The sequence below is a fragment of the Augochlora pura genome, chromosome 2 (assembly GCF_028453695.1).
Source record: "Augochlora pura isolate Apur16 chromosome 2, APUR_v2.2.1, whole genome shotgun sequence".
NCBI lineage: Eukaryota > Metazoa > Arthropoda > Insecta > Hymenoptera > Halictidae > Augochlora > Augochlora pura.
The window spans coordinates 4,740,250-4,884,428 of record NC_135773.1 but is presented as its reverse complement, the minus strand read 5'-3'; the positions used below and the strand labels follow the sequence as shown (position 1 = coordinate 4,884,428).

The 144,179-nt window shown below is 46.6% G+C and overlaps 1 protein-coding gene across 2 annotated transcripts; it reads right to left on the bottom strand.

The window, feature by feature from the left end:
• Window positions 1-59,391: 59,391 nt before the first annotated feature.
• Window positions 59,392-139,170, bottom strand: LOC144477300 (RNA-binding protein MEX3B-like). 2 transcript variants are annotated; one of them, XR_013495160.1, is made up of 3 exons: window positions 137,692-139,170; window positions 66,370-70,418; window positions 59,392-63,781 (listed from the first exon to the last, which is right to left on the bottom strand). XR_013495160.1 is itself a non-coding variant. In XM_078194921.1 (2 exons), exons 1-2 carry the CDS (start codon window positions 137,990-137,992, stop codon window positions 69,442-69,444), a joined length of 1,278 nt encoding a protein of 425 aa, XP_078051047.1. In that variant the 5' UTR covers window positions 137,993-139,170; the 3' UTR covers window positions 63,794-69,441. The 2 variants fall into 2 exon arrangements, 1 of the variants encoding a protein (XP_078051047.1); XM_078194921.1 differs by lacking the exon at window positions 59,392-63,781 and having other exon boundaries at window positions 63,794-70,418.
• Between the last annotated feature and the right edge of the window lie 5,009 nt (window positions 139,171-144,179).

Sequence of the window (144,179 nt, the reverse complement as noted above, 5' to 3'; positions counted from 1 at the left end):
GATTTACTAAAAATTATTATTAACTGTTACATGATAATTTATAATATTAGATTTTGTTATTTAAAGTATTCAGATGGGACAAGAAAAACATTTACGAATGACAATAAAATATAAGAAGGCTTAAAATATAAGACCAGAATATACAGAAGACTTTTCCTTAAATTATTGATTGTTATAAATATATTTCTAGTTCCGCGTATCGATTATGTCTTTGGTTATATTCTGAGAACGTTATCGTCGTTCTATGTGCCCGCGGAACAGAGAAAGATTTGATATATTTGTAGCGCGCGCGTTAAAAGAGTTTCTAGGAAAGATTGCCGGCTTCCGCGGTATTATCGAAAATCGATGCTTCGGGTGTACGGGGGAGCTATTTAATAACTTTTTCGCCGGTAGCATAAAATCTAAGTGGCGCTCGCCGATTGTAAACAAGAGCAATGTTTCTGGTTGCCCGGTTTTCTCTGTCGTTGATAACATGAGAAACGGATCGGTTGTAGGGATCTATAGCGTGACCGTGTTTGGATTAATGGTAAAAATTAATTGCCCTTCGTTTCGTCCTGGTTTCCGTCCGTTCCCCCCCCCCCCCCCGCCACCACCGCCCCCGCCCCCTTTTTTTTATTTTACATGCAAATCGAATCAAACGAATGGGCCGGCCATCGTGGATTTTATCGCTTTCTCGATAACCAGACGGATTTGCTACTTGTTCCGTGATCAGTTTATTCCAAGGGTTTTTCCGCGCACCGGTAATATTCCATGAAACTGGACTTTTACCGAACCGTCGCGTGTTTTTCAATATAAAAACAATGCCGCGAGATTCTTTGTTTTCGATCGCTGAGCTCCATTGTTCATTTTGCCGTGAGGAACGTTAGTTAACATTGTTGGGCTTCGAATTGATCAGAGAGATCGCAAAGGAAAAGAGCAAATTGTTAATCAAGAGAATTTGATGTATCATTTTTCGATAACGGATTTTCATTCGTGATTTTGTTTATCAGTTCGTATATTTACGGTACGATCGATGAAATTACGCTACGTAATAAATTTCGGTGCATGGAACCGCTGGAATTGTAAATCCTTTGAAGGTTCGGTCATGTGTTACGCAACGTTGCAACGCGTTTATTATATAAGGGCTAATTGATGTTTAAATTGTAACCAATGCTGTAAAGTAATATTTCACGAATGATTGATAAGTATAAAGTGTTACTCTACTGAAGTTCCAGCCTTAATTTTCGTATTTATTACTGGAGATTATGCAATGTGGCGAAAATGGGCAAATGAAAAATACTGTGGAAGAATTAAAAAAAACGAAGAATGTCCATGTATCAATTTGAACCAGTTAGAACTACTTAAATTATTTAAAATTGATTTCGCATAAAAATCCAAGGTCCATTTATCACATTTCTCATAAATTAAAACGCGCGAGTTCAAAATGTAAATTCCTCTTTCGTATTTATTCGTGTTTATTCATTAATAACAAATTAATCAATGTACATCAAAATAAGAATTTTAATATATTTTGACACAAACATTGCATTTTACCTAAATATAATAATAATTTTACCTAAAAATTACTTAATTGTTTCACCTAAAAATTACTTGATAATTTCACCTAAATACTTGATAATTTCACCTAAATTTTACTTAATAATTTCACCTAAAAATTACAAAATAATTTTCCACAAGGCACGCGTTATAATATGACAAATTCTGATAAAAAGCTGAATAATCGGCTAAATTTGATGATTAATTTCGGGAAATTCCGTAACCTGTTATCCGCGACCTGAAGCTAAGAAAGCAATAGATTACACATATGCGCACGTATCCGATATTGTCAAACTATAGTGCAAGTGCATTAGCGTATATCATCGTAAAGTATCGGCGAACTAGTTCGGAAACGCGAAACCGGACGGCTGTACGAAACAAACGCGAATCCTGAAGGCTGATCCAGGTTGAAGATAGTTGCAACGAAGAGGTAGCAAGGTGGGGATAGCAATGTTTATAACACCTGTCGAGCCTTATACGCAACGCCACGAGCGTACTTCATGTTGACGCATGCCCTCATCGATAAATATACAGAAAAGGCGCATTTCTTTGGTAAAAACGCATTCCTAATTCTGCAAATCGAGTGTAAAAATTAAAAGACGATAACTTTTTCATAAAATAAATTAAGAGAAACATATTTATCTGCAGAGATCAAGATCTGATGCTGTTTTTTTTTTGTTTTGGTAATGATTAAAAAAATGGTATAAATGATTATAAAAGTGAGAAATGAATTTTGTTAGTTAATTATATGTAGTGTATTATGTATATACTATACATGTATATACGATAAATATATATAGTATACTATACTATACGACTGTAGAATACTACACTTCTATACTATAAAATATTAAAACTACTATTCTATGCTATATTAAAATAAAAATCTTAGTTATAAAGAAGAAAAACAGTTTGATATTCGACCATTCGCATTCAAAGCGTTTCCCACCCTTTACTCGCCGAACACTTTTAATCATCGTAGTTACAGCAATCATTCTTTTCAGATGGGACGTATGATGGCGATGAAAAAAAAAATGACGTCTGGCTCGGGAACAGAGTTCGAACGTCACGGGCCAGAGGATCAAAGTTTCCTGAAGAGCACGCTCGAAGTTTTCGAAATGCTGAAACGTTTCATTTTCCACTTGGAGTTCGAAAGTCAATTCAAAGTTTCGAATAGCGTATCTATGCTTTTAGTATTTGCGGAGCACTACAAATAGTTTCGAGTAACAAGAATGTTGTTAATTATACCATTACAATATCGCCGATATTGTCTGCGGTTTTTCGTTGTCGTATTCAATCTGCTAGTACTTATGATCGAGCATTCGGTTAAGTAACTTGTGATTTTTATCTCAACATTCTATAGTTATGAAATAAAGTGATAGATGTGCGACATAAAATAATTAATTGTTTAACGGTATATAAATACGTAAATCGAAATAGGTAAATAAATTTTTCCAAGGCTGGGGGATAATCGAAATTTTTTCTGAATCGATGTCAGACTTAGTTATACTTATTAACCCTTTGCATTTGAATGACAAGCCTAAGACGACGATAAAAAAAATTGCTACACTGTTTTCGAAAGAATTTTCGCATTATTAAATTTATCTGAATGCAATAAAGTGTGAAATAATAATCTTCTATAAATATAAAAAGTTAATGTGCATGTATCAAATAAACACAATTATCCCAAATGGAGATACTGTAAGGTTAAAACAAATGTCTTCATTCCGGAATTAAACTAGTCTCGAATTCAAAGGAATAACTAACAAACACATTAACATTCAAACGAATATATTATCACCGCACCTGCCTCTACGATAACAAAAGTACCTTCCACATCAAAATTATGATTATCTGCTCGCAAGACTAGACACCGCCACGATCAGATAATATTAACGAGTCAAATAAATGAAAAAAAGTCAACTTTCTTCCTTCAATGAGCCATTAAAATTCCAGCAATCAATTCTACCGAGCAACAAAGACCGCATCAGCCGCGCTATCATCAAGCCCGGCACGAACGAGCTAAAAATCGTTGATTTCTAAGAAAGGAGCAATCAAGCCTATCCGAAAATCGACCAAAAAGCCGGATGGCAAACTTTATGAATTCCGAAAAATTCGCGACGTAGTAAAAATAAAAAAAAAAAGACAAAGAGGGGGGAAGAAAGAAGAAAGGAATTCACGGTCGATTCTAATAATCGACCGGTTCCATCGCCATTACCGAACCACCGGAACAAGCCATTACTTAGCGATTACTGGCGGTGCGTCAGCAGAACGATTTCTGCCCTCGGCTCGATCATTTTGTCAGACCGTCGTCCATTTTAACTCCGCTCTCCGGCAGCAACGATGGCAAAGAGCACACGGCGCGGCGCGGCGCGGCGTGGCGCGGGAGCGAGAGCGGGAGCGGGAGCGGCGCGGCGTAGAGCGACGGCGTGGCGAGGTGAGGCGAGGCCGGCCGCCGCCGGTGGCAGTGTCAGCGTCGAATGCACGGTGTCGCGATCGAAGGTGCACCGGCGATCGATATTGCACCTGGAGCAGCGTGGCGTAGCCGGACGGTTCGTCGTACTCGCACCGCGACGATGCAGCCCATAGGCGGCCGTGCCGTAAACGGCCAGGGACGGATCCCCGCCGTCCGAGCACCCTTTCGTGCTCGAACTCCGCCGATAATCAACGATTTTTCCTAATGAGGTCCGACAATCTTTTTTTTCTATCTACCAAGTTCCCTGCAAACGAGGCTCTAATGCGAGATACTCCGACCCGGATTTTTATTTGCTCTCGGCCGGCGGAGTCAAACGCTCACGGTGGCGTTAAAAAGTCTACGATTACTGGTTCTCGGCAAATTGTTGTTGTTAGAGAAAATTTAGTTTGATGAAAATTAAGTTTGTCGATGTTTGGATTGATAGGATTTAAGAAATTTAAGATGAAAAAAAAATATTTGATGATTTGTATTGCCATCTTTTTGTTTTCATATATATATGATAGCATACGACGTTTCATTAATACTTTTTTAATGTATCTCTTTTAGAATATATCGGTTGGTTTATATACACGAGAAAATAATTCTGCCAACAACCCATGTTCTATAATTTAACGCGATTAATAATTATTTTACATTTTCCAGAGAATTATTGGCAAAAAAGTGTTACAATGTTTTATGAGAAAAGTATGATCTTTATTTCTGTACCCAATAGTTCTGGCTACAATTTTTATAATTTCTCTTGTGCAAAGATTGAAGTTAAGATATAGTTAAACTCTAACTTAGTAATTTATTTTAGACATATTAAAATCTTTTCACTCTTCATATTTATATCCCTTTATTATATATTTTTAAAGAGCTGTTTACTTCGATATTTAAAAGATACTTTTTACTAAGGGTCAAACTTGATTCTTAATCCAAAAGACTCCCGACTTCAGTCCAACCAATTCTGTTTAATTTCAAATTCAATATTACGTTCTTGAAACGTTGTCTTCCAATTATCACCCAGCTTGTAAGGAAAAATGTCCAACTGAGAAAGAAGAGATTCGATTATCTTTTTATAATTTTTGACAATTTTCAACTATAAAAACGAGCCTTTTTTCTGAAAATTTACTGTATATACATAAATATACAGAACAAATTTAAAGATCTAAAACGTTAAATATGTAGCGAAAAGTGCCAGGTACCACGAGGCTATCTTTTTCAAATTTTCTGACACAGGAAATGGATGAATTTGCGCTGGTGGATGATACAAGGGTTAACACGCGAGTTAATTTTTCACCGTCCCGGCTCGCGTCTTCTGAAATATGTCTAGCATAGCGGCGCGGTGGCGACTACATTTGTTTCTTAAACGGGCGTGCGACCGCGGCCTTATAGTTTGATGGCTGGAAGAGGTGGTTGCCGAGCGACTCGCAACACCGCAGGCTGATGCTGGCGTCGCCGATGCTGCCTACGCTGATGCCTGCCTAAGAGAAAGAGGAACTGAAGACGCCGGAAGAGGGGTGGCCGGACGGCGCGCTACCGGCGCGGCGGAGGAGGATGCAAAGAGATACGGGGGTTGGTAGCGAATGCCTGGATACTGACACGGTGGCCACTCCGCTCCATCCACTGGCTCTCTTCTCTCCCCGGCCGTCTTTCTCGCTCTCTTTTTCGCTGAATACGTCTCTATCTTTCTCCCGGTCCATTCTCCGTCCCTCTCCCTCCCTCCTCTCTCTCTCTCTCTCTCTCTCTCTCTCGTCCTTCCTCCGGAGAGTCCTCTCTGTTCCGCCTTTGTTCCTCTCCGTCCGGCCGGCGGGGCTCGATGCAGCCGTCTCTGTCGTTCCCACTAGCAGACATAATATCGACAACTGCTCCCGCGAGCGTTCATCTCGCATTCGCCTGCACCGGGTATTGTATCACGTGATATTTGCGAACAGCGTCGGCTCCCGAACACCGGGATCGCGAGCAACGCGCACGGAAAATCAGGCCCCGATGAGGCAAATCATTCGTTAACAGACCGGGATCCGCCAGCTATTAAGACCCCGTGTCCCGGGGTCGACACCCCGAAGCTCGGATTTAGGGTTGTGTCGTTGAATATTCGCCGCTTGTCCGTCCGCCCTCCACCCCCGCACCGAATCTTGCTCTTCGACTTTTCATTACTGCTCGCGCTGCCCTTCGAGATCTACTCAAATATTTGCTTGGCACACCGACGATTGAACATGCCCGGTTCTTTGTTCGATCAGAGACATTCTTCATTAATAGCTGCTTGTTCCCCTTTCCTTGATACGCGCGTCAAGCGACATCAATGTTTTAGCGTTTCGCAAGCTCTCGATCATTTAATCGGGCGATGGATAGAAATTGTCTTGCGAACTTGCTGCGTAAGCTTTGGTCGACGCTATTGTTCCCTGTGCCTTGAAAGTGGGGGTAGAAAGAAATATATAGGTACAGGGGTGGTACAAATATTTTCAATTATTGTATTAATATAGTCTTCTTAATTAATGTATGCTTAATCCTAGAATGCTTAAGGGAAAGGCACGTCCACTGTTGAATGCATTTTTATCAGGTATTTTGATATTCTATTATTATTCTTTTACACATATATTACATTTTATTTTTATAGACACCTAAACGTATTATTTAGCAATTAATAAATATACTTGCAACAGAAAAGATAACATTAGTACACTTTTTCTCACATGGATACAAACCATCCCTTAAGCAGAGCTTGAACCTCCTAATACCTAAAACGACCTAGAGTTGACCGCAAATATTTCTGCAAAATAAATAGTATTAATGCAAGTTGCAACGACGTTGATCAAGTACGTACAATGTATTAAACTTTTATCGAACGCTAAATGCATTTCCATGAATAAACAGAGGATCCGGGGGGGCTCGTTATATCTTCGACTAATTCCGCAGCGATTCGTTTTCCTTTCTCCAGCGGCCGTCAACGCGGTATCCCGTACTCGCGGGCGACGCGCCCGAGTGAATCAATCGATTACGCGGTCACAGCGACAACTATTAATTATAAATGTCCCGGTGGCAGCGGGTGAATATGATGTTGCGAGCCCGGCACTTGATAACGGTGACAGCGTGATTAGACCGCCGCGCCGCGCCGAGCCGAGCCTGGAATTAATTCGCATTTCAAAGCGATTCCTTCGTCAACAATGGACGAGCATATTAAAGCGGACGGCTAGAGGAGGCGATCCGCGCGCGTGCCGGCATCGGTAAACCTGTTCCGCGCGTTTCCGCGGCTAATTAACCGCGCGCGCGCAAATGGCGGACCGCGCCGTAATCGGCCTGGAAATATTATTAAAAAAGAGGGGCGTGGGCGGAGAGGCAGGGGGGCGGAGGTAGGCCGCGTTAAATCACAGTTGCGATTAGAGTCCCTTTTAGCGGCGGATCTCGATTTCGTCGAGTACGAGCGCTAATTAATCCCGAGAACACCTGAACTGCCGCCTGCCGTCGGAGGGGATGAAATAATTTACGAGGCCTACTGCCGAGAGCTCGAAACGACACTGCTACCTTCTCCGTTTCCCGCGACTATGTCTCTCTCTTACTGTCTCTCTCTCTCTCTCTCTCTCTCTCTCTCTCTCTCTCTTGCGAGCCCTGTGCTCTCTCTCCAATCCACCCTTTCCATTTCTCTGTCCTTCTCTCTCTCTCTCTCTATCTCCTCTCCCTCTCTCCGTCTCTCTATCCCCCTTTTCAAGCTCCTAGCTCTTTCTGTTCCCCGGCGCGGAGCGGTCGGGCCCGGATCCCGGTCCGTCTCCGTTTCTCCCCCAATCCCTTACTTCTCTCCGTTCCGTGGACACGGATGATATTTACGAGCGAATCGTCCGGCCGTTCTCGCATAGAAATTACTGGTAATTCGCTAATCGATACGGCGAACGTATGCAAACGAGCGTGGATACTTGGCGCTCCGCCGAAAGAAAACGTAATTGGCCGGGCACGCATAACGCCGGGATCCGGATGACTACCTGGCGCTGGAAGGACAGATGACGGTGTGGTAGAGACAGAGATATATATATAGATAGATAGATAGATAGATAGAGAGAAAAAGAGAGCATAGAAAAAAAGGGTGTAGCGCAGAGAGAGAGAGAGAGAGAGAGAGAGAGAGAGCGAATCGCTGGAGGAGGAAGAAGCAGCCCCGGAGCCTTACATTCTGCTGTTCGCTCGCGCTCCTACCCCCGAACGACTGCGGTTTTCGGTGCGGATCCGCAAAATAGGACGGAGCCACCCTCTTTTCGAGAGGGCACTCGCCGACAGAGACGGACCGAGAGCGGCCACCGACCAGTCCGACAGGGACAGACGGAGAGGGTGGCCGGAGGAGAGACGGGAGAGGGAAATAGGGGGTAGAGAGAGAGAAGGTGGATGAACCGCGCGCGCGGGCTCGGTGAATGGCAATCCGGGGGAGGGGGGAGTGGGTGTACGAGCATCGACGCCGAGAAAGGGATACACCGGGAGCGGAAGGGTAACGGGACGCGAAAAGAGACGCGGCGTCCTCCGAGGACAGAGTCGCGGACGGACAATGCGAAACTTTTCCCGCGATTATTTCAATGTGCAGCGCGACGAAAAACGATGGAACGTAAATAAAAAGCCGGAATCGGGAACAATGCCGATCAACCCCTGGTTTACCGCCGCCAAGGCTGACGACTGCGTGTAAACAGGTCCGGGGGTGGGGAGACGGGCAGGGTCGGGCCGGGCGAGGGATGCGCTGGCAGACGGCACATATATCCAGCAACGCTGCAAAACGCGGATCTCTATGATCTCTCGGCGAGCGGACGATTTAGGTGTCTATGGATCGGCTGATCGAAGAGTTATGTAATCGGCGGGGACGCGGATCTCTATGATTTTTTGGCGAACTTCCGATTTAGGCGTCTATGGATCGGCTGATCGAAGAATTATCTAATCGGCGGAGACGCGGATCTCGCGCGATCGTTTCACTAATTCTGCTCGATCTCTGCTCGATCCGCGGTGCAACTAACGCTTTCATAGAGAACCATAGTCAAAGACGTCGATTATATATGTATATACGAACGGAGATTCATCCGCGGACGATCCAGGTGGAAGAAGGACTCTGTTTGAATAATGAATCGCGAACCGGAAATATGCAGAACGCCCGTTCGTTCTGATGTTTATTGGTGCGCTGTGGTTCTTTATGGAAATTTGCATTTTTCCGGAGTACTTTGAGGGAACCGTAGCCGGGGCGTACCTTTCTCTTGCCGGGATGTTGGTTTTAGCGAATTGGAGATGAAACGGGACTATATTAAATTTTGTTAAACTCCCCGTTTTACGAATTAAGAGTTTTATGCGCTGAAAGTGCGTAGCAGGATATCGTTTTTAGACTTGAACGTTTTTTGGCTGTTTCGAAGGGAAGCTGTACTGTTAATAGAGTATCTGATAATATTATTTTTAAAAATGTTGGGCTTTTTATGGTGCTTAAATTATATATATTAATATTCCGTTTAATAAATAGATTATAGGTTGAAATTCTGGAAAGTATTTTATTATTAAAAGTGGATCATATTTTTAATTTAGTTTTCCACATTCTAATCAGCAATAGAATCATCCTAATTCAGTCTTCAAGCTTTCATATTACATTCAACTGATTCTATTTTACGTTGGAATATTTATTGCAAATTGGAGCTACTTATTATACCATTATTATTTGGGGATTACTGAGCCACTTGTATTATGGGTAGAATATAAATACGACTAATATAACTTGAATGCTGTTAATATTAATACAATATAATTATTATATAAAGTCATATAAATATGAGAGCTAAATGCGTTTCTAAAATTACTTTCTCATTATAGTCAATAACAGTAATGAATAAACAGAAAAATGCTGAGCTAGTGGCAAACAACATTGAATGTGTAGAATGCAACTTTTCACTCGAAGCATCGTTTTCGAGAATATTGAATTTGAATGTTCGGTGAATACGCGTACTATTGAAATCGACTCGGCTGCCGCGTCTGTTCATGGCCAGCGAGTTCTACTCGTCGCAGATACGCGATGTTGCCTATGATATTTGTCTAAAATGAAACCTCATGCGATCAAATACTGTCGTACATTTTTGTATCAGTCTTTTATGTAAAATCAACCCTTACACAGTTATAGCAATTCGACTATCTGACTTCTATATTTTTTTGTTATAAATATAAACTGATACTACAATATTATAAGCTTTGTTTTGAGTACAAGTAATAGAATTTGATATTATTTCTAAACTTTTGAATTTTTATAATGACAAGTATTTTTTAACACTTTATATACAGGAAAACCATGAATACATATTTTTACATAATTGTGCTGTACAAATTCTTATTTCTTTTAACTTTCTGCTTCTCTTTTTATATTCTTTTTAATCGAATTCTTAGAACGCATCTGTATAACAAATAAAAATCGCCCAGAGAAAATCAAATAACAATTTCAGAAGAATTTGTAGCATAATATTAATCCGAAAAAGAACTGTATATAGAAAACTGTTGGTAAGTAAATTGTTAACATAATAAACACACTTTTCGCGATGAACTAGCTCATACATAAAATATATAAATAACGAAAAATATATGCAATACACCCTGATCTTTCGCTAAACGTATGCACAAATTATGTCTGTGGAAAATTAGTGGAACGAGATATACCGTCTAAACGTCGCAAAGCCGACCTTGATCAACGAACTTACAAATCCATAAAATCCGCAACATCTAACAATATCAACTATCGCGCAACTACCATAATCTATCTGTCCCTCGCATAATCTGCAGCGAACTTTGTGATCGTTGCCACAGTGCGTGCAGATACCCGGCGCGGATTAAGATCAGAAACGCTCGCTCGCGGCACGGCCGTCATGGTGCCGGCTACGCCGTGGGGTGCAAGGGGTAGCGCCGGCCGGTCCACGACCTTCGGCAAGCCGCGTCGCGTCGCGGCGGCATGGTAGCCTGGGTCCCGGTGCAACCCTCGAAACAAAGCCGCGGCGCGGCCGTTCTACCCTTTCGATCTCCGGTGAAAAACTATCGGACCGATCGGCGAGGCACAATCCGCTCGATATTTCCATTTCGCCGGTCTCGTTCCTGGAGCACGCACATTCGAGCGACCCGGCGTGGCGTGGCGTGGCGTGGCGTGGCACGGCGCGGGGTTGCGTGCCGCGGTCCGCCAGCCTCCGCCAGACTCGTAGGGCGGGGGTGCAGCAGCCTGGGAGCAGGATGTGGAGGAGGTGGATGAACCGGGCGGCAGTCTGCAGAGTTGCGCGCACACACATACACACAGGCACGCTTGCACACCACCCCCTCGTCGCATCAACACACCAGCGCGCCGGGACGCCGCTGCTCCGCTCTCCGCTCCACGCCGCGCCGGTGTCGCTCCTGCATTCACGTAGTCACGTTTGGAGATGAGCGTGCGCGCGGGCGCGTACGGCTCGCGTACGTAAGGGACAGACACGCGGGAACACGGATACGCTGCGAGACCACACGACGACAGAGGGACAGAGAGAGAGAGAGAGAGAGAGAGAGAGAGAGAGCGAGAGAGCGAGAGAGGGAGAAAGAGAAGGAGATAGAAAGAGAGAGAGAGAGAGCAAGGAGAGACGGTGTGGGTGCGCTGGCCTGGTGGTGGTGATGCCGGGGGTGGCGAACCAGCGAGGCAGCGGTGGGAGCATAGAATCGGCGTAGCCGCGCGCGAGAGAGATCGCGGGGGGTGGGGTGGGGGGGGGGGGGGGGGGGAGGGGGGGGGGGGGGGGGGCAGGGGGTGAAAGGGGAGGGAGACAGAGAGGAAGGGCCGGGGGGGGGGGAGTAACGGAAGATGCGAACGGGGGTGTGAGAGAGTGGCTGGGTTTCCCGGGTTCGTCGTCATAGCGACGAAACCTCCGCTCTCTACCAAACCAGACAGAGATTCGCGTTCACCGACAGCAATGAGCACACCGATGCAGAACCGGAGAGGAGAGTATCGCGGGAGCGACCGGGACCAACCGCCGGCCAAGAGAGAGAGAGAGAGGGGGAGAGAGAGAGAGACCGAAACGCGCAGAATGAAAAAGAAAGAATTGCAGATGGAAATGTGAAGAGAAGAATGAGAGGAACTTGTAGTGGAGAGGGGGTGGAAAGGAGACAGTGATGCACGGGAGGACCGGCGGGGAACAGAGACGGAGGGTCGGAACTGGAAAAAGACCGGATGAACGTGCAACGGAGAGAGACCGACAAAGTCACTCTTCATCCCTCCAAAACTACCCGCTGTACTTCCAACCGACCCTCCCTAGGTCGTCCTGCAACCCCCGCTGTCTGGCAGGTCGTTTGTTGCACCGAATCCGGCGGGCCAGCGGTTCTCCGCCGCTCGGCGCGCCGGGGGCCAGCGCCGGTGGTGCTTCAACCCCGCCGGGCCGATGAGTTTGTTGCACCCCCGACGGCGGTTCTCAATCGTTATCTTTATTGGAAAATTAATAGCGACGAGCAGGGCCAATTTGAAATTCGATACTAATCGGCCTCGACAACGATTCTCTTCTGTTCCCTGGTTAAACGGTAACTGTTACGCGATCGTCACCCTGGCCTGACGCCAATTTTTATGCGTTTCCGGTTTTTCTGTTCTCGTTGTTTAATTAGTGCGCTGACGCCTGACATTTCTCATCGGCTGAGAGTTTATTTCACTCGGGGGTATTTTGTTCAACGAAACAGACGTTTTAAGGCTTAGATGTACGATTCACTCGAAAATTCATTTGTTATTGATAAACTGTTCCGTCTACAGAGATGGAATAACGTCATTGTTATGCATCTACTCTCGAATCGAAGTTGCAAGCTCGGAGAAATATTTCTTTAAAAATATATAGAAAATTTTGTGTACATGAATCATTTATATTTTCTTTTTAATATAGAGACATTAGTAGATATTAGAATTTATATAAAAATTGAGAACTTAATGAGATTAATGTCCTAACGTCAGGGGACAAATACATTAACGAAGATCGAATAAATCAATATCAATAGTTATTTCACTGCAGGTTTTAATAGAAAATAAATTCTTTTGACTACAATCTATTTCTATTTTTAATAATATTGATAACCACATTTAGTCATTTCTATGCACGAGTACATAAAATCAGCAGTATACTATACCACGACTAGCATCGCATGATCATTCTTTCTGTAACAAATAATTATAAAAAATCAAATAGTATGAGAAAGGGTGAGAAACACAAGACCACTAGATATGATATTATTTATTAATATAATATATTTCGTAATATATATACATATATAAGTGGGTGCGTGAGTATGTATGTATATATATATATATATATATTTGTTTATTTATACATTTTATAATTTATCCATATATTCATTCATATATTTTATCCTCTTTCATCTAGTTAGATGTACTTGAAACCCTGATAGATTGGGATTAACTGTGCTACCGCATCGCTTCCGCACACTATTATATTGCGCATGCACCCATCAATTTCGCAATTTGATCTTTCCACGTCCCACTCGCACGTATCCTCTCCATTCTCAGTTTCAGTGCCATTTTTGATATTTAATTCTAAGGAACACAAAAACACGCGCGAGGACCGCGTTCTCGCAGCGGTGTTCCGCGCGTTTCCGTGCGTTTGTCCGGCGACCGCGAGCTTTCGCAGTGCACCCAGGCCCGCTTAAATAACAACTTTTTTTTTAACGACGACGTCAACGGTCGATCGACCCGTGGAACACGTTTGGCTCTCGACAAATCCTCTTTCGGACGATTGTGTTCGCGCGCGCATCGCAAGATCCTCTTTGCCTGATTTCCTTCGAGCAGGGGGGGGGAAGAGCACGCTGCAATAATTTACGCTCTGTTTAGCCTGTTCTCGCGATTCATTTCATCTTCGCGCGTTCGCATAATTTCTTTTGCACACCGTTTCCAATTCCGCGGAACTACTCCGTTGTAAAGCGAGCACGATGGAGCTTCCGGCGCGAAGCAGCCCGGCTCTTTGGAAAGTGGAAACTACGTCTCGCCCCTCCGCGCTCGAAACTTTCCGAACGAAGTTGACTAACAATTTATTCGCCTTGTAAACTGTCGCTTTCGAAATAAACAGCGAGACGGGACGGACTTCCCGTTTCACGTTGTCGTTACGGAATCGAAGCTAGGGTTACATGGATCCCCGTTTCTCGTAATTTTTGCGGCGAATGCTCGAATAAGGTAAGGTAATTATTGACGAATTTATTCGCGAGATTACTCTCGACGAATTCAACATCTCCGCGTATTCAACATCTTGGCGAATTCGAGAAGTTCTCGCCGCCGCCGCGTCTCCGAGACATTTTATAAAACCGTACGGACGCGAATTCCCGCGACGGTGGGCGAGTTCGGCGAATGTTCGAATCGATCGCGGTTTATTCTCGGTCGAGGAGACACGTATAATGATTTCTTTCCCCGACAGATTCCCGTCAAAGGTGACTAAAGCTGATTAAAGAATCAGCCTTCGTCGTGCAACGAGCTTCGAGTGCTCTTCCTCCTTTTTTTCCGGAAATGATCGATAGGGCTGCGCTCGCTCCCCCCACCGGCACTGACCTGCCTCCATCTCCGCGAGATTCGCGCGTCTGAACAGGCCTGACGGTTGTTATAAAAACAGCATTTAGAACATTAATTACAATATCACCTTAATTTGTGATAACGTCACATTCATACGGGACGAAATGCGCTTTCAGAGAAATTAAAAATAAAATATGTAAACGTAGGACAAACTCGTTGTCACTATTTGTTCTTATAATAAAAGAACTGATCTTCCGAATGCCATAAACTAGATTTGGATTGATCATTTAGATCTCTGTTATAATAAAATAAAAATGTCGCATCATGGCAGTGCTTCTTATTTACCTCTTGCGTCTATTTCTTATGCGTTATTGCTCGTCCAAAAGCAGCAATTTTTAATTCGCCCGAGCGAAAAATTATAATAGTATTAAAATTATAATAGTTTTAAAATTATAACAGTTTTAAAATCATAACACATTATAAATTAAAAATACTACAGACAGTCCCTTGCCAGAATAGCTGCACATTATGCAGTTCGATCGCGGGCAAGAGAATGTCGTGCCGAAATGCGATGCAGCACCGGAAGCACAGAACTCTTTCTTCAAACAACGCGAGTGCCGGCATTGTCCTGCCGCGGTGGACAAAGAAGCGCGGAAAATAAAGTAGGAGTATGGTTTTCTGTGCGCCGCGTATCCGATCGAAGTCACGGAAATTGCAATGTAGCGGGATTCAGGCCTGTCCTCGTAGACCCCGGCTGCCGAGGGCATCCGCCGGGATGAACACACAATCTCGGTCCTCGAAAGAGACTTCCCAAAGGGATCGCGGTCCCTCTTTCCATCGAGATGCCTGGTACAATGGTGATAATATTGCAAAAATAGATTTCTCGCGTGTAGGCTCGTGATGCGAATGTCGGCCATGAAAGGGTGTGTATCGACTCCCCCGTGTTCACCAGCTTCGCCGAGCAGCCGAGTCTAAAATTCTCTTTCGCCGTGGGGTGCGCTTCCGCCTATATCGAAGCACAGGACCTTAACTTATGCTAAAAGGAAACGTCTTTATGCTCGCGAGTCGCCGTGCACGCTCGCGGACGTGCGAGCGAAACGGAGAACAGCGCAGAGGCCCGACGGATGAAACGCGTGTCTCGGTTTCGACCCTTTCTGCGAACAACGGAACGATTGAATCGCAATCGTTCGGGCGTATCATCTCGTCGATTGTGATCAACTACGGCGTCGTCCCGTAAAATCGCTAACGCCGCCGCGACCTGGCGCGTCGAAGGGGTGGCGCGCGCTCAGTCGACGCCATTATCGTAACGCGCCGCCATTAAAAAGAAAACGTCTATATTTAGTTTACGGTGCCCGAGGATTGTAAAGAAGTTTGATGCGTTACGAAGTATTTTTACGCCGGGAGTAAGGAAACTTTGCCAGCAGCATCATCGCGAGAGCTCTTTATTCATCGGCGCGTTCTTCGCCGATAACTGAAAAATTAGCTTTCTCGCGCCGCGAAGCGTTCAGCCTTATTTGCAAGTTTCGAATCAGTTTCTCTATGCCGAATCGTTTTAACGGAGTTAATTGCAGCGGATGTTACTCAACCTTGTAAGGCATTCGCGACTGTTTATAAAGACTGGTTTTTTAAAACTGTTTTTTAACCTCTTAAGCACTGATTGCAGCGGTTATTTTCCAGTACGATGTGCCATTGTTCCGCGGATGTTTTATGTTTTAAAATACATCGTATTATTATTAATACTATTTATTAATTATCAAAGTATATATGGCATATTCCTAAAACAAATTATAGATTATATAATTTAATTATGACAAATTTCATTCCAATGCGCAATGTAATGTCGTATCATCTAAGTATAATTTGCGTCGATAGAGAAACATCCCTTCACGAAGTTCTACCATGCGTAAGAGGTTAAAGAGTAAGAATTAGCATTAATTCCTCTAATATATATTCCATAACGAATCGAATATAATTATTGCAAACATTATCATTTTGAATTAAATTTCGATTTAACTTACATCTTATTCACTCTTACAGAATCCCTCAGAATCGAAATAAATAAAAGAAAGCGAATTACCTAGAGAAACTTCCTATACTTCATTTATTAACTGGTATTAAACAAATACATCTAGCAACAAACACAGAAAGAAATCAAGTGCTCTATAGTGTTTCAACCCTCGAAAACGTTCGCTATGAGGTATGTGACTACGTCGGTAAATTTCTACCCGATTCGAAAACTGCAAATATCTGCGCAGGCTTTATATTAGGTTGGTGCATATGAAACGTCGGCTGTTTACGTAAATATATAAAACTGTATATCTTTTTCCAAAAGCTGTTGATTTAATCAAAATATGCCCCGTCTGCTTTACTACACCCTTTTCAACAAGATATCAATACAGAAATGCCTGTCTTAAACAAATTCTGATCTTTAGAATTAATAAACTCTGATATGGAATATTTCAGAGTGTCTTCATTTATATATTATTTAGTCCGTAAAAGCTCGGGCAGATTGTGAGCAGTTTTAGGACACTGTTGCCATTACACGTTGTTCGGCTGAGGAATGTGACAGCGACCTGTCATAAATAATGTCGGGATTAAGAGAAATAGAACGAACCCCAGCATGAAAAACGTAAACACTTGAGTTTTTCTTTTCTGACGTCAGCAATAAGACGTTGCCAGTAGGCTCGCCCTCGGCGCGTGGCTGTTCCATTGCCCACCGCGCGAAGCATGTTGACCAGCTCTGAATTGTACGATTCCAAATTGAGACTAGTCACAACAATAATCACGCGCTCGAATTTTACCGCATTTTCGTAACTTCCCCACTACCTCTCGGACGTTAGAGACTATTAACCCTTTGCGCTCGAAGCCACTGCCACTGGAAATCTGAAATAAATCTTCTATATTTAAAAAAAAAAATCAGAATTTCTTGAAGACAGACATTTATGAATTAAACTCGCGTTGGAAAAAGTGTATTGAAACAAATGGGGCACATTTTGATTAAATCAATAGCTTTTGAAAAAAGATATGCAGTTTTATATACTCGCTTAGAAATCCGACGTTTCATACGCACCAACCTAATATTTAAAAATATGGTTCTTGGGGAAAATAAAATACTGATACATCTTCGAAAGCAATAAAATATAATAAAGCATTTATTGCATATGTTATTTATTTATCCGAGCGATAAAATCGGAGTTACGACTAAAAATATTACGCTTGGGGTAGAATTCCGTTCCGCGAAAATACTTGCTGTACAAAAGTGAAACATAGTGAACTGAATAATACGCGAGGGTTAAAAGAAAATGAGCGATCTCCTTCGCCAAGCAGACGGCGAAGAGTCGACTTAAAAAATTGATTTTTCCCAACCCCTTGAGGTTAGGAAACCCCGCAGAACGGTCGACGGTGGCGTTTCGACTGCGGCCGCTCCTGACCCGCTCAACGTGGTCGGCCGCGCCGGGTGCGACGGCGGACAGGTGCGGCGACTTGATGTCGCGAACAAGTGCCAGCACACCTGGAGGTCGGTGCCACGTGGCACCGGTTCAAAGGTCACGGCACGCGCCGCAAGCTCCGCTGTCGATATTGTTATTGCATCACAGGTGCCGGGCCACATATGCACTTACGCTGACGTCCGATTCAGTTGTAGCTTCGCGACTGCGTGCGCGTCGTCATCCTCGGCGACGTGGCCATCCCCCGTGCATCGCCGCGAGGGGCCTCGTACGTGCGCCGGGTCGAACGTGTTCGCGGCGAGAATCGAAGAGCTTTATCCGCCAGACCGCGCGGATCCATTACGCGGTTATAAAAATCGTCCGACGACCTCGAACGGACGCGATCGAGATCGCGATGTTTGTTCGTTTTCGCGATCGGGTTCGGTTAGGTTGTAAATAACATAACAATATCGTGAAATTCCTCTGGTTTTTTATTGTTTTCCGTTTCCCCACACTTTCGCCATGAACGCAGAAAAATTTTCGCGGTCTACTTTATTACCTCGGTTACGCTCGCATATTCGCGTGATCTATTATACTAATTGTTTGCTTCTTGTCTTCTTCTCGTCGCCGAAATTCTCTTCGGCCACTCCGGCCTGCCGCGTTTACGCGTTATACACCCACATGTATATATATAAGAATATATGTATGTTCTATGTGTATATAATAATAAGAATAATAATAATAATAATTACGTATTAGACAGTAATAATTAACGTGTTACACGATGGTACGCGATTACGCCGACCACACGGTTTCGCGAAATAACACTGCGAACGCGGTGTACAGGCTGCGCGTCGAAAATCGTCTACGGCGATTTTCGCGGCGGTTTGCTGGACGTGCGCGAAAATAAATGAAAAATGTAGAATGAAGTATTCGTACGTGGGAGAATTGATTTACGAGTTTCAACGGACTCGGAACATCTGTCCGCGGGCATGTGCGAAAGTCGTTATTCACGTTTTTTTTTTTGTGTTCGGGCCGCCAAGGGCTCGCGAATGTTCCCGTTGTAGTAGTCCCGTTCCGCGGTAATAGTCTATCAGCTGTCAGTTACAAAATAGTAAAATCGATACGGAAGAATAAATAATAGGGGGGTATCGGTGTCGCTGCACGGTGCGAGCGGAAACGATGGACAATGGACAGGACAGACAATAGACCCTAAACCCGTGTACAGCGATCGTTTCTCTACGGTGAAGTTCTTAATTTTAACTTTTGTTTCCTTTTTGTTTTCCAGGGCCATTCTACACTCGTCACCCAGTTCTCTCGCGCGAGATCTTCGCCGCTTTACGGCTGCAGCACTGTCCGCGACGCACCCTGTGCATCCGCGTGCACCCGCGGTCTATACGTGGGTAGATATACGTGACGTATGAAAAAATGTATACGACGAAACATGGACACACAGGTATCGAAAGTATGCATGTGTATAATATAATATATAGCTTTCTTTATGATTCATCGGTGATGCGTTTCCCTGCTCCTTTAGGAGTATACATATTGCAGAGCCCCGCGGTTACCTGTTAAACCGATTAACCGCTCTATGATTATTGAATATCGACGATTACAGCGTGAGAACCGCAGGGTGAATTGCATTTCACCCCGCTACGCGAAGATCGTGCCCATCGAGGAAGAATGGGCGAGAATGGAAAATAAACTGCCTTCGGATCAGAGCTGCGCGTTGCTTATTATTTCGATCGATACTTTCGAATTAATATTTAACCGTGATAATTATGCGAATGGACTAGCTTCGGTCGAATGTTCTATCTATTATTTTATCTATTTGTTGCGACGAGTTTGTCGCGCTATTTTTTATTCGATTTACTCGAATAAAGGTTATAAAATTATTAGGATAATAGTGGGAATAATTGTTGACTGATTTTTGGATAATTTTATAGGAATATGTTTGTACGAATTTATTTAGGATCGGTTGAATTTCAACTATGAACTATGGAATTTATAAAATCTAGCCAGACGTAAAACGAACTTTCCGATGAGAAGAAATAAATAAAAAACACTTCACAATTCTATCATTTTCTTTCAAATCGATCGTTTTTCGTATGAATTTCTGTTCGAATAAATTCTTATTCGAATCAATTTTGATTAGAATAAATAATTATTGAAATCAATTCTTATTCGAATAAATTTTTATTCGAATTAAATCTTATTCAAATCAATTTTTATTTAAATAAATTCTTATTTGAATCAATTTTTATTTAAATAAATTCTTATTTGAATCAATTTTTATTCAAATTAATTCTTATTCGAGTCAATTTTTATTCGAAGCAATTCTTATTCGAACAAATACTTATTCATATAAATTCTTATTGAAATAAATTCTGATTCGAATAAAATCTGATTCGAACGAATTTTTATTCCAATGAATTCTTACAGGATAAAATATCTAATAAAGTTCGATCGGATATTTATCCATTATACCGTCGAATAAAATTTTATTCGTCCTCTATCCGTCATTCGAACGAAATTCCGGCCAACTCGGCTTCGAATCCCGCGTTTTTCAATTCTTCGACGGGAACGTCGCCTAATTTCAATGGAAGCGCGTTCAATCGAAATTCTCGTTCAAACCGGTCACAATTTCGATTAAATAATACATCGAACTTTCGAACGGCCAATCTCGCGCGTAAACGACTGTTCCGCAAACGATTAATGCGCGGCAAATACGAACGCAATAAATTCGAAAAATTGCCGTCTCTTTCGCCACTCGTTCCATTACGCTGTTCCGCGAAAATACGAACCGCGCGCCCGCGCGGTTCAATCGCGAATAAGGTAACGTATTATCGATGCTGCTTTTCCGTACGTTTCCTGCGAACGAAAATTCTTCCCCGAACGATCCAATTCAATATTTATCCACGCTTTTCAGACTTCATATTCGTTTGATTCTCAGGGGGATTCGCCGGATGCGCGAGCGACTCTCCCACCCCCGCCGGACTCGCGCGTTCCGTTTGTTTTTCGCGAACGGTGCCCGCGCATCCGACGATATCGAACGCATAATTCCCGTAACATTTCGACGAGTAACCTGACAAACTATTTGGCACCGACTTTTGCGAATCGCGCTGCGTCTCTGCGAGTGTACATCTGTTCGCGCCCCACTTCTCGTCGCCCCGTAATTGCCTCTTTCCGTTCCAGACAGCTTCTGCTTCTCGACGACGTCGAATATCGACGATCAAACGTTATCAACGAACGGTGAAATTATCTATAAAAATAATCGTTCGACGATCTCCAATGATCGACGACTAACTAAACGAAAGATCCAACGATTAACAACCGATTTGTTCGAATTATTCTGTACGAATTATTCTACCGAATTTTGAACCGAGTCTTCGAGGAACTCGGTTGTTTCCGTTGTGTCTCGCGGACAGAATTTCTTCCGTAAAACAAAGCGAACTTAATTGCGAGCATCGTCCCGTTTCGCTCCGACCATTTTCGCAACGCGTAGAGTAACAGGAACGGGTGGCCGCGTTTATTAACGCGAGAGAAAACTCCCGTCTAGGCAGCCGCCCGCTAATTAACGAATGGCGATAAGTGACGCTTGGTTACGGGTGCGGAGAGGGGGAAGGGGGGGGGGGGGGGGAGGGACGGAGAAACGTTCTCCCCCATTGCTTTCATTTGGCCGCCTCACTTTTCCTTCGGCGTCGCTCCGCGATTGGTTGTCACATTGCTGAGCAAAAATCGATTACTTTAATACGGTTTAAAAGCCTTTGGGGGTTCGCTGCTTATAAGTGTACAAGCGCCGCGTACGCGCGAGATGTCGAAGACGTTTCAACGCCGGCGATGGATCCGGTGAAGAAAAAATAATAACAATAACAATGAGAGATCGTTTAGAGAAAGCGCGAACCTTAATTTTCGCTTAAAACACTCGGGTAAGTTACTAGTCGAACGTGATTCTATTATTGCTTTGGGTTCTTTCAGTCGTACCGCGGTAAATCCTTGCGATTGCTCGACAATGTTGGATCGGACATCTTTCCTTCCTTTTTTTTTTATAGTCAACCAGCTTTTATAGTAATTGCTTCGGAACTAATATTTCCGTTCTACCGTCGAATGAACGCGTGGATAAAGGTTCCCGGCTTTTATAAAAGCTACTTTAAACTTTCTAACAGCTTTTTTTTAACGCCGGAACTGCCCGGACGAAATAACTAATTTCAGCTTTCGCATTTTACGATTACCGATGAGAGTACGCCTTTTTTTCTATGAAAACTGTTCGATAAGTTTGTTTCTCGTCGATAAGATATTAAAATCTTTCGTCGACGGTTCTAGACTTGTTAACTAGTTTCTAGTGTTTACGCTAACGCCACCGTTTCAATGTTTGCAATATTTATGAATTAAACTGTTATTCAACTCTGAAATTAATTGTAATATGAAGTTATTATTTGTGATAGTATGTTCGAACGAAAATGTCTATCGATTCTGTTCAATGTTCCGTTGATTTCGATTCAACAGCAGAATTAACGAGCACCGAGTGCAAAACTGATTTGCATTATTTTGCGAAAATAATTGTATTTTCTATCAGTCCGGTGGGTTCACTGAACTGCGAGCCCTCATTGGCTGACGGTTCGTCCCGTCCCGCTCGTTCTCTCGTAACGAAACCGGAACAAGATTTGCCTGTTGTCTAACTCGGTGATACAGACGAGACAGCAACGCGATGTAACGAGGTCGATGCGGCTCGATTGTCCTAAGAGACGCCAGCGTATCAGTTAACGAATCGCTGGGATTGACTGAATCCAAAATCCTCGTTGTTGCTACGAAGTCGAGATAAGGTATCGTTAAACAAATACAAATCGAAGGATCTACGCAAATATTATGAATAATCTACGGGAAATATCGCGAGAAATCTGACCTAACTTATCTAAAAATATTTGTCACGTGATTCCATGGATAAATGTTAATAAAAATGCAGAGAAACGAAAATGAGTTTTTTAAAGAGAAAATTATAAATGGGGAAATATCACAAGGAAGCAGAAGGATTTTTTAATAGAAAATAATATATAGATGCGATTATTGTAATTATTAACAATTTAGGAGGGTGCTGTTGTTCTTCGAATTTAAAAAGGGCTGTTAAAAAACTGTTAGTGGGTGAAGAGTCGAGTATGCCGCGGAAATGCAAGAAATTGTCGATTCGTGTCAGGGAGGCATTAACGCTGGAAAAGTTCTAATCACTGCGGCCGTGAAGAACGGTCAAGGATTAAAGATCGTCCGACAAAGGATTAAAGAAACTATTAAATAGGCGTCGATGGATTTAATAGTGCTACCAAACGGTACCGAGAAAAAAAAACGTGGCATCTTCTTTGTTAAGAATGCCACTTGTCACACGCGACTATCAACTGCGGCGACCAAAACGTCGCAAAAAAACGCCACGTAGTGGCGTCTTAAAAATATAGAAACAAACCAGAACTTCCGCGCAGCCTTTCACAGTCTTAAACGTTCCCCCCGACGTCTCGATTCGGCGATTTCGCCACGAGCTCGCGCGCAAGAGAATCGATTAATTAACGACCTGCCCGGGCACCGCTGGATCGCCAATCGCCTCCATCGACGAATTCCTTTGAGTCCGCGGACTCGGGCTCGTCCACGAGCCACCAGAAAGTGCACGGCTACCTACGATTAATCGAATTGCTCGATCAAAGAGCAATCGATCGGCGCACGCCGGGACGCGTTTCCTTAATTTTGTATCGGCTCTCGCGAGAAAGCTGCCGGAGCGCGGGCGCCGGCGCCGGCCTGGAAATTACAGAACGGCGGCCCGGTCAAAGATGATTAAAGTTGGCGCGCGTTTCCGTCGCGCTCGGAACGAGATTCGAAAAGGACCCGGGGTCTCGCCGATGGGTTTTTCTCGTTGCCAGAAGCGTGCTCGCAATTCGGGCCGAAACCCAATCACCGAATGGATCGGCCGGCAACGCGTCACGCGTACAACCTACGCCAAAAGCGTCCGCCCGTAATTGACCGAGCCGAAATACACTGTTTTTACGTCGTGGCCCCCTTCGCGATTATCTGGAGACGTTCGTTCCGATGCTTTACTTACCGGGGGGCTTATTGACAATTAAGGCGCCGGGGTCTAAAGTGACCCTCGCGTGTTGCTTTATAAAAATTCTGAGATTAAATTGATTCGAATCTGTCATAAATTTAAAAATTCTATGAGCTCGACTGCAGAAATATATTTAATAATTTCGAACGGTGGTAGCCTCACGATTTGGATGATTATAAAATAAAAAGATTTGTAATTGTTAATAATAATTTTTTTTCGAGAACAGAAGAATATTGCTATACGGATTCGAATTATTCTGTTCAACGATGGACGAAATCGCTGTCGCTTTCAAATCATCATGTGAGAAATCTTTAATTGCTGAAATTTGATTTTAAAAGAATTGCTAGTAAATTTTCGGCACGTATAGTATTTCGATTTCTGTCGTTATTATCACGATCTTGTTACACGCCGCGAGAATCGAACGGAATACACGGTCTAACCATTTTATAAAACAAAATTCCGCGAGAATATAAATCCAGTTGCAGGTAAAATCACTTCCCGGCAACACCGGCGCATATTTATTCGCGGAGGAGCGAGCTTCAAAGCAAAACACAAAATAACGTAACGTTGAAAAACAATAACAGCGCGTAAAGAGCGGGCTCGGCACAAATTGTTTTAATCTCGAAAGAATTCTAATTACCGTTCTTGTTGTATCTAGTGAACGGGGCGAATCCGAGAGCACAAAGGCTTAATTCACGCTGGAATTAACGATGCCACGAACATCGACGAGCGGATCCTCGATAATCGAAACGGCCGGTTTGAATTATTTAATCGATTCAAACAATCGTCGCCTGCTTGATTTTATTAAACGAATCGGCTTAAGCGATTTGAAAAAGTCACGGATCGGCTGGTATCCACGGTGAAAGGACGTCGAACGAACGAGCGCGCTCGCTCGCTCGCGCAACAGTGAAAAGGTTAAAGAACGAGGTAATGCGGAGCCCGTGGCCCTTTTGATTTTTCCACGAGGTTCTCGAATGTGCGCCGACCAATACCGCGGCGCTCTTCCCCCGGTGAAAAGCGATAACTTCTCGTTAACGATAATGAACGGCGAGTTAACAAACGCGGAGTGAATGAACGGCGGGTAGACGAGGGGTTGAAAAGCGAAGGAACCGAGCAAAAAGCTTTCGAATGAGACCTTACTCCTTCCGTCGACCATTCGAACGTCCATACCTTTTTCTACTCTCTCTCCCTCTCTCTCTTTCTCTCTTTCTCTCTCTCCTTTTCTCTCTCTCTCTCTCGTCTCTTTCTGCGTCTCTCTGCCGGACTTATCGGGTTTTGATTCAAGAAAATGCACGCACGCATTCACGCCGCATCTACGAAATGTTAAAATATCCTATGCACGCAGGATACATGGTAGACTATGAAAAGCAGAAGTCTGCTCATTTATGGTGTCACTGAAAAGTGTTCTTTCAGCGAACACCGCGTATTCGCTCCGGAGCCTAGAGCTCTATAGAGCCTAGAACTCCAGAGCCTGGAGCACCGGAGCCTCCGGCCGACCATCGGAATTTCCAAAGTCGATTTCCGAGCGATACTTCCATCGCTCCGTTCGGGTTAACAGGAAGCCAAATTATCGAAACAATGCGGTGCTTATTTGCCGGAGGAGAAAATAGCTCGGCAGGTGACTTCCGCCGTAAAACGTAATTCGTTGTTTAGTTAGAAGCGACTTATCGTGTCAGATCAGTGGCTCGGAACGAATGCGAGTTACTCGCCCAGCGCTGACAATGATCGGTTCCAGGTAGAACTTGAAACTTCGACGAAAAGGATCAACTATATATTACGGTGCGACGATAATTGTCCGTATTCTTTGACACGTTAATTGGAAGCTCGATTTCCGCCCATCGAAAGGAACAACTGGATCGATTTAGCGTTTTAATTGATAAGGAACGCGAAAATAGCTCGTTCATTGTTGCTACGATAATTAGTATTTAACCCATTGCACTACGATGCCTTTCACGCTGCATCGATTAGCCCTTATTCATCCTTAAAATTTTCCCTAATAGGACAGAACAATTTCTCTTTCTTCTATTATCTTTATTTACTTCCGTTTGCAGATTTTAACAACAGAAGAGTCAAATTTGATTTCGATTTGTAAGAGATTATTAACCCCTTGACGTATCATTTCCTTCACAGTCGCCGCGATTAGGAATTTGTCAATTGGCACGATTCCTTAGAAGGGACAGAACATTAATGTTTATACCGTGCCTGAATTTACTCGAATGCTTAAATATTAATAACAAGGGATTAGAATTTTATTCCAATTTTAAAGAACCATATTTAATTATTTGTTACGATTATAATAATTTCCAGTCGGACTCGTCAAAGTACGGCAAGGGGTTAATATCCATATTTAATAAATCCTGGATGAAATCTTTGTCACGAGTCTGACTCGTTATTATAGCGCAAAGGGTTAACACCGTCTCGTTTCTAGCGAACTTTTCGCTCGGAGATGTTTCGCAGCCGGACAGTGGATCATCCTCGAGCCATCTATATTTTCAACGAACGTATCTTTCCTAATTAAAACCAGACGAGAGACACGACCTGTCCCAGTTACATGGATCATCACGTCGGCGGAAGGATTCACGCGTCTTGGTCGCCGCGGCGGATGCAACGAAAGGGGTTGGTTTGCGCAGCGAGGGGTTGGTTCCTCGTCGCCGGAAGGACAGTCCGGCAGGATTCTCGGGCGATTTATGCGCCCTGATATAGAACGGGCTAGGAGGATGGCGTCGCGATAGGCGGGAAATCAACGACGACGACTCGGACCCGATTCGATTCGATTCGATTCGGATCGAACAGGAAGCTCCGGTTTCGAGAGAATCTTCGGCGGGAAGAGACTTTCTACGAAGACGTCGAATACAAATTACGCTTCTCTCACGCGTATACTTGCAATTATCTGCAAATCGCTGTCGAATCAATGAATTATTATCGCTGAATCAATAATCGAATGGCGTCCATGAGAAAACAGTAAATGGTATAATAATGGTATAATAATGGTAAAATAGTAAATATGAGATAATATATGATTGAATGCGTTGTAATTATTAATAAAAAAATACTGAGATAGATTTGATAATGTTGTATTGATCATCGTGAAATGAATGGTACATTGTCATACAATTTTTTTTTTCGGGAAATTAAAGGAGAAGTCGGCGTTAGGTTAATGTTTATTTTCATGATAATATAACGGTGATACTCGATCGTCAGTGAACAAATGAGCCCTAAGTCGAAATCTATCGTTAACGAGGCCTTCTCGAAGTTTAAATAATCTCTCTCTCATTGTCGCGTCTATGAAACTCTACGAATCGCGTCCAGGTGGCTTCGTAATTGGGTTGGGCGTGTCCTGTGTGTGGTAGGAATTTGTCATCTATAGCTTACGATTCCTAATGGTTTATACGTATATAATAATCACAGAAATTTATACACAAATATCCGTATCCATACATGCATGTATTATTACCGTGACAGAAACGAATTACACAATCTTGCATCAAGGTAAATATTTGTTTCATAAATATATGTATTGTACGTATCTTTACTTTTTTTTTTGTCTGGCATATGTAATATATATTTATATATATATATATATATATTTTTATATATTTATATATATATATATATATATATGTATATATTTATATCATATATAGATTTATGTTCATATATTTGTAGACTCATATAGTTCCGTTTAATCGTAATTATTTTAATCTTGGCTTCTTCGTTAGACGGTAAATACGTATTCATTATAACATATAGGATGAGTTGTAATTAATGGTGCGCGCGAGAGGGTGGCGACTCGAGGAGAAATAAAAAAAAGGATTTCGAGCACCGTCGACTTCGGGGACTCGTTTTATTGCGCGCGGACCGCCGCGATCGAACAAGAAGGGAACAAGAGAAACGAGCAACGAAATCGTATCGCGCGCACGGTTTTCGGTTCTTTTTCGTTCCCGCGGAGTCACCACCCTTCGGCGAACGCTCTATCTCGCTACACGAGGGGGCAATACTTGATTCGAACATGGGTTTCAATTGTGCAACGATTCCTCGTCCTTGGTCTCTCATCCCTCTTTCAACCTTTTCCTCGGAAATTCACCTTTTTTTTCCGTAAACGCAACGCTCGCGAACGAAAAATAACCGTAATCGGTCGCAAAGGAAATACAAATTTCATTTCCACGCTTGTAATGTCATGGTGTCTCCCGATGCAATTAGTGCAACGCTATGTTTATTGCTTACTCGGCGTTCTCCGCTTACCGTATTCGTAAGATGCCTGAAATCGTGGCTGTGGCATCTGAAAAGTGTGCGACTGGGTAAAACGGATTTCTCCGCGAAGACACTGAGCGAATACGGAATTTTTAATTCGATTAATGAATCTCGAACAATTCTATCGAAGGAACATTGAAATCGCGAAATTATCTGACTGCGGACTTTCATGCGACATAGAAATAAACAAGTCAAGGAAAAATCATTCTTTTAACTGTCCTCTAATTGTACGTTTACATATTTCAAATGTTTTCAAAATGCATAAAACTCATGGTCCACGTAATAACTAGGATCTGAAATAAAAATAGTGAAACAGAAGGTAAATAAAAATGTTCGTTCTCTATTAACAATTTGAATAAATTAAGGAAAACGCGAGGGCATTCATCGACTCTTTTAACGTCTTTATTGTTCGAAATTTCATATAGTTAGTTTGATCATAGGCGCATAAAATCCGCAGTCCACCAAACACTAATTAAAACCTAATCTCGACGGAAAACGAAAGAATGTGAACACCATAACCGGGACTCTCGAGCAAGATTCGCAATCGTCGCAACAGCCAGCGGGGAGAACTGTCGTTCGCGTCTCGTTTTTTGAGCATCCTGTGTTTCCAAGAAGAATGAACGATGGCTTCTCGTCGATCACAGAGAGTTTTGATATGGTCGCCTACGAAATTCTTTTCGGGGAGGAGAAATTGTCCGAGCGTGTCGCGGTGTCCGTGTCAGGTATCGTCGCGTCGACGCGTTTATCACCGACTGCGTGTTTGGGGTCGGCTTATCGCGCGGGCCGAGCTTACGTTTCGACACGAACCCGTAACTTCGCGGTCGCAGTCTCGACGAAACGATCGTCGCCCGAGGAACGCGGCCGCGTCGCCCGTTCAGAACGTCGTCCATCGCAGCCCCGATTCGCCGCGAATCCGGAAATCGTTTTATCGCGAATTCGGTAACCGGGGGGGTGCCCGATCAGCCGTTCCAATTAAGCCCCGTTTGTTCCGCGCTCGAACATCAGCGAACGATAAATACCAATTGACGATAAGTTCGCGTGTTCTACAGGTCGCTTCGAAACCAGTCCGTGGCACAGCTACGGGGAATCCGACGCGGTCCTATTATTATATAGAAGTCCTTTGTTGCGTAGTAAAACGCCTGTCGCGGGCGTTATCATAATCCATTCAACGCAGCGACACCATAATGAAATTATAATTTTAGTGTAGATACATAGAACAGATATTTAAGCACAGCTGAGATTGTACAATCGATTGTGAACGCGATACAGTCGAGGTGATCGCGATTAAATAAATGAAATGTTTTGAAACATTTTATAATATGTATATATATAGACGTATACTATATATATACTATATTATTAGGTACTTATTATATTCTATTAGAAACAGCATCTCTTTATAATATCTGGCGACGTCAACCTGCATCGATAATTAACGTGTGTCATAGGCCGGACAATGATCTCTAGCTGCTAGATCGTAGCAGAATCGTCAATGTTTGATGTGCGCCGGGCGAGACTATCATTGAAACGATGTCTATGCCGACTGTTAAACGGGAGCTATGAAAGACGAGAGTACTGAGAGAAACAGATTGCGTCGGTAGTACGTGCACGCGAAATGAAAAAAATAACTTACACCGTATTGTAGAAGATAATATATATTTTCTTTCAATATATTATTTTATATATATATATATATATATCCTACATACATAAAGCAATATATAAATATATAATCGATATACGACACAATCATTCAAATTAACACATATACGTTATTACAGGCAGGATATGCAATTTTATGCAACTTTTATTTATTTATTTTTTTTTTTGTTTTACTTTTACGAAGTGTACCTATGACGACTCGTTTTATCTTCTTTTTCTCACGGCTGTATTTATTTCTCTTTCACGTAATTCTCTCTCTCTTTCTCTCTGTTTTTTTTTTATTCATTAAACTCTCTAACGAGAAAATTGATCACTAAGAAATTTTACAAAATATCCCGATGCCACGCTCTCGACCTACGGCATACCTCGTTAAATATACAATCATGTAATTATTACGTAAATTATGTTTTTTTTGTCCGCACGTCAAATATACATTTTCTTCGCTCTCTTCCTTTCTCTCGGTCTCTGTCTCTCGATCTTTCTCTCTTCTCTCTCTCTCTCTCTTTCTCTCTCTCTCGTGCATTCATTACCTCGAAGTTTTGTTTCCACATTTCTCTCGTCTCTCTCTCTCTCTCTTTTTCTTTCTCTGTCGATCTCATTTTCATTTTCTCATTTTTCTGATTTTTATTCTTTTTTTCGACTCATTTTTTCTTTTTATTTTTTTCTTCTATTATTCCCGATAAATTATAAAAATATTACGGCAATGTATTATAATAATATGTTCCAGTCTATAATCGCATTACGCGTGTGCAATTAGATCTCAGACGAAAACAGGAAGCTTTGGGAAACACAATCGATCATTGAGATTTATACTCAAAGAGAGGAGCAAGTGGTACAGTCCGTTGACAAAGCTGTCCACCAAGATTTTCGTTCTATCGTTCGCCCGCGGCGACGTATCTCATTTTTCCCTAGCCTGTTTGTCCGTCTCTCCCTTTTGTTTCTTTCTCACGCACTCTCGTTCGATCTCCATCCCTCTCTCTTTCACTTTCTTCCTCCCGATCCCTCTCTTTCGCTCTCTCCCTCTTTTTCTCTTTATCCATATCTATCGCCCTATCTCTCCCTATTCCTCTCTCTCTCTCTATCTATCTATCTATCTGTCCCTCTCTGTCGCCCTATCTCTCCTTATCTCTCTCTCTCTGTCACTTTCTCTCCGTCTCGCACACACCACTCCACGCCGCAATCCACTTCTCTCAAAAAATGTGTCTAGGGACATCTAGAGCGCTATTTCTTCGTTTCTAGCCGACGCGCTAGAGAGTGCGGCTAGTCGTCCCTCTTTCTCTATTTTGCCTCTAAACTGCGAAAGGGGAAAAGGAGGGTTTCGTCGAAGGGAAAACGCTGAAGTTCTGCGCAGGGACCGAGCGCGACAGGCGCCCGGGGTTACATCCGGAGATTGGCAGGGATTGCACGGCGAAACATCGTTCATGCGGTGAAAAGAATGGCGGCAAGGGTGATTCTGGTTACGCGGGACCAATTATCCTCTTCCCTCGATAATGTCGCGGCTCGATGTACACCCTCTCCTCGTCCCTCAACGCGATGACTGCTATGCCATCTGCACCGACTGTCCCCGAGCTTCCGATACCCAGGGTGGCTCAACCCTTTCGAATCTAATCATGGTTCCCTCTAAGATTGTGTTTATTATGATTAAATAGTAAATGAGATATTTAATATTTAATGCGTTCAATTTTTTCCACCCCTTGGAAATAGTTCGTGAAAGGTGCTGCGTAACGTTGTAGGGTTGCAACGCAAATGTAGAATATGGGTGGATTTTAAATTAAATTCTAGGTATTTAAATTGAATTGCTGAGTTTTTAATTTCTCAATTTTTCAACTGCGATAGCAATATTAGTCGATGAGTTATGACGATAACAGGGAAAATTCTGTTTTAAGAATTTCTGACAGTCGATACATTAATGGCGACTTCCACTCTTCGCCATCCAACCCTTCCTTTAATCACGTATTTCACACTAGAACGCCAATTAAATTTCTCGCTAAATTGCAATTTAGGAGCGCATACGTCGAACAAGCAATAAACTCTTTATTAATACAATTAAAAAACCGGTTAAAGCAGCAATGAAATCACTTTTCAACGAATCCCTAACCAATTTCAAACACGCGTATTCCTCGAAACAATATTTTCTCTCTGCTAAAATCAGCTGGTGTAATTGACACGTTGGCTAATTGTAACGCGAATCGTACGAATCGATAGCGTAGACGCGTGAGCCGAGCTTCATCACGAGTTACAGCAACCGAAAATGCTAAATAAATAACCGTTCCACCGTGTTAAATCGCTTAATCCATGCAACTTTGGATCCCTTGAACAAACCACCCCGCCGTTTTAACAAGTTTTTCCAGAGTAATTTGACAGCGAACGCGTTAGATTTATACACCCTTTACAGCGATTTATTTGACTTGAAAACCAATTGTACCCGCGTCAACGTGTCCTCGCGTCAGCCATTGGTAAGCGGAGGCTCGCGTGGACAGAGTACACCCGCGCAACCATAATCCCAAGGAAAAGGGAGCGGAAGAAGAAAATGGCAACGGGAGGATAGGGTGCACCCGGTGTTCCCGAGGCGCTAGGAGAACGACAAAGGCACGACGGGAAAAACGAGGGTGGTTCCTTTTCCGCGTTTAGGCGTGATCATTGTCGTCGATCTTCGTGCGCAACGCGACGTGCGCATCATTCGCTCAAAATATAATCAACGAAGTCTCTCTCTCATCTATCGGTATATCCATTTATTTATTTATTTAATTTCTTCTCTCTCTCTCTCTCTCTCTCTCTCGCTCTTTCTCTCTCGTCATTCTCTTCTAACCCCTTCATCTTTCCCGAACGCATCGTTCGGTTCCCGTTCACTCGAATTTATCTCGTTCGTTCGCGTCCTCTCGCCACGTCGATCACGCATTCACACACGCCTCGCGTACATAACACTTTAAGTAGTCTCATTTAATTTTATTGCTTTGAAATATCCGCATTTTGAAGACGTAACGTCGATAAAACATGGAGAATGACGCGCGTTAGGAGGGGAAGGGACGGGACCGAAAAGTCTCACTTTTCTAATTGGCGACGGGGTTACGTGGGGGGGGGGGGGGGGGGGGGGGGGGGGATTTCTTGGGTGGGGTCCGACGAGATGGGGTCGAGAATAAAGGGAACATTCACGAGGGGAACTCTGTTAGATAATTAGTTAGACGATGACACCATGTAACGTACGTAAAAATGATAGATTATTAGCGTATTAAATGTCATTAATATTTCATACTTTTATCATATCTACGTATGTATATATATTTATGTATATATATATGTATATATATATATACTTTTTTTATACTCTTGTTTGCGTATAATTGCATGTGGGTGTGTGCTCGTGTCACGTAGTACGTATTTCAGTGTATTATCGATTATCATTTCAACCGAGATTCCGTGCGACACATGGTTAACCTATGCAGAGACGATCGTAAACGAAGAAAATCATCGCACGTTTATTCCTTTAAAAATATATCGTCCTTGACCATTTTTAATTTCGGACGAGTAAAAACGTTGGTGTTCAGGGGGAGGAACGTAATGGGTTTGCGATGGTGTGCCAGCACGCGAGTTTGTTCCGGTATTGTTTAGGCCTTGCGAATCGTCGTCGAATTGGATCCTTGATTAGGTTGTCCGATGAAAATCGCTGTCCGGCTATTTTTCCAAGGGACACCGTTGTTGGACAGTGTTTTTGCTCGATGGAAAAGCGAAACGAAGTGATTTGAATGCATGACGATGCTCGAAACGGGAGACCCAGGGTCTCCGAGCGCGCGCCCCTACGCCATGAAATCGCGCCCCGATGAAAAATGCGTTCTGCTTTATGGGTCTGCGCGACGAAAACTACGGACTACCGGAAAATATACTCTGCCCCGAGATTCGAGATTCCGGATCGAAATGAATGGCTCTCGAGACGAGATTTCCAGCCGGGGAAATACATTGTCGTCGCTCGCGATAGAAATACAGTCGTCGGGCGATAACGCGACCCTTTATTTTTGCCAGATTTAAGGGCTCGAAGTATTAACCGGGCACGATATTTAATTAGCTTACGCGCGAAGTAATTGGATAAGGGCTTGCAAACTTTCGCAGTTCTTGTTTTCAAGTTACTGGAATTATGATAAATCTTTTACAGGAAAAGATCGAGAAAATTTCGTGATCGAAGCATGGTTTACGATCGAAATGACAAAAGATCTAATATGGCGTCGTTATAAAGCTCAAGTTTACATATAATTATTTGACTTTATAGTTTCCAATAATTAACAGAAATTTCCTAGATAACATTAATTGACTTTACAATTTTCGATAATTAATTGAAATTTCCACATATTTCGTTAAAAGCTAAACAAGCTTGATGTTCTCTTTTGAAAATTATATCTCAAGAAGTATGTTAAAATAAAGAAGTATTTTAAAATTATAAATAATCCTACAAATACCCAGTTACTTTCAATAAGATTCACCGTTCAACTAATAATAATTAAAATCATTCAACACCCATTTCGATTATCAATATACAGATTTAAATGATCACAAACGATATTTCCGTGGAACAAAAGAACAAAAGCTGCGACTATTTCATTTTTGCTATTAAATATTGTCATTTCGCTTTCTTGATCTGCGAAAACTAATTGGATCGTTTTCCGGAAAGTCGCGCGGTCTGTCGCAGAAAAGTAAATGTTACCTCGCAACAAGCGCAATAAGAAAATCTCGAATGTGTGCGAAAGATTGCAAGACGTTATCTAAATTATATCGTGTAATTACAAGCCGCGACCAGTACGAGCAAAAATTGCTAGAAACGTTGTACGCGATTAGCATTTTCATTCGATCGTGCTTTAGCGCATTCCCGTTGCCGGACCAACCCCTTTCACGCGGCCCGGAGCCGGTGGCTCTCGCCGCATAATATGCTCCCCCGTGTAAAAATATAATCCGATATCTTCGCCGGCGCTATATATAGCCGGAAATCATAGCCGGCGCGCATCGGCAATTAATAACGGAGAGTCCCCGGCGTCGATCATTAAACAGCGAGACTAATTGGAGCCGCTCGAACGGCAACCAACTCATCCATCGTTCACGGATTATCCTGGGAATCTCTGCGACGCGAGTCGCGCCCGGACACCGTGAATAAACGAGGAACGATCGCGTCCACCCCTCGGCCACTCCCACCCCCCCCCCCCCTCCCCTCCCCCGATTTACCCGAATTTCTTCGAAATTCACCGTCCCTTCCGCGTTATTCGTCGATCTCGCCAACTCTCGCGCCGTTTACGTCGCACCGACGCGATTCGTCATTACAGTAATTATTATTTTTCTTCTCTTTTTTTTTTTCTTTTTGTTGTTGCCGGTAACCATCGTCTGACGTGTGTGTACCCTATCGATTGCATTTTCTTCCGTTCTTTCTTTTTTTTTTTTCCCCACCCTCGTTTCGTTCCGTTTTCGTTTTTTACAAAAATATATGTATTATCGTTACCGCCAAGCGCCTCGACTATTGGAACCTATCGTTTAAAATAATACTTTTCGATATTTGGTCCGGACGCGCGCCGTCTACGCCTGTGTAATTATTCGATCATTGCTGATTTGTTTTTTTTTTTTTTTCTTTTGAGCAAGGTTTGTGAATCGTCGCGTTACGCGACCTCGTTTCGGGGCTCTCGTTCGCGCGCGTAGCCTGTCGTCGATCGATTGATTTTTTTTTTTTTCGCCGGCCCCCCCCCCCCCCCCCCCCCCCCCCCCCCCCCCCCTCCCCGCCCCTCCTCCTCGCGCGATACACTCCGCGATATTTCGACGCGGCCGCCGCCGCCGCGTGAGGACACGGCTCCGCTTGGATTTTTCAACGAACGAGAGACAAGGAAATACATTACGGAACGATTACGATCTACGGATAATTCTAATTCCCTAGGGAGAAAATTGCTTTAACCGCGATCAAGGCGCGCTCGATCGTCTATCCTCGCGACGATCCTGCTCGACGCGTATCCACCTTCGATCGCCGTGGATCGGAAAATCACCGCGGCGAGATTCTCTTCATTCGAAATCGCTCGAGGACTCGTTTATTCACGGTTCCTTGCGACTCGCGATAAATTTACGCGACGACGATCGCTTGGATCTCGATCTCTTCGATCCCGTGGAACGTTATGCGCGCGGCGCGCGCGCGTATCGCGTGCCGGCACAACTGAAAAACCATCTACGAGGGCGGAGAATGAAATCTGTTCTGTTTACGTTGCACTCGTCTGGAACAGTCGTGTGTGTACTCTGTCCCTTTGTCCCTGTTCCATTTGTTCTCACGTTTAGCTTTTGTCTATTCCTTTCGTCGTCTTCCGTGAGTGTGTGTGTATATATATATATATATATTTTTATATCTGTGTGTATGCGTTCACGCCACTGCGTTACGTGTGCGCGTGTCTACTTTTGTTCTATCGTTACGATAATCAGTCCGAAAGCTATGCGCGTAATATCATATTAATGTACCATATATCATATACGTACGTAAATAAATATATATATATATGCATATGTATATACAGTATAACGTTAAATATAGATATATATGTGGTACATATATAACGTACATATGACATATATGCAACATATATATGGCATGTATGCTACATGTATACGGCATATATGTAACATATATATGGCATACATAAAACATATACATGTCATATATGTAACATATATACGACATACATATGGTATATATATAATAAATATATAATATATATACTACGTGTTCACGGTATATCACCTTATCCGCGCGAAAAATCGATCGTGATTCATTACCGTATCGGTTCGTGTTCCTTAGGTAAGTTCAATGCGATAATGAGTGAGCGAGCGAGCAATTCGGGAATGAAACTCGAGTTCGACGCGAACACTACGACTGATCCTAGGGCGGACTTTAGACATTCGCTGTTGCGAGAGGCGACAAGATCGGTCTCCGTAGTCGCGCGATCGCCCGGAACCCTGCGAGAAGCTTTTGCAGGCACAGATCTGTCGACCTACAATTCAAATTAGCCGGCGACATGCCGGATTCCACCGCATAATTAACTCGTTGCGTATTCATCGTTCGCTTGGAACGCGCCGATATTTAAACCCTGATGTTTTACGCGAAACAATGGTTGTCTATTCAACCGGTTAACTATTTTTGACGAGTAGGCTAGTCGTGGTGAAATGACTATATTTTGCGTTGCGACGAGGATACTCGTAATGTGGAAAAATTTGCTGGTTAAATCGCAATTTTTGTGGAAGGTAAAATATAGTAGCGAATTTTAAGATGATTCGAATATTTAAAGGGCAAAGCGAAATAAAATGAAAGAGGAACAAATTATAGATAAATAGCAAATAGCACGTTGCGATTATATATTTTTCAAAATGGTCGCAGAAACTAACTGGTTCAGCATACAAGGTATTCGAATAATAATTATAATATTTTTCAAGTAATTAGGCTGTTGAACTCCATGAATTCATAGCAAAGAAGAATCTCTAAACAATTCCAATTAAACGTTAAATGGCACTTCATCTGATGACAGCATAATATAAATAAATATTTAATAATGTATTTAGATAAAAATAATAAAATAATATATTTTTTGGAGTCAGTATTAATACATTTGTAAATCAAAAATTGTCTCGATCATTTCTTTCAGACACAGTGCAATCGTTGAAAAAAGCTTTTACTAGACTATTGTCAAATAAAGCATTAAACGCGTTCCATATCAACAGTTTGAACTCGCCTTAAAAAGTCAAATATTTTCATGAAGTTCCACCTCTAATGAAACTGTAACCATTACCATATTACGTTCTACTCGCAGCTTAACAGTTCGCCACCGCCATTACATTCGCCGGTTTAATTTTACTTTTAAAATGTTTTATTAAAAGCGGCACGCTTCTATGAATTATTAAAACGATTTAGTAAAAGAAAGTTACGGTCTTTAATATCTTGCGTATTACGACCTTAACCAACAAAATGTACGTTCTTTTTACCATTTCAATTAAAATTTTTGATAAATGCATTCGAAAAGTCAAATGTCTCGAATGAACTCATATAGTATAGTTACTTTAAACTTGAAAACGAAAAACGATGAAGAACGTGTTACAATTATTAAATAGCTAGAAAAAAGAAGGTAGAAAGGGCGACAAAGAAAAATAATTAAAATCATTATTATCAACAGTAACCAACCAATCATTATAGTCAACGAGTTAAAACTAGCTTCACAAAATACGTAAAATGAAATTGCAATATTAAAGCGTATGATAATTATTGATAATGTTTCAAAAATACTACGAAAATATATTGAATCAGAAGAACAACTTTTGAATTAAAATTTTTTTTTTCTTAGTATTCTCTATCTATAGAATATTAAACTGTCCTTTCCTCCAAGACATCTAATAATGAATAAACAGATATAGAAACATAATTTTCACCCACGTCGACTTAAAGATATGTTCCGCGAAACGAAAATGTTCCTAAAGCGTAGAAAATTAATTGGACCGTTTTGAAAACCGTGGGCGTCGCATCTGCGACAGCGAGCGCGCCAAGGTGGTCGCGCTGGTCTGAGAAAGGAAAAGGTCGGCGCGTTATAGCTCCGCGAACGAAGAACCGCTTAACTGGCGCACATGGTTCGCGAAGTCACGTTGCAGGATCAATATTCTTGGATCGGCGAAGTCCGATCTTGTCGTTTCGCAACTATATGCAACGCATCCCGGTTGAACGTCCCCGTGTCACGGTAGCAACGTCCTCGTTAGTGCCCGCCATCTTTCTTCCCTTCGGCGTTCAACTACTCAGATTCGATCGTCCTTCCACCCCGCCTCGTCCCTCTCCCTCTCCCTCCTCCCCCCCCCCCCCCCCCGTGACTTTCATCCCTTGCCAGTCCGGGGCGCTGCCGAGCGACGTTCAACGGCGAGATCATCGCGGTGCCCTACATTCTTTCCATCTTCCTCTCCGTCCCATAGCGATCATTAGCGAACACGAAATAGACAACTATACCGCGCGTCTCTCGCGTTCCCTCTCGCGCGAGGCCTTACTTAAGTAACTAGGCTATATGAGCGTTGGGCAGTATATGGCATATTATGTTTTCCTCGCTCCGTCTCTCCCTCTCTCTCTCTCTCTCTCTCTCTCTCTCTCTTTCGGCTTCCTCTCTTGGCTTCCGCTTTTCCTCCGATTCCTCCCCCGCGTTCTACCTCCGGCGTCTTTCGTTCTCCTTCATTACGATAAATCGTCGAATCGAATCGACGCGCTTATTGGCTCGCCGTTGTCATCATCGTTGCATCTCCGTTGACGTTGAACGGCTCGCGACGAAGACGTCCCAAATTTTTCTTCGATTTTCGATGGAACGTCGCAGGGCGGTTTCGCGAGTTTAAATGTGCGCGTCGCCGTCGACGGTTTAACCGTGTGTTTGCTTGTTTTAATACAGCGGGGACTATGAAAATGTAATCGAATTTTTTTGTCCAATTTTAGGCATTGGGAGCTGGGTAGAATGACGTTTAGGTGCTTCGCGCGAAACGCTTTTTTGAATTAACGACGTCTGAAGTGTGCAAAATGTCTGCGACGTTATTAGCTCGACGAGGAATAAATAGCTGGCTGCGATGTCTATTATTGCTACGTCTCATTATTGCGGGTCTCTCCGAGTCCCTTTGCGCCGTGGCAAAGGGCCGATGTTAAGATTCTACGCGACACTGTCTTTGCGTAGGTGGGGGAGAAAGATATGAACGACAGTCAGCCATTTTTGTCTCGTCGGTTAATGAAAGATGTCGGTCTTGAGTTTCCGGAGATGAAGAACAATTTCTACGGATATATGGTGATTCAGTTTAAACCCGTAAACTTAGAAATTTTATTTAACTAAATAATTTAAGAACGTTTTGTAAGCGGTGTAACTAAATATCGTAGAAATTTTGGTTAATTCTCTGGCTTTGCGTCGATCGAATCGAAAGCAGAGTTGGGCGACATTTCAAGCGATGATCGAGTGCAATGACCGCAAATTTTAATTAACTAAAGTATAATAATTATTAAGTAAGTATAATGGTAATTATATAGGATCAATTGAACTACTGATAACTCTAGCAATTCAATCGTTAATTTGACTAATACTTTGCCAATAAAATTCTCTTCATCCGCGTTGCAACACTTACAAATAAACAAACTTCTTAATATTGCTATCGAAATAACTAATCAATCGTGGAAATAATATAGCAATTAAAAAGTAAAAGTTTTATCAATCAATATCTATAATCGGCAATTGAAGAGTAAGCGATTTATTTTTACAATCTTTTCTCAACACCAAATCCTGAAATGATCTATCTATCAACTACTAGATCAAGTATTTTGAGCAAACATAAGGTAGATTGTTTTCAATGCGAATATCAAGTCGACTTTATCAAAAATTCGATTCGAAAGTTTGCGATAGGGATGATTAATTCCGATTCGATTCTCTCAAATTCTGATTTCGATTCTTCTGATTAAAAGGCCTTCGAAAATCGATATTTTACACCTTAGGAAAATTAATAACCACCAGGATAATTATTACCCTGGTAAATATTGCCAAAGGGTAAATCAGGCTGTTTGATGCTATATACTGTTTTCCTAATCTTTTATATTTACCGTCATTAGTAAATAATTCTTTCAAATCCTTCAGTTTCTGTATATTATTTTCCTCAGAAGGATCGACTGTTTCGCGACGATTTTTTGGTATCGATTTTTGAGAAGAATCGCTTCTTCGAACGAATAAAACATCCCCAGATGCTCCGCGTTCAGGCTGCACGACGATTTTGATAAGTCCTCCGTGCATCGTGGCAAACCCGATGGATGGTAGCCGCGCGCGTATCGTGCCGCACGATCGAGAAACGGAAATCGAGTCGAGTGCCGGAAAAGTGTGTACCGAATGCCGAGGATGGCCCGGTTTAGCCGTCCCACTCGATCGTCATCCAGCTTCAGCAACGAGGAACGGATGTATCGGTAAACGAATTCCTGCCGTTCCGGCCTCGTTACCCGCCTGTACCACGGTGGCGTTCCACGCGGCGTTCGTTTCACGGCTGAGTTCGCGCGGGTCTCTATCGCTCGGCGAAAAAAACCGGCCGCGACCCTGCGCGCGATCGACTGCGGATGCTGCGATTAATGACGACAACGAGAGCCGGGCGATTGGGAAAGAATTCTGTGGAACGAGCCGGCTCGACGATCGGGTCGAACCCCCCTCCCGGACGCGTTATCCAGGGGGTCCCCGGAGCAACCACGAAAACCTCCGATCTCGATGCTCCGCTACGAATCTCAAGGAAACGTTCAAGCTTTTCTGGACCTCGTTACGATCGAATCGGCGAACCTCTTCGTTGTTACGAAACTCTCTGCACCGTCGGGCCTCACTTCGTCGTTTCCCCGTTCGTCGTTTTTTCATCGCGGTACGCGCAACGAAGAATCGAATCGATCGTTCAGTGAATGTTGTTTGGTTCAAAATAAGATAAAAACTTTATTGATATTTATTATGAAACTCTTTTCGATATCTCGTGGATTCGTCGGGTTTTACATACTTTTGTTTTTCTTTTCTCTTTTTTATAAATGCATAAAAGTCCGCAGTCTGCTGGCCATAATAATGTAATTATCGTTAATCAACGGAACGGAAGCCTGAACCGTCGCGGCACAGGCGCGTATAAATTCGGGCGTCGATGCGAACGCACGCGCAGAACGTATTACAATCGGAACACAATTATAAAAAACATTTGAAACATCTCAACCTCGATAAAAACAAACTATAAAATATATAGGTGATGTGTACATCTTTGTAGAAATTACATATTTTGCGTTGTTCTCTCCTTCGATCTTTTTTTTTTTTCTCACCTCTGACTCTCATTTTCCGCACGATTTTCTTCGAGACGACCCAATTGTTTTTATTACAAAGGTTACGCTGCACGCATTCCTCGGAATAAATTGTTTTCTGTGTTTCGTCTTTCTTCTTCCTTTTTTTTGTCGTGGTTGTTGTTGTTGTTGCTGCTGTTTTTATTGTTGTTATTACTTCGATCGCATGAACGGTTCGCTTTACATGTAGTCGAAATTCGCGTTACCTTTTTTTTTTTAATTGAAACCCGACTTAGACGGCCATTTCAGATTCTTTCCCAACGCCATTAGTTTCCCATTTATTGCTATGACGCCGCTGACCGACCATTTAAAAGGACGTCCCCTAACATTAGTTACGTTAATTAGTTCTTTTTAAGAGATTAACCACACTACACTGATATAAATATATATATTTATATGTGTATATATATATATATATATTTTTGTATATGTATGTATGTATTTATGTATGCATATGTATGTATGTATGTACGTATGTACGTATTAATGCATATACGCAATGTACGTACGTATGTACGCATATACGCAATGTGTGTACGTATATTAATGCATATATGCAATGTATATCATGTCGGTATTGTATGTATTATAATGGTACCTGCTTACAACCAACTAGGATTTCCATAATCTACGAATACAGCTTTACGTCGGGAATGTTACACGAGCGGGTCGATGTCTCTATAATTCGCACTTAGGGATTAATTACGAATTAATTAAGGGGGAGGGGGGGGGAGGGCGATGGTAGACTCGTTTTCATTTCTTTCTTTCGGAGTGATTCGGTGAGGGTGTAGGGTTTTTTGGGCGGGGTTCAGGGGGGGGGGCGGGGGCTAGGAATACGTAATTAGGACATAACCTTCCCGTTTGCCTCGGGAAGCGTTACGCGGTTTAATATCAATCTGTAATGGCATCGTACCAATTACAATACGGTGCAGTCCTGGATAATACTTAAATCATCCGTCGTTATTATCATTAATATAATCATAATTCAATATATATAATATATATATTTATGTATCATACACAGAGCGTAGGTATATAATATTTATCGTCATATATATTTAGATTTAAATATTACTTTTAAACTTTTATAACGTTTCATAGATCGAAAAATAAATATAAAAATAAACCGGGCATTTAGGTATTAATATTTTGTATTCATAATTTTTTTTTTTTCCTCATCCTTCAATCGCTCTGCTCCATCTCCCCACACCGTGATCCTTTCTATCGTTCTCGGTCCGCGCGCACTCTTTTATCCCCCCGTTCTCTCACGGATTTTAACCAACCCTCTCCTCTCCTCTCCGTCTCGAGCGACGGTCGCCCGCCGCTTCTCCCTCGTTACCATCATCTCGGATCCCCAGCGTGCAAGAGAGTGATTCGACGAACGTACCGAATAATACCTGTCGACGCGTTTTTCCCCCCGTTCCGTCGTTGCCCCGTCTCGGGCTCGTACGCGCGTTTAGTCGTGCCGCGTCCACCGGTAGCTCTTTCCTTGAAATTGTGCGTTTGTTGGGCCAGCGAGGCCCGCTGCCAAACGGCTGGCAGATCGCGCGCCCGTTTCCCGACCCGTCGCGGTCGCAAAAGTGGCGCGGAACGAGACGCGGTCGTTTCGCGATCGTCCCCCTCGCTCTCGCGACCCCTTTATCCCGATCGAGAGTCCGTCGTCGCTCGTCGTGTCCAGGGTCGAAGAGCGTGGCTCCGCGGTGTCGCGCGCGCGATGACAACAACATGGCGGCGCGCGGTGAAGAAATGGCGGCGATTTTTGTTCGTCGACGGCCACGGACGCGCTCGGATTTATTAAATCCGGCGCGGTGAAGTCGAGAGGATGTCGCGCCGAGAACGGCGTGGGCAGACCCTCGGCGTTGTTCCACGTTCTCTCGCGTGGCGTAAGTCGCCGCGAGTTCGCGCGGCGCGAGACAAAATGGCGGCGAGTGTCGTCGGGGCGACGGGGTCCGATGACCTCGAACGTCGATCTCGTTCCTGCGACTCTGTCTTTGGGATTTGCCGTTCGTACACGGTGTTCCGGATCATCGTCGGGTGGGGGGTGGGGGGGTGTCGGCCGAGTCGCGGAGCCGGCGACGTCGCGACGTAGACGTCATCTTTGGTTGTTACGATTGAACGCGGGTCTCCCGTTCGCCGGCACGGTCGTCGCCGTTTTTCTCGTGTCCTCCGCGTTCCGGCCTGTTCGCGTGCTCGAGCTCGCTCCCCCATTTCAGTCCCTCCATCGTTCGCCGAGACGCTCCTCGAACGCCGGTGATCAAAAGCCCGATCGATCTGAGCCAAACGCGAATCACGTGTTCCAACTTGAAATTAGCCACACGCGCCAGTTCATTTAATTATACGACAGATAAGTTTTCACTCTTTCCTCTCTTTTTTGTTTATTTGTTTGTTTTTCTTTCCCTCGCTCTTTCTCTCTCTCTCTCTCTCTCTCTTTCTGTTTCTCTTTCTCTCTCTCTCCCTTTCTCTCTTTTTTATTTTCTTTTGTTTGAGCATTTCGCAACGTTCACGAAAATGTATAAAATTAATTATTATTCTCTATCACGCGCTTTCTCTCTTTCTCGGTGTCTCGCATTCTCTCCGGCTTCTTTCTCTCCCCGCTCGTTCTCTCTGTCCTCCTCGTTAAGCAGATCTCGTTCCCCCAGGTGTCCCTCCTCCTTTTTCTCTCGGTAGTCTACTTTCCTTATCGACGTCGCTCACTTTCTCTTTCGACTCGTTAATTAATTCGAGATTAATATCGCACGTGTTTCAAACTTGCTCACTACCTCTCCTTCTCTGTTTCTCTTCCTTTCTCACTCTTTCACTTATTCTTTCTCTCTTTCACTCATTCTTTTTCTCTTTCTCTCACTTAAATATTTTCTCTTTCTCTCACATATTTTCTCTTTCTCTCACTTTCGCGTTCTCTCTTTCTCTGACTTTCGCAATTTTCTCTTTCTCTCGCTTCCATATACTCTCTTACTCTCACCTCCATATTCTCTCTTTCTCTCACTTTCATATTCTCTCTCTCTCTTCCTCTCTCAACCTTTCTCACTCTCCTCACCGTAAATACCTCTTTTTCTTTTGTTTAAGTCGTCGCCGATGAAGCATCGCGATCACCGCGCTAACGTCCGTCCTCCGAATGACTCGTGAATGTTTATATATGATATATAATATATACGTAGATGCATTTTTGGATCGATACAGTTTTTACATATAAATGCGTGTACATGTCTCTCTCTCTCTCTGTGTACCTGGTGTGTGAGCGACGTGTGCGTCGTATGCGACTCGAGTTCGTGTCCGTTCCGATTTCCCTTTTTCTTTTTTTCTTTTTCTTTCAATCTCTCGTCCGACAATTACCGAAACCCGTCAAATACAAACTGCTTGCTCGCGCCCATCAATACGTTCATCTCTCTGTCTCTCTCCCTTTCTATTTCCCATAATATCCCCGTAATTTCATTTGTCCGAAAATGCGTCGCACAGACAAAATCTACTATCGTCCTATGATCGTTATCATAATAAAATAGAAAAAACCTCGTTTTCACCAGAGGTCACGGCTCTATGCTATGTAATAATAATAATAATTATGATGTAATAATCATATATATATATAATATGTATATATAAATATCTATGTAATACGCGCCTTATAATTTACATACATAATATGTAATTTTTTTAATATATATATATATTTTTTGTTTCATATTTATATATATATATATTCATTCATTTGTTTTTTTTTTTAATATAATCATGTATTCGCCTTAATATTAAAATTCATTTTTCATCGATTCAGCGGATATCCCCGGCCGCGAAGGCCAGGCTCTACGTTTACGTGCGAATCATACTTTTCACAAATTTTCTGTTTTTTGGCTCTGAAACCGCGTGCGTTTATTCTATGCGATCGACAACGGACCGCGAGTATCCGAGTGTCTCTATCTAAATACCTAGTAATGCTCGCGAATACTTCCTTGTGAACGCGCGCGGACCGACCGAGGCGACCGTCGACGATCGCGACTCCCCGCCGATCCCCGTCGCTCGAATCGTTCGATCGCGTCGTTCAATGTACATACACACGTGTATACACCTCTATACGTTATATATTAATTTATTTTTTTTGTTGCCATTTTGAATCGTTCCCCTTGTCGCGGCGGAATCTGGACAGTGACGCGCGCGGGCCCGTTGGTACTCGATTCTGTTTACAATTCAATCGTTCGAATCGACGCGCTTCGGCGACCGATCGTTTCGCGCTCGATCGCGGCCAGAAAAAAAAAAGAACCTCGAACGGTCTGTCGGCGGTCTCCGTCGATCGACGCGACGACGGCCCGCGCGTTAATAATCGCTCCCGATTTCGTTTCGCGTCGCATCGACGGCCCGCGGAACGCGAAAGATTAATTACGAATTACGACGAACTGGGACAAAAATTCGATTTATCTTCGGCGGGGCGGGCACGGGTGGGAAGTGGCAACCCCTCGGCTACGTTCTTCGTTCAACGTTCAGCGGCACCTGCGCCGCGAAAAAATGTTCCGGCTGTTTGCTCGGTAAACACCGAGCGACTGCTCGAAAAATATTCCGATGCGAATCGGCGACATTGAGCGCCCGGAGTTCAACGTCCGGACGTACAAGCGGGAAACAAACGTCGTTACCAAGAGATCGCACGGTGTACTGGGTTGGCCGTAATAACAAAATTTCCGTTAAGAGTCGAGCGAAATGATTCGCCAAAATGGGTTGTTATGGATCAGTGATTCGAATTGTTTGAAATATTTAATCCTTAGCACTCGAGTGGCGACTCTGCGGCGCCATTAAAATTACTGTAATACATTCCAAAATTATTTTTATAGATGTCGCCGAAGCTTAGATTTAAAAATTGTTAAAAATGTAACTATTATAAAATAAAATAAAATAAATATTGTTACATCAAATGGAGACGCTAGGAGCTAGAAAAATTATTCTAGATTTGCAGTTGAAATGGCTTCGAGTGCAAAGGGTTAACTCCTTTGCGTCGTGTTTTTTTATCATCGCGAAAGTAGAGAGGCGCGATTGCAAGTAAATGCACCTATGCACATAAAATGAAACCTTCTCGTCAGTCGCCCGCTGAAATCTTGTTTTTTAAATTCCGCGAGCGTTTCACAAGTGACTAATAGGCTTTTACATTTAATAAAAGCAGAAGCGAGAGACTCCGGGTCGTTGTATACCGGCCAACCCAATGCCAGAAATAATTTCGACTGAGAACCACTGCGTGCGACGAGCAGACCGTTACCAGACAGAGATAAGTTTCGCAAGAGAGTTTCCCATTGCAGCCGCGGTTCAAGTAGTATCATCTGTTACAGGACAGACACAATTCTAAAAACACCTTCCAGTAGACGGTCGGAAAAAAACCTAGCGAGGACAAGTGGTCGCGAAAAGTGGTCGAGGGTGGCTCAAAGATCCTCGAAAAAAAAGAAAGAGTCTCTCGGCCGACGAGCCTCGGCACGATCGAAGAACGAAATCTCGGGGGTTCAGCTGCGCCCTGCGAGTCGCTGCTCGCGATAATTACGCGCGCACTCGGCAATCATCGATTCGATCGGGATTGAGAGTCACTGGTAAGTTGTAAGAGGGTGGTCGAGCAGGGCGTCGCCGCGTCTCCGCGACTCCCACGAGCTATCGACCGAGAGGAGAGGAGAGAAAGAGAGGATCGGCGACGAGAGAGAAAGAGAAAGAGAGAGAGATAGAGAGAGAGAGAGAGAGAGACAGCCGGCTAGGGCCAACAAGAGAAGAAAAGGGGGATGAACGGTGGAAAAGAAAGGGAGAAATAACAGGGGCTGGCGGACGCGGGACGGAACGGCAAACCATTTACTAGTCTCGCAAAACAGTTACGCCCTGTCCCTCCTGTCTGTGCCCCGACAACATTCCGCGCCCTTAAAGGAGACGGCGAAATAAGGAGCGCGCCGATCCGCCGGAAAGAGGGGTGCATTAGAAAATATGCAAAGTCCTCCGTGGCCTCGAAAGCGTCGAAATCAAAAGTGTCGTAGGTCGTTGCGGGTAATGGACAACGAAGAATTGCTGGAGCAGCTTGGAACGAAAAGCTAGTCGAATGAACATCAAGGGATTGCAGTCGATCGCGATGGAAATATTTGCGAGAATGTTTTAATTAAAGTATGCGAGACGCTGCTCGCAGCCAATGAGCTAGCGGAATTTCGAGCGAATCAGAGCAAACGACGCGCGGTTGGTTAGGATGCGACTGCGAGGGCCGCCGATGTTTTCCAATATGCAAGAATAACGGTGGAAAATGAACGCGTACGAAAATAATTACAGGCGGAACTGTATATAGTTGAAGCTTTCTCGTTGCCGATGCGAAATTGCTGCCGCGATGGAAACCGCGTTGCGCAACAGAAACAATGTCCGCTAATAAAACGTGGCGGGCAGACGGGGGGGTATCCGGTCTTAAGGTCCACGGGAGATCGCGATTACAGGTTTCACAGAGGCAAGCCGTGGTCGTTCTAGGGCTTCGCTCGGATCATCGGACGATCCAGATTGAGATTGAGCATCGCGTAGCGGGCGCGCCGATCGTGAAAACGAAGTGGAAGCGTCCCGTGACGCCGCTGCATTCTAAAGAGACCCGGACCTGGGAAAATCCGTCGGAGAAAGAATCGAGGATAACATCGGGCGAACCTTTACCCTGCCCTTCGACCCTGACGGCAACGACCGACCGCCGCGAATCGAAATCCTCGGCCATGGTGAACACCGCCAGACTCCTCCTCCTCCTCCTCCTCCACCTCCACCTCCTCCTTCACCTCTACGCGAGGAGCAAGTATATCTCGGGAACTCTCCGGCGACACCGATATACGATGATTGATCCTTACTTTAAACATCTAAATCTAGGCTCTTTTGATCGACCCGTTGTTCCGCGAAAGTCGAAAAAAAGCGCTTTCGTACGTTCGTCTCGGGACTACCGGGAAGTTACATAGTCGTTCGTCGAGGATCAGCCTGCATGAAATATTTATCGTGGTTGAGGGGTGAGTGCGAAGTATCCGCTCTAGAGACGGTCGGGGAAAAGCAAATTCTGGGTAGGGTGCAGCTAGAATCTATTCGATCGTTGTGCGATAAAGAGAATATTCGAAGAGACCCCCTTATCCCACACACACACGCACACAGAATTATCACAATTTATTCTATGGAGGCCGGAGGTATGAAATCCTCTGGCTCGCCGTTCACGGACGCGGCGGGGATCCGCCGAATTTCGAAAATAGGAAGCGGCGTTCCGGTTGACGACAAATTGATGGTCGAATTCTCCATTCGGTTCGGTCTGCTTTCGGCAGAATATCATATTTGACCGGGTGCTCGCGAGAGGACAAATTGTTCTTGGACAGATCTCATACTTCCGACCGGTGTAATTAGCTCCGTCTAAAGACAACGCGATATTGTACACTTAGCTTCGTCCGACGACATTGATTCCCCTTCCACGAGTACATGTTACATCGAAGACATAGTTCAGTCTCTTCTCTCTCTTACATAACGAGACCGTGATCCACGCGCTACAACGCCGCCACCGCGGCCGTTCCAGCCGAGCGTGAGAAAGAAAACGAGAAATCGCTCGATAAAACAATTTTCCCGATGAGAAAAGCCCGAACGATGAATTCCGGGGGCGCGAAACGATCGGCTACGGCCCTGGGAACGGCCTCGGGATGCTAGTGCCGTGTGTGTCTCTCCTCCTTCCCTGTGACCCTACCACCAACCCCCCCTTTCCCCCCGGGTTCGCCATCCGCGTCTTTTCTCTGTTCAACCCCCCTGGTGCCGGCGGAGCGAGCCCGTTTCTCTGCGATTTTCCAGCGAGCGTGTGCCGGCTTCTACATATATCAGAGCACGAGTCGTGGCGAGAACGAGAGCGCGCGGTTGCCGTTATCGATCTACTGCGGAGCAACCGGAGGCTGCCGAGAGTACAAAGTCGAAGCTCGGGGGTGGCAACGACGGGAAAAGAGGGACGGCCGAGAAGGGGTGAGAGCCCGACCGGTCATGTTCGCCAGAACGGTGCCACTGCCGCCCGAGTCGCTCGAATAGAATCGGTCCGATCTTCCTTTTTTACGTCTCCTCTTCCTTCAATTTCGCCCGGCGTCTGTGCCGCCTCCGCGCGATATTACAACCCCCGGCGGGACCGCGCTGGCCGCGCTCGCGTCCATCCCGTCGTTCCCTCCGCGGCTAATTTGCTCGTGTGTGTGTGTGCGCGCACATCGGGTCTAATTTAAAACCCGAGCCACTCGAACGATCTTTGAAAATAATTGAAAGGTTATCGCCGCGGAAAAGGTTAACCCGTGCCTCGGTTTTCATCCGGCGCTGAAATACACGCGCGACGGCGTCGACGAAACGTTCCCCGCGCGCCCGCACCGAAAAGCCGTGTGAGACAATGTTGCGAAATCCACTGGCACCGGATCCCTGAATTTTTCGATGTGCGCCGTGGTTGCGAGAAACGAAGCAAGCTTGTACAAAGTAACTTCGCGACGAGTTTAACTTATAGAATAAACGGCGCCGTGGCCGATCGTTGATTTTTATGGGAACAGATGCGAGAGAAGCTCTACACAGAAAATGGCAGCTAGCTAACCGACCGATACGGAACGTCGGGATCTCCGTGAAAATGGAGGATCCCGTTTTTTCTTTTCGTGGGCCGAATTGAGATGCCGCGAAACCGTCGGGCGAAGAAAAGTACAGACAAAGAAGAACCGGATCGATCCTCCTCGAGTCTTCTCATTAGAAGTTCACCGGTTCCGGTGGTCATCAGCGTAACTTGATGGACCGATGGAAAAGGCGACGGCTCACAAAAGGGACGAATAGAGCAGCGAGTTTCCTTGGCATCGTTTCAGAGCGTTGGCTACCCAGTTTCGAACTCGGCGAGGTCAAACACACCGCTGCAGGGCACGGTTATTAATAACTTTCGATTTCGATGACGGTTTATCCTTTGCGGAGCACCGGTTATGGCGCTCCACTCGTGTGCTCGGTAGAAGAATAGAACTCGCGTTACGGAAAAATTAGGATATTTTTGCGAAAGGTACACAGAAAGAGAGAGAGAGAGAGAGAGAGAGAGAGAGAGAGAGAGAAATAGAGAGAATGAGAGTAAGAGAGAGAGAGAAGGGTAGGCAGGCCATGAACGTGTCGAGGAACGGCAACCTCGCACGCTGATACGCCGCCACCATCGCGGCGACGGCATCGACCGCAGCCTCAACGCTGCAATGCGACGTTGCCATCCCAACGGGCAACAGCCCTTGCGACCGAGCCGATTCAGGGGCCGAAGCGGAGCGGGCTAATTTTCGCGGCACGCTCCTGTCCCGCGCGTCCGGTCATTGGTCGACGCAAAGACACGCGACCCCTAAGACCGTGGCGGCCATTGCGAACACCACGTGGTCATTATTTCTTTTCGAATCTGAATATTACGATTAAATGCCTCGGCAGCGAACGCGGCCGCGTGTATCGACGACGAGATTGGGAACCATCGGTTGAAATAGATCGTTCGGTTCGTCAATACGGGAGCTGTTCCGACCCCCGATTCTCGTTCGGCGTCGCCGAAACGTCGTGTTCTTTGAACCCTCCAGAGAAGGACTCGTTTCAGGTATTCGTTCGAAGCATGTGTGTAATCCCTTTCCACGTTTCCGGGGGCGTGCCGCGCCCCGCTTGACACTCGGCGGCCGTGTCAACCACGTGGACTGAGTTTTCCTCGTAAACCGATGACTGCAATCTTTTCCGCGAAATTAAAACAGCTTTGCGTTGGCGAGTCGAGTGAGTCTTGTGAAATGGTTGAAAGTATTTCGCGAACGTTACGTATAACATATTACGGGATGAAATAGACGAGACGGTTTTTTAAGAACGAAACGAAACCGGCGAGCTTGCAGAATCGAGTCGAAAACCACGCGCGGCCGTAAATTGAAAGTTTCCTACCCCAGCGATCTCGAAATCATTCGCGACGAAAGCAACGCGAGTGAACGAATGAAACATGAGACTGAATGCGATCGGGTGAAATGAAACAAACAAAAATGCGAATGGAGGAGTATGCAACATTTTCGTTCGATCGTCGGTCGATGATGTCAGGGTTGACGGCGTGTCTTTCGTGACTTTCAAAATGGCGGGTTCGCGGCCGGAACGAGCGCAAGGATGACGAACTGAAACGTACCGTGCGAAGGCAACGGAACGTGGACGTGATTTCCCGATTCGTCACGGACACGCGACCCCTTGGACCGGTGCCGTTGCTCACGGAAACCCTCGGCGGGTTCTAATTCGCTCCACCCTCGAAGGCTCGATGATTAATTGTTGCCGGTCTGACGTAAGCGAATAATTAATAAACCCGAAAACGGTGCGGCTGACCGTCCGAGGCCGAACGGGATGAAAAACTGTGGCGGAATGATGCGAAAGAAAATGTCTGCCGCGACTACGGTACGGGAACGACGAAAACAATGAAGTCCGTGCCGAATTGCGTAGCTTCCGGCCGACCCCGTTTCCCGACGGAAATAAAACGACGAGATTCGGGGAAGATGCGAACGCGAACGCGATACCGATATCCGATCTGGTCGCGAGCGATTCGAGAGAGAGATAGTTCTCGACGCAGTTTCGAAAGGAAAGGAAAAAAGAACAGAGAACGGCAGAGACGGTGGGAGAGATGTGACAGAGAGTCCGGGAAAACGTAAAACAGAGAAGCATTATGAATGAACAAATGAGAAATTAACAGTCGATGTATATATAAAAATCACGTAACATTTTATTAAACTCGTTTTTTCCAGTAGATGTATGCGTATGTGTGTGTAACGTGTTTCTCTTTCCCTTTCCGTCCGTTCCTTCCACCCTTTTCCTTCTCTCTGCTTGCTTGTCCGCCTGTTTATGTATTCATGTGTATGTGTGCACGTGTGTGTGTACGTGTGTTCGATTTTAATAAAATATTTGGTACCGCTTCGCGTAAGTATCCTTACAAACATCTAAGACCACAATATCGAATTAATCTCTGTTTCTCTTCGCGTGTTTTCCGTTCGTGATCGATTGCTCTTTACTCTCGAAGATATTGTTCGGTTCGACGGATCGCGGATGAATCGTCGTTCCTCTCGCCTCCATTCTTCCGTATCCATCCGTCTTTATATTATTACTATTCGGTGTTTCGTTTTGTTCTGTTTATTTGTTCGTTCCTTCTTTTTTTTTCTCCATTTTCTTCCGTTTTCTCTCTCGTCTTTTTTTTTTCTCTCGAGAGAGTTCGTTTCGTACGCAAGTTCCGAATATTAGAGTACAAAGGAAAAGCACGACGTCCTGTGTGTGCCGCAACGTTCTAATTAAAAGAACAGGAGTGAACACAAGTTCTATTCGCATCGTATAAAAATAAACGATTTGGAAGTTAGGATCGCAGCCGACGGTGGACGCCAGCAGTGCACCATGAATTGACATCCGTCGTCTCGGGCTTGCGCTTCGACGTTACAAGATTTATCCTCACGAGAATGTGCTCGGTCGTACAATATATAATAATAATATATACGTATATATTATAATATATATTATATAAATATAAAAAATCATCCGACAAAAATATATTACGGGGTAAAATATGCGTTTTTTTGTTTGTTTGTTTGTTTGTTATTATTATTCACCATTTCTTTCTTTCTTTTTTTTTTCACTTCTTCCATTTTCGATAAGTAGCTCTCTGGGATCTTACCGCTGAACAGTTCATTTTAAGATCGTTAATCGATAGTTTAATTGTCGCAGGCGTTAATGATAATTGTATGCATAGTAATATAACTATAATATCAGTGACAATTCATTATACGTCGTTATATCGTAATGATAGCGAGATAAACTTAATGATAATCCATAATAATAATAATAGGAATAATAATAATGTCAATAAAATATTCTGCGCGATAATCAAATAATAGGATAGCCGGGCTGTCGTGTGTTTGATTCTCGTTTCTCATTTCTTTTCTTTCATTTTTATCTTTGCTATTTGCTCTCGATCGACGCGTCGAAAGCGGAATATAATCGTCGGCAACAAATCGGAAACGATTGGAAAAATTCTTCTCTAACCGCTACATGTATACGAGATACATATAATATACAATTCATATATATATATATATATATAATATATTTAATATATAAATTTTTATCTTCGACTATATTCATTGATTCATTTTTCGTCGCAACGACAATTAGTTTGTTTTTCTTTTCTCTCGCGGTAAAACGACAAACGATCAAACACAAAACTATTAAACAACCGGACAAGAACACAGGAAGGAAAACATAAGTACACGGTGTGTGAAAATCATATTATATATTAAAATATTCATAATAATAATAATAATAATATAATAATAATAATAAAATAATAATAATTAATAATAATAATAATATAATAATTATTATAATATATTATCGCATGTGTCGTAAAATTACATAAAAAAATATAGAAAATAATAAACTCGTAGCTTCTCTATTATATTGTTTTTTTTTCTCATCGTTTGATACATACATCCTCTCTTTCTCGCTCGCACTCACTCGTCTCGCGATTAATTTTCTTTTTGTTCCCTTTCATTCGATCCTTCCTCTCCCCCCCCTGTCGTTCTCATCGAGTATGTCCCTTGCGCTACCTCAAAAATAACTTTCGTATGAAATCTCACTCTCCCCCTCCCTTTCTCTCTCTATCTTTCACTCGATCTCTGTCTCTCTGTTTCCCTTTCTCTCTTCCTCCCTGTCTCCCTCACACTCTCCTCCTCTCTTTCTCTCTCCCCCTGTCTCACTCTCGGCCCTGTGGTTACTACGATTACAGCTACGCGTAGATTACTCGATATATATTTGTAGTAGGTAGTAATAGTAGTCATATCGTCGTTAATTAGTATACATACAATATTCGAGTTTCTATCCCTCTGTGCTGCGGTGTAGTGAGATCTGTATACGTGTGTACATGTGTCCGTAATGATCGCGTGCATGGATATGGTATCGGTGTCCTCTGTGTGTGTATACCTGTGTGTTTGTAGTAGCATCGCGCGGCTCGCATTCCGTTACCGTTGTTCACGATTCGATTGCGGCTGAGCCATAATATCGTCGGGGGGAGGGGGGGGAGGTGGCAAACCCGGATGATAGCGTCGTTCCGAACTAAACGATGAAACAACGACGACGACGACGACCGGGGTCGCGCGCGCGTTCTCGCCGGTGAAACAACGAACCAGAAAACACCGTCCCGGCGCGATCAAATTTAATTGGTCGCCCCAAATTACCGATCGGTTCCCCCCCCACCACCGCCGCGGTCCAGCCCGAAATTAAAATCGCCTGCAGAAATCGATCGGACGCGAGCGGCCGAGGTCAATGAATGACGCGGGATGCTGCGCGTAGTAGTACGATTATGAAATCAGCCTTTGACTCGACGAATGCGGAAAACTTAAGCGAAACGGGTCCAGAGAGTATTGATTCGGAACGGAATCTGGACGACGCACTGTCACGTGGTGATAGTCGTTAAATGAAATTGTGAGTCGCCGCGCTGGCGTGTTCTAACGACCGAGACGATAAGTACTGATATCGCGGACGAACAACCTTTCGAGGAATCGTCGTCAGCCGTTCGTCTTGCAAGGACTATTGGATAACGACCGATTGACAAATTTGTTAGCTGGTGTCGGCGTGTTCTAGGAACAACGAGGCGTTTCTTTTTTTCAGGGCACGTGGTTTGCGGTGGGTGGCGGCCTTGAGACGCCAATTATGTTTGCTGCTACTAGCGCACCGCTCGAGCGGAATTTGTTGGTCGCGCTGGCCGAGAGAGCACGGCGCACCGAGTCGCAAACGGATTATTGCTGGTTCGGTTAACGTTGCGTTTCAAGATTAATTACAGCCGGACCGATCGCCGTTGCCCGATAATACGCAACACGGTTCGTCGTTGTTCCAACCCCCCGATCACCCCCATCCGTTATCCTCTCTTCTCTCTCAGCACGAACCCGGTCGTAGAGACCGTAATGCCCAGACCGACCCGGTTACCACCGAAATATTTCCGAAAGTTCTTTGCCCGTACCTCCTTGGCATCGCCCCACCACTACTACCACCACCACCACCACCATCACCACCACCACGGGGCTCGCGACATCGATGACACGTGCGAGCCCGGGGACAACAACAGATCGCAAAGAACTCGAGAGAAAAAAAAAGAAAAAGAGGTAGAAGAGCGCGCGGCGACCACGATGAAACTGCGTCCACGGGTGTGCCCGTCGGCCGACGACGGTTCGACGACTTCCGGTCCCGAGGGAATCATCACGATCGTGATCTGCTCGAGATCTCTTCGAGGCGGAAAAAGAAACGATGATGTCGTCGGCTCGCACGAAAGTCGGCGAAGAGAAAACGAACGCTCGGAGAACCGGAAGCCGAGGCCTTCTGCTCGCCGTCCGTGGATTTCGCTCGGACTGGACTTTTGAAGGCTGACGAAAATTGGCGAACGTATCGCGTACGGACCAACGAGGAAACCGCGAGAAGAGAGTAACACGAGTTTTTCGATCTTTCGATTCTGGCCACGAGAACACACCGGCGCGAGGAGGGCGCGCGTCGCGCACCTCGCGCGCGAACAATTGTTCCAGAGAGAACCGGCGTGTCCAGAGAGAGTTCGACCTCCGGTCAGACGCTACAGTGAATACAATAATAATAATTATAATAATAATGTCGATAAATATGATGGCGTTAATAAAATATTGAATATAAAATACTCTTCGTACATATATTAAGATTCTCAGTTTAGCAATTTTTCTGTTTTCTTCTTTATCTCTCTCCCTTTAGCCCCCCCTTGCTCGTCGCCTCGCGGGGGCTCCCGAAAGAATACTAAGCACAACATTCAATATATTCATATATATATATATATATACATATATGAATCTGTATCTATAATATGTAATTATAATCATAATAATGCGATAACTGTGATAATACGTTACACGTTGACACATGCACCTCTGCAATACGATCGCTGGAGAGCTTCAAACTTGATATACGGTATTTTATAGAGAGTACTTTTTCCCATTTCCCACCCCCTGTTTGCCCACGTGTCCCCACCCCGCCCATGAAATTACGCATCCCCCAATTCTTTCCCATCGACGTTTTTCTTATCGTTCGATTCTTTGTGATCTTCTTCCTTTCTTTTTTTTTCCGCTTGTTTCCGCGTGTCTTTTTTTCTCTGTCTGTCAGTCGGAAACCGTCGTTACACTTCGTCGGCGGCGTGCGCTGGCCGCCATTTTGTCCCGAGCGTCTCGTTGCTCGCACACGCCGCATCTTCGTCGAAAAACCCCTGTATTTCACCCGGCAAATCGAGTAGATTAACTTCGACCCTCAGCGTTACACGACGGTAATAGCATTAATAATATTATTATAATAATATACATTTACGTTCGTATATATACATATATATATAATATCGACTTTATATTATATATATATATGTATAATATAGATTTTTTGAAATACTGATTCTCTAGTCTCGGAGCGGTTGCCTCGCTCGGATCGCGGCCGCGTTCTACCGATAATCTCGTGATAGCCGTCTCGCCGAAAGCACACGTCCACACAACCACCACCGCCACGCGGAAGAAACACGCACACCCCTATTGCCTAAAGATGCGTTCCCCTCTGGCTGAGAAAGGAAAACCGTGTCTCCGCCCGTTGCAAGCTTGCTCTCGTTCCGCCCTCCCCAGAGACCGATGCCCCGCCGAATCCGACGAGTACCCTCTCTCTCTCTCTCTCTCTTTGTCTCTCTCTCCTCCGAGGAACCGATCCCGCGCTCGACGGAAAACGGCGAAGAAAATCATGCTTACGGTGAATACACGATGCGGGAGCGAACGCGCGCGGCGACGATTCGTCGTTGAGTCTCGAGATCGCGCCGACAGCATATAGGAACACAAGAAAGGAAAGAGATGAGACGACGTTGCCTGTCGAGGATCGGGGAGAGCCGGAGAGAATTCGCGCGGTCCGCGACGGGGCACGATCTTTCATCGCGTTCCGTTTCTTTTATTCGTTTCTTGAGATCGAGATTGTGGGCTGACAGCTGAACGTAGCCGGGGTCTCTGTCCCGTTGGCTGGCGCACGGTGGCCCAGCGCGATCGTCCGGCGTTCCACGTCGACCGCGGAACGCGTTAAATCTCTAGCTAAAGTCTTGAAAATCTCGCTCCGATCGCCAAAGTCGCGAGGCGCAGCCCCGACGCCCCCGCTGTCCGTCGAGCCTCCGCCGGTTCTACCGCGTTCGTATCGTTCTTAGCCTATTTCTAGTCTAATCGGCGGCGCGACTACACCCTCTAATGAACATGTATCCACGGTGTACTTTAATTCTAACGAATACCGCGACCTTGTCTGTCCCGTGTGAACGCAAATCTCGAGGCGCTAGCTGCTATAAGAAACTCCACGAGCTCGAGGACAGCGGGAGCGACGATCCCTCGTCGCATGACCACTTCGGCGGAGATTCGACGGTGTGCGCGCTTCTCGTTAGATGCGACGCCTCGAATCTTGTTAACCTGTTCATCGATCCGGCCGAAAAGTGGCCGGCGCCGAGGGATCACCTGCTACCATCGAATCCGTCGCTTCGGGCGTACGCAACGCGGTAGCAATCGAGGGGTAGCGGACGATGCTACTGGAAGAACGACGGCGACGCGAGTGACGACGACGACGACGACGACGACGACGTCGACGTGACGGAACGCGACGCGGAACGTCCCGATGGATCGATGACGACGCGCACACAACACGCACGCTTCTCGCGTACACTTCACGCGACCGCGGCTACGCTTCCGTTCTTTACTGTAATTAAGTAGATAGATAAGTATTTCGGGTAAGTATGCGTCGCCGCGTTCGAGGCTTTATTCGATATAATATCGGGGTCTGGCTAGGGGGGAGGGGGCCACACGGGGTGAATTACGGGCGTGGGGGGGATAATTATTAATGTACAATATTATAGAGGTGAGCAACGGCCTCGAACGCGCGGCCCTTCGCTCGCGACATACAAACGCGCGTACCTATTTATAGAATATTTATAATAATATAATATGTATATAATATATTAGATATATTCGAACGATCTCACTCATATCCAATCACTATCCATCGTCGATCGACAGCATTTGCGGGGGGGAGTGGGTGGGCGCGAAATTAAGAGTGCACGCGAAAATTGGAAAAATTAAGACCGCCGGCGAACAAGACGGCGGGAGGGGAGTGTTCGCGACGGTCGAATTTTTGCCGGCGTGTCCCGTGGACGACCGACGGTCGTTCGGACGAACGTGTGACCGGCTACACCCCGCGAAACAACCCGAAAATCTGGATCAACCGAAGGGTAAGTCGGGATCTCGGTGGGTACCGCGATGCGCAAAGCAGAAATATACATATATATAATATAGAGACCGATAATCATAATAATTTCAATAATAATCAAACGAATATAATGAATCCTTAATAATCGAATATAGCTATTTAATAGAATATAATGATATAGTAAATATAGGCAAATCAAGCAACAACGATCATCTATTTTTTTTTCTCTCTCACCGACTCTAGCTTCTTTTTCTCCTATAATATATAATATATTATAATTATAGTCATATATATATATATTTTTGTTCTTTTATGTATGTATATATATTCCTATAATCAAATCATCGTTCTGTTTTATCAGTTCCCGCGAATCATTATCTCTGCCCCGCCCTTCCCCTAGACACCCTCTTATTAGCTCTGACGTTTACTAACTTCTAGAAATCTCCCTTAATGCTTAATTATTATTCTTCGAGATATGTATCGTCGTGTGGGTGTACGTGTCCTCGCGCAACACTTTCGATTCCCGCGGGGGGCGTTCCACCCTTTGTGTCAATCGTGCACACAACACACCTCCCTTCAGCGACCTTTCACATTTCGCCCTTCGTCCTTTCACAGCGAGTCACGGAGAGTCCGCTGGTCGTCCCGAAACCGAAAAAAAAAAAAAGAACCCTTTCCCGCGCGCGTACACCGTCGTCGGACCGTCCTCGACACGCTTCGCAACCCGAGCCCGCCTCTCCTTATCGTCGCGCGTTCCTAAAAATACGCTGCTCCGTACCTGTATATACGTGTGGTGTGTGTCGGCGGCGTGTACGCCTGTAATGCGCGCGCGCGCGCGCGCGCGTGTGTTTTCGGGCGTGTGTGTGTACGTTTGTGTGTTCCCGCTCGCGTGCAAATCCGTAAACCGCGTCCTCGCCTACCACGGCGACACGCTCGGAACGTGTCTTTGCTTTATTAGTTTTTTTTTTCATTATTTTTTACGAAAATGGCAGTTATCGGTCACAGCCAATGGCTATCAATAATCATTAAACATTACGCTTTTAATACGATTACGATTAGTTAACCTTAGACGTTACACTGGTAAAAATTCCTCCTACGTGAACGCGCTACGAAGTATGCACAGCACGCTCGCTCGCTCGCCGCGGCGAAGTCCATCTCTTTTTCTTTCGACCGTCCCCCGTTCTTTCCTCGAGGATTCGTCCGTTCGTTCGTTGCTTTTTTCCGGGGGGGTGGTGGGGTGTGGGAACTGGGTGATGCGGGACGGGGTTGGGCAGAGACCGCCTGGATCTCTCGGCGTATCGACGGATCGACGAGATCGCGGACCGACGACCGGAAGCCGAACGCGCGCGCGCGCGCGCACTGGGAAAACGATCCACCGACGAGGTTTCTTGCTTCGACCGAGCAATCCGTCGTTGGTTTAGCTTAGCTTCACTTTAGCGTGATTCGCGCAAGGGTCCCGTTCGAGGTGGTGTCGCGATCGGAAGATCGAACGATCGGCGGCTCGAATCGTCGTCTTCGTTGCGATCGAGCGCGACGTTATTGTCACGATCTCTTGGGAAAATTCGCTCGATCGACGGCGCGGAAAAGCGCCAAAGAAGCAAGGTGATGATCGAGTGATTACTCGGCCGTGCGAACGGTCGATTAATCAGTTTTTGGCAGTAATTCCGACGGTTTACAGTTGGCAATACTGTTTAAGCGATAGTGAACGACTGGCATGAGAGCGAGTGAGTTCAGTATGTGCGTGGAATGCGACTAATGAGAGCGGGTCATAATTGCAGAGAGAAAAGCGTGGAGAGAAAGAGAGAGAGAGAGAGAGAGAGAGAGATCGAAGCCAAAGTATTTTGTCATGTTCCATCGTTTTGTATTTTATATTCCATGTCTCGTGCAACAGTAAGTAAACAAATTAGAAAAACAACAACAATAACTAAACTTTCCAATATATACTTTTACTACTCCTCATCCCCTATATTCTTTTCTTGTCGTCTCTTTGTCTCTGTCTCTCACTCACTCATTCACTTTCTCTCCCCCTCTCTCGCTCTCTCTCTCTCTCTCTCGTTTGTTCGTTTTGCTCGATAAAAAAATAAGACTTCAATACGTTCATATATATATATATACATATATAAAACAACGAAAAATAGATTAAATAACAATAGAATAATAGGTACGCTACGTGCAATATTTTATAAAAATATATATGTATATATATTGCGATTTACATAATTTACTTATATTATAATAACTCTCTCGAAAGCGCATAAAACAACTTAAAAATGAGAAAACAGAATATCAAGTTGGAAAGACACGACGGAGAAAGGATCGCACAGGCCGCGGCGGCCGTGGTCTGCAAGTACTACCCTGGCCGGACCCATGGTCGACCACCACCACTGAACGATCCACCGCGTTTCCATCCAGCGAAAGAAATAAAGGAACTTAAAGGACTCGGACGAACGCCGAACGCGGGGGCTGCTCGCACCTCGCAGCAGAACGGACAGCGGACCGGAAGACGATACGCGGCGCGTGTTTCCGGGCGAACCTCGTCCGGTCGATCGGTCTCGGGAGTTGGAACGGGTCTCTCTCTCTCTCTCTCTCTCTTTCTCTCTGGCTGCTAGTCGGGAGCCGGTACGATTCGAAGCGATCCGGTTGAACGCGGCGAAACGAAAGAACAACAACATCACTAAGCTAACCCTTTCGATCGTACAACACATAAACGCTAGGACAAAAAGTCGATTCGCTTTTGATTTACGGTATGGCACTGCAAGATATTCGGTCTTCCTCCCGGGTCGACCACTCGCGAAGCGGAACACCGCGTCAACCGACCTCCTCCCGGCGGACCCGAGGCGAAGATCTCGCGTCCCGTGACGGATTGAAAAGATCGCGCGCGACCCTAGCTTCGACGGATCCTCGATCCCGGTGTGATCGGCGTAGGCTGAGGGGGATGATGGGCTGTGGCGGACTCGTCTGCGACCAGAACGATCGAAACTCGGGACAACGGAGATCGCGACGACGACGTTATCGGCAGCAACAGCAGCAGCAGCAGTAGCAGGAGGATGAGGAGGTGGTGGTGGTGGTGGTGGTGGTGGTGGTGGAGGAGAACTGGGCCAGGGAAATTGGAGCGGGCCGCGGGCACGTGTGTACGTGCACACGGACGCCGGCCGTTGAGACTGTGTGGCACGTGACGTAGACTCGCGTAACAGACCTGCCGACGGGGATGACGATTCTGAGGAACGATGACGCCGACTCTGCCGCGATAGATGTGTCGGAACCTCGGCCAAAGTGAAGGCTGCCCTGACGCGTCGGTGAATCGGTTATGTGTTTTCTTTTTCTTTTGTCTTAGCAAAGTCGTCCCAAAGTCTAGCGGAGGTTCGCGACAAACTTGAGTCTCGTTTCGCCGGCCACGTGGGACCTAGGGGCCCCCCGGGTCGCAGGCCTTGCCTTTCGCGCGCGGCTCGCTTGAGGGGAAGACTGCGCGACGCGCGACGTTCGGTCGATCTCGCGCGCGATCCAGAGATTGATCCTCGAGAAAACGTGGATCTCGTCCGAGGTGCGCGGAAGACGGTCTCTCGGTCGGCGTTGCGTGGAAGATGCCAGGCTTGCCGCTAGAAGCGGAAAAACTCGGAGGAAGAAGAACCCTCTCTCCGTCATATGACCTCTCCGCTTCTAGTCAAATCTAGCAGCTTCGATCGCAAGCCCCGGTGGCTCGAACCTGATGGACGCGCGCCGGCTCGATCCTCGAGCTCGATCGGGCTCGCTTGCTCTGCCTCATCCCGCAACCCCCATGCACACACACGCGCACACACACACACCACCCCGCGTGTCTCTCTCCACGTTGACGCGACGCGCTCCGAGCTCCGGCAACCCCACCACCCTACACATCCTCCCTTTTCCTTTAGTTTTTTATTTTCTGTTGTCATCGATTACTTATACTTCTGATCTATTCGCAAATCGACGGGGAACTTTCAACTCGTCGTTTTGTAAGTGACTGCTGCGCGAGAAGACACTGTTGTTTTTTTTATTCGCGCGCGACTGGATACAAGTGGCGTGCAAACTGCACCGATTCGCTTCTCCGATCGTTAAAGTCGAGCCTGTCTCCCTATCTCTCTCTCTATCTCTATCTCACTCACTCTCTCCTCTCGCCGCTCGAGGCTGTGACCCGCGTGTGCACGCTCGCGACACGGATTCCAGCGTTCGACGGCGCTTCTTCACCCTCGGTTGAAACCTGACTGAACAAAAGGAGAAAGAAAAAAAAATAGCAAAAAAGGAGCGAAAACTCGAAAGCGTCCGCTTTCTCACCCCTCTCTCACCTTTGCTTTTCCTTTCCACCAGTCGATCCTACGCGATCCTCTGTATATTCTATGTGATCCTGTCTCTCTCTCTCTCTCTCTCTCTTTCTGTGCCGCTCACACGCACACGCGCAGGCACACGCATACCCTGTTGTCTCGCTTCATCTCGTATAGAACATCTCATTCTGCGCTGTCCTTTTCTCATCCATCTTCCCCTTCCCCCACTCTCCCTCTCTTTCTCTTTCTTCGTTACTTTCTCTCTATCTCTCTCTCTCTCTCGTTCTCTCCCTCTCACACACCCTCTCTCTTTCTCTTTGATCTCGAGCTGCGAGAATCAGATGAAACTTATGCAGCGTAGTTTTGAATGAAAGATTATCTGGCATGATCTACATACGCGTGTACGCTCACGTCGACCGTGTCCGCGCGCTTGTTCTTCGCCTTGCGCCTCGTCCCGATTATCTCTCGGCTCGGTTTTAGCTCAAATACGCACGACGGCGTCCCCGTAATATCGTAAACGTAGATGCTAAAGAGAATACCTATAAATATAGTTTATATGTATATATATATAGAATATAATATAATATAATAATATAATATAATAATAATATAATAATATATATAATATAATATAATAATATAATAATATAATATATATGTTTATGTCATCACCGTACCTTTCACGCAACTTTCTCTCTCTCTCTTTCTTTCTTTCGTTTTCTCTCTCTCTCTCTCTCTCCCTCACTCTCTAATTTATACTTAACATAGAAAAAATATAGAATTTACTTTGCCTCGAACTTAAATACAATAAACCTCTTTTTCTTTCTCTCTCGAGCGTCAATTATAATACATATATATGTGTATATATATATATGTATATATAAATATAAGATTTTTTTTTTCCATTCGTATGTTTTGTGTCTGTGGATCGGGTTACGTGTAATTGTGTTTCGCGTGTCACTTTTAGGTGTACGAGTTCCTGGATGAATTATTCAGATTGCGTTCACGCGTGTGTTTGTCAATCGGTATTTGAGCTCGCGTGCTTGTCAAAATGGTTGCGTGTGTTCGTGTGTTTTCTGCGTCGACGGACGAGCACGGTAGCGCCTCGTTTATAATCCAACTTTCACGGGGACTCGTCTTTCGAAGGATGTCGCGCGGAGTACAGTTCTACGCAGGTTCGTGAACCATTAGCGGGAGGCGCTACCGTGCTCGGCCGTGTCCGCCGGAGATGTACGTATGTTCGAGATGAGTGATGCTTCAATATAGTAACAAATAATATATTATATATATATACTAATATACATTCGCGCGTATTTGTGACGCGTCTTATTCTTTGCTTAGCCCGCGTGCCCGCGCGCAATCGTGCGGGTGTGCACGCGCGTGCAATGGTACGTTTGGATGAACAGTCTGTGAGCGTGTTCCGTGTTCGTGCGTCTCTGAAGGTATGTGTCTCTCTGTGTGTCTGTGTGCGTGTGAGTGTGTGTACGTGACTGTTCGAATTGATCGACTGACTCGTTCAACGATTACGTGTTTTCGACGAGAAGGAAGATCGTCCAGTTCTTTCCCCGAACGATGAGAACGACGCGGGAAATGGGGATGCTGATTTTTATAGTGTCTGTTGTATGTACGCGCGTGTATCCTGCGAGTGAGTACGTATAATCGCATGTCGACCTGTGAGTGTGTACATGTGCAGTATTGTGGCGATAGAGGTGAGCTGGCTGCGGGTTACATGGTTCGAGGGCGGGGTGCGAAAACGTTCGAAAAGAAACACACACGGCAGACAAAGACGCCTAAAACGAAATTCGTCGTATAGGAAAAAAAAAATAAAAGTAGATCAATCGATAAAAAAAAAGGCGTTAAAAAATATAAGTCGAAGGGGGGGGGGGGGTGAGCCTGGCTGAGAAACTACCGAGACACCCGCTATACAGAGCTGCGGCTCGAACGATCGAAAAAATATCCTCTCTCTCTTTTTCCCATCATCCGTCAAACACTGGATGACGCGTACAATATATAATATATATATATATTTATATGTAATATGTATTAATAATACACCTCGACTTGTTCGGAGCTGCGACTTGAGCATATCTTCGTTTAAAAATGGCAACGATTGACAAGAAGTTTCGACGATTAAAAGAAAACGAAACAAATAAACAAGTAGATATAGAAGAAGAAGTAGAAGAAAAAGAAGAAGATGGTGGTGAAGAAGAAATAGAAGAAGAAATAGAAGAAGAAGAAGAAGAAGACGTAGAGGAAGATATGTAGAACAATGAAAGTATACAAAAAAAAATCAAACTCGAAATCCTAGGCAGCATAAATAAAAAAAATATATATATAATAAGAAAATTGGGGCCCGTGGGACCGTCGAACGTGGGGACGGTTCCGCGTTTCGGGGCCCGCTTAACGGCTACTAGTATAGTTTCGTTCCTCGGCTAATTTCTTTTCCTTGAAATCCTACGAAACAAACGGGTCAACGTGCTCGTTGCGCTCGAGGGTTGATAAAGGTCGATCGTTCAGCGTCCCGTCTCCTCGCGGAGCGGGACATCCCGTGAACGATAACGAGACGTTCTCGGCGAGAAAAACAAAATGGGAGAAATCGTGAAACGGAACACAGAAGAACATAGAGACACGTACCGGCCACCCTCCCGGCCGAGGTCGGGGACGAGGCTCGCGGTCTTCGGGGCGGGCCCCGAAGCCGCGCGGATCGTCCTGGTTGTGAACGCGTCCGCGAGGAAGGACGAGAAAGGGATCATCGTTCGAGACGAAACGAGAAAGAAAATAAAATACATCGTGTGTGGGTCGTCCTTACTCGAAGGCCGCGCGACGGCGACGCCGGGCGTCGTGTGGCCCGTGTCGAGAGGGTGCGGTACAGTGTACACGTATATAGGCGCCCGAGTACACATCTATCGTAATGTAATAATGCAATAGAATAGAATATGTATATATATATATATATGTATATGTATATATACATATATATACGTAATGACAGTTTCGTTCAAAGAAAAGCTAAATAGACGGGTCGTCGATCCCTACGTGAAACATACATCGTTTTTTTTTTAGTCCTCCTTTGAAAGTGTGAGTTATTATTACTCGATTATTACTACGGTTCGAAGAATACACTTACGGGAGTGTGGTCGGCCGTGTCCGATTGGCGGAGATCGGTCGACGACTTCATTCTTTCGTTCTCTTGTTCACGTTCTTTTCAGCCGGTCCGAGAGGAGAGCCGGTTCACGCGTTCCCGCGATGCGCCGCCGTTAAAACATTTTGTTTCCCTTAACGCCCCCGTCGTCTCTCTTCGCCTCCCCTATCTTTTTTTTTCCGCTCGCTCTCTTTTTTTACGTCTCTCACTCTCCCCCTGTTTCTCTCTTTTTTTTTTGTGTGTGTCTGTTACTTCTTTTCATATATAATTCTTATAATAACTTCTTTTGCCCGGCGGCGTGTGCAGCTGTCCCCGACCACCCGACGTCCCGTCGACGAAACGCGCGAAAAATACAAAATCTAAATCTCCTCGATAAAATATCATCCCTCTTACTCGTCGTCAGACATCTCTCTGACACCATATATATTTATTTATTTATTTATGTTTATATTTATATATATAATATATATAATATATATATATATATTATTAATATTATTATTATTTCAATTGCTGTGTCGCTTATATAAAGGTAAGATAATACTCTAGTAGCGAGGGAGGCTGGGTGGACACGGGCACGCCGTTTTATTTTTTTTCCTTTTTCTTTAATAATACTATGATCTAAGGAGTTTTCGCGGCGGATCGAGGAACACGTGACCTCTTAATCACCTTCGTCTCTGTCCATACTCTTCTCTCGTATGTGTATCCGTGTATTTTAAACGCGTGTTCTCTCTCTCTCTCTCTCTCTCTCTCTTTCTGTGTTGTGTGTCTGTATGTACGTGTACGCGCGTGTCTGTTTATATATGCATATATACCGTATGGGTACGTGTGTGTGTGTGTGTGTGTGTTTTACGTGTGTGTCATATGAGAATGGCGTGGATCCACGCCTTGTGGTATATACGATGCGTTTCGTGTGAGTTGCGTCCGTGTTCATTTAATTATCTCGGTATGAGTCGTTCGCTACGCTTTCATGTGCAACATTGCTCGCAGGTCTCGGAAGTCCTCGTGTCGGTGCATCGTTCGTTGGACGACCCGCTTCCGAACGTGTGTTGTTTTTAGATCTCCCGTCAAGCCAAACGACGAGAGATTAACTGCTCGAAATTTCCGACAACTTTCTGTTCGATCTCTTAACAGAAACGCGAATGAAAAACCAGAAGAAAGTAAACGCACGGAAGAATCGCCAGCGACGGATGCACGACCTTCCAATTAGTCGCACTTTACCATTCGTTTGATTATCGCCTAACACGCCCCGCGACCACGTGGCCCAACCGCATCCCATGGCTCTCTCTCTCTCCGCGAGGTTTTGTCTTTTTTTGTCTTTTCTACTATATATTGTACGAAAGCGTTGTCGCGTAAATTCTCTGCGATTCGTAATGTTTATTTCGTTACGAGAAGGAAGAACATGGTGCCGCGGATAATTCTCGTTCGCGCGGCGCGCTCGGTAACGTCTCGTCCCATTTTCGGAACCGAGGCGATCAGCTGTTCGCGCGCCGCCATCTTGGATGCGTTCGGTCACGTGGCCGCGGTGACCTCGTGGAGCGTAACGATCGAGGGGAGCGAACGAACTTGCCGGCTCCTCCGGCCGCGAGCACCGAACTCTGCGAGTTTCATTGATCGTTTCAGCGCGATAAATGGAACGTGTGTCACGATAAATAGGTACGTTTTGTTGTTCATTTTCTTTTTGTTTCTAAATAAAAATATAGAGCTCGTAAAAATTCTTTCTCAGTGTTCCTAAGCACCATTGATATATATTTATATATATTTATAGTGTTTCGTAATGTCGTAATGGATTACTCTGGCTAACGAAAGTCGCAGGCGTCGCGTGCTCGCGGTGTGTAGGGTTGTTCGTCAACGCGATGGACCGCGAGAGAAGGGCGCGTACGTTGAAGAACGGTGAAAAAAGTTACGTGAATCTTCGGATTGTCAATTGTATAAAACTAACGTCCTCCGCTAAACAAATGCCGTCGACGAGAGAGGCTTCGGCGACGTTTTACGAATTCGTGCGCGTTCCACTTCTTTCCGGGCTGCCTTCGACTCGAAAAAGGAACATCTCTAAAAACATACGAAAATATACGCTGAATGCAACCGGCGAATGGAATGTTATGAAACAATGTTGCAATCAATAGAACGCTGGTTGAACGGTCATTCAATTGCGGAACGCTAACACGACGGCGCGATCGTGGGCGTTTCTCTTTCTCTCTCTCTCTCTCTCTCTCTCTCTCTCTCTCTCTCTCTCTCTCTCTCTCTCTCTCTCGATGGATGATGAACAGTCTCGCGCTACCGCGTGTGTCCCCATCGACCGAACCGTCGTGTCAAATTTTTTCGCGACAGTTCGACGGCAACCGTGAACGACAAAGCCGAACGCTTATCCTTCTCTCGTGGTCCGATCGATTGTTATCGTTGACGATCGTTAACGCACTGTTACGCATCCGATGTTTCGATCCGGTTCGCTCTCGATCACGAAAGCGCGTGCGAAACGCTATCTCCGAGCCGGTTTCGGATGATCGAGGGACCTGCGAGCTCGGTATGTCTCTCTCTACGGCATGGGAGGGAGGGGCGGCGAAAAATATAAAAAACGATGACAATGAATGAGCGAGTATGTTTTCCTCCCTCTCGTTCTATATATCTCGTAGAACTTAAAAGCTGACTTCGTTGTATCCGGTCGGCGGGAACGACGCGACGAGGACCATCGGGGCATTCCCGGCGCGTAGAAGAGGTTTTCATATTACTTGTTCATCGTCATTTCTTTTCTTTTCATTATTTGTTTTTTTTTTTTTTTGTTATTGGCAGCAGTGGAATTGAGACATTGTGCGCGTCCGGTCCCCCGAACTTGGCCGCGGGTTAAATACGGTCGCCGCGGTCGTAACGGTACGGGGGCTCGAGCCTATATACGGAAAATTCGGGGTGGGCGTTCTTCAGCGCCGTCGTTCCTGGATGAGCCGGCAAAGTCAAAGTAGCGGGTATATCAACGGTGTGAATTGGTATTAGCCGCTGTGTACCAGGTGCCGCGCGACGCAAAAAGAGCCTGCAGAGATCTGTCGATCCGGCTCGCGACGCTTAAGAGAAGATGCGGAGCGCCTGCAAGACCGGCCTGGAGCAGACGGGGCAGCTGGGATCGGAGCTCTCGCAGACCCGGTTACCGCAGTCCAGGCAGAAGTGATTGTGCCCGCATGGTACGAGAGCCGCGGTGACCTCCTTGTCGCCGCACACCACGCATTCCCGTCGACCGCCGCCCAACAGCGAATCCGTGGGTGAGACTGGACTCGCCGACGCCGGCCGCGACGGCCTCGAGGGTAGCGCGACGCCGGGGAACGACCAGATCGAGGAGGCGGACGCTGCCTGTGACTCGAACGACGGCGACTCCCCCAGGCCCTCGTCCCTCTCCATTCCGGCGCCCCAAATCGCCACCAGCTCGTTCAGTCCAGGTGCACCGGAACTACTGGACGAGCTGCTGCAACTGCCGCTGCTCGAGAACGCTCCGCTGGATCCGTTCGAGCCGTTCGAGCCTGGTGGATCCAGGCAGCCGAGGATCGAGCCCAGGCCGCTGCGGCACAGCGCGCTCAACAGCTCCGAGTCGTCCAGGCTTGGTCCTGTGCCGGTCCTCAGCGCGATATGTGCCTCGATCTCGCGTCTCGCCGCCTCGACGCTCTCCGGTAGACCCGTCACCTCGAACACCGGCTCCTTGTCGCGACTCGGCGTCACTATGTAGGTGTGCGTCTGATGCTGGATTCTCTTGATGGTCGCGCCCTTCGGCCCTACCACCAGACCGACCACTCTGTACGGGACTCGTACCTGAATAGTCACGTGGCCGGGAACCGACGCCGGCGGTCCAGGAGGCGCGCCGAGCAGCGCGCCCAACGAGCTCTTGCGCGACGCGCGGATCTGAGAGAAGTGCTCCGCGGCTGAGAGGATCTCGCGCTTCGCTCGGGCCACGTCCTCCTTGCGACCGGTCACCACGAACACCGGCTCCTCGCCGCGCACCGGCGTCTTGATGTACGTGTTCGTCTTCGCTCGCAGGGCCTTGATTTTGCAACCTGGAATCAACAAAACATCGCAGATCAGTCATCACGATTCTCCATATACCGCAGAAAGTTTTACGCGTGAAACAGGTCGACGCTCAAACGGCGGACCTTTTTCAAAAATATATAACAGAGTGCGCCGTAGATTTAGATATCAATATTTGCTAGATAGTCGAGTAACAATATTTATACTCGGGATAAGCCACTTCGCCATAACTTTAATGCAATACCGCGCCATCGCGTTTCCCTATTAAGTATTCTAAAGATGCGAACGCATCGGTCAATGCACCGCTTTATTCCTGAAAGACCTATCGAACTTGGCGCTGTTTATTTCAACGATTAAATATCGACGACACGGGAAGAAATTTCCGGCGAGTGAAAAGACTGCTTACACATTCACACGTAATAGGTTACTCCATCGCCAGTCAGGCTCGTCAAACTACGACAAGGGGTTAACTTTCATAGCTGGAGGAGCGTTGGCGTGCCACCTGGCATTGTTCGGCATGAAACGAAAGGATATTCGCCGGCGACCACTTCTGCTATCTATCAAACAGTTGTTTCTTCCTTAACTGCCTCAAAGTACCGTCCCCCTAGCAGCATTTGTGCAATTAAGTCCTCCGGCTTTTTCCTCGAAGAAAATATGTTACCGTGGCGCGGGGCCAACGCGACCGGACATATTACACAACCTAATAAAACCGACCCGGCTGCGTTACGTGTTACGGTTAGAAGTTAACTCATCGGATTACCAAGTAATTAATTGAATCCGATCGCAGCAAACTAATCGCGAACTGGTAATTGATAGCGGGCGCGGGGATCATGTCCGTGGCTCCCACCGAAACCAGCTCCGCGCGCGGAAAAGGATAACGAAATCTATGCTCGGGCGACCATCGGCGGAAACACGGCGAAACAAAGTTTCTCGCGCGTACAATCGCCACCCAAATGATGCCTATTTAAACTCGGCGCAGCACCACAGACAACTCCGGTCTTTCTCATGACGCAATTGTCTGTGTACGCGAGGAACAACAGACAGCGCGTAGCGAATCCGCGCACGCTGCGAAAAAGGAGAAGGTGGAAGCGGTAGAACGCGCTGCGGAGAAGGTAGATGGAAGGCGGAGGAGGGACGGAGAGAGACCGTGCCGATGGGAAACAGAGAGAAAGAGAGAGAGCAGGGTGCAGGAAACTGGAAGGAAGGAGGTCCCGACCCGGTCTGGTCCACGGTCTCGCAGACTCTCTGGCCTTGAGCCGGCGCAATGCTAGCAATGCAGGTGAACCACTCCTCTCCCTTTCCTTCTTTCTCCTATCGGCTCCTTCGTTCCTCCTCTCTCTCCCTCCCGCCCGCCCGCCCGTCTCCTGTCTCGCTCGTTCTCCCTCGGTTCGGTCGCGCTCGCGACGTCCACCTTTCTCCTACCCGCGTATCCTTCGCGGCTTCATCCTTCTTCTCCCTTTCTCTCTTTCTCCAAGCTCCCTTTCATTCACTTTACTCTCTCCTTCGCACGGTGAACTTCCAACGAACGCGACACGCCGCCGGCTGTTGCCTATCTCTCTCTCTTTCATTCTCTCTCTCTCTCTATATCTGGCTCTGTCTCTCTCTCTCCGCGCATCGCATGCCATTGCCTTTCCGTTGCGCTTCGCGGCCGATCCGCGCGTTTTCTACGTTCATTAGCGACTTTTTAATCGGTTCTATCGGCGGAACCTATCGGCCGTAAATCAACCGCAACTCGGATTCGGGGATCGCCGGAGATAAGTCCGCTTTGAGGGGAAAACATCGGCGGATATTGATGGGAATTAATCGCCGGTGGCCTCTTACTTTGTGACCGGAACGGGATCGCGCAGAGAACCACGGGTCCCCGCCGGAGGAGAATCGCCGCGGATCTTTCGAGAGTTTTCGTAACGAGGGGAGAATAAACATAAGCTCTAATTCCTGAAGGACGACGCGATTCCTCGATCGATCTGGCCAATGCTTTTATTAGAACCTTGCTCGTCTGTTACGAGCCACCGTTTCCTACGAACCGACGATGAAATTGCAGTCTTTGTAACACGGTTTCTTGAATAGGGCGCCGATCATGCAGGACTCCGTGCCAGATTCGACACGATTCTGATCCAGATTGACTTTCGTCACGTTAAAAATGCAACGAAACTTTAGTTTCGGGGAGTGCTAAATCGAGATCAAGATGAGATTATTTTATATGTATCATGTTGTTCGAGAAGGTGATTTCAAATCTTTTAGACGATGGAACAAACTTTCCGGATAATTAATACAAAGTTTCTTTGGAAACAATTTGCTGTTACTCTTAAGCTCTTTAGATTTTAATTTTGTCCTTTTATGGAACAGTTGTAGTAGTTGCAATGTAACCTTACTTTAATGTGACTTCAGTAAATTTACTATAATGAGGAACAATCTCCGTATGATCCTGCGTACGTACATGTACCCAAAATGGCGCGCGATTCGTTCGCAGACGGAATTAAAAAAGCAAACGGTCCAGAGCGAGCACAAAGACGGTACCAAACGGAACGCTGACGAGCCCGCGACCTCGCCGGAATAATTAGCGTTGAACAATACCGTGCGAAAATGTTCCACGAAGTTGCATCGATCGTTGCGTACGGAAAGAGGGACCCGGTGCGGTAAGGACGCGAGACGCCGCACGCAACCGACCGGGCACGGCCGATCCGCGGCGCTTTTGCCGCATTCCGGCGACGGGAGAGGAGTCGCGATGGGTTCCTTTCGTGAGACACGAAGTTATTGCGCGACGCCGCGACAATGTCACGGGCGTCCATGGTTCTTCAGGGACGGCGCGGCGCAATCTTGACATCGATACGGCCTTTGCCGCACGGACGGACAGCGGACGCCACGCCGCGCGAGGAGATGCTCCTCTCTCTCTCTCTCTGTTCGCGAGTCCAGAGGCGCTTGCTCGCGCCGAGGAAAAGGGACAACACGCGGCACGCACCACTCGCCGAGGTCGTCTCGGGGGCGCGAGCATAATTACGCCCGCAACGTGCTTCTTTTCCCCGTCGGGATTTCAATGGATTCCGGGAATTCTGCGCGCGAAGAAGCGCCGCGTAGGCGTGACACTATTACGCGCCGCGAGACGCGTGAAACGCACCGTCACGGAATTACGCACCTGCATACCCGATAACGATCCTCTGAACTACATTTTTGCCTCGGCTATACACGCACGCTATATCTGGGCATCGTTTCCTTTTTTTTTTCTTTTTTTTTTTTATTTCGGCGCACATAGTTGCAGAATATTCAAGGAACTCGTTGAAACGAGCATCTTCCTTTTCAGCTGCGGCGATGAACGCGAGTGGAGATTTTTGTAATTCGTATGTAATAATTAAACTGCGGATCCGTGTAGATTAAAAATTGTCTGCCTCCGTTGCAAGAAATAGGGGGCAGCGAGGTACAATCTCTTATTTCAATCATTTTAGAACGTTGAAGATAATGTAAGAGAGGTCTAAAAGTCTTTTAATGTTTTCACTGATTTGTTTCAGCTGAGATATTTTTATTATGAACGCAGCAAATCCGCGGGCTGATGATAATTGAACTGTGGATCTTTATGCGAGATGAAAAATTATTTACACCAATTGAAAGAAATATATATCTCTCCTTCTTAACTTTGATAAGATTGCCGCCTCGTTCTATTAGAACGAAGACATACTAATCAACGTAGCGTTGCATATTTTGTTACAAATGCACAAAATTCTAGGAAGAATTTATTAACCCTTACAGGACGAACGTAGATCAGAAATGGTACAGTTCCATCCTCCAAAAATTAAAAACCACATTACTCGTTACTTTTCTTACAACAAAATCGAACAAAGTCTAAAAATACTAAAAGAAAATTCAAACTCGACTATCAGAACCTCAAAGTCTAATTTGCCATAAAGGTGCATTTCGATGGGGTCATAAAAGCATCGCAATGCTACGTGCTTTTCAAAAGGTTTTCGTACTCGGACGATAGGAAAACGCATGGTGGAAAAACAACGCGAACGGGGTAACGTTGTCGCAAGAATGATTTCGTAATGAGGCGGGACGCGATCAGCGCAGAGCGCGTCCTCGAACGCAGAAGGGTAAATCCTGTCTCGGTCCCATCGATCATGCTTTATTTTCGGAACCCATTGTACACAACCTTCTCTCTCTCTCCCCCTCTCTCTCTCTCTCTCTCTCTCTTCTCTCGTTTCTTCCTTGGAGCCGGTTTACCTTCGGCGATTATATTCATTCAGCGGTTACATACCTCTCTCGCGCCTCCCTCTTTAACTTTCCTCGACCCTGAATGCAACGCTTCGGCGCAGCAATTGATGCATCGGGGATTCCACCTTGGGATTCTCGGCGAAACGTGAAAAACCGCCGGCACTACGATAAGCCGGTGAAACGCGGACCGCGGGATCTTTGTCGATTTCGAGGGGAAGTCGAATTGAAATCGAAAACTAAATCGAGTGGTTGAATTCCTTTCCGTGGCTATTGAGAGAGCTCCGGTTTCGAATTTCAGGAGGTTCTTTTGTAGAAACTCATCTGCTTTTTGGTGCAGCCATTCGGAAATATAATGTGCTATTAGCTATTAGTTTAGTCAGTAATAATATTATTTTAGTTCTTTAACTATTATTCTAGTTAATATCTTCTTCTAGGTATTGTAAGATAATTGATAAATGCGTGTAATAAAACGTATCTTGTTGAGGGTGTGACTGTCGATTTAGTATGACTAGTTCGAACTTTGATTTAACAGTACATCCATATTGTTCTATAAACTATATCAAAGAATTTCTTATTAAGAATAATTACAGAAATATTAAGTCTATTTCTTCGTATCTTAAATGTATATTGAATAAAATCGTTTTAATTTTATTTTGCAATAACCCCTCGCATAGAGTCGCGTTAAACGAGATCGTCTACGGGCGCGCGTTTCTTTGAAGATAAATGGCAAGGCAAAAGGGGGATTGAAGAAAAGATCCGAAACCAGTAATTTTGACGGGTTCTGGCAGTCCCAGCGTTGAGTAATCACAAGAAAAACGTGCACAAAAGACATTGCGAAGTTGCAGGAGGTTTATGGGACCGTGGAAGCGTTCGCAAGACGTTTTGTTGTCCGAGGCCAGGCGGTTCGCATCGAGGTCAACGTTTGAAGGGATGCGAAATCGCGCGAGAGCGATCGTTTTACTTTCAACGTCCCTAAATTCGCACGCATTACCGGGGCAATTGAAGCAATTACGCGGCGACCGGAGCACAACCAATTAACGGCACCCGATAGGAGAGGACCGGTCTCTCTCTCTCCCTCTCTCTCTCTCCCGGGCATCGTTTGCCCCGTCCACGTTTTTCCTCCGTGGGTCCAGCCGCGCGGTAATTCAATTTATCGGGATTCCATCGTAAACACTGTTTTCCGTTGTTTCCGCGGACTCGGCTCGCTATATACCGGGACTAGCCTTACCCCCTAATTTTTATTCCCATCGATTTCTACGTCTTTCGTTCGTGTTCACCGGCTCACCCGAGGCATCCCGGGGCCCCGGTGGTATCCTTGGGCAAATTTATGCTTCTTCAGATTACGGATAATAATGGTTGCCCTTCTGCCGTGGCGAGCACTCGTCTTAACAATTTGCCAGCTAGAATTACGACTGATTTCACCTCGCGGCGGTTTTATACGTCTGCGCGTACAGTCATTGACACCCGATATCGCTCCATTCTCGCGGTCCCTGGAAAACTTTTCGCGAAAATTCGTCCCTGCGCGACGACCTTCGACTTGCGCGTGATTTACCCAAGTTCCCAGGATTCTTTTATTCATGATACGATTCAGACTTCGTCCAGTATATGAGATTACATTGTCGTAGCTGACAGAGCAGAATAAATTAAGGATAAAGAAAGAATAGGAACGCTGTTTTTACGCATCTTGTAAGCTTGCTACGCGAATTGAATGCTGTTCTAATTTTCTGAAACGATCATGCTCAACGCGAGAACTCGCCGAACCGGTCACAATGACCGGTTTCAGGGTTTTTGTTCTAAAGCTGCTGAAATTCTAGACTCTTTTCTGCTGGATAATTGAATCAATTTTTTTAAACCGAGCGTGCGTTGTAACTAAAATGACGGAAAGTCTAAATTCCTTTTTATTGTTATACAGTTAGGTCTAAAATTAAGGTTAAACTGTAATAATATCTTTGAAGTATACAGTTCTTTATCATTAAGGATAACATTAAATCAGATAAGATGATAGATACTTTTATAATTAAATTATTTTACGGTGAAATTAGAACAATGTTGCTGTCCAGATTTGTACCGGTTTAGTTACAAACTGCTACTTTGTTTGGGATTTTTCGTCTTCTGGTGAGTGAGGAGACGCAAACGGGGGCAAAGTACAGTGATCGCGGTGGTCGAATTTGATGTGGGTCGCAGCCTTGCCCAATTCTGGAGCGCTGTATGGAAACTGCGTGGAATTGGCGAGCGGTCCGGATTTCAAGTGTGCGGTGATAGCGCACGTCGAATCCTTGAAGCAGAATTTACGACGACGTTCAAGGGTATGAGACGCGAGTCGCGTTCCAAAATATTTTTCTTATGTTTCTTGCCGCGGCGGACAGGATTTGCTTATTGGTATCGACGAAGCCGGAACGCTCCATTTTCCGGCGATCTGGGACATCGGAGTTGGGCGAGCCAGCTCCTCTAGCTATAGTTCGCCATTGAAAAATCCAACGGTCAAAGCGAAAAAGACCCCGGACAACAACAAGGAGGTTCTCGCCGCGTTCGTTCGGGCAACACATTTGCAAATGCAGAGCCGCTTTAAACCTCGCATCCGAACTTCTGTAATTCTCCAACGGCGAGGCCACCACATGCCGGCCGTCCGGGGAAACCCAGCGTCGCTAAAACTATTTCAACTCCTGTTATCCATGAACAGTTAGACAAACTATCTTGACCGAATAGTTCGCGCAAAAACAGTTTTACTGTACTCCGCGGACCAACTTCTCGAGAGAGTTCCTCGCTTGGCCTGTGGACCCCAGAAGAATGGCGCGACGCCCCGGCAACGCTGGTTTCGATCACCGAAAGAAAACTTTCTTACGGGAGAAGCCGCGCGCGCGTGAAATTTACGGCGGCTTCGTCGGGAAGAAGTTTGGAAAGTGGTTCGATGTCTCTCGCCTAAATCTTATCTTAATAGAAATCGCTGGAACCGTTGAGGACGTATTCAATTTTGTGGACCGACTCTCCGATGTCCTCGGAGATTCGTCACGAGATAACGATCTCGATATCGATCGCGGTCGCGGACCGAGAGAAACGTGCGCGGACGTCCGCCTGGTCGAATCACAGTTCTTTTTTTCTTCCTGGCAAGTTGCAGCCTCGGTATCAGCCGAGTTTCCGTTCTGAAAATTTGCCTAGGGCAAACCGCGTCGGCTCGGTTGGCTAAATAACTCTGGGAGGTAGGCAGGTGGACGAGGATCGGTATACGCACTCGGATAGGAATGGCTGTTGCAGGTATGGTGCCGCGAGGGAAGGAAAGAAAGAAGAAAGCGAAGGAAGACGCACAAGTTGTTGAGGAAGAAGAAGAAGAAGAAGAAGGAAGAGGAGAAGAAGGAGAAGGAGCATGAGGAGAAGAAGACGACGACGACGACGAAGAAGAAGAAGAAGAAGGTTGCTGCTCGTGGTTGAAGAAAGTGGCTGCTAACGTGATCATGGTGGTAGAGGCGGTGGTGGTGGTTGGTGATGGTGGTGGTTCGGATGGAGGAAGAGGAGGTGGGGCGTGGGTCGCAGACAGTTGAAGGGCCGCGGCCAAGGTGAGGTGAGACGGAGAAGAAGAGCAGGAGAGCGAAAGAGAGACGGAGAAGAAGAGGCCCCGTTGGAGAGAACGTGAGGCGCCTCTGTGCCTTTGTCTGCTTCTATCGAAGGGACCAGAAGAATGAAAGAGAGGATCGACTCGTTCCCGGTCGATCCTTCGTCCTTTCTTCGTCGTAGGAACGCTCTTCTTGCTCTTGTTCTTCCTCTCGCACGCACCGCGAAATCGCCGAGGACGAAAAGAGACTGCTAGGTGTGCTCTCGATCGAAATGAATCGCGATCTGGCCGGCTTCGATCCGATTTTAGATCCTTTGCCGGAGAGCGATTCGATTCGGATCATTCGAAGATTTCTAATGAAACGAACAGGATCGGGTTCGAATACCGAGACGATTCGGGTGTTCCCTGAAATTTGAAGCGACGGTGTTGCAAGGATTCCAGTTAATCTCGCCGGGCTAGCCGGTGGCAAACTTCGCCAATCCCACGAAATGGTGATCTCCTTGGGAACATCGGATTCGACCGCCATGTAAAAGGAGCGAGACGATAAGCAGTGTTTTCGAGGAGACCGCTCGAGCGTGTCTAAGAAGAGTATAATGACGTGTTTCGCGTCCACGTTACTAAACCGAGCTCATTATTCCATCGATTTCTTTCTTATTTGTCCGAGGTGCCACTCACGTAACCGATTCACGTGGACCCACGTGGTCAGTCCAACAGCGAAGTACAATAAGGAGCAAAGGCCTCGGCGCGATCGTGGCAGTTTGGACCTTCTATTCCCACGATACGTCACTCTGTCTCGAGTGACGCCACTGAAATCCGCAGCAGCAGCAGCAGCCGTTAGTAGTAGTAGTAGCAGCAGCAGCAGCAGCAGCTCCCCAAAGGCCGCAGGATCAATAGTTACACGCCTCTATAGACGGCAGCTGCATTATACACGCGCCTCAGAAACTAGCGGTCATAGTGCACCACGCGAGCAAACATACTCGCATGCACACACAGTAGACCGCGTTATCGACAGATTCGCAATATCTACGCTGAAGTTGCCAAGCTCGTTACCCTGAAACGACAATGATTCCGGGAACCATTATCAGCGATCGAGCGCGTCTACCGGCCGATAGATATCGAAACTGCGATCCGGTCTCTCTCTATAGGATATCTTCCTCCCGGCCGATCGAACGCTGCTGGAAGCAAAAGGGACGCGGGGGGTGGGGGCCATCGGCGCCGAGAGACCTTTCCAGAAAAGGATATTTTCCTTTCCGGCAGGAAACACTAAAAATCTTGCAGCTACTGTACTTCTTGGAAGCACGCGAGAGCTCTAACATTTCCGAGAGGGAGGAGAGAAAAAAAAAATCGGCCGAGAGGGACAGGAACTCCGAGGGCCATCTGCTCGCCTTTGCTTTAATTACAGCCACCAAATGCCTCGGCCGAGAGAGCCACTCGTCTCTCTTTCCTCGGCGACGACCGTGGGCGGTATCGACAGCGCCGACCCGAAAAGGACAGCGAAGAAACGGAATCGTTCGTTTACCTCTCGTTCCACTGATTTAAACGCGACCCGCCGCCGCCGCCGCCGACCGTCGCCGGACAAAGGGGCCGAGAGGCTTTTGAAACACGATATTTTTGGCGTCTACACGGCTCGACAAAAAAAAATCACCATTAAAATTAATCGGCAATTAATACTCGGCCCCGTTCAAAACCAGATCGACTTTCGTGGACCAACGATATTTGCAAAATTTAATGACTGTGCAATTTAGTTACAAATTGTTACAATTTTTCACTTTACAGAGGCTATCAAAGGTACCTAACATTTTTCTTATTTTCTGTTCTTCCATATGCGACTATAATTTCTGCTATCACTATGACCCTTGTATTTTATTTCCATATATTTATATTTTATTCTCCTTGTTCCTTTTATATTCTTCACATCTTTTTCTAATTATGCTTATATGATTTACTTTTATGTCACTTGTTCTAGCATTATTCAGTGTATGTATACGTAAATAAATTATTATTATTATTATACTTTCTGAATAAATTTGAGATTACATCTATCTGGTGCAATAACTAGGTCTGTTAGTTAATTTACAGCAAAATCGTTTTTGCACGCAAGAAAATGACGAAATAAATCGGGACCAGTGATTTTGACCTGTCCAATAGGTCCAGGGTTAAACGATCCAACTCGAAAAGCCACTGGGTGGCACTGGTGACCCCCTCGACAATTACAGGAAACTAATGAAACGAGTGCGTTTCGCGCGGCAGGCCGGGCTCGAATTTTCCAGATCGCTGGCAGGCCGAAAACTGAAACAATGTCGGGTCGGGCAGGGTCGGTCGCGGTGAATCACGGGTAAGTTTATTTAGGACTCGGTGGGCCCTTAAGTAGCGGTACCCTTTGGCGTCCCTGGACATTCGTGCGTCTGCATGTCCGCTCGTGGGGCACGAGCCGCGCGGATATCACGAGTTTCTCAGGCAGGTCAGTGAAACTGCGCCGTCAAGTTGAAGGCCAACACCCCCACAATGCAACGGCCGAGTACAACCGCTCGCCCCACCACTGCCTGATCCACAACCACTTCATCCTCTCCTCCCCTGCCGCGCCTTGCCATCCGTGCCGCCACGGTTACCCTCTCTCTCTCTCTCTCTCTCTCTCTCTCTCTATCTCTTTCTATCTCTCTTTTATTCTCTCTCTCTCTCTCTCTCATACACTCTTCCCCTTATCCCTCTCCGACAACCGCGTGCAAGTCGCCCGAACATCCGAGGAAACTCCAATAACGCCGATAAAGTCGCAAACTCTTCTACGATTTCGCGAAAACCCACTTTTCTCCTATCCACGACTATTTCATCCGCGCGTATTTTCCAACAATCATCGATCTCGATTATACTCGACGAGTATCCTCAAGGATAGAGCATTTAAGAAAGTATATGCGCAATCGCCTAAAATTTACAATGCCTTTTGCAAAGCAGGAAATTTTAGGGAAAGTCCGCACACTGGGTCATCGAGATTGATTCATCGTTAACCTCGAGGCTCGAGTTGGCGTCATCAAATTCCCCGTATTCGGTACCTTTGCGGAAGAGTTACAAAATCTTAGAACAGAGAGGAACGAAACTCTAATAGTCGGAGAACCGACGAACTTTTAAAACCGACGAAAGTTGAAACTTTCGAGCTACCTTTGTATTACTTTGGGTTCGCTATAGTCTGTTCGGAGGAAGATACTTTGCGACGCTGGGAAAGAAAAGATAAATGGAAATAATGTCGGTCCGATAATGTTGGTACTGGTTAACATTGTCAAGGGATTAGAATATGACGGTCGCGCCAGTCAATTTTCCAGCAACGCACAGTGTCTGAAATCCGTCTGTAGTTTTGTATGCATAATAGCTGTCCACCCGACTCATGTTACTGCAGGCTTGTACAAATCGGGAGCGATGTGGACAGCTATTATGACTACGAGCCTATTTCTGGTATCTTAAGGACAAGTCATAATTATTTAAAGTATATAGTCTATATTTGTTTAGCGATCAACTAGATTTCTTTAGCAGTCCCTATACTTCCTCTAGATTTTTTGCCGCTAATGCTATTCATCGTTAATTTTCATCCCCGCGCAGGTAACATAATCCCTTATTTTTCTCCTTTCGGTCCTGTGATTAAGTTTCCAGTTTTACGTTGTCGTGTTTCGCGTAAGAAATGGTTACCATCCCGTGGATCGATGAAGTAATTATTATCATAATTACGATCATTGTCGATGGAAAATCGTTCGTAGACGACGCAACCGAGCGAACGGAAAAACTCAGTCGCAAAATATAATGGGGTTTATCGCGATCTACGTGCATCCGACGCATCTAGCCATGGTGACATCCAGCAGTTTCCAGGAAAAGCTGGCGCCCATTGGTGGCTCGCCGGGCCAATGGTACGTGTCCTTTGAGTGCTGGCGAGAGCCGTAGCTCGTGCCGGCGCGGCAGTTTGGTCGCGGGCGAGTGGTCACTTCTGCGCCGACCACCGTGCCGCGCGGATCTATTGCGCAGGTGTGGTTCTCGCGCGATCCTCTATCGTCCACCTTTCCCCTCGATCTTTCTCCGCGGGCGCTATCTCCCTCCCGGCTTCTCTTTGTCTCCCTCCTCCCTGACGCTTCTCGAAGGCCAGAAATTCCAGCCTCTTCTCGAAATAGATCGATGACACTCGGCCGAACAATCCCGCGTGTGTGCACGCATCGCGTGCGACCGGGCACATCTATAGTTGCGCCCGTCTACAGGACGATTCAGGGATTCGTCGCTCAGGTGAAAAACACTCGACGAAATCGCACCTGCGAGCACGATGGCCCGCGAGATTCGGTTCGCTTCGGGAACGAGAGAGAAGTGCCCCCGTCGATCCGCCGACGCGGTAGCTAATTCGGAAGCGGCTGCGGAAAGTAGATCCTGGTAACAACAGGAACCGCTGAACGGACATTGTTCAACATCCCTGACAAACAATGACTCGTATATTTCAGCGGAGCAACGTAGCCGACACGCGGCAATACAAATCACACAATGGAATCTCTGTGCTAACAACGGACCTGATTCTAGCTAGACCGCGAATTAATTGTTACAAATTGCCATGTTATTAAAGCGCAGACAGCACGCCTAGCAATCGCTAATGCAGGATATTTGCTCACTTCCCATCAAACAAATTGCTGACGAACCTATACGGATAGAATCCCCACCTCCCATTAGTCTCGCCACTAGCTGGTCTCCAAACCAGGAGCCTGAAAACCGGAGAGGAGGCTCTCCGTACAAGCTATCCTGAATCGAACGATAGCACAATGCAAACGAATCGACCGGCCCCAAGATCGATCATTTTCCTCGTCGCCGGCTAATTCAATCTTTCCCGAGGATTTCCAACGAAACCGTGGTACCTCGTGGAGAGCCAAGGAGCTGCCGGGGTCACTGCATCCCGGTAACGAGACGATTCATCGGGCCGCATTGTTCAAATAACATTTATGAATCAGCCTGTATATATACACGCAGCGGCGTCTGACTTGCGGCTCTCTCGGGGCCGATGTCTCTGAAATAACCAAGCGAGGCTCACTCGCCGGACAGGGGAATAAGGTGCAATGCACGCACCCGTTCACCGCGGCCTCCTCTTCTCTCCTTCTCCGGTCCGCGTTCCCTGTCTCGCTCCGTTTCTCCGCTCTCTGCCTCCCCGGTCTTTTCTCCCTTTCCCTCGCTGCTCGCGCGCTCTGCAACCGTAGTTGCATCCGACAGTGTCTCGAATGGCAGTGGGGGTCACACTATATTAAGATTGAACTCCACTGACACGGCCGCCCAACTGCGTTCATTCTCCTCCTACTCTTACTCTCTCTCTCTCCCTCTCTCTCTCTTTTCCCTCTTTCTCCTGTCTCTCGCTCTCCTTCTCTTTCTCTCTTGTCTCTATTTCTCCAAGTCTCACGCACACACCTTCCTCTTTTCTTCCTCAATGCCACTTTCTCTCTCTCTCCCTCTCTCTTCCTCTCTTTCCTTCTTTCTCTCTTTCCCTCCTCCCTTTCTATGCGAGCGACCATCTCCGTCCGCGCGATACGTCGCTATCCGGCCAGATACGTTTCGTTCGCATAGAGAAGGCTCTCGCCTCGAAAATCAGATTACGAAAGCTCGCTGCGTTTCGCCACGGGAACCGGCATTCCCCCGTGCGCGTTACGTGTCGTCGGAAAGGGCGCGGAGGAAATGGCCACCGGCTCGGTCACGCTGCAACGAGGGACGACGCGCGCGGATTCTCTCCGCTCCGCAACGATTCTTCGTACAGCGCCGAGGGACGGTCGCGGATGCGCACGAGTGCCCCCGCAAAGACGATATGGAAACCGCGCGTTCCAGTAAAACCACTCGGGGGAACCGTGACGTCCACCCGCCCGCTCGCCTTTGCCCGTCATCTCTCTCGCGCCCGGCGCAACTGGGAATCCAGGTGCCATTGGTTTCTCAACCTTCGACGCGGCCGGCGAGCTCGCACGAAATCGTGGACGACGGCCGGACGATGCCCGCTCGCACTTGGAAATTCTATACGGCGGATCTTGTACGTTAGCGGAGCGTGGTTTTATGTTGAAAGAAAATTTTGATATGCATATAATTTTAAACAATTTTAATATTATATAATTTTAAATAATTTTAATATTATATAATTTTATATAATTTTAATATTATATAATTTTATATAATTTTAAAACTTTATCGACCGGACATTCGACTGTTAACATTTATGGCATTGCAGAATAATTGAATCTATTTATTGTATTCATTGCGAAAGGTATGTAATATTTGAAAGCTGATATAAAAATATGAGAACTTATAGTAGTGCCTTGTCTTCAATAATAGGTAACAAATTATTGGTTGCTATGACAACCGATTTACAGGCTACAGTTCGGGAGAAAAAAGCCGATTTATAGGCTACCGGTCGATAAAGTGTTAATATTACATAATTTTATATAATTTTAATATCATATGATATTATATGTATTGTATTTTTATAGTGAATATACTCAACGCTAATTATGTCGAGAGATCACTGAACGCTGAATAAAAATGCATTGCGGCGCACGGTGTCAAAGAGCAACGATCCACGGGTTATTATCATTGTCCACGATTTCGGGCGAGCGCTGCCACCGCGTGGCGCACGGTTATTAGTATTGTTCAGTGAAAGACGGAAGGTATCGTGAAACTAATGGAGGAGATGTTTAAGAGGCTTCATCAATCTTCCGAGTAATCGTCGCCTTACGCTGACTATCGATTTTACGCTGACACTGTAGCATTACCGTCGCCAAGGCTCGGGCTCGGGATCGTGGGCGATCGGGTCGCCGGAGACCCGTAGCAGAGGGCCCCGGCTTTCCTTCCTTGGAGGGAAGGCTCTGTGGATTCAAGATATCTTTATCAAGATCCTATTTCAGATAGACCAGCTTTTTCACCGGCTACGATAATATTTATAGCAAGCAAATAGTTGCTCGCGTTTGACAAGGTATTATTAGCGGCCATGCTCGGCACTGTTTGCTGCCGGCTATTGTAACGTGTTTTCTTGTTATTGCTAGCTTTGCGTCGCATCCGCGCGCGGGTTAATTAACGATGTCAGTTCGCTTTGTCTATTTCTTGATTAATGGCCGATCGAGATTGCCTCGTTCTTATATCTCTTGTAATGCAGATTGATGTCCATTGGCCAGTGGAAGGGACGTTTTAAACGTTCTTTGGATATTTTGCCGGTTTATCTTTGTCGATTTTGTGGTGGGCGAGTAAATATGACCGATGGACTGACCTAGTATTTGCAAAATATAAACAGGATAAAAGGTCTAGACAATAGACACAATTTCCTGTATATATTTATCATGTTTACTATATATTTATTATATCTGTTACGTAGTTATTATACCAACTATACATTTATTATATTTTCTGTATATTATATAGTGTATTTACTGTGTACTTACTGTACATTTACTTCTACTATTTCTTGAATTTTATCAATATGTACATATATGTCTCCTTTCTATTTTTAACGTGCTCGCGTAACGGCTGCTCCTTTTATACTTCCCTTCTCTCGTAAGGGTTTCTACCCGTCCATCATTTATACGAATAAAATTATTATCGTCACAGAGGTCCAACATTTTTCAGTATCTATCCGGTACTCCGTGCAAGATTCACCTTAATTGCTAGAATCGCGAGCAGGCGGTAATTGAATTCGAAAAATTTTCGAGGCAATCCGTCGAACGATTGCTCAGCTCGCCAAACAGAAAAGGGAACGCATCGATGAATTAATATTTTTTTTCACGGAGCAGCGAAAGAATCGAGTGCCCGGGATCTTTCATCCGTAGTTTCTGTAGAAGATAACGACGATGCCCCGGCGTATAGTACCGCGGGGCCAATTATCGTACGAAGGAGCAGTCGAAGCTGAAACCAACATGGAGGAAAGTTGCGGAATAACGAGCCGCGGGGCCAACCCGGTCGATGATTCATTATTGGTTCACGAGAGCGAGCTCTCGTTCCAGCGGGACTTACGCGGACAACAGGTTCGGTTATAATTACACGATATTGGATGTCACGATATTAATGAGCCACACCGGATATAATGGGACGCGCTCTGCCCACCGTGGAAGCCACACCGCACGGACTGGCCTCTCCCTAGCTTCTTTCTCTCTCTCTTTCTCTCACGCTCTCTCTCTCTGTTTCACTCGCTCTCTCTGTCGGTCTCTCTCTTTCCGTCTCTCTTCGACCGGCTCGCACGCTCGTTCTCTTGCTCTTTCTCCGGATCGTTCAAGAGAAACCAAAGGGTGAGTCATTCGTCGATCGACCTACCTCAAACTCTCTCGACCGGACGAGTGGAGGAGACACGGTTCCTCGAGAAAACAGGTAGCGCCATTGTCCGACCTGTATTAGATTTTCTTCCTCGCTCGACGCCCCTTTTCAGTCGTCTCGAGGGTTTCGTTATTCGCCATTATACACCGTGTACGGGAGCGCGCGCGCGCGCTCAAACACACACACGCGCCTAGCTAGAATACTTTTGTTCAGGCGAGAACGAACGAGCCGGCTGCTTGAGTGGATTATCTTGTAAATCTTTTCGTTGAAATATGAAACTACCGGGGAGACGTTCGTCGACGTGTATAGGCCTGTTTATCTCGTGCCGCGGAATTTATCGACAGGTAAATACACACTTTTCGTATTTACGTCGCGATTCGTCGCTTTCACGAGCGCGCTCGCGTGCCCGTCTACAAGCAGGGTTTCCCAATGGCGTTCGATCAACCGACTAATATCGCGCGAATTCGCGGAAATACGATCATTTGTTTAGGTTGAAGAAATAACCCTATTGGGGAAAGATAGGGAAGACAGTTTTCGATAATAGAGCTGTGGAACCGGTTACTCTGACCAATCGCTGAGATTTCGATTTGTCGAAACGTGATGCACTGCACTTTTTAATTCTTTTATCTCGTTTACTTTTTAATGAAACAACGTTTTATTCTCTCATGTTACTTATTTCTTAATAACAGATTTTGTGCTCTATTATTTTATTAATTTTTGAATAAGAGAGATCTAGTACATCTTATTCAATAAATGTAAGGTTAACCCTTTGCACTCGAGTGATGACTCTGAGGCACCAGTAAAATCGTTCTATCACGTTCTAAGATAATTTGTATACCAACAAAATTTGTATTTAAAAGATTATTAAATGGACAAGCTGTTGTATGAGGTAGAATAATCAATTTCGTGCGCATAAAAGTGCACTTTGTTGCACAGTATCGAAAGACTATAAGCCAGGAAAATTATTCAGATTTATAGTTTAAATGGCTCCGAGTGCAAAGGGTAAATAATGTCCAAAGTCCCAGCGATCTGTTTTGCCATCAATGTATTAATTAACTTGCGTTAATAAACGCTGGTTTTCGAGCCATGAAACAGTTTAGAATAATATGAACTTTTGCACAAACACGTGCAGCAAACACGTGAAAAGTAACAGCTGAGAGTGCATTCGAGAGCATTAAGCGGTAACGCCGCGCACGAGTCGAGGGCAATAAATATTCCCGCGGGAAAGTAATCCGTTGCGAACGCGTTCCGGTAACGCGATAATCGCATCAATCAACGACTCTTTACCCGAAAGCCGGGGTCGCCAATAATTCGTTGGCAGCGGCCCGTAGAGTCCGAGAGCCGCGCGGCGGCGAGTCCCTCGAGCGCAAAGCCAGGATAAATCGTTCACAGCCCGAACGTCAACCGAAACGGTCCCCTGATCTGGAAGAAGGGTAGGAAGACCGGGCGGGCGCAACCCCCGGAGTCACGGGTACGTCCTCACCGTCAGCTGTGCCTACAGCTGTACGTCGCTCCGAATGCAAAGAAGCGCGTCATCCAAGGGAGCGAGAGCCGAGGTCAGATGGGGCCGAATATCGATCCGAGGACAATTTCGCCATTTTCTCTCCGAACGAACTGTCTGGCCACGATGGGCTGCAACCGAATGCCTCGGATTCACCGCCGAGAAAACATCGCCCGAGAAAATCAGCTCGCACGCGCAAAGCGACCACGAAATGTTTCATGCAAATTGGTCACTGTTTCTAGAATTATTGAGGTCTAAACGTAGGTATATTGTTTTGTAAAAATTACGTGATTGGATTTAGTCAACTCCTGTACACGTTCTATTATTGTTATCTCAATTTTAGAATTTTAATATATGCAATTTTTTTAATACATTGGAATGCTAGATATTTTTATTTTCTTTGTTTCTACGTGCTCGTGATTATTTTATTTTGTCATCTTCTTGCGTTACCAAATTACCGATTAAATAAGTCAGAGTTAGGTGACCAGACTGCAGATCTCTATGCAAAAGGAAAATTTTCTAACGCGATTGTAGGATAGAGAAATTTTAAATAGTATATCTATTGTCATAAAATTCCTCTTAACTCTTCAAAATTTTATATTTCAGCTATTCATTTTCTCCATAAAATCAGCATTATTCATAATTATGATATATGACGTTATACATTTGTATAACGACGCTCGGGTCCATTCACACGTATCCAGAGAATACAAACACCATCATTTTACTATCTAAATTCTCGCAATGAAGTTCGATGTGTTTCATTAAAGTCCATGGAAAAACCATCGCGTCCTGGAGGAACTTTAGCAGACGGGACGCGACGAAATTGATAACTAAAATTACAAACGATTCCAAGCGATATCTTCGCGTGCAAGGTCCGCCGTGGGTTAAATGGATCGAAAGTAACAGTGCTCGTAATTCGTCCAGCTGGGTTCGCAGCTTGTCCGTTTTCGTCGCAAACGCATAAAATTCGCAATCTATCGATGTCAGCGGGCGCGCGTGGCCTCGCTGCTCTCGATTTCGACGATGCCCCATGGGTCAATCGGTGTCTACGCCAGCTGTGCCGGAGAAATAAAACGACGCAAAGCGAACAGTCACTCGATAGCGTGTGCACCGAAACGCTCCGCAAACCTCTCTCTCTCTCTCTCCCCCTTCCCCCTTTGCTCTCGCGCACCCCATGTCGCAGATTTCTTCTCTGCGAGCGACGTTTTCTTCTCCTTCCCACGTGACAATGGTCCCCTATTTCACCCGGCGATGTCTCAAGGTTCCGAAACCTCGAGAAGCCGATGAAACTCGACGCTGGGGGACGAAGAGAAGCGGTGGTTCCCTTCGCGAACGCGGCAACGAGAGATGCCTTTTCACAGGACACCGCGCGAGCGCGCGCGCGCGCGCGGCCGCCGCCGCTTCGTTTTTTCCTTGCTTTGTCACTTGAAGCCCGTGCGCGCAACACTCTCCTCCCGGTGGCGAGCAACGGCGGCCGTAGCTGAAAGGGCGCGCGAGGTATTAACCCCCTGGGAACAGCAGTCCCTTCGGAGCAAATATGTTATGGATGGAAATGGATTGCGCGGACTGATAGAGGGCACACGGTCCTCCATTATACACGGCGTGTCTCGGAATCGTGGCCCCCAGACTGGGGTCCGTTCTCCCCCAATGGGGTGCGGATGGATTTTAATAAATGTGTATCCTACAATTAGTCGACCGGAGCGCGCTAACCCCCGTACTTTCCAATCGTACTAAATAAATAGAGACGGCGACGCTTTGCATTATTTGCCGTGTTTACACCTACTTCGAGTATAAAGTTAAACAAATCGCTCGACCGATGAGATGCAAATGGTTTTATTTATGCAGCTTGTAATCTGCTAACTAAGTTTCTATTCGATTTTATATATTCGCATGTACGATCAGCGATAATCATAGAAATTCGCTGTCCATTTTGACAGTATAATAATAGTAATAATTTTATGTTGCATGTGAGCCTGGAGGAATATTCTTTGCATATAATAAATGAGTACAGGATATTCTCTACGAGTACAGAAAATATAATAAATAAAAGATCGTCAGACCTATCAGAATAATAAATAAATAGAAGGTTGGTTTTTAGAATGGCGAACAATAACAAACAATAGAAATAATAAGAAAAAAAATAGAAATAATTAAGAAAGAGTCTATAGTTATTTGCAGCAGGCATTAAAGATTTAAGAATTAAATTCAACTACAAACAACTTTTCCTTCGATATTAAAACACTCGCACCGTTGCACTAAAAAAAATGAACGCAAGCTATGCAACCTCGCGGATTCGCTTTTGAAAAAAGTCTGCCCAACAATGGAGCTTCGCGAACAATGGAAAATAGTCTGCCGCGATGCTTCTCTATCTGCGATGCAAACAACGTTATGGTCAATGTCCGCACCGCGCGTTTGGCAAAAAATTGTACACGATCAAACCTAGCGCTAAAACAGATCGCTCGACTACAAACAAGCGATCGCTAAAAGAAAACATGTTGCCGTCGGCGACGCCGCGAAATAAAAAAGCCTGCGTTCCGCGGCGAGAAAGGAGATTCCTTGTATTAGTTTCCAATCAAATTGTTTATTATCCTCGGGCACGTAACGCCCCGGTGTGCGAGCGCGACGTTTTAACATTCGCGCCGCGTATTTGCGTGTTCGGGCAAAAAGCCGCGCGCGCGAGCGCGCGCACGATCGACAAACATAGAAATTACGGATACAAATCTCGCGCGGTCGGATCGACGCGGCGTGTGCAACCGGCGTGCGCGCGAGCCGCTCGGGCAAGAAACTTCCGCGACGAATTCCGCGACGAGGGAAGTTCGAGGCGACAGGGATTTCAGATGCGTTCGCACGCTTCGGTCGGCGGACTGCGGGCAACCTGCGCGGAACGAAGAAATTCTGCCGGCGTCGAGCGGCGCGCGCGTGTACGACAGTGATTCATGCTGAAGAAAATCATTTTCTAAATTGATCAATATCGGGATCGTAAACCTCGCGCCATCCGCCAGGCGTCGTCGTGTCCTCGACAAATAAAACTGCTCGAGCTGATCAGATCCTATTTGTCGGGGCTGGAAGAAGTCGCGCAAAAACTTCCGCGCAGGTATATCTGCTTTATCGCGATACAACGTCGAGCACGGTGTCGAATAGATTGTAACAAATGCGAACGGTTCGAATATCTTTAATCTGCGACACGAAATTTTACGAAGGTCAAATTGATATTCTCAGTCTCCTTTTCTCCGAAGATCATGATGCTCGCGAAGAAGATTATAAAAGTTTCCAGTGGTGCGTTGAATAAACGTTCATTTTAAAATGCTTTTTTAAATGCTTTTCTAAATGTATTTTTAAGCGCAGCATATTCGAACAGGGCGAACTTTCGTCTCTGCCCGGTGATAATTAATATATCTCTACGACGGAGGAAGACGTTAATGCCTTATTATTTTCATTCGTAATTTCATATAATATTCCCGGATCCTGTCCCTCATTCTGGGAAACGCGATAAAAGTTTCTTGCGCCGGACCCGCCAGAAAAACTAGCTCGCCGTCGTCATTGTGTTTTATTGTACCGAACTGCCCTCGGGGCAGGAATTACTGTCGGGAATGGTTGTACACGCGCGCGACAACCTTACGACGCGTATCCACTTACAGACAGAGCACGCTCATCGGGGTCTCGTTCCGGGACGAGAGCTTGCCATTAGGGTATCGGCTGCCAGGTTTTTGGTCGTCGTCGCCGCGGAGGAGAGGCTTCGGCCGCGAGCGTCCGAGTGGACACGCAGCGTTAACGGCGGCGTTCGCAAGTAGCCGGGGAGCGTAATTTGAATACCGGAAACGTGCGTTAAATCCGCGACAAAAAGACGAGGTTAATTTACGGGACGGGATATTCAAGCTTCGAATTAATCGCTGGTTTTTCATCGGGGATATAAAGAAACTGGCAGCACGTACAAGACGACTCTAACACGGCTGCTTATTGCCCGCGCCGAGGCTCCGTTATTACCGGCGAAGAATCCCCCCCGGCTTCTGATTTTCGTGATTTACACCGTCCGATGGAGATATCTTTCTAGGATTTCTGCAATATTTATCACTATTCGGCGTACAATGTGTTATCTATCTTGCGATGCGCTCGACGGAAGCTAATTTAATAAATATCTCTCATAAGAATCCCTAGTGAAACCGTTGCACCCGAGAAATTTCGTATTAAACATTTTAGTAGGAAATTTTATGACATTTTTTTTAAATAAGTATATAAGTAAATTAAGTGGATGGATTAAAATAGTTTTGTAGACAATAGAACACTAAATGATCTGTATATAATAATTAGAAAATAATTTCTTGCGTTGTAGACTTATGCATAAATTATTTAAAAGGAAGACTTTAATACAGTGATTATGATATTACTTTTTAAATACTATTTCATTTGAATAAAAGTGTTAACATATTTTCCAAAGCGAAAACATCAAATAAAATATGAAATGATAGAATATTGGAAATATTTACTCTATGTAAAATTTGTTATAAAGTTCTGAAACAAATATTTAATTTTAAGAGAGCAGAGTAGATATTATTATCCAAAAAGTTTCGTTCAAGGTCTCCGCTAGGCGATGACGTGTCTAAGCAACGCGACGATCGTTTAAACACCAGAATATTGTAAAATTAAACATTCGATCAAGGCGGTTGCCACTATATCATAATTACTGGTAGTCTTATTATATCTCGAGAGCGCTGCAAAGACATCGGAAGTTCGACTGATGAGAACCGTCTCGAACGGTGCGGCGTCGCGCGGCGAGGAAGCCCAATAAAACGACAAATTTCAGGTTGCTATTCAAGGCTAGCCCGATCGCCGCGTGTCGAAGCGGAAAGTGTATCGCGCATACCTTGTCCCATCAGGCGTGCGAGCGCTCGTTTCGCAACCGAGGGGGGGCACGTGTGAAAACGCGTACCGGCGAAAGAATCCGCTCGATTTGACTAGCCGCATAAATAATCGCAGCGAGCGAAAAGAAAGAAGAAGGAATGGGAAAGAAGAAAAAAATATCGAAGCCGAGGGGCGCCTGCGAGCAGAGGTTTTCGCCGCGACTAGCATTTCCTGTTTCGACCCCATAACCACCGATGGGTATAACTAATTACTTTCGCGTCTCTCCCTCGACGCAGCCGCGCGGCGAGCGCATTATTTATGCTCCCGAGGCGTTGCGCTAATAAATCCGGGGAAGGGCATGCGCGAGAGATAATTTGTATCGAACCGGGGTAGATAGTGAAACACGAGGATCTTTCGGCGGCTAACGGGCGGGCTCTCTCTGGCTCCGGAGCAAATTTTGATCGGCTTGTCAGCGCCGCGATGCCTCACTTTTTTTAACGCGTTCGCCGAGATTGCCTTTGGTCCGATGCACCGGGAATTCCCGTCGCTTTAATTATTTTAGCGTTGTTTCGAGGCTTAAAATTATACCGTAGCAGGTAATTGCATTAATTACGAGATCGATTAAAATATTATCAAATCGAACCTAAGTAATAACATATAAAGAATCATAGAGAATTCTTTATCAACAAAATTTATTTTTGCTCGTGTACTCTTTTACCTCTTGTATTCCATAAAAAAGCGAAAATCGAACGATTTCTGTTTCTCGTTTGACTACTTAAAATTCAATTTAATCGAATTAAAATTATTCCACGACGGATGCAAGACGTCGCGTTCATACTTGATATCCCCTGCTTAACAAATATTTAAGCTCTCGTACGAAGAGGGTCTGATGCTTAAACTCTTTATAACTTTTACGAAACTCTTCAGCTCAAGTGGCTACAGCTGCAGGTCGTTAAAAGTGCCGCGACGCGGTTTGTTATAATCTATATAAAATTAAGCGCGGATGCTCGCGGCTAAAATTTGTACGACGCTTCTCAGGATAATGTAGGCTTTCATATAAAATAAATCTAACATAGTAAAAATCCTTGTTAGAGTTTATGTTATGATCAACTTCCTATTAATTACGAGTTAGTTGAAATATAAAATAATACTTGCACCGTAATTAAATAAATAAAATGTAAATTCTAGTACTTTTTCATGCTGTAAATCGTGTAATTAGATCAAATATTTTAAACCTCGGAATTTCAACTTTACGATACATTTAATTACAGAGTTATATGATAGAAGTAAATAGATTTTAAAGGGTCGCCAGATCGTGGAAATGTTTTCGAAAAATGAAAGTTGAGAGATTCATTTTTTGCTAAAGATTACCACGGTCCGGGTCACCGTGTGTTGGTAATCCTGCCGCCGCGCGGCGCGTCCACCGAATTACTTTTTGCAAAACCGCATCCGAATTGGAAATTGTTGCCGATCTGTAATTGCGCTTCGATATGGAAAGGAGAATCGTATAAAACTGACGCGAGAGCTCTCGGCCGCGGAAAGAAGAACGGAAATTTAAATATCTCGCGGAGGGCCATATTGATCCAAATACGGTAAGAGGGTCACGAGATCGTTGACATTCGGAGACCTTTTCCACCAGACAGTCGGCGTCACGTGATCGCATTTAAGAATACATTCCGCTCATTCATCTTTTCCTAATGGTTCGCCATCCCGAGAGTGGGGAAATGATCGAGAGGAGAACGGTCTCGGAAATGTTCTATTTTTTTTTTTTAAGTACGACGAAACCGGGGTAAGTGCGTTCCACTTCGAGGCTCGAGGATCCGTCTCCATCGGTCATTCTTTCGGCCGATTCTTCTCGAGCGGGCCTCGCCGCGGTAACGTCGCATAAAAGTAACGTACGATATTTGCCTAACGAAAAATTTGTCTCGCGAGGGTAAACACATTTCGGTCCGCCCCGCTGCGAGAAGGAATTTATGGGAGTTGTTCACCTGACCTCAAAGTTCCTACGTTTCACGGCCGGAACTCGTGTTATTTCAACGGGCTCTTTGAGCCTACGGAGAGTCGCTCGCGCGGCCCGTTGAGAGAATAAATCGCGGTTTATTTCGAACGGAACCGGAATAAGGGAGCCGCGCGAGGCCGCAAAAAAATTCGACGGCCAAATAATGCGAACGCCGGCCGGATCGTTGCGAAACCACCGTTCCGCCAAGATCGCCAATAGATTCACCTACTTTGCCACGAGTCTGCGATCCGGCCGAGAATGCCTCTCTCGGTGCGCGGCGGCTTCTCGGTGACCCGATGATGTAGAACGCGATACGACCCTTATTTTACTTGGAAAACACCTATAACGCTCGTAAACACGCTCTCGGCTTTCTATCAGCGAATTTCGCCGCGAAACCTTCGCCTGAATCAACCTTAATATCACGCGTTTTTGCTGTCGGAGCGGATCGATCCGCTTCCTACTGAAAATTATTAGATTATGCAAACGATGTTAATGTGGTCTGCTTACGAAAATTCACGTAAATATAACTAATATGATAACAATAATTCTTGACAGAATTACATTAAAATATCCTTCAATTTCCATTTAGAAATGAGCAATCGCTAACTTTATCCTGCAATCGACGATTAACGAAAAAATTTCATCGATAGAACAATTAAATGGTCGATTTCGCAATGATTACTAGATTTAATCACTGCTATCAATCATTTGACAAATTAAAAATTCTAATAGATTAATAGTCTACACTTGTTGACATTGTTCAAGCTTAACACGAACAAACTCTTCCTGGCCAAGGCTGTAGATTGCAAATTAGCGAGAATGAACTAATTTTCTGCCTATCGCGATAACATATCTCCGAGTAATTAATGATTCACTTAGAGGACTCGATAAGGCTAGTTGTTTCATCGAACAGTACGTAGACCGCAAGATAAGAATAAGGTCGTAACCCACTCGGAGTGGTGTCAGTCCACTCGACGCTCGTTTCTCTTTGCTCCTTCGAGAATTGTCCATCTCTAATACGAGCACAACGAAAGAGGTAAATATTTCGCGGAGCGCGGCCACGCCGACCGGGAGATTTCAATTTTCGAAGACGGCCGAGTTTCGTCAGCGGAATAAGGTCGCGTGGATAATTACGTAACGTGGAACCGTAGCTTTTTAAAAAGCGGCCGAAAGATCGCGGGGGAAAGGAGTAGGAGGAGGGAGGGAGGGAGGGAGGGAGGGGGGCCGACGGCGGGCCTTGCGATGGGGCGTCGCGATTCGCGACAAGGCCACGCCGGGGGCCCGGGAGCCCCGAGAGAGCTGCTCGGCTCGGGCGGAGCCGGGGCCCGACCCATAGCCCGACACGGCCGGCAGGCAACGTGAATTACTTTAATGACCGCCCGGTACATGAGAGCGTGGCGAGGCGCGCAATGCGACGCGATAGCGATTATCAGAACGATCGTTGGAAGGGGAAGAGAAGACCGAACACGGGCGAGAAGGAGAACGGACGAGGTCGTGCGCGTGCACCGAAACGAGACGAGCAAATAGCGAGGCGACGCCGACCGGGGAGGGGTGGGGAGCAAAGAAGGCGCCCGGAGCCTTGAGGAAATTTACAATCGTAAAAACCGTAAGACACGCCGGCGCGTCGTCGGTCAGTATTAACGGCGAAGATTATGTTCGTTGTTCATTCATTTTTATGCGAGCCCGGGCTCCTTCCGCCGAAACGCGAGCGCGCGTCCGAAGATACGATCGCTTCGGCTCTCCGCTTTGGCTCGGGCCCCGAGAGAGAGCCGGGCCCTCGCGCGCGCGAGAAGCCGCCGCGAAATTACCCGTTTTCGCACCTGCCGTCGAATCTTGCCGCCACGATAATGGAGATTTTCACTCGCGCAGCGCGCGCGCCGCTTTACATGTCGGTCCTCGTTACGAAAACTGGAACGTCGTTACCGGGCAGACCGCGCGCGTCAATTCCTCGCGCTCCAAATAACTTTTCGTCTTACGCTACCCCGACCTCGCCCTCCTCGTTTTTTTACACCGGCGGCGCCCGGCGTTCCTTTCTTCCGACGAAAACCATGCCCCCGATTCGGATGCCGCCTCATCAAAGCCCTCGGTAATGATACTTGCCCGGCGCGTGTCGCTGATTCGTGTCGACGCTGCCGCCGCTCGAACGGGGGATGGAAGCGCGCCGGGGACGTTGCCCGGCAGCTGGTTTATTGTCGAAACGAGCTGGCAATAATTGCTCCTAGAATTTCTCGCGCGCTAATGCCGCAAACGAGTTGCTGTCGCCGCACGCGAAACGCGACCGGCGACAGGCCTCGAATTATCATTATGTTGATAGAACGGTGATTATCGCGCGCCATCGGGTACCCTCTCGTAGTTAACGCTAAACTTATCGAGCAAGACGCGTTGCTTTGTTACGATGGCGAGACCGTCATTGAAATATTTCGCCATTTTGACTGTATCGTATCGTAACACCTGGCACCTTTTCTTTGTGCAATCATGATTCAGGAGCAATTAATTTTCTGTGACTGAATTTTCTGTAATTTCGTTGCTATCGAGTTCATTCCGCCCGTCTGAATAAATAAATAATTTAGAAGATCGTTGAACTGCCTTGAGTAAATGCTAACGATAAAATATTGTAGATTATGTGCCAACCCGCTGATAACGCGATAGCTGCAAATAATAACGACGCGTAAAGGAAACCGTGCAAGCGGCGAGAGATGGCAAGGTAAACGGATTCGAGACCGCTTTCAGTTTCGAAGAGGTTCACGAGGCGAACCGATGACAAACGCGTGTCCGAGCAGCGTGTGCCGACCGATTCAAGAGGCTAATTGGGGGAAATGCGGCGGAGTTAGAAAGTGGCGCGTGGGTGACGCGAATTCCACGTGAAAACGCGGCGGTTTCGACCCACGCCGCGGATTCTTTTGTGACGAGAGGGCCCCGTTAACACTCGTCGAGGACGCGGCCACAAAGTATATGGTACAGTTCCATTCATCGCCGGATCGGGCCAAGACAGAAAAGAAAAGGCGAAAAAACGAGGGAAGGAAAAAGAGAACCGGGGCGAACCTTAAAATGTCAAAGCACCGCGGAGGTGAAAGGTTCATCTAAATAAACGTTCCTTTTACTTTCCTCCACAAAAATCCCTCGGAAATCTGGGTCACCCGTAAAACTCGATTCCGTGGTTAAAAAACTGTAACCCCCCCCTCACCACCAGCGACGCTTTTAATACATTGAAAAAAAAGGAGCCTTTGCTCGCGAAATAAATTGTGCGGAGGAGAACGCGAATGTTGCGCGTACTGTTCGCCGGGAACAATGAATAGTTTTCTTCCCCCTTTTTGTTTTGTAATTGCAAATACGACGCGCCGGCTAGGCTCATTATGTGCCCCGTACCGTTGCCGCATTGTTGCCGGTCGAAATCTCAGGGAGCCAGTCAAGTAGACCGATTGTTACGGATTATTCTTAATCTGCTGAGAGATTTTCTTGGCGTACGATTCGTCCGAAAACACAAAGAGACTGTATTCTTTTATTGTAAGAATGATAAAATTTAGTTGGACCGTCTGCCATTTTTATTGTAACGTAAGCTTGAATAAAGTAATTCGTTCAGTTGTTTCTTAAGAACAGCGTTAACGATTTCAACGATTTGAAGATGAGAAACACGAGGCCGAGACAGTTACATTTGTTCTTAATAATCTGTCAAATAGGACGAGGTAATTTTTGTTTCCCGCAGTGCTTTATCAGGAATAAAATCTTGTAGAACAAATGAAATCGCTAGATTGCGTATGAAATCTACACGCGAGTCTAACTGCCCCAGTGGAAGAAGATAATTTTCACCCTCGACGCAGAGACCGCCATCATTCTCAACGAACGCTTAGCCAAAGTATCAGCGGATCGAAGACCGACTGCTTCCGGCACGCCGTCGAAAGCAAAACGAACTTTCCCTCCGAAAACTATCAAGTTATCGCGTCCACTTGACAGCCCATTTCTTAGTAACGGCCGCCATTAGGGTTGCTCGCGAAACGCAGCGGTGGAAGAAGCGTTATCTAGCGACACTCGCAGCCGTGGAACCGTCAAGAATGTGCAGCGAGAATGCCGAGGAGGCGCACACGGATGTCACTTTCCCCGCCGCTCCATCCCCTTTTTTTCCCGGCCACTATCATCGTGACTCATCCAGAAGGCTGTTAGGGAGAGGTTCGAACCAGTGCCTGAGAAACGACCGACTGGTAGAAACTCGTTTTCCCGCGACGGATCGATGCGCGAACAAACGCCACCGGCTAATCTTTACGAGAAACGCCTCGCCTTCGCCCCGAGCCCGATCGTTCCCCGCGTTCTTCAGCACCCTTTCGCAATGAAACGGCAATGGAATAGCACGCCCGGGCGAGGATAGGGACTCCTGCGTCTCCGTGGATAAAGCGGATTACACAATTTACCGGTTCCTTGTCGTCCAAAATGACCTACGTATTTTGTGCTGTTATTGGCCAAACGGCTGTGCACGGGTGCGTTTAAATAAATTGAATTAGAGCAAAGCTCTATCGTACCTCAACCCCTATGCCAACAACCGGGGTGTGCCCTGTACGTTCTCTTGAACATATATTTTATTCGCGGTCAATTATTTTGATATCGACTGTTCTTATTTGCCATATTTTGCTGTTATTTATATTGATTCATCGATGCTCGAGGATCACACCTCTCTACCATTTTCTTTCGCGTTTCATGGGAACAAGGTGCCGATAATGCTAATGAGTTAATGGAGGCTTTTAGAGGCGCAGGAAATCCTTCCTGCACGTACATACACACTCGAATATGTCGAACGCCCTTTGTCGAGGAGATAAATGGTTCCTCGAGGTTCGGCGGACGGGTTTTAGCAAAACGAGGGAGGCGGACGGACGAAACGAATGTTTGTGGACAAGATAGATTTTCTCCGTGGCCTCGGGCTACGTAGGTAGACTCCGGCCGTTATCAACGGGGACCGGTAGTCTAGACGGTTAACCCTCGGTGCGCGCGGCGATAAGGATGCTCTCGTAAGTGCAAGCTTTTCAACGATCGAGACGTCGTTTGAAAAAGGTTGGTCCCCCCTCCCATTCCCCGGTTAATATTCGAGACAATGCGAGATTCCCGTGTCCGAGAGTGTGACGGTGGCGCGGATCCGGTTTCGCAATCTCTTAAAGCGAGAGCACACGGAGAGAGAGAGAGAGAGAGAGAGAGAGAGAGAGAGAGAGAGAGAGAGAGAGTCCGGCTACGGTCAGGGGAATAGCTATTCACTTCGTGATTCCGTGGTAACCGGAACCACTACTAGAAACGAGCCGACAACCCCTGCCCGGACCGGCTGATCCTCCTATATCGAAATGGTCCACGGCTGCAGGGGAACTCGCTTTGAATTTCAAAACGTAATTAGGATAATCCACGGTCGGGGTACGGACGAGCTAGTTTTGAGGCGGCAAACGATCGAAAAATCGAATTAATTATTCGTGTATACACGCCGGGCTGGAATCGCTGGTCAACCCTCCTCGTCGGAGCAACCCCAACCGGCCCGACCCTCGCGCGGACACGCACGTTCGAGGAGCGGAGCGGAGAGGGAGAGAGATAGATAGAGAGAGAAAGAGAGAGAGAGAGAGAGAGACACGCATAGGTGCGTGTCGCTTATCGATCACTCGCAGAAACGGCCCTCGTGTAATAGTGCCGACCGGTGTTACCAGCCCAAGGTATTGACCTAACAGTGAATCATCCCAGCAACTATACATCACGATTGTTATACAATATGTCCAGTCGCGACGGCTTTTCGTGCACGTTGGAACAGCTGAGAGAACGGGGTGCGACAGAGATCGAGAGAGAGAGAGAGAGAGAGAGAGAGAGAGAAAGGGAGAGGGAGAGTGAGAGAGGCCGGTTCGTGAACCCAGACTATGGTAAGTCGCCGTAGGGGAATCGTGGATCGATAGAAAATTGAGGGTATCCGTTGATAACTTACGAGACGGAGTTTTGGAGCGTGAAATCGGTTTTGTGTTAAGGTGACTTCGTACGTGAAATAGAATTTCCATACTTTCGCTGCGCGCTGCGTTACGTTCTGACGTTTCTCATTAGGGAACTACTAGTCTCATAATTCCGTCTACGGTTAATCGTTGAGAGTTAATTGTAAAAACAGAAATGAAATGGAGATATTCATATATACGAGTAGAAAATATCGAAACAATGTTATGAACCTTTTCTAATGTCTGTATGGTTTTATATTCGTAATTTGATATTTATATTCGTAAATGCTTACACATCGTAAGCACAGTTTTGATATAACTTAAGAAATTGTGATAAATGTTTCATCGACGATCTGCAGCTTCACAGATGTATTGTAGATGTTATGAAGGCTGGACACGTAAGTGTGACTATTTTAGACGCGGCCACAGTTTTCCGAACCCGCGGCGTAACAAAGGTAAACAAAATCCACCGGATTTCGCGGTCCATCGGTCAGCGAACAGCGTCACGTTTAAAAAAACACCGGCGCGTTCTGTGAACTGCGCATTACTCGCAAACGCGATTAGGCCGGACGACGAAGCACGCGGGCAAACGAAAGCCGCGACATCGTTCGCCCGACGACGCGCGGCCGCTCGTTGTTCTTGAAAGGTCCGATCCGCGCGAACCGCGACGTCGCGTCGCCGTAAAATTAGCAGGACAAATTAATCGGTCGCGATTATCACCGTGGACGAGCAATCGAAACTGGCCGGCGGAGGACACGTCGCGCGGCCGGCACGCTGTCGCCGGTTATCTACTTTTTCCATAATGCAATGCATAATAAGTGATAACGTTATTTATGCTGCGCATGATAATTGATACTCCTCAGGAAGTGGTTGGAAAACCTGATTTTCAAGTCGACGTCTGCTCGGGCACCGACGTAGAAAATAGAGTCGCGACAAGCAGAAAACAAGCATTGCGAAGCGCGCCGTCGCGCGGCCACTTTTATCGCGAAATATTTATCGCGGGCCGATAAAAAAAAAAGAAAATAAGACGAAGGAAATGACTGTGCGGCGGAGTAAAAAACACGCGATCGGAACAACTTCGTTTATGCATCGAGCCAGATAATTCGAAACTCGCAGCGCGCCGTATTTCTTCTTCGACAAATTTCAACGAACTCGCGATAAATTCCCATCGCGTTCCTCGACCTCTCGCCGCGGTTCGCGGTACCACACGTCGAAACGCGAAACACCTGTCCAAACGATTCGGCGGCAATCAATGCTCTTTTCTTCCGGCCGAAAACGGTGGGGGCGACGAGCCCGCCGGAATCTCGCTCGACTTTTTCAACGGGAGGGGGGACACACAACAATGGCCCCGGTGATGGCCGAACCGCAGCCGCGATACCGCTCCTAATTGTCGCGCGATGATCAACGGCCGCCCCTCGGCGGCCCCTCGCCAATAATTAATTGACGATTGTTTGCGCGCGACGCGACACGCGGCGACGCCTCGTGAAATCGCGGCCGCGCGCCGGCTCTCTTCGTACGAGCGCGGCCCGGGAGTATCTCTCGTACGATAAGCGACGGTGACGCAGTGTTTTCATTGTTCTTTCCATTCACCCGATCCATTACACGGCTCGGGAGAGATGTCGCGGGGCCGTGTGTGCGCGCATTCAGGACACAACGGCTGAATTAAATTTATCGGCGCACGCACGGCCAAATTATTTTATTGGCCGACGCAATCGATGCGCTGCTATTTCTTTCTTTTTCTTTTTCTCTTTTTTCATTGCCGACTTGCTGGTGGCAGCCGGGCACGGCGCGGACGATAAAACCTGCATAAACTTTGCAGACATTACACCCGGACAACGCAACCCGTTAATTACGATTACAGCACCGTCGTTTTCATCTGCTCTCGCGGTATGCCTCCTCCGAGCGTGCGATCTTCTGCGCCGTGTCATCCTACGTTCGGTACTCTTTCTTGTACGCAGTATCATTTATGCGCGCTTGTTAATCCATTCGTGTAAACCAAAGGGTATCTCGCCCGGAAATATAGAAGTAATAACGACGATAAAAACTGCAGAATAAAATTAATGAAACCGGCCACTTGAGCACCGTTTCGAAGCGTTTAATCTTGAATTGTTTCCTAATCTACTGTTTCATCGAAACGGAGAACAGATACGAGCGCACGCGAGATACGGACGCGCATTTAACTCTGATGCATCGCGTTTAGGAGATTAACTGATCAATACTTCCATACGTTTTATTTAATACATATTTTTCACCGCGATGACGCGGAAGATAATGGAATTTATTAGATGTGTTTACCTCCGGTAAATGCTTTAGCTGATTCTTAAAAATCCAATTGACCGGGAAGACTTATTCGTAATTGAGTTACGATGTATATGGGCACGTGCTATTGAATTCATAAATTTTTACAGAGGTAGGACATTATTAAAAATAGGAACCACGTAGTGAACAGAATGTAAAAAAATGTTATACGAAATTTTTTTCTTGTATTTTTATATAGAATTATTCTTTGCTCGATTGATTTCCAGCTCAGCCTGTATATTAATTTATTGTGAGCTGTTCATAAACAAAAGCGTAGAGATTGAAAAAAATATCCATATAATTTAGAAGAGAATTATAGATTTGCAGTTAGACTTTTTTATATTTACGTATCCGGAAATGCAATCGGAAAAGTGGAAAAGACGTCGCCGTATATCTGCGAGGCTTCCTCGGCAATGTTTTTTTAAAGGCCGCTTAACGTCCCGCGCAGCTTCGTGGCAGCAATTTGGTCTCGTTCCGCGTTTACCGGCGTAAGCAGGCGTATAAATAAGAGCGTAGGTGCGGCCCGCTCGGACATTTTCCAAGCCGAGGGTCGCCTTTCCGTAGCCAACGGTTTCTACCGGCAGTCAGGCAGGCAGGCAGGCAGGCACAGGCCACCCCTTTTCCTTCGCCCTCCGGGGCGTACATGCGTGCCGATCGATATGCCGCGGTGCATGCTCATGCCCTGGCAGAGCACTGGAAGAGATTAGCGGACGAACCGCGAGCGATGCTTGTTTCCATGGGAACCGCATCTTCGAGACACGGAAAGTTTAAGCGTCTGCGGTGAAAACCGGGGGGGGAGGGGGGAGAAAAAATAACGGAGAGCGAAAGTGGAAAACGAAATTCGAGCGGGAGCTAATAGCCTTGGTCGAAGTCATCCGTGTGTGTGTGTGTGTGTTCCCTCGGAGGGATTGTGCGATTCTTCGAGGCACTCGATTTCACCGGCACGCTCCAGATAACAATGTCCCATCATCGACGTTCTCATTGATTTTCAAGCCGTTCGATTGGCATCCTTTTTTTAGTTTTATTACGGTCAAGCAACGACGCGTGCGTCGAACATCTGGGCAATATTCGCAAGCTGCTAAGCTTGCAAATTGCAAACGTATTTTGTTCGGAATCGTGATCAATAATTATGTAATGATTACTTTTCTTTTACTGCGGTTATGACGGTTAATGATAATAATTTGTAGAAAATCTGCATTTGAGAATTGACTCGATGAAAGAACAAGTGATGAGAAAAAATAAATTAAATCATTTGTTTGCGATGGTAAATTGCTCATTATAGATCATCAAATGTTATCGCAATCACTGATTTTTATTCTCGCAACGATTAACCGATCGATGTTTTATCGACAGAGCAATTAACGATGTCCGGCGGAGTCGCGATTATCGGAGTTGACGTGGACCGAGATTAATACGGATAACTGAAAGCTCGAGTAATACGGCAGCAGGATCGATGAATATTCATAAATCGTCGAATAAAATCAAAGAAAACGTTTTGATGGTGTAATATCGCAGATGTATTTAAGTTCGATTACACGATTACAGAATCGAATGAACGTTTATTAAACTTGTGGAAAAAATCAAGTCACAGATTTTGTTATCTTTCTTTGCTTTCCATGTTTCGTTCCATTGACGTCTATAAAAACCATTAAAAAACCGAGACGCTACTATAAAATTCAAATTCCTTAGATAATGTGAAAAATTAAACGGAACTCGTAATCGCGAAATATCACAAAATAATCGATTATTATTCCAACTCTGCTTCCAGTTATCTACTATTCCAAGCGTAGAAACCTGTCAAACATGACAACAATGGAAGTACGAATTTGTTTCGCAACGAGTGCAAAGAAAGCTTCGCAATGCAAGCTTACATCAGAGCTCGTAACATCGCAACTCCGAAAAGCGAGCAGACCAGTACCAGCACCGAACAAAGTTGAGACGTCCCGAACCCGGCAAACAACCGAGCCATTAAAGAATCATTGGGCTAGCTCGAAAGTTTGCGATACGTTCGATCAATCTAAATATACAGTCGATCGGGTCAGCAAATAATATCTACAAATACGCTGGCCGTTATACCGAATGTTCTCGACAATAGCCTAACAAGCTAGTAGGACCCCAACATATCATCCGCCCCCGAGTAACCAGTTGCAGGACAAAGCTCCATACAATCGTACGACAAAGCTCTCTCAATAACCGAGATTATCGGATTTCCCCAACGATTGTCCTCTTCTCACAAATGATTTAAGGCAGCTTTCAAGTAGATTGGCTGGCGATGAAATCGGTCTCGGTGTTCGCGGCACGAAACTTCGAAGCGGTAGAGGGTCGTGGCCCGTTGCTCTCCGCCGATAGCTCGGGAAACGGAAGAGAGGAAGAGCTTCGGACGACGACTCGTGGGCGCGCGGTGCAATTTTATTTGGGCAAGCTCGAAAAACGAGCGGCGATCGCCAGGACCTTCTCGGAGGGGAGGGGAAGGGGCCACAAAAGCGTTACCGTTGCGCCGCACCGTCGGAATTTCTTTGTGCCGGGACTTTTCTAAAGCCGGCCACAGGATAAATACCTGAAAGAACGGGCCTCTCAGGAGTCTCCGCGCGCGGAGATCCCCGGCCCCGGCCAATTTTCGTCTGTCAACGAGGGCACAATTGAATCTGTATACCTGAACCCCCGGACAAAGGGGGCACACGGATAATTCGCCGAGAATTATGGACCGTGGAAAAGCCAGAGTAAATGCTCTCCCTCTCTCTCTCTCTCTCTCTCTCTTTCTCTCGTCCCTTCCCGTCGAGGAGTTCATTTTTCCATGACCACGGGCCCAGCGGAGGGAGAAGGCTCGCCGCGACGGCCCGCACGCACGGGAAGAACTAAATCTCTAGCAGCGGAAGTCGCTCGATTACACGTCTCCAAAGCGCCTCGCGAGGCCGACGGGCCGCGCTGCGCAACGCGCCGCGGCAAAAACCGCGCCCGATCGAACCGGGTGAACGCCGTGTAATTTTCTGCTAGCACTTTTATTAGAGATCGTTTGCTCCGCGAACCCCGTCGTAAACACACCGCTTATTCGCAAAGTAATCACAAAGTTTGCGCGCGCCAGCGGCCTACCCTCGTTCCCGTTCGGGACCCGTTCCACGCGGAAGAAGCGCGCCTCGGGAATTAAATCGGGATCGCAAGAGAAAAAAAGAACGGTCCCCCGTCGATAAACCGCGACTTCTAACTGGCCAGGCGTCTTCTAATCGGGCTTTTCGGTGGCCCGTTAACAGCTTGACTGTCGCGTACGCGTAACTTTGCGAAAATTGGAATTACATATTGTCGATAAAGTATATAATAATTACATTATTTAAACACGCGTAACGTAATTATACTGTTAATTTATCTCGACTGTCATGGTACCTATACATAGACGTTAGAATTACTTAAAATTAAATTGTCAGGAATTAATTTCCGCGCCAGTCCATCACGTTGTCTTCGCCTTATTAAGATGTCGAGGAACTTTGTTTTGCAATTTTAATTCGATCTAATAAAATACTCTAATTTTGGGCTTCCGACGCGGCAGTGAATCTCTGGGCACACTATCTGCCGCCTCCATTGTCCCTCGAAAAATATACGAAATCAGACAAGCTGCTCATTTAACAGACTTATAACAGCAATTGCTTTGATAACCCTCCCACACTTCGTAGATCCAAAGAAAATTGAACTCGCCGACCGGATTGGAATAAAATGTTTGTTTTCCGAGTAGCTGAGTCAGATCATTCTCAGAGTTAAGAAAATTATTCACGGCGTACAGAAAATTATCGTTGAAGAAATTTATTCCCATACCTAAGAATATTATGCCGCCGGAAGCGTGATCTGTAATTCAAAATATGTTTATCCTGTGGCTTCTTAAACCTGCGCCGAAGCTCCCGGTTAATTTCAAATTTAATCTCTGCAAGTTATGGCAGGCGGTGGCGAATCGATGGCTGATCCCGACGGAAAACCAATTTCTCTAACGAAACAACAATCGCAGCTTTCGCCTGAAATTATCGCCGATGGGGTAGAATGCATCGGTGAATCTCGCGCGCGTTTTTTTTCAAGCGGATTCCTCGTCCGTCCGGTCGGGATTAAAACTTTCAAAGAGTCGAGAACGATGATCGTTTCTCACGCGTGCCGCGTCGAACCGATGCGTAGTCGCGCGCGCGCGCGCGCGGGGCAAGCAAGCGAGAACGCTCGCATCGTGTTCGCGCGTAATTTTGCGTCACCATCCCCGGTCTCGGCTCTCTGAATTGCAGCTGCAGACTGCACCGGATGTTTTGGCGATGACGGTTCGCCTCGACGATTTTCTGCGGGATCCAACGACCGCGAGAGACTGAGCCACGCGACTCGCGCAGGAAATACGCGCGAGGTGGGATGTCTTTCCCACAAAGAACATTTTTCGCGTGGCAAAATCAACCGACGCCTGCTTTGTGGGTATAATTATAGATCACTAATCCGTGGATGTAGATATCGACTGCAATCAAATACATAATCTCACTGTTACTTATACAGTTTTCAGAGTCTAAAGTATGCACAATCTTTTATTTTCTAATAAATATTTTTAGTTCGTTGTTTTAACGACAATTATTCGATTATATACAGCTGCATAGAAACGCATTTAAAAAAAAGTATTTTATATAAGAAAACAAGTCGGATCTTTTTACAGTTTCTTGGAGAACATAAATTTTAAAAAAAATCTCTGCAAAACCTGCCGTCTGAATTCTTAAAATTGCAAATGTTATAGCTGATCGATCATTTATAATACGAATGATCCAGCATTACCATACGAAACCTCAAACGCGTTTTTCCTCGGCACTGTTTTCGCGAAACTATGTCGCGCCGTTTAAACATCGCGCTTCCGCTGGCAGTGTAATTTTGTGTAAATCGATCGGCCTACACGTTCTCGAATCGCCTGAAATTATCGCCTATTACAATATAAAGCAACGAAACGGTCGGAAATTGATTGCCTACTGAAAGAAGCCTAAGCACGTCGGTGCATAATTTATCCCGAACTCCCCCTAGAGTCCGGCGTGGAATCTACTACTTCTCGGCTATGCAATTTATTGTTGCGCATCCTGCGCGAGTAATCGCTGTTTTAAGAATGAAGTCTTTATTAAATTAAGTGGCGAGAGGGTAATGAATCCGACGATCCCGTCCGACAATGATAAAAATAAAGATTACGAGGCTGCTGCGCTCTTTCCATTAAACTGACGGACGAGTGCGTGGACTGCGGGCGATATAAATTAGTACAACATGGAATGTCGAAGTTCCCGTGACGTGGAATCGTTCCGAAAGTCGACGATTTACAAGTAGAATATCAAACGGTGGCGGGGATATAAATCTCGTCGAGGGTATGAATCTCGTCGGGGATATAAATCTCCTCGAGGATATAAATTATTCTCTCGAATGCGTCGAAAGCGAGACGATTCGTCGCCGACGAAAAATTGTCCGGGGAACAACCGGTATCGTCGCGATCGATCGGCGAATAGATTCGCGAGAGGCGTGTGCCCCTCGTTGAGGACGAATCCTTGAGAAACGTTTCTCCTTGAGTTCCTTGCGAAATATCGGCGGGGGCCTCGCGACGATTTTAGCGACGTAAACGCTCGGTACACGCGACTCCCGGCTCCTTGTTGTGTGATCGCCGGCGAATCGATGTCGGCCGCACGAGAAAAGGAGACAAATTACCCCACCCGGTCTATGCACGCGAATCGCGGCGGGCGCGAGGGAGCTAGGAGGTCCGCCACGAAAATACTTTCATAGCCCGTTTCTATCCTCATTCGTGTAGCCGGTGTATCGATTCCCCTCGTCCTAGCTAAACCGTCCATAAAAAGCAGGGATCTGTGTTATCGTCGGCGAGGTCAATCCCTATCGTCTCGTATACAATATAGGTTCATTATAAATGTAAAAGAACAATGTTGAATATTAGATCGAATTTTTGTTGTATCAATTGTGCGGCTGTTTCAAGTGGGGTCGCGATTGAGCGGTGTTCCATAATGGGTACTCGTGCCTTAATTGCAGGCCGCGGAAGCGAATCGATAAAAGCAGTTTCTTTAACTTGGAACATTGATCGGGGATAAGCTATTATAGCTCTATATTCAGCAAACTGGAGGCGCATGAATCAATTTCGACCTTTTTCTACGAGATCGAAGTCAGGTGCTCGAAATGATAATCTCGTGGAACCGTGTGTGTGTGCGTGTGCGCGAGAAGTCGTTCGCAGTCGTTCGACGGTGGTTCCAAGACTAGGAGGGCGAAAGCAGCATCGATCTTCGGCAGACCTCCCCCAGGAGTATTTTGACAAAGTAGTCGACGTCTCCCGGAGAGGCTTAAAGAGACCAAACGAGAAGCGGATCGTCCAAGAATACCAAACAGGCAGAAAGAAGAGAAGGAGTGTGCGTGCGTGCGTGTGTGTGTGTGTGTGTGTCGGGGAGCGTCGAGGCCTCCCGCGAAATTCGTCACGTCTGACGCAGTTGCATCCGAGAAAACTGATTCTGCGAGAATCGGCCCCGGCTCTCGATGGCGCGCGCGTTCCCGTATACAGAAGCCACGATCCATAATGTCGGCGGAAATGACGCGAGACGATGCGGAATAATCGGCGGGGCCCCTCATTTATCCTGCGAATCGACTGCGTTCGATGCCGGCGGATATCGCGTACACCGGGCGTTTCATTCAACGCGCGTATTTGTCGTGTAATGAATCATGCACTTGTTTCCGAAACGTTTACAGGATTATCGATCCGCGCTGGTTGAATGAAAGGATTAGGTCGAATCGGCGAGAGAGCGAGCCGCGGACGGGATCTCTGATCCGGCTCGGAGGCATCCGTGGCTCACGGGAGAGGCGCGCTCAATGAAGAAATCAAGCAGCGATTTAATGAGCTCTCATAGAGCCGATGGAAAAAATAATCGAGGACTCATCCAGCTTAATTGAGAAATTCAATTGAGCATTTATAGCCGGAAATAAATTAGCCGGCCGCCGCCTTGCGGTCTACGGTCTCTTCGGTGTGCCCGCCGTGGCTTGACAAGCAGCGCGCTCCCGCTATTTTATTTTATGCGTATCGGATCAGAATTGATCCTCTCTGTTTGCTTTCGACGCGATGCGATCGTATCGATGAGGTGAGAGGTGAACAGGGAGGGCGTATCACGAAGATTGGATCTTTAACAGCCTGATCATTTTGATGGCACGGGTCGAGTCCAATCGCATTGTATAAATCCTAGTTTCGAAGAACTAATATCATATTATTACCGATTATTTTTAGTGTAAACTGATAGAAGTAGCTTAGAGCAATCGTAAATGTCTGACCGTTACAATGCTTATTTAAATTGGTAGTTCTTATAATTTTTAAAAGTGCACCGTGGATTTCGTGTAACAATATAGAGAGAAGAATTTAAGAAAATTATTGAGAAATCTGGTATATTCTCTATTAAAAAATTTCTTATTTGAATTTTTGATAAATAGTATCCCGAGGTGTAAAAGTACTAAATGGTGGTAATAAAATTTATACCTGCCTGGACGGAGGGAAATTTAGAGTTTAGGTATCATTCAATGAATTTATGACCTCAAGCCCGCTTTCTATTGAGGTAGTTGAGGACTCGGTACCATAAAATGCTAAAAATACGGTGTCTTCCAACAGAATTGAATTACTGCTAAATTGCAGCGACATTTTAAGCAAAGGAATAAAGCTATATATTAATACTCCGTGATTGCCCTTCGTTTTGCACGAAGACTCCATTTATATGCCAATAGTATTTGGCATATAAAGTAATTGTTATTACCAGGCAGTAACAATTCGAGGCTGGGTATAGTTTGATCGTTAAAGACGCGATTTGTAATAATAGACGCATGAAATCGCTATGCACCGCACCGAAGGCCGGTTCATTAGTGCCCGAAATTCCGAATGGGAGTTCGCGAGGCCGCCCATGGGATTCCGCGAATTCCTCGTCTCGGGATCTGGCGCAGCCGGGGAGGGTCGGTCGTCGATAATCTCGCAAATTTCATTCCTAAAATGGGCGCCCGCGGACAAAGACGGTCGGAAGAACCACGAAGAAAAAGAGCTGGTGCGTGGCGACGACGACTGAACGTACTGGAATCCGAAGACGCGACCGACCGGCCAGGCCGGCCACGGCCACGGCGACGGCGACGGCGACGCTAACGAACACAGCGCTGGTGTGCACCGTCCGCGCAACTCGCGCGCACACCAGTCGCTTTATCGCGACGATGGGGGCGACAACACCATGGAGAAAACCAGAACGACCCATACCGAGCGAGCCTCTCGGCACATAACACACGCTGCTGCGCGCCGAATCCATCGGGGACGAGCAACGCCGCCGTCGCGCGATCACCGCCTCACGCAAATAGATGCTCTTTTATTCGCATAACTCAATCGCTCCTCGCAATAACGGGCAAACGTTTCTGGCGCGATCCTCCTCCTATCGAGCTGAATAGCGAAAACAATATGCGTATGATATTTCTATGGCGGTATCTTTTGTCGGAAAACTGATTTTTCAGGGACCGGAGAAGTTTCAAATTCTGACTGGTAAGTGGATTATTTTATTATAATGTGTATAGCAAGATTCTGAATCATCGAGACTCAGCTGAGACAGCTGACTGGTTACATGGGGTAAATAAATAAATGTTAGTGATATAATTAAAAAGTAAAATTATCAGTATATTAAAATTTGATTTTATATTATAACAGGACTATAGAAAGAATAATTGTGACAAGAATTTTGTGAGTTTTTTTTATTATATGTTGACCAATTGCATCGAATGTCCATTGAAAATGGCATGGAACGTCTAACGTAATTAATAATTTGTATAAAATACGAAATACCCATGGAAAAAAGTGAGACTCTCAAAAAGCCCGGTTCTAGAGCACGGACAACGACGTCAAGCCTGATTTTCGAGACGAACCTAATCCGGCCGATTACCTGCGAAATCACGTCGACGAAACAAATTGCCCAAAAAGAGTGCGCGCGCCGGCGGTCTGGGAAAAAGTTGGCAGCCGTTTCTCGAAAACGGAGACAATTCGAGCAGGCATCTAATAAACCACGCGCGTCCCTCGGATTCCAGCGCGGAGACGGTGACAGTCCGAAGAGAGACAGCGGTCGCGAGGAATCCTCGTTGCGCTTTTTGCGGCCGTTCCGCGCCAGAACGCGTCGTGGTAGGTCAAAGACGCGGCGATCCGCGAATTCGAGAAAGCGAAGTGGCTCGTCTAGCGAGCGAACAGAGGAACGACGGCGAAAGGCGTCGGGTGACGAACCGCCAATGGCAGGGAACGAACGGAACGGAACGAAACAGGACGAGACGAAGCGAAATGCAACGGAACGGACGAACAAGAGCAGGCGGGAACGGAACGACGACGTATACCTCAAAGCAAACAAGATCGGCGCGGCTCTGCACCGGCAATGCGGCACTCTCCGGCCGTCTTCGTCGTTATCATCGATATTGTGTTCCTCGTCGTGGCAACGAAGGCTACAAAGAAGAGGACGGCGCGACGGAAGGCGTGTGTGTTGCACAGGAGAGAGAGGATTCCAGTCGAAGAAGGGCCGTTCTGCCCCACACATCCCACCCGTGGTTTCCGCCGGCCTTGGAGCCACTGAACCACTCCGTGGTTCAACGATTCGACGGCGCAGCGGTGCTCAACCGGCACGCGGGTCTAGGCTTTCGCGATCGATGCCGGAGCACTGCCGACGAAAAACGGAGCGGGAGAACGAGAGAACGAGAGAGAGAGAGAAAGAGAGACGGAGTAGCGAGAGCGGCTAGTTGGTGCCGAGGCGACGGCAAGCCAAGGGGGTTTGATAGCGGGATTGTTGGTAGAAGATAAGGGTTCCCTCGGATAAAGCCGGCTAGGTCTGGATTTTCGCGTTGGTTTGTTCGAGGCTCGGGCATTTCGTACCACCTACGCTCTCACCCCACCTCTCTCTCCCGGCTCATTCTTCTCCCCCAGAGCGGTGTATAGCGGGAGAGATAGGGATCATACCTCAAGCTTGGGAAGGTGTGCTGTCTACGGTTTGTTCGGCGGCTACGTTTTTCGCACGGTGCGTCGAAGGAAAGCACGTGTGCGACACGACACGACGACGACGTACCTCGACCCGCGCTCGCGCGCGCGCGGATGGTCTCGGATAGCTAAACGGGACTCGGATGTTTCTAATAATACGTCGGTGTCTAAGGAACGCTTAGCGATCGGGATCGGGGGGGATCGATGGTAATAATAACACGCGGCGCTTACACGCCGCGCCCGCTCTCCGATCCGCTTGCGACGCGTCCCGATCCGCGCGAATTAACCGCGTCGGCTGTGCAACGGTGGATGAAATTTAACGCGTACACGCCATCCATTATCGATATCGGCAGCTTCTCCGCAGAATATAGAGATCCTGCCCCGTCGTCGGGTCGGTCGTGCGGAGGAACGGGTTTAGATTAACGCGTTGTTAAGTGACCGGATAACGAGCCACGTTGAAACGTACTCCTTGTAAATCAGCCGGAGGTTCTCAGAAATCGGGGCCCGAACACGACCGAGGAACAGCAACGGAGGAGAGGCACGATCCCCGATCGACCTTTCGAATTCAACGCACGATCCGGACACCTTCCGTTCGTTCGCTCGTTCGTCCTGGTCGTCGCCGCCACCACCGCCGCCGCCGCCGCCGTCGTCGTCTTCGTCTACGTCGTCGTCCCTCGGCCGGCCAATGGCCAAGCACCGTGGCGAATACGCCACCTAATTTTTTTCTCGCTTTCCAAGCCTTTCAGCCATCGGCAGGAAGTGACATACACCGAGAGAGAGAACACACCGGCGTAAATACGGCGCGCCGCGTACCCGGCTATCGGCGGATTTTACTTTACCCCAAGGTGCACGCTCGCGTACGTGTCGCCGCCCGAGGAATTCTACTCTACCATGGAACAGTCCGCAGCCTGTTTTCGTGCTGATATCCTCTATGATCCACGATAGTCAATTTCCTCGAAAATAGTACGAAATTCGAGAGAAAGTTTCACTTCGTGGACTGTGATTAACTTAAGTAGCTACACGGTTTATATGTGCAGAGTTGCAACTGTTTTCTCGCTGGCTTCGATGTTCAAATATACTCTAGTTCTGAGTTGTAGTTCAGACATTTTATGCGTAACGATAAATGATTAATTATCATAGAAATTTTTTACGACAAACTTTGTTCTTAGTTCAAATAGAATTAAAAGTAAGATTACAATTGATACTTCTAGTCAAAATAGTTACAAAAGTATCGTAGTATTTTTGGTATGTCAGTATAATAATAAGAAGAAGAAATAGTGTATAATAAATATCTATTAGATATATTAAATATTTGGAATACAGAAAAATATGATAAAAATGGAAGATCGTCAAATTAATTTTTAAAAATGTCTATGTACGTCTACTATTTATCCGAATATTAGTTAGTATGATTTTTCGCGAACCTGCAAATTTTTTTCGCAATTTTTTATTTTTCCTAATAAATTATTTCCAGAGGTTTCGCGACATCTCGCCGATAATATCTGCGCGACTTACGACGCGCGCTTCGATATCGGATAGGCATCGCCGTGAAACACATTGGATGCCCGCGCGCGATGCGCCGGGTTGCAACGATGAGCCGAAATAATCGTATATTTGTGGAGGCACTCGAATATTTTTTCAACCGTGAGCAAAACGTTGGCTGCGTGGTGGACGAAACGTTTCGCCGTTCCACGTAAACGGTCCGTACGGTTCGTAAAGCTCCGTGAAATACAGGTATACCGGGCGGTAGTCCCGAGGGACTGGGAAGATGAGGTCAGGTCCGCGGGACACGGGCCACCTTCGAGTACCCTCGTCATGGAATAATCCCATAAACTGGCGTCCCGTTAAAGACGGAGCCATGTGCCATACAGAACAGAGAACTCTATAAACGAAGGAAACGAGCCGGGCCGGGTCCGTCTCGGATCTCGATTTGTCGCTTTCTCTTCCGACCGTGCTCTGTAACATCTTCTGCAACATCGAGATCTTCATCGATTACGAGACCGATCGATGATCATCGATCGCGCGAAATCGTTTCTATTTTCGTAATCATTGGGAACTCTTCCATACTCATTTGACAAATATTTCTCAAAAATTACAGTAATTAAAAGTGGCCAATAATATCCCTGATCTTTTATTATGTATACAGTAATTAGATTGGTCGGAAAATAATTTCGTTCTTTAACTATTTGACATTTCTCAGACGGCGAACAGGCTGATTAATAAAATCGTACTCGTTTAAGTTGTATAAATTTTTGTACATTTTCGAACGTTCGCTGCAAGAGTCGACTTTCGAATTCTCGTCCAAACATCGTAGACTATAACCTCGACACCTGCGTAGCCAAGCTGCCGAAATTCCAGGGTGCAGCGGCGATCGCCAGCAATTAACCCTGCATATTTGCAGCGTGCTGCGCGGAGTGCCATCGCTGACCGCGGATCATTCACCGGTGACGTTGACAAAAGATGGTCCGAGTGTCGCAGGTGCGGGGCTCGGACCGAGGAGGGTCCGAATGGCCCGGCGATGCACCTGCGGGCCTGTTCGGTTTGTGCGAAGGTTCGGTAGGAGGCCGACGACTCTCTCGGACCGCGCCGCGCGGGCCCGACACGGCCAAGACGAACGGAGACGGAAAATAAAAAGCCGGAGGATGCAGACACAAATAGATTGCAAAAACATAATAATAGAGACAGAGAAAGAGCAAGATACCGGACGGAGAAACAGAGCGGGAGCAGAGGGCCGACCGGGCTGGACCAGAGGCCGAGCCGAAGCCGGACCGTGGAGCCAGGAGAGGATTCTACGGCGGGAAGAGGCACGCTTTGTCTCAAGGCGAGCGCTGTTCTCCTTCGCGGCGGCGGCTCTTCAAAAGGCCGGACAAAGGAACGAAAATGCCAGGCCCGGCGGACGCGGCCGCGACCAGTTTGAGAACCTCTCTCCGCTGGTCCGCGACCTCTTTGTCTACGGGGATCGCGCCGGAGCCCCTGGGGATCTCACAGCCTATTAGGAGTCGTTATCATTTCACCTCTCGCTTAGGAACGACCGGTGCCGAGCCGTTCACGGGAAACCGGGGGAACCGCGCGTGAAATTTCGACGCCTTGTGCACCGCTGCACCGTCCGATCGACGAAATTCGAAAAATCAACTTCATGCGACGAGTCGCGCGAACATTCTGTCAATAACCGTGCACTCTTTTCGACATTCCTTCCAAAATATTTCTTGTCCCTATCTAAAATTTTGTATAACTTTTTTCCTAGAAACTGATGCAACCTTGAAAAATAATGAAGGTGTTTTCAGATTAAAAATCGATTACCCGTAGATGCTACGAATTTTGTCGCGAGCGCCTATACTATAATCGCGGCACTGCGAGCCAGTGGTTGCTCTTCGATCTTCTCTCGGCGTGCCGTTGTCCCGTGATTTACAACAGAGCAGAGAGAGAGAGAGAGAGAGATTCTCGGACCGCTCCGCGGTTCATAAATATCGGGGAACGTTCCAGGAAACCGGGCCCCGGCACGGTAAACAACGGGGATTTTTGGGTTAATTGTGGAATCTTTCGAGAACCGAAGACGGACCGCCGATTCCAAGATTTAAGGGAATCCGAACCGTGGAGAATACCGTGGCGGCCGGTAGCCGTGTTGCCCGAGCGATGATAAGAATTTAGTGATGCTAATGAGAAGCTTGATCGTTATCCGGGAATCGATAACTGTTTGTAGGAACAAATATGTACCGCCGCCTAGGAAAGTAGTAATTCACAAAGCGGTGGAAACGTCTAAGGCCCGTTTGACCTCGCGATTGTTAGCGACCGTCTAACAATTAACGATGAATCGAGGTTACGCCGCCTCCTTTTATATCCTCGACTTTTTTTCAGCTTCGTTAGTAAGCCGCGAGATATAGGCGACGGTCGTTAGGAGCATTTAGCGTAATCTGATTCCCGGCCGAATAAAATCGGGACCCGGGGGGGGGGGGGGGGGGGCGCGCTTCCGCGAGCAACGCGACGTCGGAAGGACGAGGATGAATCCTTCAACGCCGTCGAGATGTTCCCCAGAATTTATGCCAATTGGGGGAAGTGTCGGGAAAAAATTCAATTCTGTCGCGTTAATACAATTGGTTGCGAGCGATGGGTTTAAACCACCGTAGATGATCTGCGGAAGTTTTATATTTGATCGTGATGGTAACAGTCGTAGCATATTTTAACGTTAATCCTTGAAATTATCAAAGCGACAATAAAGTAAATGTTCTACAATTTAAGTCTGCAATTAATAGAGAGCAGATCTTTCGGCAAAATAAAAGTCGTCTTCCAATAAACAGAAGACAGATAAAAATATATTTCCGATATTTGAAAATTTAGGAAATTCAAAGTAATATAAAATTATTCATAAAATCTTAAACTGTTTCAATCTTTTTCTGATCCATCTTCTACTTTTCTCTCATGAATGCATAAAATTCGGCTGGTTGGTAATCATGCGATCAAACCATTAATATTGAAATCAATAAAAAGAAATAATTTTATTGAAATGAAACAATGAGACGCGATTTTAACGCTATCCTTATTAAACCCGCAACGTTCAGAGCGTCGCTTTCTTTTACCTGATTTGCGGAAGGCAAATAACATCGCGTGACAAATGGAACAAGTCTTAACGCTATTATCCTTCGCGATAATGAACACACGAGTCGCGAACAGGCACGATTAGCCGCTTTTCCAGAAAAAAAAAATGGAGGCTGAACCGGCGTTGCATAACCCGAAGAAAGTTATCCATACCGGCGGTGGACATAGGTAAAGCAAGGCTCGACACTCGGAACATTTCGTCTCGCGAGAGACGGCACACGCCTAACGAACCCGCGTGAACGACGAACGTTCGCGCGTCATTATTCCGCAAAAGAAGAAGGCATTAGGCAACTAGATGTGGGTCAGTGCCGCGATCCGTGCGCCCCCCCTTCCTCCCCGGTAATTCTTCCCCGCACTCTTTGTTTCGCGCGGTCCTCTCCGATGTATCTTTCGAATTGGCTCGCAGGTCTCGTTAGAGAGACCAGAACACTGTCACACCGCTTTCCCTTTCCGCGACTTTTGCCGTTGCGTAACAACTGCGGAGGCTTTAATACGTTACGCGGCCGGGCTCCCAACACGTGCCGTGCACGAGCATGACTCCTTTTCTCGTTGCGCGGGCAAAACTATCGCGACCCGGTGCTCTTAAAGCCGATGGAAGTTCGGCATTGTGAAAGCAACGGCCGGCCGACGAACGAGCGTTTGTTCCGAAGCGTTGTGCGTGTTTCGCAATGGAAAATATCGACCGAACGAAAATTTATATCGATCCGCGAACATTCGTTCACGGAGATGGGTACAACAAGACAACCAATTTGTTCGCGAGTATCTTACGTGGAATTATTCTCAGAGCGCGATTAATATTTACGAGGTTTAGGTAGTAAATCTACGGCGATGCTTTCCTAGCATCTTCCCAAGGAATCGTTAGAAAGCAACAGGAATTTCGCGTTTAATTAACTAAACTGTTTGGACCGATCTAATGCATCGTTATTTCAAAGTTCATCGATAATGCACAAGCCTCCCAATTTCCGTTCCGAGTGTGGGCAAAACAGAATCGCGCAACGGGATGATCAGAAGCGACGCCGAATAATGCCCCGAATTTAATATTCCGCAGACGGGAAGGGACCGAGAGCTCGACCACGAGAGGTGGATCAAATTGTCCTCCGCCGAAAAACGAGACCGCGGGAACGGCGGCCAGCGGCGAACGGAGGGGGAGGGGGGAGGGCGCGGGCGAGAAGAACGCGAAAGCGTAACCGCAACGCGAATCAGTATTAAACCGCAAACAGTCGGCGTCCGACGAGAGCAATCGTCGAAAGCACCGAATCACGAGGGAGAATCGTACTCTCTCGTGTGTACACGCTTCCGGAGGGAGACTGCCGCCTGTAATATTCGTAAACTGCGTTGTTCGGCGCGGGAACAAAATTCAAAAAAATCCGATCTTCTTATTAACGCTAATGAACGTCGCAAAACGCGAAGCTAGTCGGCGTAATTGAAACGAAAATCCGGAGGAACGGAGGAGCGGCGGACCTCAATCCAGCCGGAATGACGTCGGGAGTTGTGGAGCTCGGGATTTCATCCCAAAGGCTTCGCATTGTGAAGAACATAACTTGTATTTTCAGTTCGGCGTGTTATTGAATAATACCTTCGCGTTTTCCAATAAGTAATCCGCAGAGTCCGGACCTTTCAAAAAATATTTCCGACGACGGTGCAACGAAACCACGACCGAAGAAAAGGTGATAATCATGCTGCGCGGCTTCGAATGCGAAATAAAAATTTTGCTACTCCTTTCAATCATTTTAATGAGCTGTTAATGATGTGTTCTATGATGTTGGCTTTTTTTTATATCACGTTCCAAAATCATTTTTACGCTATTTGCATGGATACTTAAAAACCTGTTAAAAGTCGCGGAACCGAATTTCGTGCGCCCGTGTAACGCAACGAGTCGTATAAAACGATGAATATGGCGAGCAAGAAAAGCTATTTCGTTATTCGAGTTAAGCCGAAAAAAAGGTTGGAACGTAAGAATACGTAAATAGCTTGGACAGATTGAAAAACGAATGAATGACGAGATCCCGAGATTCGATTTCGGTCCCCGAACCTTGGACGTGCAACCACGACGGCACGGTGACTGGGCTGAAAACCAGGGCCCCATGGGCGGTGCGTCGAGAGTCCTGGAACGGAACATTTTTCGACTGGATCCCGCGGTCCGTATAATTTCATTAAACTGGGGGATCGAGCAAAAAACTTGGGGCCAACACGATTTGCCTCTTCGAGATCGAGAGTGGTCCGATGAGGGCCGCACGCGCCGGACAGAGAGGACACCCGTCGGCGGCGCGGTGCGAGCGAGAACGGGCGGACATGGGAGCCCGGGATGGGAACAGAACAGACAGAAAGACGAAAGAAACCTGGTGAACGAGCGAGAGCAAAGTACCCGCGAGCACAAGTCATCGGACGCTCACACGTCGCGCCGTGTATGGACGCCACACGCTCGAACACAACGAGTTTCTGTCTGCGACCGGGCGACGGCGCCGGTGTGTTCGCCTGTCGGTGTGCATGCACGAGGAGGACGCCGAGAGATTGCCACGGGTCCCGGTCGCCTGCACACGCGTACACGCGCGAACGAAGGCGAAAGGATGAAGCAGCCAGAGGCCCCAGCCTCGAAAGGCTAGAAAGAAACGGTCGAGCAGAGAGCAGTAGACACGGTCTTGAATCTTGACCTAGGACACGCACCAGCGACTACGTCACAGTTCGACGTACTACGAAGGCTCTCGTACGTGCCGCCGACGCCGCCGCCGCCGCCGCCGCGCTCGACATTCACACGGTTCGCCCAGGATGGAAAGGTCGGCACGAGGAGCGAGGTCGAGGCTTTTCCTTGAGCCGCGAGGAAATTCATTCGCCGCGTGAGATCCGACAGTTTCTGCGGGGGCCTCTTTGCATACGCGACCGGCGGCCGCCCCGTCGTGTTTCACGGTGAGCCAGGGATCGATGGCGAAAAATTTAGCGGCCGAACACGCTTTTTTACGCGATACCGAGGTCCTTGCGGAACACCTCGACCGACGCGAATTCATCGTTCACAGAAACGGCGTTGCTCGGATTTCTTTGGTAACCCCCTGCCGGGCGAATTGCCCGCCGGGAAAATCGTCTAGCGCTGCGCTCGCGTTGATAGTTCGCAGGAATTTTTTGATCTGGACCAGTAGGTGAATGCGGTAAGGAATTTTAATGAGCTATTATTGTAGGCGATGGAAAGCTGTCGTAAATCTCGACGCGGTTTCCTGCACTTCCCGAGCTGTAATTGTCGTCTCGCGTTGCTTTTAGTTTCATTGAGTTTTACTGCGCGCCGCGAAACAAGGCTGTAAAGGATGCAAAGTATGCAGAACCTACGTGCTCGATTTGTTTTAGGTAATATAAGGTCGGCATCTCGACGATCTCCGAGGAAAATCGATCGACCGAATAGCATCTCCATTGAGATGGCACTTTGAAAATATTTCACGAACGCTTCGGTTCGTTCCTTTTTCATTGACAAAATAGAAGCAATTATTTCAATCTCGCAGCATTTCTATAACTACTGTACGCACGGCAAACTCATTACAGACATGTTAACATGTTCCGAATAGCATTCAAACTTTTAGTTGCCGCAGCGCCCAAGCGACGCTTCCATAAAAGTAGGATTAAAAGCAAAGGTCACGGTGAACCTGACCCCGTCAATCGGCGAGGGTCGAAGCAGCCTCGACGGGCTAAATATTCCAAGCCGTTGTCCGAGGCCAACAAGACCATCAGCCTATCAACAATCTTCCGGGTGTTAATTCCCGGGCGTGTAATAGTCCGCGTCGCTAATGAAGTAATTAAACAATTATAGCCGACGCCTAGCGCTCGCGGGATGGATCGGCTTGGTAGCTGTTTAAACCGTTTGAATAATTCACGGGGAACGGGAGCGTACCGGTGGGTCCCAAAAGAAGAAGGCCGGGGTCCCGTGGAATTCCGGCAAGCCGTTCTCACTGGAATTTCGTGGCGTCAATGGGAGAGAACAGCGATCCGGCTGACAGCTCGGCGACGCTTTCCTCGTCCGGACGGAAGTGCCACGTCGGGTGCATTGTTGCGAGCCGGGTGTACGGGACGCGGATTGGCCAAATGGAGCGAGAGAGAGAGAGAGAGAGAGAGAGAGAGACTCGCAGAGAGAACGTTGTTCGCCGCTGTGTTCGCGCTTGTGTACGAACGTGTACGCGCTGCACGCACACACGATTTTACCGGGCCACGCGTGTAGGTGCGCGTGTGTACGGCGCGCGGATAGTGTAGGTGGCTCGGTTGCGAACCACTTCCTCCCGGGACGTGTGCGGTCTTCGAATAATCGGATACTCGTGCGTGCTGCATCGGGGAAAGGATGTGCACCGTTGTAAAGAGAAGCAACGAAAAAGGAAAAAAAAGAAGAGAAGAGCCACACGGACGGAGATAGGAGAGGGGCAGAGAAAAAGAGGAGCTACTCGATGCTCGAATAACACTTCTTTGTACTCTTTCCATAAAGCGGACCTGTGGCCGCTTTTACGCATGGAATAATACGCGCGCGCGCGCGCGAGCGCGGGGGAAACTCGATAATACCGGGCGGGCAGCGTGTGTAGCCGGAGCGCGTGGCCGTCGAAACGAGCGACGACGTTTCGACGATTAACGGGAACGGAACCGTGTGCCGGTCGGTATCGACGGAGAGGACGGGGCAACGGAATTCCACGTGAAACGTGTGAAAAGCGTCTTAGCCCTTCCTCTGGTCGGCCCACACCGCGAGCAAACAGTCTCTGATGTTCCGGCAACGAATTTCTCCGTTTATATTTTATTCGTGATCGTGACGTCAATCGAAATAATCTAATAATAATAATAATTGAAATAATCTAAATAATATTTAATAAAAAAGTAGGAGTCTGCTGGAGAGTACATCAAATATAAAAATGGAATAGAATTTTCTTTCAACAGTTTCATTCCAAATGAGGGAAAGACGTGTAACAAGAGGATTATATGCACAATAGAATATAAGCACAGGTCTTGGTTGGAACGTATAATTAACGCTGAACTACTATCGCCGTCTGTGAAACCGCTGGCAATTACTTACTGATCTGTGGTAGTAATATAACTGTACGTGAAAATGTAAAAATAGAAATGATTTTAATGGATTTGCTTCTATTCGAGCGAACTTCGACCCGTTCAATGTCGGCGTGCGAAATAAGAACATTTCGTTTTGGTTTTTTATGTGTTACTCTTTCATGTCAATAATAACGCATAATAGCGGTCTGCGAGACCGATAGCAGTGGTTAGGTAACTTTTAATAGGCGGAGTAGCCTCTTAACGTTAAAACTTACAGAGGTATACGAGTTACTGACGCGTATTGTTCCGCAAACGTGACGAGACGGAATTTATGTGCACCTTTCATTATTTTTAACCAAACGTCTGCTCGAATTAAGAAACTGATTCAATAATTCTTTATGAAAAGTTTCGATGTCAACCATGTTAAAATCAAAATTGCGAAGGCGCTAAAAATGACTGAAAGTGTACCAAAAAAAAATTATAGGAGAATACATCCATCGAGACGAAATAAAGTAGTACACCTTAACAAGAAAGAATATCTCGAAAAGATGAAAGTCACACCGATCATCAGCTTCAAATGTAGTCCAATCCTTTAAGCGGTCAGCTTCAAATGTAGCGCAATCTTTTGACCGGTCATCGTGTTAAAGCTGCCGGGCGCGTCGCGGCAAAATCAGGGAGCGTAACGCGCGCGGGGATCGAGCGGATCCGCGACGAGTGTCGGCGATCAAACAATGTTGCTTTAAAAACCATTCCGCGCAGAAGCGTTTTGCAAGGGAATCGGCCGCTTACGAGGGCATAAACGTGGCATACGCCGCGGCCGATGGTCTATCGTCGTGGAATTTCGCCAAGCCCCGGCGAAGACCACGTACACAGCCGGTGTACGGCGCTACAACGCGGCCGGTCGTCCGCTACTACACGTCCCCAGGATAAAGAGAGAAAAAGAAGCCAGTCGGGACAAAGGTCTGACAAAGGAGACGGTGGTGGAGGTGGAGTAGAACGAGGAGGTGGTGGCGGCGGCGGCGGTGGTGGACAGTGGAGGAGAAAAGGAAGGCCACCGCCGTAGGAAAGAAGAAAATCGACGAGCACGAGGTTAGGTGAACCCTCGTCGACCGCTTGTGTGCACGTCGTTCGCTGGATATTCGATATCCCCCCGTGTATCCTCGAGTATTGGCCCCGGACCGCCGGTGCGCGACAAACAAAGACATTTTCCACTTCCGATGAGGCCTGCTAGAGAGAGAGAGAGAGAGAGAACCTCCGGCCCCACCGCCACGAAATTCTATCTTATCCTGTCTCACGGGATAGACACACCGGGATTCGCCGCGCGAGGAACCACGATAAACGGGGGCGTCTATCGATTAATCGCCGGATAGACGCCGCACAGTTTACCGCGATCTTCGATTCGAATTTCATACAATCATCTGGAACGGTCGAAGTGTGGAGCGAACGTTCCAGCGGACGGGTTTTCCCCGAGGTCACTCTCGCCGAGAGGTCATTTGTCTTTACCGGAGGATTAGTCCCGGATTACGGTAATCGTTTTACTACCGATTGGAGCCAGGAATTTCCAGTAGCTTCTTTGCTTTCCACCCTTCATGCTCACCTTATTCCCGCATTTTGCTCTACATGTGATCATCTAGAGGTTCGGAACGTTTCTTCGTTATACTGGACTCTAATTAAATAATTCATGAAATTGATACGGTCATATCTTGTGGAGCATCGCTACAATTTTCTTAATCCGGTAATTCTATAGGCTAGAAGCCTATTTTTCATTTTTTTACATAAATCCATTATAATAGTAACAATATTATTCGAATAATGATAACATTTTATGATTAATTTATAAATTTACTAAGATTACCAATGAAGAATTCAGCGCTGTTAGTGGAAATATTAGCCAAATTGAGAATCCCTTTCATAAGATGAATATAGAGAAGACATAGTGTGAAAAAGCACAAGAATTCGATGTATTTTCCTAAAAGTTCTCAGACTGTTAAAATTAATCTCGATTTACTCTACTACGTATAAATCTTCTTGGCACTTAATTCCTAAATATACAGAACTACTCCGGAACTGGCCAGCAGTTTTGGTATAAATTCAAGCATTTAAACAGGCAGAGAATGCTGACACTATTAAACAGATTCGATAGAGTGAACCCGTTTTCACGAAGCGCTGAAACGATCACGCGAACTGGTTCGTCGACGGGCGGAGATACGCGTCGAAAAAGAGGCCGCTCGAATTTGCTAGACCAGGCGGGGGACGCGCACGGTCGCCTGACCTACGGTTAAGTTTAACGTCCCTATTAGCGGATGTCATTTGAATGGGAATGTAATAAAAGTCGCGTGCAGCATAATTTAATTCAAGGTCGGGCACACTCGGGTCCCAGCCGTTTGCAGAACACCGTGATTATCGCGGACGCGTCGCTCGCGTATGCGCGGTCCCTGCGCGCGCAATTAAGCACGGGCAGCGGGACCGCGCGCGCGAGCCTTCGCATCGGGGGGGAGGGGGGAAGTAAAATTTAGCGATCCCGCGCGACAGTGGCTCGTGACGGACTGCCATTCCGAAAGGATTTGTCAGGCATCACGCGAAATTACGCGGTGCGCTCGAACCGCGTCGAACGACGACGTTCGCGGTCCCGTGCGGAGCTTACGTTCCCGCCGCGTAATGAACTCCGACGGCGACGACTGTCGCGGCGTATCTAGTACGGGGATTATCGATTGACTCGTATCCACGATGCAATCGGGAGCCTCGGATGGATGGCGATAAATTTCGGGATAAGCCAATTGGAATCGCTCGTACTCGGGCGGCGCAGAGGCAAGAGAAGAAGAAGAAGAAGAAACACGCGTCTCTCTCGCCAGGAGATACCGAAGGGCGGTTCTCGAGGCGAGCGACCTCTGGTCGAGGGTAGTCGGTGCACATGGCAGACAGAATAAGTAAAAAACGAGAAAAACTGCTCATTTCAGCCAACGCGCTGTAAACATCTGCTAGGCGGGGGCACGTTGGCCCGAACGACGACGGTTCTCAACCGAGCTCTCGACAGGGCGGCTCTCTCTCCTTCGTCGAGATTCGGTGGCGGAGTAGAAGAGAATCCTTCGCCGGCTTCTCTCCGTTTCCTTTCCTCCCTTCTCTCTCTCTCTCTCTCTCTCTCTCTCTCTCTCTCTCTCTCTCTCTCTCTCTCTCTCGCTCTCTCCCTCCGCCGTGTCAACGTTCTATCTTCTCCATCGTCCACCTTGAGGCAGCTTCTGCTCGTTTGTTCCTTTCGAGCGAGGGTTAAGTGTCGATCGAGTTTCGAGCATGAGAACGGAAAGGCCCGGTGTGGGTCGGCAGCTGCTTCGGAGCTCAACAAAGGCAACAACCACCGCGCGCGCCCGTCGTCCGTCGTCGTCGTCGTCGCAGCCATGGGTTGCTGGTTGCTACTATTCGAACGCTGCCATTGGTCGCGCCAGTCGCTCTCGCCACTGATTTCTCGTTCTTTTCCCCAGCCACACAGGGACCTCGAAGGCCCGATGCAACGATTTTATTGTTGCTCGAGGTCGAACGCGTCTCCGCGCCGATAGGTCCTGCATCTTTTCTTTCGGCGGTGCCGGCAAGGTTTCGAACGGACGGAGAAAGCGCGGGAAGGTTTCGACATCGCCGGCCCGCAAATTGAAGCGAGGAGGAATGGCCGAGCGAGCAGCGAGCACGGTCTGTCGGCCGGCCGGCCGGCCGGTCGCCCGGTTCCACGGCCTCGTGAACGCAGGGCCGAGAGATGAATGCCGAGACAGAATTGAAGTGCGTGACAAAGTATGTCGTTAAACACTGGGAGAAGGAAATTCGATGACAACAGCGCATTCAGACGCGGCCAGTTTCTCTCCCTCTGGTGTAAAATTCCACTCGCGGCGGAAGCTCTTAATTTTGTGGCCGACTCTCTGCGGTCGAAAGAAAAGGGGCCAGACTTTCGAAAATAATAAGCGGCGGGACCTCGTGGTCCTGACCGTATCCGTTTCCCCTCCCGAGCTCGAAAACAACTTTTCTCGTAATTGCTTTATTCCTTTTCCGGGATCGTTATCGCGTCATTCAAACGGCGATCGATATGTGGAACGGCGTAGGGCGCGCACAGCGATTTTCGATCGACAAAAGGTATGCGGCGCTTCCCTTCTTTTTCTTTTTTTTTTACGTCACGATAAATCCGCCGTACGGACACCGGCGATTTTTATCAACTGGCGAAGCATGTTCCACCCTAATAAAACGCGTAGAACCGAGAGACAAGTGAATTCGCCGTTGTAAATTCTTGGCCAGCGAATAAAGATCTTATACGTCAAGTTTCCGGGCTCTCTGTCCCCTCGTACCGGCGTAGTTTGACCACACCGAGCGAACAAGTCGTAAAATCCTCGGGAAAGGTCCCGCCCGTTCCCTCTGCTTTTTACGAACGCGCGTGAACAGCGGTAGGGCCTGTACGGGTCTATTAACACGATTCCATCGCCGACACAAATCTTCCATTTCGTTCGAAAGAGTAGCGATCACCGCGCGGTCTAGGCGAGCGTTTAGGCGCGTGCTAGAACGTCGTCAAAAATCCTAGCCGACTAATCTCTCTCTCTCTCTCTCTCTCTCGAATTCCCGGGCCACAGAGCATCCACGGGAGCACCGTTCCACGCGATCGATAGCTCCACCAATTAATCCGAAGCGACTCCGGTGTCTCCGTCTCCGGAATACAATAGAGAATGTATCCTTGAGGTACCGCAAGCAAAATTCAACCGACTAGACTGTCCAAACAGCCGTAAGCCCGTTACACGGACAGAGAGCCTAGGCCTAGGCGGTGGTTGAGTAACCAAATGTTACACCGGAAACCGTGCCCACTCACGAAAACCCCGGATACTCTTTCCGACGCAGCAGTCACCACCGGCGAACAATAAATAGACACCGGCGGCGTCTATCTAGCTGGCGGAGCAGCCTGTCTCCGAATAAACGAATTCGATAACGTCGCTCGGCTATTCCGCTAAACAAATAAAACTGTCTCGCGGCAGCTGGCACGCGTCACACGTCTTGCACTCCAGACGGAGAAAGTTTAGCGTACACAGAGAGACCAGCAACGCGACATAATAGCCGCTCTGCCAGTTGCGTATCGGGTGCGCGCGTCATTGCGGATTACGCCCTATCTGATAACCCTCATCCCTTCCTGGTGTCAATTTGACTGCCAATGTGTTTCTACGTCTGCTATACCGGTGACCAAAGCAGCTCTACCAGAGCCGGGCATTCTTCCAATTTATATTTATCTCTTTCTAATTCAATATTTTATTCGAATAGCAAATAGTTAATTATTCTATCTATTCTGAGAGTGTAAAATTATTCGACTAGTGAAAATAGTTGTTGACTGTCTTATCATGTCTGTTAAAACGAATAATTTGCCATATGAATTCCTATTTTTAATCGCATAAATTCCTATCTAGTTTTTGGAAAATAACGAACGATGACAGAAGTACCGCGTACCGTAGTTGGCACAAGAACGGAAGATTCAAGGAAAAAGAGTTTTTCGACCCGACAGGTAAGTCTATAGACCCCGGACGGGTTCGGCGATCTGAGAGGGCGGGTTCGCAGCACGGGGGATTTTCCCCCGGCGCGGGCAAGGGGTCCATAGGTTACGCGAGACCGCAGCTAACGACCTGGATAGCCAGCCGTGATGTTTCCAAAGTAGCGTCATCGTTCGACGCGATGCGACACGAGGCGACGAGTCTGGCGACGGACTCCCTCATTACAACTTCCGGTCCAGGAGACCGAGCCAGAAAGAGAGTCGGCCAGCAAGAGAGAGCGAGAGAGAAAGAGAAAGACGGAGAGAGAGCGAGGCCTAGGGTCGCGGGGTAGGGATGGAGAGAGAATCAGCAGTTCGACGGACCAGCTAGCTGCGAGAACGAGACGGACTGAGAGAGCGCGCGGGTGTCGGCGTCCACGGGCGGGAGCGAGAAAGAGAGAGAGAGAATCGAGCGAAAATGCTCAACAAATAGCCACATCCTCATAATGGAACGGCGTATCAAACTCATTAGACGTCGTTATTGAATCGACACGATTACGCGTACCGCAGAAAGACTCGATATCTTTCCGTTAAAAACGAACAGACCATCGGGAGAGAGAGAGAGAGAGAGAGAGAGAGATAGCCTGATCCGAGTCGGGACCTCGTCGCTTCACGCCGCACGGTACAGCCAAGGGCTCCCAAAAGCGGTGAAAAAACATTTTCTGACTAAAATCATATACCTATATCCACATTTTTTGTTTTACGAGGAAACAAAATTTTTTGCAGAATTGCAAAATTTTTTAATAATACTTACGAACCAAAATTTAATTATAAAATGAATCTATTGAATATACAAGGATAAAACTGATTAAAAACGAATTAATAACGAATTATACCAATCACTTTTGAAAAAATAATAAAGTTAGATAGACCACTTCTGACTCCCCAATATACCGCCAAAATGAATATACAAATAAAAAGAAATTAATAATAAAATCAAGCCAAATGATAGCCTAAATTCCAGACAAACTATATGCGAATTAGATTATCGCTGCAGAAATAATTCGTACAAATGGCCTTCCGCCGCGTTCGAACGCCTTCGACCGCACAGCGCGGCGATAGATATTCGCGCGCGCACTTGCTCCCCGCTGATGATTCCTGCCGGTCGCGACAAGCCCGTAAATGGTCCGAACGGTAAGAATCATCCAACCGATACGTGCCTGTCGACCGCCGGAGAGATTTAGGCGCGCTAGGCACGGGAACTCTCTTGGTCGCGTTGCAGCCAGTGATTCATACGTTAAACTGGTTCTTGCGACGGGGCTGCACACGTCGAAAGCAAAGAATCCCGATCTACGAGACACAATGCAATGTTAAAGAGAAAACGGACCGCGGAACGGACGCCCGCGGATTTGCTACCCTGCCGCCGCCGCCGCCGCCGCCGCCCCGGCGCGTCGCCTGCGCGCGACAGAAATAGGAAAACTGACTTTCTTGCTAATAGACATCGCGCGAGCACGCGCCCGCGCGCACGGGGACAGTCGGTAGAAATGAGCGAGCCCCGGTCATGTTGAGATCGCTCTCCGTTACAACATGACACGCGCGGCTCGAAGTTGACTTATTAGCCGAGATAAGTGGTAAGAGATAATGATTTATTGGCCCGTTTCACTTTTCTCCCACCGCCGGGTGGTATGCGAAGCATTTAACAAGCTTTTCGCGTACAGCTTTTGCATCGGGATTCTTTTAGAATTGTTTCTCCGGGACAGACGCGATTTATCGTGCCGACAGAGAACGCTCGATCAAAATCGGGATCGGTGGAGGACTTGGTTGCTGGCTTGTCGCAATATTGTGTCTGTGGCGCGAGGACATGGCAGAGTATTGAGTTGTCTAATAGTTGTCGTTGTGGAACGTTGAAAAAATTAAGTAAGAACAGAAATAGATAGATTGTTCATTTTTATGCAGAGTAAATTGCTCGTGTATTATGTAGATTCTACATTGTATCGTGCTGTACAATGCATGAGAACTGCAATGGTCTGAATAATTATAGTCTCAAAGTGACTTTTATATTTTAGCGATACTCAAACGAAAACTTGACAAAAGAACACATTCGTAAATTTCTGTATCAGAATTAGTATAAAACAGAAATATACCAATATAATATTTCGTTAAATTTTCGCTTAGATATCAATAACAATATAAAAGTTAGTTTGATCAAATACCTTTTGCTAAAGATAGTTGCATTTGTATATAAGGAAACAGCGTAAAGCTGTCACAAATACACGAAATCAGTCCCGAAAGCCGCTACACTCGATGCACCGGCGAGGGTGCAACGACTTGGAGATTAGGTGGCGGTGGCTTTACGTAAGAACGGGTGATTGTGCGGCGGCGTCGCGGTCCCGTGGAAAATCATCGAAAACGCGGGCAAAGGAGCGGGAGATCCGCGTTTCGTTCAACGTTATCTCGCACGTTACGTTTCACGCTCGGCCGGTGGTCGTGGCTGGAGAACAGATCCGCAGAATACTCTATTGAGGACGCAATCTCGTTAATTAAAATCACCTACGGGTCGGCGTGGTGGTGTGCGCGCGCCGGGCGATACGATATATTCGTGGGGCGCGATATCGAAAATCGAGGACGACGCTACGTTAATGCTTCGCGAATAATGCTAATTTCTTTCGGAGCGAAGTGCAGTGATTGTCACGGAATCGACGAAGCACGGTCGCAGCACGCGACGCGCCGTTAAACCACGTATCCATTTATTCGCGTCATCGTCGTCTTAGCTTGTCGCTGGAGTGCGAATGAAGACAATTTTACATTGTATATAACCAATTAAAACGAATAGAAGAGTTCAGATATTTTCATCGAACTGGTGCTTCTTACAGTACGAGCAGAGATTAATTAAACTTCCCGTAATTTAAGGGGAAGAACAATTGAAAAATTAAATAAGATATCAAATAATGTTGCTCTAGAAGTGATTACAGCAATGGCAATAATTATGTAACAAAGTAACGTGTTATTTGAAATGATATTTCAGATAATGTCATTTCGAATGCGTCTAAGTCTGTTCGCAGGCGGTGCAGCGTTTCTCAGCGCCTATCGGCGTTGATACGATGCGCGGATACGCAACAAATGGATACGCATCTTTACGGTCGCACGCACGCGTCCAGCGGTTCTCAAACTCTGAATAAAGCTCCGGTTGACAGAGGATGCGAGAAAGCCTGACCGAACGGAAGGGACGATAAGCACGTACGGAAATCCGCGGCGGGCTGTGAATTTAAAACGCGCGCAGTCTTGACATAGTTCTAACTATCCGAGCCTAATGTTATTGAACGGTCAATATTAGCGCGCTTCACGTGATCACGGGTCCGATCGTGTACGGCTTCCTTTACACGCCATCGTTTTCCGCTCTCCGTCGAAGATAAATAGCAGACGGATTGATTTATTAAGGCGACCGGCCGGACAAATCGTTGCAAAGCGACTGGGCATCGGCGAACAGGGGTTTTTGAAGCGATAGAAACGTTTCTTCGGAAACGTTGGATCGTGTGTCGAAGACTTAAATAACGGGAAAGATGGAGCATACGTTCGCAGTGTACGCGGTGCATATAAGATAATTATATGCTCGCCGCTACTGGAATAAAATATGCCTTACGTCGGCAGTATAGCAAAATTCGTGCTCAGTGGGATAGTATTCGAACGCTATTCAAACCAGAGTAGTCTCTTTAAGATCGCATTTGATGGTCTTAATTTTATTAAGGCGTTAAAGGGTTAGTGGTGATTGGATTAGCATCGCAATTGGTTGGAATCGCAGTGAAAATAGTGATTTCTATCTGTATTCTATAAATAACTCGGAGCAATTTTAAATAGATTATTTTGTTTGGAGGAGTGTCAAAATATTAATAGAAGTTGCTATAAATCTGAAGAAATGTAATAAGGGACTTTCCTTTTAGTTTAACGAAGATTGCCTAATTGGGTGCAAGAGGAGTATCAAAGGATCCATTGATCAAAACCCATTAAAATATGTATACGTATAAAAGTGACAAATGGAGCTAAATATAACCAGCTACGCGATCATTAAAACCACCCACCATCAGAATATTAAGAATATGTAGAGTAATAAAATTCCGACAAATGTTTACGAACTTGCCATAAAATCTGTTCGAACATTTCGCAGATAAAGATCCGCACGAAACCACGAAACCCGCTAAAGGACTGCGAAGACGTAGCTTCGTCGATGCCAAGAACAGCGGACAACAGGAATATTCACACCAAAAATTACAAGAGTGCGACCGTCATCATCGCGGCGTAAGTAAAGACTATATTTAATTTGTTATTTTATATATCGACTCGAGTCGCGACAGTAAGTAGTTCGCGGAACAAATAGCTCGCATGTACATACGATAATTTCTCGAACAAAACTACCGACTTACACGAGTAAATTTAATACTCCCGTACAGGTCAAAGATCTGGCGTTCCTTTTTTCAACGTAACTATTTTCCGTCGTTCGAGGTACTATAAAAACACATAAAATATCGCCTATGGAATAGCTAACTGTCCGGGGAATGCTTTTGGCACGAGCATGGCGACGCCGTTGCCAGGTACGCTATTCAGATATAATAAAACGTTATCGACCAGATACCGGGGACCAAGCAACGGGCTTCTCATGGAAAATGATATCGGCGTAATATACCGCTCGAGCCGTTGAACTCCATTAAAACTCAGGCTATATCATCCGAATCGTTATTTTCCAATTACGTAGTTAACGAGTACATTATTAATTAGCGGTGTGTGCCCGATTAACGGTTCAACGTCGGTAGAAAAAAAAAAAAAAGAAAGATGATATCGACGTCGACCCGAATATAAGGGAGGAATCCACGGGTTTCTTCTTTTTTTCATGGATTTCTAATTCGTCGGAGAGCTGGCCCCCGCTCGATAGGGCCGAACGAACGGGTTTGGCGCGCGTCCAATTCCGAGTTTGCAAAATTGTATCTCGCGTGGTGTAGAATTGCGCGCGCGCGCGAGCGCTTGCACGGGGAGGACACGACAGATGCGCCGGTGGCCAGGAACGAGGCGTAGATGATCGATCGACGGCACGTGCTATCGATAGGCGTCCCTTCCGCGTATATTTACACGCGCTCCATATTCCGTTCGAATGTACGCGGAGATGTGTGTGTATCGGGGAAAAAAAAAAGAAATTCGAACCACGTCGTTGGAGCGTAAGAGAGCCGCGTGGTCGCCGGAGAAATCGAAAAGTGTTTGTTAAACGAGGCGATTGGGAACACAGGCTCCGGAAAACAGTCCTTTGTGCTATCGCCGAGATTAATCGGTAAAAGCTCGGGACCTCGCGGAGGTAGATGTAACGGAGGCCGCGGGCCTCGGTATTGATCGCCGCGATCGGAGTTACGAGATTATTTATCGCGGTGCACGATCTCTGACAGACGGCAAAGATTTAAATGGCAAGCCACGTGGCGCCACGACGCGAACCGCTCTCGGCTTTTCTTAATTTCAAAACACGTCACGGAACGGTCGAGTCGCGTCCCACGGTCGCGAGTTTCGAATTTCTTTGGAGAGGTGACAGTTCTGCCAAGCAGATTCGTTCCTCGCGGCGATCTCATCGTTTGCCGGCGAACCGATAAAATTTGTACAAAGGGGCGGAAAATCGATGTGCGTTTTGTTGCTGGTTTTAGGACTTCGTCGGAAATATTTGCGGTATTTTAGAACTGAAGAGCGATGTAAATATGCAAGTGCATCGTGATTTTTATGATTTTCGATTGTCTGAAACTCGGAACAATCAAGTTCATCAAATAATATATAAAAATATAATTACTATCATGGGTGCGACAGTTATTATTAACGAGGTAATAATATGTAAAAAATGTAAGATATCAAATAAAAGACAGTGAAAACGTTTAATGGGTTCAAATATTGTTTTTAATGGAATATTACGTATCACCCACAATTCAATATTTGTGCATGAGCAAAAACAAATCAATGTTCTTATAAGCGATGGAAATTAAGATAGGAAAATATACACCTCGTATATATGATTGGACTTGTGGGACACGAGCATAACAGTCTCGAGTTATGAGGGGACCCGAGTTTTCTTTCCTTAGTTTAAGTATATTAAAACACCCATTTCCAATAGTTTTACTACTCTTAAATTACTAAAACTATTAAGGATATGAATAAATACCTATCTAACACCTATATCTAGCAAACAAATCAGACAATATCTAGATTGCAGATCTTGCTGCAACAAATTATGAATAGATGAATTTTTAACCAAAATCGATACTCTATGCATCAATTACAAGAAACAGAAATCATTTAAAGAAGCTTCTTTTCTCCAATAATCTTAATAAATAAAAGCAGTTAATATTCTGGTCTTTTAATTCTTTTTTAATTTTAAATTGTCTATTCAATTGCCTCGCAAATGCACAAAAACTGCAGACTAGTTGGAACATTACACATCAGCGCAAGTCTATGTATCCGAAATAAAATAAAACGTCGACGCGGGCTCGTAAAGGATCGGAATTCGAAATAAATAAATAGTTCGTCGAATTGTTCTCGAACCCGGCCCCATAAAATGTTTCCACCACGGCAACTGTTGTTTTTCATTTCGATGGCATCTAAGCCCGAACTACTTGTACGTGAAGTGTCGGAAGTAACAGCAGCGGTTGCATCGTCCGCTGTTACGGGAATGTCTGTCGACTTTGTTTGCGTTCGGCGCCGTGCTTTGACATTCGGAAGGAAGACGGAGCTCGTAAAACTTTCAAGCGAGCGTTTTGTTTGAAATTTCCGAAGTTTAACGGTCCTCGGGGTTCCCGTGCCCTCCAACGTGAACGTCGGCCACCGTAAACATCGTTTAATCGCAACACTACCAGATAATAACGATCACCGTTGGCCCGCGCGGTCGAACCGCAGAAAACATTAGCAGCGGAGATCACGCGGAATCACGAGCGTTTACCATCCCTCCGCGCCGAGCCGATAAACCCCCGTGTCTTTCCCTAGGTTTCGCAATTTCGCGAAACGCCTTTGCGGCCGCCATGATGGGACCCATTAGCAGCCGCGCGTCGTTCGGAACATCGGCCCGTTGTGTCCCGACCGAGTTGCAGGACCGCGGCTATTCCTGACACCTTTCCTGGAAACGGTGTCGCCGAGAGAAAAGAAAACGCGAGGTCGGTCGGCGCGGATGAAAGAAACGGGATGGGCCGATTTCGCCGTTTCGGGGACAGCGAGTCCCGCTTTTATTTACGAGACGCCCGATTTATACGCATATTTTGCTGACGTCGCGACATTTAAAAAGGGAGGGGGCTCTCGGTTTTCTCGTCTCCCTCCCACAATGTTTTCCGATACCGCGGGTAGATGATAGGCGTCGTCGTCGTCATCGTCGTTGTCGCGAAGGTAGTCGATGAACGGCCGCGACCTACAACAGGGTTCACTGCACGACGATCCACCGTGGCTCACCAAACAAATTTGCTTTTCGAAGTTAGATTGGTTTTAATTGCGCCATTACTTGATACCGCGGCTCCTCGCAGCGTGCACGCTCACGCCCGTGCCAATGAACTGTCTGTCGGCTGGTGCTATACGCGGCGGGCAGATTCCGGGTAACGAGGAATGCAAAGTAAAGTACTCGCTGCGACTTCGACTTACGTAAACGCGGCGACCGAATATGCGTCCGCGCCCTACTCGATTACGATCTTTGGGGATATTTTGGACGAATTGAAATATTTTTTAACTCCTCATATCCTTCATAATTACCATAACTAAAATATAGTTTTTCTTGAAAATTTTGTAGCAGATAAAAGAATATTTATATTTGTTTTAGATATTAAATTTTTTACCAATAGCACAAAATGTAAATTTGCTGATTTTAGTCTACAGGGTATACTAAATAAATAATTTACTCTCTTTATATCCTGTTCTAATATTAAGGACTAACCCGATACGTTGTCATTAATAGAACCTTTAATTGCTAAGTATGAAAGAAGCCTGAGTTAAAAAGGTACAGAAAACTTTGAAGATAGAAGCCTTTATGTTATAATTAAAAAAATTATAGAATTACTCTGAATATTGTATAGACTAGAATAGCCCTTGATATTGTTAGAACGCAAGGATTGGAAAACGTTTTTCGCCCACCGTGATCTTACACGGAAGTAATATACGACACACGCACCGGCAGTATCTGCGAAAGAGCACAACGAATATCGTTGTTGATGCGCGGTTGAACGATTCGTGTCGATCAACTAAGCTCCATACAATCATGATTTATCGAGTCATGATTTCGAGTTTACTTTTCGATTTTTAAACCTATCCAACGATAAATTGTTATTGATTTTGAAGGATGGCTCTCACGCGCTGCGTCGGTGCATACAGGCCGCTAATTTTTTAAACATGCGTCTATTGCAACCACGATAACGGTAGACACGTTCTTTTCGGCGGATGTTTGTTCTGGTGGAACGAAATACACGAAGACAAAAGATGAAACGCGAATTTCAATGTGGACTCGTGATCGGTAATGGAAGACGTATTTTTGAGATCGATTGATCGAGATGATCGAATACTGTACGATAGATCGTGCGTAGTCGTTATTTTGTTACGTGTGTTCGTTTGACAAACACTGATTGCCGCTCATTGTTATAATCTTAATGTCGAATCTATCCTGTAGCTATATAAGGAATTTCACCACATCCTGTTTGCCTGCTCTAGCATTGAAACACTTTCCATTAAACGTGCCTAATAGTCTGCATAGAGAATGCTAATTTCAAGCTAAATCGATCATTGAAAGAAGGACTTGGATGAAATGTTGAAGCATCGGTGAGCAACATTGTATGCGGTTCGGAACGTTTACATTGAAGTTGCGGTAAATAATTGCAGATGGTATCAAAGGCACTTCCGACGAGTACCATTTCCGAAACTATGTGCGTACATAATGTAACTCGAGCATACACTGTTTCACTAAATAGTGAAAATTTAATTAGTAAACAATGTAGGCTCTGACGCGAATATCGTGCACCAACGGTGTGTGAAATGAAATTTCTTTCTGCGGTTGAGTTAACGAGACAGTTAGTTTCAGTATTAAAAAACAATTCGATCTAAAGTCAATTTCCATTTTTCTGCATTTAGTTTCACGTTACCGCAACTAAGAACAATTTTCACTCTTTCACAAATCTACAAAGTTTCATCCAAACCGTAAATCAGGCCACCCGTCACCATTTATCGCGAATTAACAAAATATGACACACATCCACGTTCGTTCAGTGGTAAGCTTTTTACAACGTACGATTCGATAAACACGCGAACAATATTTTCTAATTATAAATGATCGTTTATAGAGTAAGAAAAGTAAAGCATACAGCCCGTATTTCGCAAAGTTCTGTGTTAAAAAATACGAGGCTACGCCACTGTCACCAGTGTCCATCCACGAAGTTATTTTTATGCAACATTAGAACGCTTCGCCGGCACAGAGCGTGTACCAGTGAACCGTAAAGGGTTAAAACATGTGACTCCGCTGGGAGGAAAACTGACGACGAGAACGAACGTGTATGGCGACCCTAATATCCGCAAGGTTCCGCCATCGCGAGACTCGCGACAGCGAAGTCGGGCTCGCGGTTCGAAGAGGTTATGTTTGCGCTTACCTTGTCGGCCGACGATCTCGGCCACGTGCTCGCTGCTAGGCACCGGCACGCACTCGGTCATGTTCTGGCTCTTCTTCGAACGTGCCTCTTCGAAAACGCCAGCCGGTGTCGTTTGCAGAGGGTCCGGGTCGTTGGCTGTTCCGGTGCCGGTTCCTGTGCCGGTGCCCGGGCATCCGGCAGTACCCTCGAGACCAAGCATAGATAATTCCAATGCCAATTGCAAGGCCCGTTGGTCCTCGAGGGAAGCGGCAGCACCGCCATTGGCGCCGCGATCCATTTCGCTGAACAAACTGGTCGGCATTATGCTGTTCGATTCAAAGTTGTCGCGTATATGTCGCACCGGTAATGTCAATGATAATAACGTGTGTGTATGACGGTCGTATTCGCACAGATTTCTAACCACAGTATCTCGGTAATTCACTGATCTTCTCTGGTCCGTAGCTGGGCGATCTCTTTAGAATCCGTGTGCCGTCGATCGGTGATACTCTGTTATGGACCTCGGTTCTCGGTACGATCGAAGGTGTTTATCCACGCCGATATACAAAGTCTCTGCCTTCGAAACGATCGGACAACAATGTAAAACACACACGCGCGGGAGCGCGCTGGTCTGTACACCACACACACACGATTATTTAAGGACGAAGGACTAGAGTGGCGTGTTTGTCACGCGAGACCCGTGGCCGTTACGAGGAGAAACGTTGTACGTAGGGAAAAGAGAAAAACCAACGATGCACCGTACAAAAATAAAATCGTTGACTCGCCGGTGATCGTTTTATCTGTGTTCCTCCTTTTTCGTCCGGGGTCCCTCCTACTCGGTGCGGCGCGCACGATACTCAGCCGCACGGCGTGAGTGTTGCTCGCACACTGGAAACGTGTGGGCTACCCGCTCGTAATCTCGTGTCTCGTCCACGATCGCACGTCCTCTTCCCGTCGATCGTTCTCTCACTCGCGCGCGCTTTCTTTCACCGCGTGGTAATGCCAGCCACGAAAATGGCCTTCTCGATATTCGCACTGATCGCAGCAGTTCGTAAATGATATTCGTGTTTCGAGAGCGCACGACTAGCAACCGTCAAAGTCGTCGTCTGCCGATACTCGTGTTTTGCTTTCTTCGCGTATTTCTGTATATTAACTGGCATATATATATACATATATTTATATGCTTGTATACATATATAAGTATATATATATATATATTAGAATTCGTTCGTTCGTCCTTTCCTCTGTGTATCTATCCTGTGTGTTCGCTCTCTCGTTCTCGCCTTCGACTGGACGACGTAACCTAACGTAACGTAACGGCGCGTGTATCACGTTGTGGGAGCCTCGTCACCGGCCGACTGACTAAAGCGTCCGAGAGCGTCGTCGCGCGACTGAAGCACTGAAAACGGAGGCAAGGGGCGCCGCGCTCTCTCTTTCGTTCCTTCTTTCTCTCTTCGACTCGCGTTCTATCCGTCTTTCTCTCTCTCTCTCTCGCCCTCACTCGCTGTCTCTCCCTCACCGCGATCTTTCCTTTCGAAGGCAGGCGCGTGCAACTACCCTCTCGCTCCTGTTACCTCTGCGACTGACTGCGACGTACTGCGACTGCGGGTGCTACAGCCGGCGCGCCGCCATGTGCCGGACGCCGGCTATGCGCCGCGGCGATTGGCCGGCCCGGTCACGTGGCACCGTACCACCCCTCCCCACCACTCCACGACCAACCGGCGTACAAAGTGCTAGCGCACCTACCGGCCGAGAGCGCCGCGCTTCGTTCGCCTCCGGATACGGGCGCGTGCACTCGTCTCTGCCGGCTTGCAACCCCCTCCGTATTACCGCTCGACGCGCTCGTGCTCGTTCTCGTTCTCGTGCTCGAGCCTTCGCGAAGTTTCCCTATAGATCCGCGGCTGGAACGCCGGCTGCACCACCGATTTTCCACGGCGGTGATTGCGAGCCCGGGACACCCAGCTAGGGATCGTAGCTCCATCTAGCCGCGGCCGAGCGAGACGCCTCGACCGGAGGGTTGCTCTTTCATTTCTGTCGGCGTCACTTTGTTTAATTGAATTATTCGCTAACCGTTGTTCAAGCGTGCTTTTTAATTAGAACTTATTGTTCGTTTCTTCTCGGAAACGCGAGTTTTTTCTCTTTTTCTTTTTCAAGAAAAAAAAAAGAAAAGAATGGAATATTCTTTCTGTTTCCCCGGCGAGCCGCCGTTACTGCGTTCCTTTTTAAACGTACGCACGTACATGCGCGCGCTTGTAAAATTTACATTTCAATAGCAACTTTGATAAGTACGATCAACGTGTGCGTGGCTCTCCGGCCCGGCTCGGCTCGGCTCGACGGTTCGATTTATCCCCGGCCGCTCGTTCCAGCCGACTCCCAGCGACGATACTGCGTTTCCCATGAACGCTCGCCGGCAAGCATCGCATCGGTGTCGTTCACTGCGAACCACCGCGATACAACACCCTTTTCTCGCCGCGGACCCGTCAACGACCTCCGCGATGCATATAGGGTGCCTAGCAAACGTGCTCCGCCAGGTACTTTTTCGAGGTGCGTGCAGTCATTGCAGCAACATCCGCGGCGCAAGGGAAATGCAACAGGAAGGAAATTTACGACTCCCGAGAAATAATAGCGAGGCATCGTTCGAGTCGTAAACCGTAGTTGGATCGTTTGAGACTCTATCACGCCGTAAATTAGACACGACGTCAAGAGTATTTCAAAGGAAATCTCGACCGGTCCGCAGTATTGATACGAAAGTAGGGATTCTTTGCCAGCGACTGCTTGGATTTTGTTACGGTTTAATTATACTCCGTGTCCCGCGATAAGCGTTTACGACCCGGCCCTCCTTCCCCATAAATTTTTGCCCGTTTTTGATTCGATCATTAGTAGATTAGCCCACTATGAAAATTGCTTACAAACTTGCGCCCCGGTTACCAACCGGCGTCCGAGCAGGCGCTGACACGAAATTTTCAATGTCGGATCTTTTATTCGGTTCGGTGCTCGACGGACCCACTCTCGGCAAACTAGTTTCTACGGGATCGTCCCCGATCCCATCTCGTCCGACCACGTTTTGCCCCCCGTGTAATCGGCGTAAAACGATTATCTTTCTGTAAATCGAGGATATCGGGAATATCTTCAGTCTGAATCGGTCAAGCTAGGTTCAGTTCCTCCGATCTATCGTCCTTGAACTCCGTCGGCAATGATTCCACGGCAGTCCGGCCGTGTTGCGTGCGAATCGTCGCCGTTCGCGGATCAACGACGGCGGCCGATGTTGCATTTCTTGAACGTTCGGCAATTAACATAAGCGTAAATTCACGAAAAAAAAGAAAAGGGCGGATCGTTAATTCTTGCAGAAAAACCCATTAAAATTCCATTCTCATCGGGGCACTGCAAAAACCCGTGGGTCGTTACATGTGCGTTGAAGAGCACACCTTAATAAAAGGACATCCTCCCCTCTTGTTCACGCGGGTTCGCTTTAAAGGAGCGACCCGATAAATTTTTAAAAGGAACCAGTTCGGGGGCACGTATAAAGACGACCGGGGGTACAAGAAACGCCGTGTCTTCCCCCTTTCTTTCTAATTGTCGGAGGTGCCCGATACGACAAGGCAACGTGAAATAATTACTTTAGCCGATACCCTGTAACCTCTTAATAATTGGCGAAATCACGGTTCCGCAAAAAGCGCACCTGCGACAGGGCCGGGGAGCGCGCGGGGGCTTTTGTCGAGTGTGAAAAGGGGAATTCGGGTCTAAACCGATCTAAATGCACCGCGGACCTTGAACCGTGGTGCAACCGTGATCCATTGTTCTCTGCCGACGACCCTTCGTCCTCTCCCCGGAGCCGACCCGATTGCTCGATTTTTAGCCGGGCCCACACGATCGAGACGGCGTCCTCCATTCTCGAGGACAGGCCGAAACGCTTCGGAATAATTCCGGAATATCAAAAACTTTTTACTGCCCGCGCGCCCTGTGCCCGTATCTCGTATACGATGTATAAAATATTAACGTTTATGGACAATCGCCGGGCCAAAATTTGAACGCTTTTAACGTCGCGTCGCTGTAAAATTTTATCAATCGGTGGACGGGAACAAAAAGGGAACAAAAAGAGAAGAAAAAAAAAAGGAGGGGAGGATGAATAAGAGAAGGAAAGGGGCTCGACGAATTTTTGCGACTCACTTACGCCTTACACCTGTCGCTCGGATAATAAATCACGACGATATTCGTTCACCTCAATTATGTCTTATAAAAGTCCTGGCCGAGTGGGGGCCGACTGTATAAAAATTCATCGGCCGTTTTCGTTTACCTGTTCAAAATTATGTTAAGAGGCGCGTAATAAATTATCCAGGTACAAAAATCTGTGAAACGGCACCGTGAAAAATTCTGGAAACCTGCTCGCTGGCCGTCACGGCCAGTCATTCGACAAATTACCTTCTGCCGACGGGAAAGAACAAAGCTGTATCCCCGGCCGCTGGTCCGAAAACTTTCTCGCGAACGGAATAACTGCGTGAGCTCGTTCGGCAAAGGCGACTAATTTTGTTTCTCATCGTTCGCCGAAAGCAACGACCCGTGCACGCTCTCTCAAGGCTGTCTCGGGACGCCACCTTTTGCCCACGAGCACCTGCCGACTTCTGGCGAGCTCGTGCTCTCTCAACTCGCTCGTAAATACCTCGGAGTTATCGTGTACATGCTTTCCCGAAACTACATTCCCGTTTGTCTCTTTTTATCGATGCGACGATGAGCGGGCCGATTCGGGGCCCCGAGACCGTGCCCAATTTACGGCCGAGTCCGTAAACGTGGCGGCGGCCCGTACACCCCGCCGTCGCGGGGTTGGTTCCACCCTCTTCCTCGCCGAAACATATGCGCGCCGTCACTCCGAACACGCTTGACACCCGAGTGTGAAAATAACGTGTGCGCGCACACGTGCGTGTCAGCCGCTTATTCATCGATATAATTGCCTCGGTAATCACCGTGTAATCAGCTGATAATCGATGACAGCTATAATTCTGATATAATTGCGGCGAAACTGTCGAACGTTGCCCATGCTAGTTTCGGAACTACCCCGGGACGTATACTAATCTCCGCGCCGATTTTCGAGCAAGAATGAACCGTGAATCACTTCGATGGAGCTACCAAATCACTCAATAAACCTTAAACAAAAACCACTTAACTTTTCAGATACGAATCTATGACTAAGCCAATTAAATATTATTTTCAACTCACTGAAATTATTAAAAGAAGATCGGTTAACATGTATTTTTATACCAACTGAATCCTACCCTAACAAATTATTCTTTTTTAGTGTTTCTGTGTACAGATTCCAGAATTCTTTCGTACTTTTTATCGACTCCTGAAGGTTAACGAAAATAATTACAAGATATCGATCATTAAAGACCTGCTGCTACGAGAACTCAAAATTATCCGATAGTTTCCCTGGAAAAATAGTACGTCGATGCAAAAGTCCTGCCAGAACATCGTAGACCACGAAGACGAATTCGAAAGTCCCCGGTGAGCGGCATGGACCTCTCTCATGCAAATAATCAGTAGGCCCGCGCAGTTTAAGGTGGCAGGTGTGCCTACAATGTGAAGGTTTAATCAGGCCAGCGTAAGATTGGCTGGGTTTTTCGCGGAATCCAATTACGAATATCAGAAAAAGCAGAACGAATTCTGGCCGGGCGGTGATGCCACGCGGAGCTTTCCAATCGTTCGCGGGACCGTTCGCCGGGCTACTTCGAATTTCTCGTTACGCCTTGACTACCATTTTCGCAGATTCACCGTGATCTTGTTACGAAAAAAGGCCCAGCCCCGAGACAAGATATTGCAACACGATACCGTACGGTCGGTCCGGTGGCGTACCGTGCCGAGAGAGCTCCTCGGATCGTGCGAGCGATCGGCGCGACGCGGCGCGCGCACTCCCCGGCGTCGCGGCTTATTACGAGCAATAACGATCCGGTCCGCGGCGCGTTTATATCTTATCAGGCCTGATGCTATACATTAGTCAGTGTAATGGCATACTTTGGAAAAAAAGCGCGCATCTCAGTGCGCGCAGGGCAGGAATGAAGCGGTTCCTAGCCTTGGATCGAGCGCGAGACCGGCCCGAGAGATCGAGGCGCGCGCGCGCGCGCGCGTGGATTACAGGCGTTCCCGAAACGCGGCGATGGGCTCAATAGATTTCCATCAGCGGAGCAAGCTAATAATTACGGTAACGAATATAACAGCTCCGGCGACGAGCAGAGTGGAGACGGGTGGGGAAGGGAGGCTCGCCGACGACCGGTGGACCAAGAAGGGCCCGTGCTCCCGTAAAGTGTCCTCGGGCCCGTGTAAGGACCCTTTCCGAGGCGAATGCACACGAAGCTGGCGGCAAGGGGGCGACGCTGGTCGCCGGCACGCGCATAGTCGGGCTCCGGGGCCCCGGCGCCAGCAGCAGCCCGTCCTCTTCGCGTTCAACTTAATAACGAACGGAACAGTTTCTGGCCGGCCGGCGCATTAACTAACTCCTCTTCGGCGTTCCGCGTCGTTCGTCG

Excerpts from the sequence above, each read along its gene's own strand:
- LOC144477300 (XM_078194921.1), bottom strand. The coding sequence starts at position 137,992 with ATGCCGACCAGTTTGTTCAGCGAAATGGATCGCGGCGCCAATGGCGGT. Across the intron at positions 70,419-137,691 it reads CGAGATCGTCGGCCGACAAG|GTTGCAAAATCAAGGCCCTG; the intron begins GTAAGCGCAAAC and ends TGTTGATTCCAG.